The sequence below is a fragment of the Erigeron canadensis genome, chromosome 7, assembly GCF_010389155.1.
Source record: "Erigeron canadensis isolate Cc75 chromosome 7, C_canadensis_v1, whole genome shotgun sequence".
Classification (NCBI taxonomy): domain Eukaryota; kingdom Viridiplantae; phylum Streptophyta; class Magnoliopsida; order Asterales; family Asteraceae; genus Erigeron; species Erigeron canadensis.
In genome coordinates this window covers 29,355,042-29,499,220 of record NC_057767.1, presented here as the reverse complement: position 1 = coordinate 29,499,220, position 144,179 = coordinate 29,355,042, and the positions used below count along the sequence as shown (strand labels likewise).

Below are 144,179 nucleotides of genomic sequence, written 5' to 3'. Positions count from 1 at the left end.
CACCACTTGTATCCGTACTAAAGCTAACCAAGACCTTACCCCCATTGTAATTAGCCACTTGTGAATCAAAGTGTCTTAGAAACTGAGCCACAGTGGTCCTCTTATCGTAGGCGTAAAATTGGAAGTTAACATAGTCGAAAACATGTCCAAAACTCTTCCATAGAGCCATGTAATGTTTTTGAACTTCACTATCATCATAAGGCGCAATAGAAGCAAATGAAATGACCCGATTATTTTTTAAAATTGAGATAACCCGACCTATGCATTGTGTAAATATACTAGGTGCAACATTATTAAAATGTTCATAGTCTACATCAATTCCATCTAGATTATATTGTTTTATAAGACGAGTGAGGGAAGAAACGGCGTTAGACACCCATGAATCCACCGAAACAACAGTGAAATCGACATGTTTATCCCCAACACTGTCCCCTCCAATACTTAACCCAACTTTAACATTCGGGTGTTGGCGTTTGATCGCGAGAACTTGAGCCGGGCCAAGGTTATCCGAGTCCCAAAACACATTAAACTTTCCGTTTGTGGGTTTTGGAAATGACCCGGTTGTATAATCAATGGCAAAAGAGAGTAAGAAATGAACTTGGATATTCGGGTTAATAGGTGCATCGGAAAATCTAACATTTTCAAAATTTGCTCCTATGTATTCACGAAATATGATAGCTCGAGTAAGGATTCGAGTATTATGAACATGAAGAACAATTATTAGAGCAAAAAAAAGCTTCCAATGGCCCATTGCTATATGTATATATATGTAAATGTATAAGTTTCTATATATGATTTATGATTGAATTGAATGAACTTTCTTGCAACACGTACATGTATATATACAACTTTGCAAGTAGATTTTCATCAAGACTCATTCCAAGTTTCCAACAACCGCCTTAATTAAAATATGGTAATTTTGCAATTAAGGTGTAAATAATTTTATGGTTTTTTGTCTCATTAGTGAAGATTATAGTGTAAGAATTTTGCTTCTTTTTACATGTTTTTGTAATCTGTCTGTTATGAAAACGACGATGGCATACATTCTAAAAATATACTAGCTAGGTGCATAATTTTGGGCCTCGAATGTTTTGTTTTGGCCTATAATGGAGTCGGTATTTGTTTTGGCATACATGCTGTTTAGATAAGAATCTTGAATGTTTCTTCATATTTGTTTTCTTTAGATAAAAGCACATCGCTACTTCGGTAGAAAATGTACAATAAAATTATACAAAACTATATTTAGTGAAACATTAATTTTCTAAACCAAAAAATGGTATGTATCTAGTAGTGGAAAGCATGTAGTATAATTACACAAGTTAGGGGTTCAAATTCCACTCTATGTCTCTTCAATCATAATGTTACATAATTTACAGGAATCTTTTTCACATCAAAAATACACGTGCTAAAAACCGTTGGATATATCACATATAAGCTTGGGGGCTTAGCCATAATACGAAATGGAAGACCGGCTGAGGTTTGATTTTTTTAGGACGCAACTTTTTATTTTTTAATGTATATATACATAAAATATGTTGTTAATCAAGACCGTTACAAATTTTAACAATTATCCAAAAATTAAACAATAGTATTTAATAAAAAAACAAAACTCAAGTAACAATTTGACATAACATTTATCATTGGTTTTATTTTATAGTTTATATAATCATAATTGTTGTACCTATCCCCCGAGTATTTTTTTTTTCTCGGTTGAGGTTCATAAATCTTCAGAGACCCACATATAAGACAAGGTTTAATGGATTAAATAAACCTATCCATTAAACCTAGCACTAAACATCTATAATCTCCTTAATTCACATATGTACTTTTTCATGCATTATATGTGACTTGAAACAGAAAAAAAAAATGATCGATACATTAAAGGTACGTGTTAAGGAAACAATCAGATAAAAAATTAGATGTCTTTTCAAAGTCTAAAAAGTTATATACGACAATTTTGTAATATACAACAATAAAACAAAGCAATTTTATGAGAAAACTTACATGCATTTAAAACAAAATAAGGAGGAAATTCAAATTTGCGAAAATTCAAGATTGCAGGCTAAGCGAAATGGATCCAAAAGCTAAGCCCAGCCACCTAGCTATAACTAATTAAATTCCAAAATTGACAAAGAAATGTACATAATTGTTTTACTACTATATTAAATAAATGCCAAGAAATAATTTTTTCTTATAATAAAACATATAAATGGATTTTATAGTATAGTACCTAAAAATTAAAATACATCAACGTCCTATGACCAAATCAACTAAAAATTGCAAGAGTAACTGTTTGGAAACTCATATTAAAAGTATGATCGATATCAACTCTTTTGCTCGTGTAAATTACTATATGTGATCAAACATCATTTCATTAGTTTAATTTTTTAGCTCATGACTTTGACTCGTTGATGTATTGTTCGGTGGATGGATTAATTTTTTTTTGTCTTTAGATGTATGAAAACTTTATAATCGACAACTTGACATCACTTACACTCGAAAATAACCACTTGTCACTTCCACGAATATACTAGATAAATGTTTTAAGCTAACCATACCTTTATAACCATCTACAACACACATGAAGTTTAAAGTTGTACTTTGTAACGTTAGTACCATCCACAGAAAAAGTACCATCCATGATTCAAATTACTATTTTGGTAATTAGAGTTTTACTTGGTTAAAATGACGAAACCTCTTGTAAAGAACATATTCTAAGTGATTTTTTCATTTGAATTTTACCAAGTCCCCCCTAGCTATCTTCCATGACTAAGTAATAGCTTGATTTGTTATATACTTAATTTTCTACTAATGTAGTTGTATATTTTATATACAATAAGATTATACATTGTGCAATTAAATTAAAATTACAATATGAATACAAGTTCATGATTTAAGGTTATTTATGGTATGTCATGACCTTACATTTTTGGGTTTGAGTATCAAACCTGAAATACACTCTTAATCGCTCTTTTTAGTTGGCGAACAAGGTTTCTTACTCACTGGCGAGTATATATAGTGATTATAGTAATTGTAATTGTAAAAATCAACAATTACAACCAAGATCGAGTATTGTAATTACAGAGTACACCGTAATTGAGGTATAATACATAAACATAAAGGAATCTTTTTTGTTTAGTTAAGTGAGGACGACAGCCTTTTGATTTACTCCCTCTGTCCCAATTTAAATGTCACGTTGACTAACTTTGACCGTAAATAACTTTCTTTGTACTGTATAGTAGTTGATGAAACTTATATGAACGAAAAGTACATTAAAAACTCAATCCATTCATATATTTTATATCAAGTGTTACATGGCACAAAAAAAGTTATTTACGGTCAAAGTTAGTCAACGTGACATTTAAATTGGGACGGAAGGAGTATATGTTAGTTGATATTATTGTGGATAAGTAACAAGCCACACAAATAGCTTTTCTAGGACCCTTCAAGGTCATTTTTTTTAATCATTTTTAGATCTCAATAATATGACGGTATATGTGAGATAGCCCTACCCTGCTACCCATAGACAGCTTGCTGTTGAGATGTAGATGGTGCTATCATGCTACAAGACATGAACATAGATCTTTGACCTTTGTTTCCGGAGACAAAAATATTAAAGACTTTATCCGATATTGCTTGTTTATATCAATCTATTATGTGTAACTCTAAAAGTTGCAGTAATATAATGAAAGCCTCCGATTGGCAAAAGTCAAGAACTTAACGTAAGAGTCCCATTTTGCTTTAACCTTCATATATTATTTTATGACTCTAACTTATTATTAGTATATCTATATTATATTATAAAAAATAATAGTTTTTCATTTATGAAAATGTTAAAACTTGCGTAATATTACAAATAGCACCCTTAAAATGTTTTTATCTACACTATCCATTTAATATTAACAATTAAATTACATTATCAATAATTATCTTTCAAAATATCTTCATTAACCCTTTAAATCAATTATTTTTACATCAATAAATTACATCACTCAGACACCATCCCTGTCACACTGTGCGGGTACCTTGCTAGTTTAAAAGAAAAAGAATACACACTTAAAGTGCTACAACTTAATTAATCTCCATTACACTAATGGAAAACACCTTAATAACAAGCATCATGGCAAAACATTTAACAACATAACGACATACGAAACATTAAATCCACGACACATTTGTTACTTAACCAATAAAGCAATTAACGACATAGCGAGTAGTTACTGGTTATAAAACCTTAATCTTGCTCCTACCCGTTGTTGTCATCACTCTAATACTTCTTACTTCTTACCTCTATCAACTGCACATCAATTCAGCAAATGCATTATGTCAGTCATTACTTAATCCATGGATAAATTTACCGTTAGCAGGTAAGTCGCCTCAAGTGTAGATTTTGTTTTGAGATATAAACAACTGGAATTCATTGCACAAGCCCACCACCAGTCCCAACCCCGATGTTTATGATTAGACATTTAGAACTTGTTTTTATTTTTTGAACAGACATTTAGACCTTAGTTTCTTTTCTATCAGTCGTTCTTTAATATTTCAGTAATTAGTTAATTTTCATTCATGTGTTTCGTGTAACTTACTGTGGAGAGACGACTCGAGAAATTTAGACATATGAACAATTCTTTAGGATTATTCTTTTGATAAATGCAACTTTTAAGTCTCTTTTAAAAAGTTAATATACATCTGAATCTGAAAATTTTCTTTTCCCATGAAATAGATTAAACCTCATTCATTTACCTACTGACCCACGTATAACAAGTAATTTTACTTACTTACCCTCATTCATTCATTTTGTTTTCCCATGATTTTATTTATTTACTTATCACTTACCTTGTATAATTCACTGACCCACGTATAAGTGTATAACAAGTAAATTTTACTTACTTACCCTCATTCATTCATTTTGTTTTCCCATGATTTTATTTATTTACTTATCACTTACCTTGTATAATTCACTGACCCACGTATAAGTGTATAACAAGTAAATTTTACTTACTTACCCTCATTCATTCATTTTGTTTTCCCATGATTTTATTTATTTACTTGGGAAATGCTAAGGGCTGTATCTAATATGCATAAAAATTTGTACCTTCTATATTAAAAGCTTGCCCCCTGATTTTCATGATAAATGTACAAACAATTTATGCACCTTAAACACAGCCCTAACGGCTGTATTTAGCAAACCCCTATTTACTTATCACTTACCCTGTATAATTCTAACCAAATGTCAAATAGAGATTTTTAATGGATACAAAGCAAACATGAGCAACATGCCAATATATATGATCAAACTAGTGACCGTGGATTCAAGATGGTCTCGGTTTCAAAACATTGCACACCCACCCTTCTCGATAAAAACTTCCGGGCATAATTAACATACATAAGCTCATTAACAAATTATCAAATAACATACTAAGGTATTACTCTTATTATTACAAAAAACTAAATAACACTAAGAATAATTACTCGATTTAAACGGTGAAAGCATGGTTGGTAAACTACATATCCGAGCTAGTAAAACCAGAGGCGGTTCTAAATGAAAATAGTAAGTAGATACAACCCAGTCTCTAGCAATAAAAAGGAACATATTGTTGTAAATCTTTTAATGTGGATAAAATGGTTGGTGGATTTTGTGTAGATATATAGTGGTGATTTATGGATGATTTTAACTAATGAAAATAAGTATTTTAGTAAGAGGGTGAGAGGATGTGTGTGGGCTTTATACAACAGGACCCAATCCCTGCGCGGGGTATGGAGGAGGTAAGTTTTAGATAGTCTTACCTTTACACAAAGGTAGAGAGACTGTTTATATAGGAACTTCATGCGCAGGGTGTGGGCTTTATAGAGATATGATATAATTTATATCCGAAAGAGGTAAAGGTTTGAACTGAAAATTGATGCCTGCAATGTACAGATCTTTTCTTGTGATACATATCCTCAGAGGTGGCTCAACATTACTATGGGATTAGGCGATCGCTTTAGTTTCCCAAATTTTCAAGGCCTCAAAATCTTGTATATTAGACTTAGTGTTTGAATTTTGGATTAAGTATCATTATATAATTTGCATTGCGGTAACGCCTTTTTTATTTTTGCATCAACATCTGCATATTTTTTTATTACTTGTAGTTCAATAACAAATAAAGAGCTACTTTTTTTTTTACTTTAGTTTATATGGTAATGAACTAGGCCCCCAAAATTAATCTCGTTTGATGCCTCTAAAAACCTTAAGCCGCCACTGTATATCCCAGACCTAGCTGTATTAAAAATTAAAAATGTTAAGAAAATGAACAATAGTTTTGTGAGAGGGAGCTTTTATTTTGACAGCGGAGTCCAGAGATAAAAAAAAAAAAAAGTAGGTGGTGGTTAGTTCCCCTCATTTAACTGGGTATATACGTGTGTTAAGTGTTAACCAGATCCATTCAATATGTGTTCTCATTATTTTTTTTTTAATTATATTTTGTTTATTTTTTAAGTCATTGTACGTAAAAATAAAAACTTTAAGTCAATGTATAACTCAAAACAAACTATGCCTTATAGTAATTTCTTAATAGAAATTTTCGCTTAAACCCTTCTTTATTATATTTCTACCAAATAATAGTTTTTTTATAAGCTTACCAAATAGTTACTTAAAAAGAAAAAAGGTAAAGGAGGAACTCAAACTCCAGTGTCACAATTAGGTACTCATGGAATCGTCAAATATGACCAATATGATATCGGTACAATACCTCATTTTAATTCCCATATGATATGCGCACCCCAAAGGATCAAACACGCGCCTTTAGAACTTTATATGTGGACGTAAGCTTCATTGGTAATGAATATATTAAAGGTTTTTTTCATGTGATGATAAAACTTAAGCCCTTAAGGTCACTAAATGTTTTTTTTACCCATTAAGTCAACTCTATGCTGGTTCTTTGTTCACGTCATTGGGTTAAATGTCACTGGGTTAAATGTTGGATATTAATATACTCTCATGCTCATAGCCCAAAGTGAACTTATAAGAGTTGAAATGCAAGTATATGAAACGCCACAAACCATATTAACTCGAAAGGCATGCAATCATTTGAAAACTCATGTTAAACAAGCTAGACAATTTTATACTTAGAAAATTTAAGCCAATTTTCGCCAAAAAACTCAAAGTTCTCAAATTTGAAAAATGACAAATTGAACCTTCTTAGAATGTTAATATAAGTCTATTGTATGAGTTTCAAGTCCCGGAAAGGTCAAACAAAGCCTCGGTAAAAAAATGTAAAAAATTACCAAGGAGCACGGCTCTTGTGTCCTGCAGAGGCCGTCCACAAGAGCCGTCCTCTGCACAAAGGCCATCCTCTTCAGGTTTCATACTTTTGACAATTTGAACAACTTTCGACCCTTTTTCTCAAAACCGAGCTTCCGACGACTTATTAGCAACTTAGTTTTGACATAAATCAACTAACACAACATTTCCAAAAGTCTCCATACCATCTATTTATACAAACCAACACATTTCTAATACAAAATGACTCTTTAGAAGTAACCGAAACTTCTTATTTCTTACATTTGACAAAAATGAATAATTATACCAAAACAATCAATGTATCATGAGCCATAGTTCAAAGGGGTCTCTACGGGTCCTATCAACGTTACCATTATACGCATTTATGGTATGCTTCAAGCTTTACAAATTCAACTTCAATCTTTATGTTATTTAGCTTTGTTTCCGCAACTGGGACAACCCATAAAAAGGGTAAACTGAAAAGTAAGCAAAGCTTAGTGAATAATCTTGCATACGTTTATACATACGAAGGAGGGCAAAAACACAAAAGACTATCGCATGTAGCCAATGATACCGTCATATCATCACTTGCATACTCACTTTTGCGCTAACAAAACATACATGGATCCACATACGCTAAACAATCATCAACATGATTAACTATCGGGATTCTTAGGCCCCAGAGGTTCTTAGACTTCATAAACACTATGCCCCATATGGGCCTCCGCTGAATCAATCACCACACATGGACAAAAGGCTTCAACATAATGTGGTCGATTGACCCAACGTATACATAAAGGTATGCAAGAGTACTAACCTCCTCCGCGACAACCAAAATCATAAATCAAGAAGACCGCATGAACACAAAACATGTATGCTTCAACCTAACAATAAATCACAACGCATATAGGATCATCAATCACATACTAGGCCATTTAGCAATAATCACTAACATTCCAAAACCCAAACCATCATTTACAATCTTATATTAATCTTGGGTTGATTCACATAACATGTGCCTCTTATATCATTTTTAATTGGCCAAGAGTTACTTTCGTATCAAAATCGTCATCAACATATTTGACCTAGCAGACTTCAAACAAGCATAACTCAAGTTCTACTTACTCTTTTAACATGATTCCAGTGGCCAAATTTTCATGACACATACACCTACTTTTTATCTTTAGTGACCAACATGTGAATTGTCTTTCAAAGGTGACTTCTGGTCGTTTTAAAAACCAACACAGTTGCTGAAAACAGCTTTGACCTTACTGCCTTCAAATGACCATAACTTGAATTCTACACCATATTCTGACCTCATTCCAGTGGCCACTTCTTCTTAACACATTTAGTACATTTTATATTCAGTGACCAAAATATGAATTAACTTTCAAGAATGTGTTTTACCCGTTTTAACAACAGACATCAGAATCATTTTTGCTGAAAGATCAGCATTGCGCCACTGGATTCAAATATTCATATCTAGAGTTCTACTTCATATTTTTAACTCATTCCAGTGGGAAAATTTACTTAACACAATAACCTACATTTTCTTTTTAGGACTCAACAAGTGAAAATGTTGTCATGAAGGTGTTTAACTCGTTTCAAACTCAAGGACAGAATCTGTCCAACTTAGTTCTTACTAGTATTCATCAAAATCTATCATGCAACTCAATTAAAACCCTAATTTGATTAACTTACAAGAACCCTAATCCATTTTATAGCAATTTACTCAATATAAATAAAACCCCCAAATTTTCCATACTTGCATGAACCCAAATTCTTAACAGAAATCAATAATTGAAATTAGGTTATAAAGATTGTTACCTCAAGAACTCAAGGAATTAGTCTTGAATTAAAATATCCTCTTTCTCCCTTTTCTCTCTTGGAATCCGGCCAGCCCCACCCCCAAACACAAACCCTAGCTTTTTAATTTTAATGATTGAAGATTATTATTACATTCTTAGAGGAATTCTTGAATTGTTTGGAAGAAATTGATTTAGATTGGAAGAGAAGAATCAAGAAAGATGAATACATAATGGAGAAATTGGGTTCAAGAATAGGTGGGAATGTGGCTGGCAACCTGAGGGAATGCCACGCCCCTTTTCTAATTTTAGTGACTAAGATACCCGCTATTCGTTAAGGTTCCAACTAAAACAATCTCATATTCAAAAATAAAATACTAGGAAACTATTTTAATGTCAAAACTATAATAGAGGTAAATTTTCATTGGCTTAATAATTTAGGATGTTACAGTATAGTTCTCAATGAGGCATTGACTCTAGTCCCTATAAGGCCATCTCAAATGACATCTTTGGTTTGCTTAAATACATCGGTCACCTTAACAACATGTTAGCAAATTGTTCTAACACACTGAATCAACAAACTGAACTTATTTTACCTCAAACCCATCACATTGAAACTCAGTTTGCTCATGTCATATCATCATCCATATAAATTAAATAATACACTATTGCGTGTAAATATATATAAAGACAAAGAATAATACTAAAAAGAAATAAATGTTGGCCCACATACGTATATGAGATTCCAATTTGCTGGGCAACAAATTGGATGAGCAAACTGGTCGGCATTTCGAACGTTCAACGGCAACAAACTGAAGTCCGGTGTGCCCATCTGTTTGCAAACTCGCACCATGAACCCATTGGAGATAGTCTAAGGGTTGGTGTATCTTACGGATCATGCATGCCTTTTTAAAATGCATTTAACTCCTACCTATATAATCTAGGGATGAGCACGGGTCGAAATCTGGCCCGACCCGCGAAAACCCGACCCGGCCCGCGACCCGCGAGAGCATGAAAACATGAACCGTGACCCGACCCGTGAAGACACGGGTTGGTTCGGGTCGGGCTCGGGCGGGTCACGGCTTTCCTTCACACTTTTTCAGTTTTTGCCTTCACCCGACCCGTCCAACCCGTGAAATCACCAAAAGCTTGACCCGTGACCCGGCCCGTTAGGGCTTCGGGCCGGTTCCGGGTCGGGCACGGGTCAACGGTTTTTTTCCTCATCCCTAATATAATCTACGGTCATCAAGGACTTGTCTTCATCACACGAATATTTCCAATAATGGTTGATGAAATTTAAGTCAAAATCTTAGTCATCCATTTTTATACTCATAGATAAAGACCATCCATTTTCAAGGACATTATGTTCATAACAAAAATATACGTAATAAAAGATTGAAAGACAATATACAAAGAATAGTGACCATCCACATACACATTTCTTTTCTTCTTTACATTTTTTTTATCACACATGTGACAATGCATATTAATGAATAGGTTGATGCTTATCACTCTTTATCACAAAAAACTTTTTCCCAATAATATATGATTTAAATCAAAGAAAGCTTTATAAAACGTTTTTCGCAATAAAGTTTTAATAAGTTGAAATTAATGATTACTAAGGTGTCAAAATAAAAAACTTTTAAAGTGGATATATCTTATGATTTGTTAAGATACAAAGCAGCAACACAGTTAGCTAGCTTTAACGATTTATATATCAAAATGAACGCAATGAACAAGTTAACAGAAGGTCCAATGATATATGCGCTCATTAAGAATTCAGAAACCAAGAACTATAATGAAAAAACAACTAGCAATAGGTAGTGGGTGCCATCTTAAAGATTAAGTTACATCATAGATCAACTAAGCCCCAAAAGGTTCAACACTCAAGCCTGTTAACAAACTCCTATTTATCATTTATGAAAAATAGCTTTCAATTAAGTTATAAGTGTAGCTAATAGAATAAAAATTGGTCTAACAAACTACCAACAATTTTTCTTAGTTGTAAATCTAATTACAAAAAGTGGCATATAATTAAATTTAATGATTAACTTGAGCCCAAATATATAGGGATGTTGGCATTGGGCTTGGAAAGGCAAACTACAGAGAACATATATATGGTCCGTAGCTCCATATGGATGATACAAAAAAAAATTAGACAAATTGAAGAAACTTAACGATAACAATAACACTAATCAATTCGTAAGGATGAGAAGATGGTATATAAACTAGTTACGTTGTAGATAGTAATATCTCGCAAAGAAAATACAAGTTAAGTTAGTTAATACATGAACTAGACAAATAAAAAAGAGATAATGAACACTTGTTTTAAATTTAAATTACAAAGAAAGTTGAAAACGTAAAACCTTCACTAAGGATGAATAGTTCAGAGTACTAAAAACCAATTGGTGATTCATACATACATATTCTCCCTATCCACTAATTATATATAGAAAACTAAAGCATGGGATCATATCCACTATCTTAACTTAAATACTTAATTTTCTCATACTAATTAACACATAAAAGAACCATACAAGAAGCTTAACTAAACTAGCAAATTCTACTACATTTTACCACACTCCATGCAAAGTTGAAATAAAATTTGAACACCCATGACTTAACAGAACATGCTTGCTAGTACTATTAAGCTTTTGCTAACAATGCCTGTGCTTGCTTCTCATACCTAAATCCATCCGCTTTCGAGTTATCAGCAGACCAAACGAAGATCCCGTTGAGCTTACGCTGGCTCTTGAGTGTCTGACATGCCGTAAAGAACCCATTATATGGCTTTAGACCACCACTTGTATCCGTACTAAAGCTAACCAAGACCTTACCCCCATTGTAATTAGCCACTTGTGAATCAAAGTGTCTTAGAAACTGAGCCACAGTGGTCCTCTTATCGTAGGCGTAAAATTGGAAGTTAACATAGTCGAAAACATGTCCAAAACTCTTCCATAGAGCCATGTAATGTTTTTGAACTTCACTATCATCATAAGGCGCAATAGAAGCAAATGAAATGACCCGATTATTTTTTAAAATTGAGATAACCCGACCTATGCATTGTGTAAATATACTAGGTGCAACATTATTAAAATGTTCATAGTCTACATCAATTCCATCTAGATTATATTGTTTTATAAGACGAGTGAGGGAAGAAACGGCGTTAGACACCCATGAATCCACCGAAACAACAGTGAAATCGACATGTTTATCCCCAACACTGTCCCCTCCAATACTTAACCCAACTTTAACATTCGGGTGTTGGCGTTTGATCGCGAGAACTTGAGCCGGGCCAAGGTTATCCGAGTCCCAAAACACATTAAACTTTCCGTTTGTGGGTTTTGGAAATGACCCGGTTGTATAATCAATGGCAAAAGAGAGTAAGAAATGAACTTGGATATTCGGGTTAATAGGTGCATCGGAAAATCTAACATTTTCAAAATTTGCTCCTATGTATTCACGAAATATGATAGCTCGAGTAAGGATTCGAGTATTATGAACATGAAGAACAATTATTAGAGCAAAAAAAAGCTTCCAATGACACATTTTGCTATATATATGTTTATATATGATTTATGATTTAAATGTGAAATGATGAACTTTCTTGCAACACGTACATACATATATATACTACTCGTACTTTGCAAGTAGATAATTTTCATCAAGACTCATTCCAAGTTTCCAACAACCGCCTTACTTAAAATATGGTAATTTTGCAATCAAGATGTAAATAATTTTATCGTTTATTGTCTCATTAGTGAAGATTGTTGTGTAAGTATGTTGCTTCTTTTTACGTGTTTTTGTAATCTGTATTATACGAAAACGACGATGACATACTAAAAATATACTAGCTAGTTGCATTTTGGCCTCGAATGTTTTGTTTAGGCCTATAATATAATGGAGTCAGTAGATTTTGTCTACATGCTGTTTAGATAAGAATCTTGAATGTTTCTTCATATTCTTTTTCTTTCTTTTTTTAGATAACAACACATCGCTGGATTTCCTAGCTCAAGTGGTTGAGCACTTGCCTTACAAGTAAAAGGTCTTGGGTTCAAGAATTGGGAAGTACATAAGAAGTCTTTTTATGAAGGCTTGGCTTGGGTATACCAGGTTCAAGTCTGAAGAGGTAGGGTTTACCCCTATTGATCGACGTGCCTTAGGTCGGGTAAGTAGGGGGTTTTCCCCCATCGGGTATTTAAAATAGGCATTTCTACTTCGAGGGAGCTCTGTAACGCGAACCCAGTTAAGACAACGTATGTTAGGCCTCCCGCTGTCGAATCACGACATGAAATTCTCAAGCGAAATTCACCTTTAAAAAAAAGATAACAACACATCGCTAAAAAACGTACAATACAAACCTATCTACTGAAAATACGGATTTAATTTCCTAAACAAAAAGATGGTAGGTATTTAGTAGTGGAAAACATGTAGTATAGATACACACAATTAGGGGTTCAAATTCCACTCTATGTCGTTTTAATCATAATGTTACATGATTTACAGTAATTTCTTTCACATTAAAGATATGTGTGCTATAAACGGTTTTATGGGTTAAATAGCGCTAACCATCAAACGAAAAAAAAGAAAAGAAAAAAAATCGATACATTAAAGGTACGAGCTCAGTTAAGAAAACAATAAGATAATAAAAATAATGTTAACTGGCCGGATGTCTTCTCATAATCGAGTTAGAATGCTCTTAGTTATAGAGCGCTTCTAATTTTGACCGACATTGTCAAAAGTATAAAAGGTTATACGAGTAGTATAAGACAAAGGAATTTTACGGGAAAATTTACATCTATTTAAAACAAAATAAGGAGGAAATTCAAAATTGAGAAAATTCAAAATTGCAGACTTAGCGAAAATGGATCCAAAAGCTAGGCCCAGCCACCTAGCTAGTAGACGCGTTCCGTTTTTGTGAACTTTTTATCCATTTAAGATGTTCGATTGAAATGTAAAACTTTTTAAGGTAGTTTTGTTCATTAAATGTTTGAGTTACTTTGACTTTTTGACCGTTTTTCCATTTCCAAATTGGCGCATTATTAAACAGTGATAGTGTATTATATATATGAGGAAAAAGTAAAGTTCGTTTGCTCAAATATAAAGAACACGTACGACGTGGTGCATTATAGATTAACTTGGCTAAATATATAAGTATTTTGTTATTCATAAGGGTTATAGATACAGCAAAAAAAGTGTTATATATATAAGCTATTGTTAAAGTTATTGCTCAATATGGTTGATTCGGAGTTTTTTGATGTAGGCATGAAATCAACTAACACATTGATTTGTAAACCTAATAAAAAAGATTTTACAATATCAACTCATTAGTTAAAAAGATTCTTAACGCCGACGTCTGAAAATGCATGTGGAAGATTAAAAATATACATCAGCGTAATACATCAAACACCTGACTAATTGAGTACATTAATATCTTATTCAAACTTTTATGGAAATACTTAAAAACTACACATGTAGCTACCTCTAAGAACTTTATAAACTACGAGAGTATGTATCCTCGCGTTGCGGCGGTGAGATGGTGGGGGTGATAGGTTATAAAGTGTGATAACCAAATACCTTAACCGTACAGGTTCTGCCCTCGGATTTAAAAATTCGTCGAAAGTATATCGAATGACATCTCTAATGAAAGAGCATGAAATTTTAAGAACAACCACATAATTTTTATGATTTATCGATGTACGGTTTGTGAGATAAAATATTTTTGAATGAATTGGAGGAATAAATGATTTATAAAGGAGAGAAAAAAATATGATTGGTTAAGATTTAAGTAGAGAGAAAACGTGTTTGGTAAATATAGAATTGATAGTTAGACATTTTGGGGAAATAAATGTTGAAACTTAAAATGTTAGACAGGGAGAATCTGCTTTATAATATAGTATAGAATAATGGAGTACACTTTAAAATAAACACAATAAATACTCACATTATAAACACAATAAACACAAATGATCGACTGATCGTTGGCCTAGGTGGTCTGCAAATAATATTTATAATAAAAATATTGGATTAAAAAAAAATCTTTGTATTTTTTCTCTCACACAAATCCGACCACCATTACTGACCGATTGGCCACCACCTGTCACCGTCAGAAAAGTTTGCCTGAAATCGATAACCACCATCCCACTATAGTTACCAAAACATTGACAAAAATCGACCATTTCAGTCCCGAAGACATTGACAAAACCCTGATGGTTCACAGTGGTAATAAAAGGTGGTTAAAAGTGGTGGTCTATGGCGGTTCGAACCAAAACCGAAGAGAAAAACATTATAATTGAGCATGCTCAGATCTATAACAACCTGTATTGCAGCTTGAACGTCTCTTCTTCTTTCTAGACAATCGTTCGGGGGTGGTAGTCCGGTGGTGCGTGGTTGTGTGAAAGAGAAATAGAAGAAGAAAAAAATTAGGGTTTTTTAAGAAGGGGGTGAAATGGGTTTGTTTAGAAGATCGTTACTTACGTTTCATACTTTCATTGGATGTTATGGAGTCGTGTAGTGGTGGCTGGAAAACGAAACAACAATAATAGCAACGACAGAGTGGCGGAGGTGACAGTTTTGTGGTTGTGATTAAGTAATTAACGCTTAAGGTTAAAGATGAAACCCTAATTGTTGTTGGGATGATGGCCAGAGTTTTTTTTTATGGTGAAAAAGAGCGGTAGCAGGAGGTTGTGAGGGTGACCGGAAGTTTGGCTGGTGGTGGGAGTGAGAGAGGGAGGAAGATGATGAGTTTTTGTCTTTTATTACAAATAGTCCCTCAAAGATGTTTTATCACAAATAGTCCCTATGGACCTATGGTTACATACTGGACAAAAATGCCCTCATGTGCATTGCACATGAGAAGTTTAACGGATGAAAACTAACAGTTGTTAGTGGCAGGGACGACTAGCAATGAAAATAAAAAATATAGGGACATCTAATGATAAAAAAAAAACACATGAGGGCTGATGTGTGAAAATCTAATTAAATTAAAATCCTTAAAAACACTCCGAATCGAATACCACACACAATCGGGCAGTGGACCCGTTCGTATGCAATATAGATTAAAGTAAGTAAAGGTTCGTTCTACGGAGACTACAAAGAGCTAGCGAGTTTTAAGTAGTTTAGAAAGAGTTTGGTTTTTTAAAGACACCACGTCATCTTGGTTTTTATATTAAAAGTTAGTTTATTGAAAGAGTTAGAAATTCCTAAGAATTTATCGAAAAGAAAATTATTATTTTTTTTGTAAATCAAATAGGATGAGAAGATCATCCACTTTGATTCCATGATACACATTATTTAGGTTGCATATAATTGAAGAACCAATTCAAATATGTTGATTTTATAACCGAGAACTAAACAAAGACTCACCCCGTACCCGTCAAGTTCGTTACTTTATTCAATTCCCTTAATTAACTAGTTCCATTACTAAGACCCAAGACGCCTTTCATAACTTTCCTAGCCAACTAATTGTTTTGGTTATTTAGATAACAATTGTGTCTATTGATTGTACCCAACCATTAACCCGTTAACCCTTATTAACTATTAATTACTTTCTACCATACCCGTTATAGAAACAATTGCTTCTAACCAAGCAATCAAAATAACTTCTACACAACCTAAGTTACCACTGAGATCATGCAAAAACTATCCGCAATTAAGAGTTAAATAACAAAGAATTAATAAGCTAAGATTACGACACAACGTTAAATCATATCAACTTGAATTCAAAAGATTTATGCAACCATTATTCAATGTATCACTTCATCTCAGTGGATGACGAATTATTTAGCTACTCATAATCAAAAACAAAGCACAAAGAGTAACAATATAGAAGAACATATTGTACCAATGTGTAGAAAACAAGTAAACGCTAAGAAAATCGATAACCGAATGCCTTGAAGCTCACGAACAACCCTTAGACCTTGATGGACGAAAAAGCTGCTGAGTATTGCCCCAAAGAACCCTAAAATCGACTAGAGGTGATTGTATATCGAATGAGAGGGTTATGGTCTTGTATTTATAGTGAAAAATAAAAAACCCTTCAGCCGACCTCTTTTATGCGCCGCACATATCACCCATGCGCCGCACAAAACCAAAGGTTTCCATGTTTCAGACTTTCCTTAGCCCGTTATGCGCCGCATGCCTCCCCTGTGCACCGCACAGGCACAGTCGCCAAATTCCCTGTCCAAAATCACAACTTTTGGTGCGCCGCATGCCTGTTTTGTGCGCCGCACAAACTTCCAGTTTTTGCGAAACTTGTATTTTTCAACTCATCTTCATTCGTACTCGTCTACGAATTATCCTAATGCTTCTTTTATCCTTCCAAATGTTATTTCTAGCCAATGTAACTGTTCTAGGCCTGAAATCACTAATAATACCATCAAAGCATCGAATATACATATAATTTGCACATAATTAAGTTTAAAACGACTTAGAAACGATATGGAAATATGCATATAAATGGACATATCAAGGGCACAGATATAGGGACATCTAATGAAAAATATGACGTATTTTATACCTAGTTCCCACAATGTATTCAATTGATTTAGCATGGTTTTCGAGTCGTTTTAATATACATTTGGTGCGTTTATGGTATTTGTTAGTGTTTCAGGTTACTGACAAGTATTCAAGCGTAAATCTGAACAAAACGACATTATTGAGGTGAAATAAGTGATAGCTAATGATTTCCAGAGTATTTGGATGAAGAATGCAAAAAGTCAAAGATGGAACAACACTCATTGCGTCGCAACATGGTGTTGCACCGCAATGCAAAAACAGTGAGGTTTTGTTGCGCCGCAACTCGATCAGTCTTCATCAAGGACAAGTCAATAGAAGTCAAAGTCAATATGGAAGTCAACGCCTCATTGCGCTGCAACTACCTATTGCGTCGCAATGAGGTGGGAATTTGCATAGATTTTTGGAAACATGTATATAGTTTGCTTAATCATTCTAAAACCCTAACCTTCGACTTCCAGATGATTTTTAGCTGTTTTTTCAAGGGTTTTTCACCTACGAATCATCTACGGAGATTGCTCGTTACGATTGGACATTATTCTAGCTTTTATTTATCATTCTTTAGCGATCTTAACATTCGGTACATTATGATTTCATATATTATTGTTTGTTTTTATCTTTTTAGTATGAGAGGCGAAAACTCTCAACACCCGCTTGGGTAGTGAACATGTCATAGGGTCTATGTAATCTTACATGCAATTGTTGAACACGATTTTTATGTTTAATCGAAGATCCACATTTGTTTGAGTTTAAATATTATTTTATTTTTTATATTTATTGATTGATAATTGTAACTTGAAGTTCGGAAGAAATCTATGTCATTGTCAATTGATTTATAAAACGGTTAACCGTCTTTAATTAACCTAAAGTTGTTGGAGTTCGGAAGAAACTAGCGATAAAGATTTTAAACAATTAAATTCATTTTGAGTGCGAAACACTTATGATAGAGGAATCTGATTAGGTGAATAAGTAATTTGGAAGAAAACTTTTAAAGGTTAAATCGTAAAAATTAACTCAAGTTCTTAATGCTTAATTGTTTTGAATAGAAATTAAACGCGGAAGCGATAACTATATTTAGAGGAATTAAAGTGTCAAGTATAACGGAAGTTCGTCTTGTATATCTTTTGAGTCGTTCAACAAATGCAAGTAATGTTTAGACCCGAAGATTGGCATGTGAGCTGATCCAAGTAGGTGTCATTTTTAATATTATTGTCATCAACAATCATTTAGACTATCGTTTTAGGACGATCCTTGCCTCGGTCATACCGGATTCAATTATTTCTTAGTTAATTTTGCAACGTGGCAACTCGGTCATAAAAACCCCCTCTTCCCTGAATTACTTTATTTCAACAATTACTTACAAAGTCCTTGTGTTCGATTCGGATTTACCAAGTTAACTATATTGCATACGAACGGGTCCACTGCCCGTAAGTGTGTAGTAGTCAATCGCTAGGTGTTTCGTGTTATAAATTTTAAGACTCGAAATTACACATCACAAGCAAACCACAAGGACGATTTGTGACAATTTCTCTAATTATTAAGATAACATAAACTAAATAAAGAAAACGTACCTATTAGAGAATATCAATGAAGAAAACATAAATAGAAATAAAATACAAACCTTAACGAACAATCTTTGCTTTCTTTCGGATCCTATAACAAAACAATGTTATGCAAAATTTGAATTTAATAAAGTTATGAATCATGTTAAAATCGTTTAAAAAACCCCAAATAGTAAATAAATATAATAAAGCAATATAAAAACTTACAAATTTCATAATATGTTGAGCAGAAAATGAAGAGCTATAAGAGGAAAAAATAACTTCAAAACTCTAAATCGGTATATATAAAGGATCGACATTGGTTTGATTTTTGGTTATCAGATATCAGTTTTCTAATTAGAAAGATGTAAATTCTTAAGATATAAGAGGGGTGGGAGTGGTTGCGGGGAAGTGTGCGGGAAACCCCGGCCCCGCGCGGGCACACCGCCACCGGTGGCTCGGGGTGGGATGAAAGGGAAGAATTTTGGGGTAGTCTCACCGATGAGAGAGAAACGTTAGTGTGGGCCTCCAACAGTCATTTCCTTCTCCTTTTACTATCTTTTAAAAAATTTTATTAATATATATAGACTGGTTTGCAGTTTCATACATACATATATATATATATACATATGTAGGAGACGAGTGGGTCGGCACACCACTTCCATTTTTTTTGTATTTTTTTAATTAGTTATTTATATATTCAGCCCCTGTAGTTTTGACATATGAAAATTTATTATACCTATTATTGTTTACGATTTAGTCCTCCACACCCCCCCCCCCTTTTTTTTAGCTTTTCTTTCAACAATATATATGTATGTTTATATATATATATATATATATATATATATTTTAATTTTATATGGTTTGTGATTTTATTTTGGAGTAAAAATTAATGGAAATAAAAAAAAGATGATGTGGAAATTAGGGTTGGAGTGAGTGGCGCCACCATTTTGGGATGATTTGGGGTGAATTGGTAAAGTTTGAGGTATAGACTTTTTATTGGAAGATGATGATATGGAAATTTGGGGAAGATTGAGGTTAGGGTAACCACTCCTACCCCCTAAGGGTTTATAGATACATGTCGATTTTTTTAAATTTATTAATTAGTCAAATTAATGGGGGAGGGTATACATGCGGGGGTTTATTTTAATTTAACCTTTGATTTTATCTACTTTTTAATTTATTAATTAATACTAGAAAGATTTTTGTCAAAAAAAAAAAGTTAGATCCCCCGAATTACATATGGGGTTAATTTAGTTTAATTAATTAATATATTAAATCAAATTAATGAGAGAGGTTTGGGAGTAAATAAAGCGTTATTGAGGTTCGAAATTAGGTTTGGGAGACTTTTAAAAAGGTTTGGTAATTACTATTTAGTTAATATATAGATAGGAATAAACAACGACACCCAAATAGTAATCTTTAATATAACCGGCATATACAAACCTTTATGGGAAAGTCAAGTGTTGTTCTCTCTCACACAATTAAATAAATGGATAAAACATTTTCAAAGTTATTTTTAAACATGGTGTAAATCTGGTTGCGAAAAGGAAATTATTCACTTATATTCAATGTCTTAAAGCGACGAATAAAAGGTTTTCAGAAATTCAAATATCGGTTGGATTAGTTTGTATTTGTGACATAATGCAACGTACGGCTGAATTAATATAAGAATAGTTCTCAGGTACTAATACTAATACTAGTACTAATACCCGTGATGCACGGATTCACTAAACATATTTATATTTTATATTTCATTTTATTTATATTAAAGTTCATATATCTCTTTTATGCATAGTTAATGGAATGCACGTTTAAACATTTATAAACCACAGTTGTATAAAGTTTGTTATCATAAAGTAAAATCAAAACCATATGCCAATCGAGTAAATGTGTCAATATTTATATCTTTAAGAGTTAATTACTGAAATGGTACCTCACGTTTGCGCCATATTACTGGTTTTATACATTTCTTTTCGAAATTATGCTGATCATACCCAACGTATGCAAATCTCCACTTGGACCATACTGGAGGCTAACGCCGTCAGCCGGCCGTTAAAACCTCCCCCACGTGACTTGCACGTGAGGGGTAAATATGTAATATCGTGTTTCCTAATTACTGAAATGGTACCTAACGTTTGCACGATATTGCTGGTTTCATACCTATATGTTTCTTAATTACTTAAATGGTACCTAATGTTTAGTTATTAATTTTTTTATTTTTTTTAATTTGTTTTATTTTTCTTTTATAAAATTTCTCCAAAACTTGTTACAATTTAATGAAAATAGTCAGAATACACTTATAATCCACTAAAAAATAATACCAAATAGATATTTCATAACAAAATATAAGTTTTAAAGTTCACGAATAACCAAAAATAGCAATAAAGTATCATAAAACAATTTTAAAAAAATTTGCGAGAAAATTTTTTTTTTTTGAAAAAATTCCGGAAATACCGCAATGGTAATACCAGAAATACAAGTCAATATTTAATGCGACACGAAGCTTAAAGCAATGTTTTAAATACCCGTAAATACCGGCTGATATTTCTGGTATTCCTGGATATTTCTGGTATTACCGTTGCGGTATTTCCGAAATTTTTAAAAAAGAAAATTTTATTTTTTTTTAAAATTATTTTTATGATACTTTATTACTATTTTTGGTTATTCGTGAACTTTAAAACTTATATTTTGTTATGAAATAACTATTTGGTATTATTTTTTAGTGGATTTTAGGTGCATTTTGACTATTTTCATTAAATTATAATAAGTTTTGAAGAATTTTTATAAAAGAAAAATAAAACAAATTAAAAAAAAAGTAAATAAAGTAATAACTAAACATTAGGTACCATTTAAGTAATTAAGAAACATATAGGTATGAAAACTGCAATATCGTGCAAACGTTAGGTACCATTTCAGTAATTAGGAAACGCGATATTACATATTTACCCCTCACGTGCAAGTCACGTGGGGGAGGTTTTAACGGCCAGCTGACGGCGTTAGTTTCCGGTATGGTCCGAGTGGAGATTTGCATACGTTGGGTATGATCAGCATAATTTCGAAAGAAAATGTATGAAACCAGTAATATGGCGCAAACGTGAGGTACCATTTCAATAATAAACTCTATCTTTAATTGTTGTGACGTGAATGGAAAATTATCTCAAAAAAGGCACTTTGCCAAAGCTTATTGAGAAAATCTGGGAGCAATTCCTTAAATATAGTTGTTTGGATCCATAAATTCTACTAACAATAACGCAGCATAATATAACTAATGATAATTTTTTAAAGAGCTAATTAGTTAAAAAGGGTATCATACTCTTACTTTTTTAGTATAACATGACTTAACTATAACAAATGTTTGATACTCTTAGTTCAAAGGGTATCATACTTTTTTATAGTTATAGCTATAAGAGATATGTAATTCAAACATCATGATTAATAAATATAATGTCAAGTATTTGAACAACCTTGAATCGGGAAAGAAAGTATTTTCTATGTGTAAATTATGCGCAAACAAATAGAATGATTATAAATGATAATATTTATATTTATATATCTAATAAAATAATAGGTATCCTAGTTATAAATAATACTCGTATAACAATAATCAATATACTAAGAATGATAACCAAGAAAATGACCAAGAAAAAAAAATTAAGAAGAGCTTACCAGTAATATATCCTTTACGAATTTGTATAAAATTTACTTTAGAAGACCAAAAAAGAATTGAATATCAAAATTATTTATTAATGACAATACTATATATATATATATAATACAAATAAACCCTTATTCCATTATATTATGCTACTAGCTAATTAACCCGGGTTCAACCCGGGTATTTTAATTAAAGTTTTAGAAATGAAAAATATGTAATAAAAATAAGTATGTAATTTTTGTTAATAATATATTATAACTTGATATTGATATAAAGATAATGAATCAACTAAGACAAAAATACTTAAAATAAGATTACCATTTGGGTTAAAACAAAAAGAAATTTCAAGTATTTATGTTGAAAGATAACTTTCTTTGTCTTTAATAAAAGATTATGAATTTTAAATAAGCATTTAATATAATGGTTTTTTTTCATATATATATAACATCATAAATCAAAGAAATTTTTTATAAAAAGATATGTGGGTTTGCCACATAATATTTAAAAAATATTTTAGGAAAACAATCTTCTTTTATTTATTATAAAGATATATATATACTAAAAATCAACTCATTCTTTTTTACCTCTTTTAAAGCGGTTGGTACAACTCTACCTTCCTTTACTTTGACGGTGGCAACATTGCAATTATTATCATAACTTTTGTCCATTAATATAACTATGCAATTGAACACACAACAAAGTACAAAACAACCCATCTTCCATTGATCGGCCAAATTTTCAGTTAATTATCAGTCGCCGGCAAATGACAACCGGTTAAACAAATGTTATCAAGCCACCCATCTTCATCGTCGCTCTCCCAATAACACAAACTTAATTCATTTTGTATTGGTTCTACTTACATTCATGTAAAATATGTAAAGGTACAAACATGTATGCAGAAAGTACAACAAAAAACACAATACCAGCTATATCACCTTATATCTAAAAGAAATGAAAAAATATGAAGAAGAATTTGATGACGGTGTCACCGGTGGTGGTCGTTGGCCGTGTTGGCTGATCGCGTGATAGTTTTCCAACAAACGGAAGTGGTAACTGCAAAGATGACAATTGATTTCGAACAACATTCATCAAATTACTATAAGAAAATATAGAAAGAAAATGTAATAGAGAAAGTGAATGAGGAAGGAAGTAAAAATACATTGAAAAAAAATGTGTAACAGAGGCTGGAATAGAGTGAAATGGTTTTACAAATGGACAATGAAAACCTACCCAGCGTTTGGAAAAATACTGTATACAACACGTATGGGAAAAAAGCTCTCAATTAAAGTACTTTTGTTTTCAACATAAATTACTACTGTATTTCTATTTAGGAATACAGATGAATGCATAGATCACTATTTATATATATCTAAAAGTTCTATTAAGCAAAAAATTCTATTAAGCAAGTGGAAAAATTGACGTATTTTTGACGCTTTATCGATGTATACTTAATATGGTTAATTACTTTCGTTTACAATGATGATGAATATGTATTTGATGTTAAATATGTATTTGATGTTATGTTTAATGCATTTGGTACCCATTGCATTTGAATGCCCCGGAATTATAAGATTGATGAGAATTTATTATTTAAAAATTGCCTTATAAGGGTAAATTTTCCTTTTAGCGGTAGTAAAAATTGCCTTATAAGGGTAAATTTTCCTTATAAGGATCAAGCACACCCATATCTTCTGTATCTTTCTATTTTCATAACAATTATATTGTGTTTTTTTTATAACTAATTATAGGATGTGAGATCCATTTGAATATGATGGTTTTCTTTGTTTAATCCGATTTTTTATACTATTAATGGTTTTTTACAAATTGATAGTATTTTTTTTTTGCCTTCTATCATAATAAATTTTGTTTTTTTTTATGTTATTTGCATCTTATGATTTCATCTCTTTTGGTGTAATTATAGCCAAAAGTAGATGCAACTCGAATGAGAAAGAAAGGGAAACATCACTAATTGATTTTCTTTCATGTGCACAAGGATGGCAAACAGATATTGGGTTTCACCATTCATCTTCTTCTATAGATACATCTTCTTTGTGTTGTTTATATTATCTATCTTCTATTTTTCAGGTTAGTGTGTCAGCAATATATATTTTCATATTTGAATTTCTAAATCTGTATATATTTAGAATCATTTCATTGTTTACATATTTTAATTTATAGATTTGTGATTTTTGATTAATCATTGAAGAAGAGATGATGTTTGGAAAAGGTGGCCTAAAAAGAGTAATAATATGAAACATATGAGATATTATAATTCTGATTTTGGCGATTGTTGTGATCATGACTGTGATAATATTTAGAACTCTTTAAAAAAATGGATAAGTTCTATATAATTTTAACGATTTTTGTTTAGTTATGAATTTGCGTAGGTTAGGTGTTTGACATTTTTCCTAAGTGAAAGTTTTAAGCGACAACAGAACGATCATGAATTCTCTAATCGACATGTCAATTCTCCGAAGCTATCATTGGAAGGTTAAGCTTCCACTCGATGATTGGCGTAACAAAGTTTTCTATTTCCGCCTAAGTCGTAATTTTGTTTCATTTAGTATGTGTAACCTGACTACATATGGAGGAATGAAACATAATTTTTGAATATGTGAATACAATCATGTGAACACAATTCATTGATAATCTTCCATACATGAAAATCTCCATTTTTAAATTGTCCATTTATAATTGTGCCTCCATTTAGTGTTATTTCCAAGCTAAAGTAACTACTTACTTGATGTTAGTAATTTGCTTTAAGTCCAAATGCCTTCATGTTATTCACTATCTAAAGATGACCAGAACAGTGGAGTAGTAAAATTGTCGAGATGGGTTGCAAGTCATTACAAGAAAATATTTTATTGTGTTTCTTCGGACTGTTTGTGGGTTCTTTGGGTTAACTTTTGCTCCCTTTATGATGTAATTATGTTTGATTCTTTTTTGGGATAGGAAGTTCAGTTGAAGTTTTGTTTTTCTTGACAACGGCTATGTATATATGAATATATGTTTGTGGTTTATGTGATTTGTTTTTGTTTGTGTTCCCGGTCTATGTTGCTTAGTAAGTTATAAGAACTGCACAAACCGTGTTAGAATAAATGTATGGTGAATATGAAATACATCGTCATCGACGAATGATATAATTGTATTTCTGACTTGTGTGTTGTTACATGTTCCTGGATGTCATGGGTTATGTCATGTATGTTGGTGCGCCGATAACAAAGTCTACTGGCGCACAGATGGTTGAGTTCCTTCTGACCAATGAGAAGTACATAATCTTCCTATTTTTAGTCACTTATTTATTTTTTGAATTTTGTCGAAAGTATGCCACTTACCGATGTTTGTGGGTGTCCCCGTCACATTATGAGGCTTGACGGGGGAGGAGCTTATCAAAAAGGAAGGATCAAAAACGGGCGCTTATGTATGCATCCTTACTGCCATGACTACTCAAAAATATATGCTGGTGAGTTTTTTTTATTGGTGCTACACGCGTTGATGTGTTTGTCAATTGTTATTCTAAATTTTTTCGCTATGGGGGAGGAGCTTATCTAAAAGAAAGGATCAAAAACGGGCGCTTATGTATGCATCCTTACTGCCATGACTACTAAAATATATGCTGGTGAGTTTTTTATTGGTGTTGCACGTGTTGATGTGTTTGTCAATTGTTATTCTAACTTTTTTCGCCCTGTTCTGCAGGTGAACTGGGACTATCAAGTACATCGTCAACTCAGATTCTTGACGATGAGAATTTGCCTCCTTTGAAAATGTTCAAGGTGGCCTTGGGTTGTCACTATGTGCCTTTCTTGCAAGCCATTTGCAGGAACTTTCTGTGTTAAGCCTAACAGTTTACACTTTTGACTTGCAGTGCTGAGGATCCGAGTGCAAAGCCCACGAAACCTGTTGACATTGTCCCGAGGGTTGACTCCCTTGCTGCTCCCTTAAAATGGGGTCGTGATAAAATGGGTGGGCCAGTTAAGCATAATGGGGTAAAGTGATACAGATAACTATTGCTGTTTTTGATTGGTGAAAATACATGTGTGCAACAATGGGTTAACTTTGTTTATTTTTGAAAATGAGAGTGTCATTTTCAAAAAAACAGTGGAAATTGTCAATGTACGGACCAGGACAGGTTGGTACCTGGTAACTTGCTTGAGTGGTCGTTGTCATAAGGGACTTGCAAGGACCAAGGAGGGATTCTGGTGTAAAGGCTGTAAATCCAGTGTGTTGTACCCCCATATTAGGTATACATGGTTTTCTTATGAGTTTTGATATGAATAATTTTTTGTTTGGTATGTCTATTGTGTGGCAGGTACAATCTTCATTTGGATGTGAGGGACGAGACAACATCAATCGTTGTAACTCTTTTTGGTGAACCGACAGAGCAACTGGTGCATAGGTCTGCAAAATCTTTGATGGAGGAGGAACGACAGGTTGTTATACGTTTTTCCGTTATGAAAGTTGTGTGGCGAAAGTTTAAGTTTAATTGCCGGTTTTTAATGTTTTCCTGTTCAGAATGACTCGATTGATGATGTTCTTCCACCTGTTTTGCGCAACCTTCTTGGCAGCAAGCATGTTTTTGAGGTTAAGGGCCACACCTACTTCCATGCTGGTGAATATGAAGGCTTCAATTGTAGTGGGGTTACATCGGCTGTTATCAACAATCTTGCTGTGGTCAGTGTTGTCAATCAACATGATGTTGGGCACATGAAGGAAGGGACGTCATCCAGTGTGGATAAGCACGTGAAGGAAGGGACGTCATTCAGTGTGGACAAGGCCCCTGGCCAGTTACAGACTCCAGCCAAAAAGAATGAGTCAAGGGAGCCTAAATTGTTAGTACCGTCAATTGTGTTAGTATAAATTCATTTTAGTGATACGTATATTCTGTAAGTTGTTATTTGTGGTTATTCTGTTTAGGGTCCTTTCAAAGGAAACATTTGTAGCTAATGTTGAAAAGTGTAACAACCGCCTTAGAAATAATTTAAATAAATCCATGATATGTTCTAGTTTCGAATATGTGCTCACATGAAGATCTATTCACTCTTAAATCTTAAATTATAAGACGCGTCTATGGTCTATTGTGATAAGAATGTTAGGTTTCAAGACGTAAGCGATTGTATTCAAGAAATTCTAGTCTGAAAATGTTTCATTTAGACCCTACAATTATTAGAATCATTAATTAAGGGAAAACTATAAAAGGGTTAGAAAACCCCATTTTTCTACTTCTTCACCATTCCCCCCCCCCCCATCTCACCTCTCTCTCTCTCTCTTTAAAAACACACACATACATTCACCATCTTCACCCACAAAAATTCATCATTTGATTTTGAGTTGTTAAACCAAGATTTCTTGCATTTTTAGCTTCCTTGTGATAATCAAAACATATTTCTAGTATCGATTTTCAGGTTGACATCAAGACATACTTGGATTCGAGTAGATATATTTTACTATATCTGTGCTTATACCCTGTGCTTGTAGAACTACGCTTGTAGCAGATCACTGTGAGTCTTCGTAGCCCCTTTTTCTTTACTTATTTCGGGGTGAAAGGAATACTACTCATGCTTTTATACATGCCGTAACTACTTTTACTACTCTTTGGCTATTTGACTACTTGTTACATATTAGCCGGTCCTATTGAGGATTGTGTGTGCTCTATTGATACTATTAGCCGGTCCTATCGAGGATTGTGTGTGCTCTATTGATACTATTAGCCGGTCTTATCGAGGATTGTGTGTGCTCGCTTACTTATGTACAAGTTGGTAACTAGCCACTACATACGACTTAATACTTGAGATCTATTGGCGGTATAAAATGCTTTTATACTACTTGTTTATACTCAAACCTACGAACTCACCAACCTTTGTGTTGACTCTTTTAAGTATTCCTTTCAGGTAATCAGGCTAATCGTGGCTAGGAGTGGTAGCATGGGACTATTAGCAGACTTCAGGATTTAGGGTTGGAGTTTGCATGCTTGTACTTTGTGTTGGGTGGCAATATGCCCAATCGTATCCGCTGCGTGGGAACCTTTCGTACTTGATTTGATCATCTTTGTTGAACTTGTGTGTGTAATAACTACTACTATGCTTGTTGGGTTATGAAATTGACTATTTATGTTTATCCTAAGCACTCATTTAGTATTCCTATGTAACATCCATGCGCGCGTGTGCTTTATCTTACATCCCGAGTTTTCCGCCGCTGTCGGGGTGTTATATTCAGAAGCCAACACGGTTTTTGAACCTATTCACGGAAAAGGAAAGTATGTGGACCATGATCCTTTACATGGTTTCGGTTTTTGTTTATGTTTTTATGTTCTATTATGTTAGCCGACTAATAATTGATTGTTCATATTTTGAACTGTACACGCAGGGTGACTCTTGAGACTTCAACACAATTGGACACTGAAGATTGCAACAATGAATATGTGGGCTTGGTTGATGATGATTTTGAACCTGGGGAAGAAGTTGGCCGCAGTTCAAAAAAATCAAAGTATGCACAACGACACGTTCTTGACTATTATAGTCAAGTCTGGTTGTTTCCTGATTGTGTAGTGCGTGATTTGTGCAGGGTTGATGAATCTCGATAGTTACTACCCCGAATGACGAAGAAGCAGCCTGAAATCTCGATAGTTATTCCGTCATTTGCTTTCAAGTCACCAGACTGTTTATGATTTCTTGCATGGTTTTGTTTTTTCTCCCCAGCGTGTGTCTTTATCTCTCAGTGGTTTAATCTGGTCAGTGTGTGGTCTTGAGATATTGGTTTTTTGTTTGGTTGTGTTTCTGCTGTTTTCCTATTGTTAACGGATAATATTCTGCCAATTTACAATTCAATAAGTTATGGTTTTGATTTTTACTTCAATTGTTTATGATGTTCTGGGTGGTATTCAACCATAGTCTTGCTTACCCTTATGTCCCTTTTAGTGCTACTAAAATAACCTAACTACTAAAAGAATAACCTAACTAAACAAAACTGCTACTAAAAAGATAACTTGAGATACAACTTTACAGAAAAACAAACTAAGAACTTTAAATCGTTAAAACACAAAAATTCAAACAACCCAAATTCCAAAAACTGTACATAAACACCTGATTATTAAAACTCAAAATTCCAGCATTCCAAACATTTACATTTGTAGAAGGCACATAAATTGTTGGACCATTCACAATCTGTACATTAAAAGCATCAACCAAATACAAAAAACAGGAAAACCTCTATACAAAATAAGCTTCTAATTTTAACTAATTCAAAACTGAAGTCCTCCAAACAAAAAAGCATAACAAAATTTAAATAACTCAATGTAAAACAACCCCAGAAACGTACAAAACAATTGTCATGCCTGACCGTGCATCACACGGGCCTTCACTTTAGTGAACTATATAAATTTTTAAAATAGAGATTACATGTGTGAAACGAAAATTGGCACGCATTAATTATAAACCACTTAATCGGTTTGGAAGTTATTTTGAATGGATGTGTAACTTATTTGCAGAGTATTTCGAATTGACGTGACAAGAAAAATGCCCAATAATTTGTCGCTAACAAAACTAAACATGCTAAAACCTGCGGCAAAGCGCGGGTAATTTTTCTAGTTCGGTTACTAATTAACAAATGTCAAAGCCATTACGGCAGTTTGTTATGGAATTTTTGGTAAGATCTAAGCATAATGTATTTTATATATTAATATGAATTATATCTTAATCTTAATCTTATCTTAATCTTAATATATACTATAAGACAGTTGAACTAATGACTTATTAACCAATCAAATAGCTCAATTTCATCAAATTGACTCTCGCTTATGTCATCATTTAGATTAGTTATAAATTAAAAACTCTAATAATCATTATCCAGATATATTATTATATTAGTATTTATTTTAATTTGTAAAAAAAATCTCATTAATTTACACTTTTTTGTTTTCCATTAATAATTTATACTTTTTAGCCCTCAATACTTAATTTATATTTATTTTTAGCACCCACTTGGGGAGATTTTTTAAAAATTTACAAAAGGTATTTATATTTAATTTTTAAAAGTTTCAATTGTCACTCAAATCAAGAATCTTAATTGTTATCAATGAGTATGAAAACAATCCTAATTGTTATCTAATTATCATAGGACATGTGATTGAAAGTAAACCTATTTGTGTTATGAGTCCGCATCATGATCAAATACATAAACTGGAATGTCAAGTACAGTATGACAATTCACAAATATGTTTATATTTTAATTCCTAATTATCTTTAATAATAATATCAAATTATGAGTACAACTGGTTTCAAAAATTCTATAATAGAGAAATTATTGTAGCGTGTGCCAACACTGGTAATAGAGAAATTATTTGCAAAGTCTAACACTTAGAACTGTATACGTTCATAATTATAAGCTTTTATGAATTAAATGTATGAACATCTAATATTGATAATATCGTAAACCTCGTGTCCAGTGTTGGACACGGGTCTAAAATCTATATATACTATAAGACAGTTGAACTAATGACTAATTAACCAATCACATCGTTCGATTTTATCAAATTGACTTTTGATGATGTCATCATTTAGATAAACTACAAACTAAAAATCCCAATAATCATTATCCAAATATATTATTATATTAATATTTATATTAATTTGTATAAAAAGTCTCATTAATTTACACTTTTTTGTTTTCCATCAATAATTTACACTTTTTAGCCCTAAATATTTAATTTGTATTTATTTTTTGCCATCAACTTGAAAGAATTTTTTAAAATTTACAATCATTTAATTATATAAAAAAAATTTAACATATGAAAAAAATTATTTGTGATCCTGTGCCATCAATATGTCTAAGCTAATAATGACAGTGACGAATCTATGATTATTGTACTACAACTTGCAAAATATAACACTTAAAACTGTGTTTCTTTAAAATTATAAGTTTTTATGACTTAAATGTATAAAGATCTAATATTGATAATATCGTAAATTCCGTGTCTAGGGTCTAAAATCTAGTATGTTAGTAAAATAATATTAGTGAAATCTAATATTAAAATCTAGTATGTTAGTAAAATAATAAATATTATATTATAGGTATTCTAGTTAAATACAAATAGATTAAAATAAAAAAATTATTAAATAAGTTTTTTTTAATGAATATGACTAAAAAAGACACTTGTCGCTTTAGTGTAGCGCCACATGTCGATTAAAAAAACCACGATCTTGTTTTAGTTTATTGATAGATATGCTAAGGAAAAGAATTTCTTAATAAAACAAATAAGTGGATTGTAAAGTATTCCACGTAAAAATTAGAGTACATTAACGTCCAATCGCCCATTACCAAATCAACTGAAAATTACAAGAGTAAGTGTTTGGAAACTCATATTAAAAGTATGATCGATATCAACTCTTCTATTGGTTTAAATTACTATATACTAGAGCGGTGCCCGCACGTTGCAACGACGACGATCTATAACGCTTTAGACACCGTAACAGTTTATAACGTTCGGTTTTCATGAGATGCATCAATGCAAGATCTAACCATATATATCATTTTAAAAATAAGTCGCATATTAGGTGCAAAAAATAATGAAGTGCAAACACTAATCATGAAAAATAATCACTTACAATTGTATGAGAGGCGACTAAGGCAATTAAAAAATAAATAGTCAAAGATTAAAATATAATACGAATATACAAATGACATAATTGGTTCGTAATTTCGTGAGTTATAAAAATGGTAATTATTGTTTAAACATTTTGTAATATAATCTATAACAATTAAGATGTTTTTTCTTATCTGTAGCAATACCATTAGCAATAATTGTAGAGTTAATAGGGATTTTATAACAATAGGGGTTTTAGGTAATTGTGGAGTTTTTTTTTATTAAGGGTAATTTTGGAATTTTAGGGATAAGGTGTGTGGAGGTAGTTTAAGTGTAGAGGGTATATTAGGTAATTTAAAAGTAGAGAGTTGAATGGGGAAAGGATAGTTTGTTTATATAGGTAGTATAGATATAGATATAGATGTGATCAAACATTATTTAATTAGATTAAATTTTTTAGCTCATGACTTTGACTCGTTGATGTATTGTTCGGTAGATGGATTAATTAATTTTTTTTTTTTGTCTTTTGACGTATGAAAACTTTATAGTTCAACAACTTAACATCACTTTACACTCATAATTAACCACCTGCCATGTCCACGATTATATACTAGACAAATGTGCTCAGCAAATCATTCTTTTTACAACGAAAAGTGATATTTTTACTATTTATTTTGATGAATTTACCATAATTGTACACTGTCAGCTTGTATTGTTAGCTATACAATATGTACATTGTAATACATTAATCAAAGATAATGGTACGAATATCACTTACCTTTTACAACCATCTACCACGTACATGAAGTTTAAAGTTGTATTTTGTAACATTAGTACCATCCAAGGAAAAAGTACCACCCATGATTCAAATGACTATTTTAGTAAGGGGAGTAAATATGCATATCCCTATAACATTCTTTTTAAACATATGCATGACAATACATGTTTCATATAATTGTATATTTTGTAATAAAACCCAATCAAACATGTACAGTTGTTGTATGAATAAAATATGTTGTAGAAATACACGTCTTTTTTGGTAATTAGAGTTTTATTTGGCTAAAATGATGAAACCTCTAGTAAAGAACATATTCTAAGTGATTTTTCTCATTTGAATTTTAGAGTTCCTTACCTTTCAAAATCATAATTTTGGACGTTGACGCGTATACCAAAAGTAAAAGGAAAAACATGTAAATTATCACCGTTGGCGTATGCTCACTCATGTATTGAAACACATGTCAGTCATTTATTATTGACAGGTGTGACAGTGGGGGTAGTTGGCTCCATGACAAATGTGAGATATAGTCTATTTGTGGGTTTTGTGAGTGGTCGCGACAAGTGATCGACTAAGACGCATTTGTAAAAACTTCGTTACTTCAAAAAATAAAGCTTTTAAATTGCAAGAACAATCTAGGAAAAAGATGTCATCTACAAACTATAATTGTGGACGTACCGTAGTGGAGTAATGTTTAATCTAGGAAAAAGCTTTTAAATTGTAATGTTTAATCACTGAAGATGTAACAGGGTCCGGTTTATGCAACTTACTACCACTGTAGTACCACACACTAGCTAGGCTCTAACCATGTTATGGTCAGAGGGGTGTAACCATAATTAAAAACTAAGTCATTCCAATAAACAAGGTTACAATCATGGATCAAAAGGTTATGTTGATAAATTTACTTTTAACGAAATTAAAATGACTCGTCAAGGCTCAAGAGTGATTTCTCCTAAATTTTAGGCAAGTGATAAAGCTATCACTCAAATTGTTATATTTTACATAGCGTATAAGTTTTCCAAGACATTTGTATAATAACTGTTTATTCTGCAGATAATCTATTTATAGTTTGACCGAGTCCCCTCTAGCGGATCTTCCATGACTAAGTAATAGCTTAGATTCCTTTTGTACTTTATATTTTTCTACTATAGTAGTAATATATAGTCTATATACAATAAGATTATACATTGTGCAATTAATTAAATTTACCATCATGAATTCAAGTTCATGATATCAGTAGCTATGCTTTATTATGGATACGACGATAAAAAATGATCAAGGTTTTTGTGATATATCATGACCTTACATTTTTGGGTTTGAGTATGATATATAGTGATTAATTACAACCAAGGTCGAGTATTGTAACAGAGTATACCGTAATTGAAGTATAATGCATAAACATAAAGGAATCTTTGTTTAGTTACGTGAGGATGACAACTTTTTGATTTATATGTTAGTTGATTTTAGTGTGGATAAGTAACTATTTGCAAGCACAAGATGCACAAGATATCTTGAAACCAATGACATCATTATCACGGATATGTTTTATGGAGTAGACAAATATCTTTGCCAGGACTCTTTAATGTCATTTTTTATCGGTTTTAGGTCTTAACAATACGACGGTATATGAGAATGGTTGAGATGAGATACTTCTACCCTGTTACCCAGATACTACTTTCAGTTAAGATAGTGCTGGACCCAGCTGCAAGACATGAAAATAGATCTTTAAGATCTGTTTCTAGAGACAAAAATATTAACCACTTTATCCGATCTTGCTCGTTTATAACAATATATTATGTGTAACTTTAAAATTTGTGAAGCCTCCGATCGGCAATAGTCAAGAACATAATTTGAGGGCCCATTTTGCTTCACCCGTCACGTTCAATCACTTTCATAAATGTACCCTTTCATTTATTACAATGTCCGTGCTTGCTTCATTTATTGAAAATGTTACAATGAAGCCTCCAACCGAGAAAAGTGAAGAACTCAACGTGAGGGGACCTTTTTGCTTCACCTCTCACATTCCATCACTTCCATAGATGTACCCTTTCATTTATTACAATGTTCGTGCTTGCTTTATTTATTGAAAATGTTACAATGAAGCCTTCGACTGACAAAAGTGAAGAAGTCAACATGAGGGCCCTTTTTGCTTCACCCCTCACGTTCCATCACTTCCATAAATGTACCCTTTCATTTATTACAATGTCCGTGTTTGCTTCATTTATTGAAAATGTTACAATGAAACCTCTGATCGACGAAAGTCAAAAACTCAACGTAAGGGGCTTTTTTTTGCTCACCCCTCACGTTACGTCACTTCCATACATGTACTTTTCCACGCACAAAAACAAGTCGGCCCACACTTACCACAAAATCAGATCCCCCCTTATCTTTTATTGCTTAATTTGATATTGTTTTGTTTCTAGCCGCCAGGATCAAACGAGATCATGGAATCGTTTTCTTTTTGCAGATGCTAGTGAGGTTTAACAAACTAGGAGTACATGTTTAGTTCATATTTTTCTTTGAGCAGCCGTTGGGTTTGTTTTGCTGAATTGTGTTAGGTTGTAAAATACTTGATATGGAAAAGGATGTAATTAAAAGCTACTGTATTAAAGTTTAGTCAGAAATGAGTTGCTCAGATTTAATCCATATTTCATCACTATACGATCAAGTCATATCGTCCTTCTATTTTTATTATTTTATGACTCTAACTTTCATTAATATATATATATATTTATAAAAAGAAGAATACAACTTAATCAATCTCCATTACACTAATGGAAAAGAAAGTGATATTAGTACCACAAAGATTGATTTTTTATCACACAGTATAAATTTTATAACATATTATACAAGTCAGTAAAACATGTGTAGTAAATAAATGAGGGATACTAACATCACTTATCAATGGAAAAACACCTTAATAACAAGCATCATGGCAAACATTTAACAACACATTAGTCACACACATAACGACCATATCACACATTAAATCCACATATTAAATCCACGACACATTAGTTACTTAACTAATATAAAACAATTAAAGGCATAGCTGAGTGGTTACTAATCTAGAAACCTCATGATCCTGCTCATACCCATTGTTGTGAGCACTCTAACATATCTTCCCACTCTCACCTGCATGTCAATAAAACCAATGCATTATGTTAGTCGTTATTTCATCCATGGATAAATTTATCATTAACATGTATGTCGCCTCAAGACCCAAATTTCCTTTCTATCAGTCCTTCTTTGATATTCAGCAAATAACTTTCATTTACGTGTTTCATGAAACTTATTATAGAGAAGCAATTCAAGAAATTTAGACATATGAACGACACCGTAGAATTATCTTTTGATGAATGCAAACTCCCACGTCTCTTTTAAAAAATTGATATACTACACCTGAATCTTTTGTATACTATAAGTTTTCAAACCTGAAGCATTTTGAAATGAGGGCAAAGTTTCTAACTATCTAGACGTTCAGGTTCATTAGTACAAAACATACTAGAAAGCAATATGTTATGGAAAAAAATATTATTATAAAAAATTGTGTCTGCGATGTCAAGTATGATTAGCTAATGTACATTAATAACAATTTGATGGTCGATCTAGAAAGCATACCTCATGATCAGGAGTAGGTCCACTCTCGTGAAGGCGAATACTTTCATTGGTGCGCCTGTTGTTAATAACCGAGAATGTTCTTGTTCTAGGCTCGTACCCTCTCACCTCGCAAATACCGAAGTCCATTAAGGGGATCTACAAACAAAAGGGTGGGTTTGATTTTTTTTTTTTCCAAAAGGAAATAGAATAAGCAAAAGATAACTATATAAAAAAATCAAAAAACTTACATCAAACACATCTTTCCATTTAAAGTCCTGCGTGCGTAACTTAGACCTTAGATTATCTCTACCGAACAACAGTTCATAAGTGATTCTTACACGGTATTTCTTAGGAAGAGGTACAGTAACTTTCTCGGTTTTTTTTATGAAGAATGGGATGTTGTCAATATAATATAATCCCCTTCCCTCATGTCTTTGATGAGACGATGTGATTGTTGTCCTAAGACCTCAGCATCCATCGGATCAGCCTCCTCATTATGTGCAATTTGGTTTCAAATATGAAATTTGATTTCTGGTAGTGGTGGATAATGTTATTACTTTTATTGTTCTATTGAACAAGGTTATATTCCCTTTATTATTGCTATGCTTTTACGCAGGAAATATGAAAATTTTGATTTTTTTTTAATCTGGTGGATGGAGTTATTAAAATAAATAAATAAAAATCTTTTGAAAGTTTGAAACAACAATCAATAACCCATTTCAACAAACTCAAAAAAACAAACAATTGCGTAAAATAACTATGTATCATTAGATCTTTTCAAAGGACAAACGGGTCAAAGTTATGAGCTGACCTAAAATAAAAACCATTTTACGTCAAGATATAAGTGACATAAAATGATATTAGGGGAGAAGTAAACCATTAAGATATAAGAGAAAAAGCGGGAGATTTTACCTGAAAATTCTGAACTTCAAAAACACGTCTATAAGCAATCATTTTGAACCGGATGACGTTGAATAAGACGCCATTGAAGGTTTGTTCTAAAGATCTTAACAAACCTCATAGTTGCTAGAAAAATCTCCTACAAAAATTTATAATATTTTTATTTTTTAGTTTTTAAAATAACATACAAGTAAACATTTAGAAATCAAAATACACCTGAATCTGAAAATTTTGTCTTCTCTAAATAACATGAATAAGTCAAACCACATTCATTTACTTATACATGTAAGTTTATTTTATTACTGTAGACATAAGGTATAACAATACATATAGACACCGAACTACATAAGGCACAACTCGAGTAGTCACTAGACACACTCTACCTCTTACAATACCGGACCTAGGATATAAGCTCATAGTGGTCCTTGAAAAATACGCACACGAGTACTTGATCATGTCAAAAGAAAAAAATTACACGGGTCATGTTATAATGAGATATGTTGTTAAAGTTGTTGATAAAACAGACTCAAAACTAAAATATGATAAAACTTAAGCATAACGTAAATTTTTGTTATACATCTTGATTTATAACATTAGAATATAAGGTATAACATTTAATTTTTTTCCCCAATATGTACCAAAGATCTTTTATATTTCCTAGCTTCCAGAAAGTTTTTACATATTTTATATTATTGTAATTTTAAGGTATTTTTATAAAGTTTATTAACGAGATCTGCAAAACAAAGTGGTGGGTTTGTTTCCTTTTCTATTTTTGAAAGAAAACAGAATGAGCAAAAAACAACTAGGATTGCCAATAAAAAAATCAAAAACTTACGTCATACACTTCTCTCGAGTCACACTCCATTGTGTGTATCTAATTATTCCTCATATTCGTTCTCCCGAAAAACGCATAATATTTGATTTGCTTACTTTCTTCGCTTTTTTGATATTAATTATGACTTTTCATGGCATGTCCGCAATCATAATATAGTCATCCCCTCTTATATCTTTGGTCAGTCGTTGTGATAGTTCTCTCGAGATTTCATCTCTCATCGGATCAACCTCCATATTGTTTGTCATTTAGTTTGAAATAATGAAAATTTTGATTTCATTTACAATAAGGTTAATCCGATAGGAGATGGGTACAACTTCCTCATTGTAAATAAAATCAAAATTTTCATATTTCAAAGTAAATGGCAAACAATGGGGAGGCTGATCCGATGAGAGGTGAGTTCTCGGGAGAACCATCAGAACGACTGCCAAAAGATAAAAGGGTGGATCATGAGAAATTTTTTTGCTCATTTTTACTTCCTTAAAATAAAAAAGAGAAACTAAATACATAAACGCACCAATTTATTAAATAGTTTTAAAAATACTATCATTTCGGCAAATATGGTTTTTAAATACACTATTTTAGTTTAAAAAATCCATTAACTTATGATTTTATTTATTTAAAATTCTAACGAGATGTCAAATAGAGATTCTTAATAAATACAAAGTAAACACGAGCAATAAGATCCAACTAGTGACTGTAGATTTTAAGATGGTCTCGGTTTCAAAACATTGCACACCCACCTTTCTCGATAAAAACTTCCGGGAATATATTTATATATAATCAACATACATAAATTCACTAACAAATTATCAAATAACATAAAATATTATTCTTATTATTACAAAAAACTAAAAGACACTAAAAATACTTACTCGATTTAAACGGTGAAAGCAGATTGGTTCACTCCAGATCCGAACTAGTAAAACCCATAGGCAATAATAGTAATAGATACAACTCAGTCTCTTCTTGATCACATTCCACAGATTGTTGTAAATCTTTTAATGTGGATAAAATGGTTGGTGGATTTTGTGTAGATAGTGGTAATTTATGGATAATAATGGATGAAAATATGTTTTTTAATTAGAGAGCAACAGGATGTACGTCGGCTTTATACATGGATATAAATATAATCTAGTGAAGGTTTGAACCGAAAATTGATGCTGCAATGTGAAGATCTTTTCTTGTGATATACTCGTATATCCTACTATCCTAGACCAAGGAGCCGCTTTTACTTTGACAGAAGAGATAAAAGAAAGTTAGGTGGTGGTCAAGTCATCCTCTCATTTAAATGGGTATACACGTGTGTAAGTTAGATCCATTCGTTCTCGTTAATATTATGTTTGTTTAATTTTTAAGTCATCCTACGTAAATAAAAAAAACTTTTTTGTGTGCAAATATATATAATTAATACTAATACACCAAATAATCCTACAACTACCCTAATGCTAAGGAATGAACCTTGGTTTCTACCCCAAGAGATAAAAGCCTCTATCAAATGAGTTAACCCCATATTAACAAAAAAAACTTTTATGTATTTTTACCAAATAGTAATTTTTTGAAAAGCTTACCAAATAATTACTTTTCAAAAAATTACTTAAAAAGAAAAAAGGTAAAGGAGGAACCGAGGGATGTCATAATTAGATACTTATCGAATCATTAACCATGACCAATATGATATCGGTATAATACCTCATCCTAATCCTCATATGATCTGTGCACCCCGAAAAATCGAACACGTGTCTTTAGAACTTCATACGTGGACGTAAGCTTCATTCGTAACGGATATTTAAAGGGTTTTTTTCTCGTGTCATATGAGGATCAAACTTAGGACATTAAGGTCGCTAAGTGTTTCTCTTACTATTTTAGAAGTCAACATTATGTTGGTTAATTTTTTTAATGCACATGACACTCGTGATGGACAATATATGCTTTTTTATTTTTTTTCATCCTACGGAGTTAAATATTGGATATATAATATACTCATAGGCTCACAAACCAAAGTGAACATTTAAGAGTTGCATTGTTCAAATGCAAGTATAGCTCTCAACATTTAAGAATTGCATTGACCCTAGTCCCTATGAGGCCATTGTCAATGGCACCTTCGGCTTGCTCAAATACATCGGTCATTTTAACTGCACGTAAGTAAACTCAATCAACAAACTGAACTTATTTACCTTCAACTCAGCACATTAAAACTCAGTTTACTCATTCCATATCATCATAGATACTAAATTAAATAATACACTATTGTATAAAAAATATATATAAAGACAAAGAATAATAATAAAAAGAATTAAACATTGGCCCACATATGTATATTGGGGCATTGGGCAACAAATTGGATGAGCAAACTGGCCAGCATTTTAAACCTACAACAGTGGCAAACTGAAGTTCGGTGTGCCTATAGGTTTGCAAACTCGCAAAATGAACCCAATGGAGATAGCCTAAGGGTTGTTTTATCTTAAGGCTCATGCCTACCTTTTTGAAATGCATTTAACTCCTACCTATATAATCTACATTCATTAAGGACTCGTTTCAGTCACAAGAATATTTCTAATAATAGTTGATGAAAGGCTTTTTTTTTTTTCCTTTTTGAGAAAGAAAGTTTTTATAAATGCAGTATTGAAAATCATAATATAAAAACTGATTGCAAACAGAAAATTATCCGTTTTCGTTATATTACACGAGTATCATGCTAGTTTAATGAATAAGTTTGAGGTTACTCATTCATTTGACAAAAAGTTTTTTCCGAAAACATATGATTTTAATGAAAGAAAGCTTTATAAAAAGCTTTTCTAGTAATGATTTTTTAATAAGTTAAACTTATGAATTAGTGAGAGGTGAAAATAAAAAAAACTTTTAAAGTGGATACTCTTAAACAACACAGTTATCTAGCTTTAACGATTTATCAAAATGAAAGCCCTCGGGCACAGAACCTTTGAAGTAAAGGTTTCAAGTCTTGAATGCGTTTTTAGTTAAGAAACCAAGAACTAAATAAAAAAACTAACAATAGGTTTGTCTTAATTGGTGGTGCATCTTCCCAATTTTTTCAAGTTACAGACGGCTTCTGTAATCGACATCGGATACATTTTCTAAAAGTCAATATTTTTAGTGCTAAATGCCGGTTGAAGAGAGATTGTTATCTTTTGTGAACCATCCATTCATTCTCGTAAGAACCATACAACTATACAAGGTGAAACTAGTAGCCAAATTGAACCATTCATGATTCATGTACATTTCATTGGCCTACTTGTCCGAGTAAATCATAAGCCAATAGTTAGAATAATTCGTATGGATAGGAAAAAATTTAAGTCATGTGGTATTTACGAATAACATATCTTTTATTATGTTAATTTTATTTGAAAGTATTATTTTAGATACTTCAAGTTAAATTAAATAAATGAGCCTACAGTACCTCCCATTAAGGTTATAAACGAACTGAACAGTTCACAAACAGTTCATGAACTGTTCGGCGGGAAGTTCGTTCATTTACGTTCATGAACATTCGATAATCTGTTTGTGAACGTTCGTTCGTTTATGTTCATGTTCATGAACCGATGTTTGTGAACAATAATTTGTTTATGTTCGTGAACATTTGTTCGTTATGTTCATTTACATATATATATATATATACATAATCAACTATCCTCTAAAAAATAGTTTAAATATAAATATATATATACATATATTATTAATACCTAATTATTTAAGAAAAAGTTTATAAATATTTCGTTCGTTTGTATTCGTTCATTATTGTTCGTTCGTTTGTGTTCGTGAACATTCGTTCATGAACACAAACGAACATGAACAAGTCATTATGTTTGTTTATCTGTTCGTGAAGCGTTCGTTAAGTTAAACGAACGAACATGAACAAGGTCTCGTTCGTGTTAGTTCGGTTCGTTTACAGCCCTACCTCCCATCATAGCTCAGTGGTTGAGCACCAGCTTTATATGCTAGAGGTCTTGAGTTCGAGACATGGGAAGGATAAAGTCCTCCAGTGAAGCAGGTTTGAGTCCTGCAGAGGGGTGGCAGGGTTTTATTCCAATTAAATGTCGTGCCTTCGGGAGGTTTGGTTAGGAGTTTCTCCTCCTACTAGGTATTGAGGGGGTTCTCTAGCATGGACCCGGTTAAGACAACGTAAGCTAAATCCTCTGTTGCGAGCAAATGATCCACACCTTTCAAAAATAAATAAATAAATAAATAAAAATAATAATAAACGAGCCTACATTGTCAATTAAGATGTCAAATTTGATATTTTTTGTTACTCTATTCTATTTTGTCGTCAAAACTAATCATCTTTCTTTTTAATATATTGAAAAACGGTTATTCTAATAGTTTATCGATTAGCCACATCTTTCGATTTTATTAAATTGACTTTTGTTTTCAGTTTTGACTTTAATTTATATTTTTTTATTTTTTATTAACAAGTTAGACTTTTTAATTACACTTTTTAACCAATAACTTTAACATAATAAATCAAAGTAATAATTAATATATATCAAATATAATAATAGCTAATATATATCATAATAGTACGTCCTATATAATAATTACAAAATTAATTAAGTAAAAACAAATAAAATTCAATGTAAATATATTAAGATTTCAAAGATAGTTTGTACTGTTATCATTTTATAAGTTTTTTTTAGTAACTGACATGGCACAATTTAAAAAAACAAAGAACAAAACATGTTAAGATGTCATCTTAATAGAAACATTTATAATATTGTCATATTATTTTTTTAAGATTCAAATATCGCTAAGTATGTCACAATTTACAACTTCGATGTATATATTATGATTATGTGGTATTCAGATATTATTAAGTATGTCAAAACTGGGTTTTACCGACGGTCAAATCCGTCGGTAATTCGTCGCTAACGGCAATCACCGACGGATTATCGACAGAAAAAATCCGTCGGTAAAAACCGCGTCGGTAATATTTTCCGACAGATGAAGCGACGGAACACAAATTTTACCTACGGAAATGTTTGTCGGTAATCCGACGCTGCATCTATTTAACAAGCTAAAAAAATTATTTAATTTAATATTTAGCTACAAATCAATATTCACATTCTTATATTTAATCCATCGCTAATATTTTCTAAAAAATTATTTAAAAAAATATTTTGCCAAAACACAAATATACAAAACAAAGATCGACATTCACATATATTAATTAATCCTCCACTAATCCAATTTACACGTATTGCTCATCGTCACTTTCATAACATAATAAATATTTTTTCTAACAAATTCATTTTGCATTCACAGTCTAATAACTTATTTCTAAGATCCAATAAAAAATATACATCTCTTTAGAATCAAGATTCATCTCGAAGGATTCCACCTCGAAAAATGCAAGATGAGCTTCATCTTGTTCTTCGTCTTCAACGACGTCGTCTTCTAGTGCAAGCTAAATCTCGTCTCTCTCATTTACACACTTGGATTCAAACCGCAAACTTACTGAATTTTCCCATCCATTCGCTAAATTTTAATTTTTAAGATCTGAAATAGAAAACAAAAGGAAACGAAATCATTATTACAAAACTCACTTAAATACCAAAAGATCTAAAAATCAATACAAAATGTTCTGATAAATATGGAATAGTTATGTAAATTTACATAGATACCATAGATCTACACCAATAGAGTAACAAAGTCAGGTAGTAGTTTTACCTCGTAAGTAACGATGAAGACCCGTCAATGGTGAATCGCTTTCAGATATATCCGATGCCCCGGAGTTTCACTCACCTTAGATCTGTAAAAAAAAAAAAAAAAAAAGAAACATTTAGTAGATGTAAAAAAAAAACATTAAATCCAGATGAGAGCAAGGGGCTTGGTTTTAATAGTCAGGTGGCTTTTGTTGGCTGCAAATTTGGATGATATAGGGTTTAATGATTGTTTGTGTTCTTGTGGTGATTTCGGTGGTGGGAAAAAGATGATAGCTTGGGAATAGTGGTGGAGTGAAATGTGATATTTGTGAGTTGTAAAGTGTACTAATAATGTATGTATAAAAATGATGTGTTGGGATATGGGAGGTGTTAGGGGGGAAGTTTTAGAGGGAAATGAAAAACATACATGGTTTGAAATTTTCATCCTCACAAAAGCTAATAGAAGTGAGACTAAAAAAAAAAAACAAACGTTTGGCATGTAAGGACCACATATTGGCATGTGTGAATAAATTTAATATTTATATATTTGTTTTCTCAACAATTTAATTAATGTTTTTTTTTTTTATCAATAATATCAACTAGAAAATTTTGGACCCCGCGTTGCGGGGTCTCGATTCCTTTGTTGAAACGGTTCGTTATTTTAGTATATATATGCCGTGAATTTTCGACAGCTTAATAGAAATAATTTTGTCATTAATATGTTTGTTTAAAAGTATGCAAGAAAACAAAACGTAACCCGTAGTAGAAACCTGAACGGGATGTGATATGACAAAAATATTTATATATTAATTCAGATATCAGGTGGATGCGATATAGCAAAATGCAAGTAGTAGTACGGGGTGTATCACAATAAGGTTGAATGACAATTAAAAAGTGTGAAAATAACAAAAGAAGTAACCCGTAATAAAAAATCCGAAAAAGAAAAACAAAACTAAAAAAGAAAAAGACGTGACAAAATCCGAACAGGATGCAATGTGGCAAAATCCAAACTATAGGAAACGTGCGATGTGTCACTTTATAACCGATGCGACGTGTCAAGTTTTAATAAGCATTGTGACTATTGATAACCATGCCAAAAAAAAAAACTCAAAAAAGCAAAAAAAAGGTATCAAAAAACCAAGAAAAACCAAAAGATAAATAACCTTAACGAAAATAAAAATAACAAAGGAAAAATTAAATATTATGTAAAAGTTTCCAATATATTAATTCAGAACACAAAAGCCAAAAAACTATGATAAACATCAAGAAAAAACCCCAAACGGGATCCAAAATGGCAAAATCTAAATAGTGATGGGGGGTATACGATGAACCAATAGAAAGAAAACACAAAAGCAAAAAACTATGTAATAAACCAATAAAAACTAAAAGAAAAATAACCTTAACGGGATCCGATATAGCAAAATCCAAAAAAACGCGGGGTATAGGTGGACCAATAGAAAGAAAACACAAAAGCCAAAAAAACTATGTAGAAAACCAAGAAAAACCGAACAAAAAATAACCTTAACAGAATCCGATATGGCAAAATCTGGGAAAAACGCGAGATACAGGCGAGACCAATAGAACAGTGCCATGACACGTGGCACTGTAATTATCAATGCTAATTATATTATAGAAAGGATAATAGGGTTGTCACGATTGTCAATGACGAACATCGTTTTTAAGTTTAAGATAATTAAATAACGCATAACAAGGGAAAACATGAGTTTTGTGAGTATAACCCGGATATAATTCTAAATTTATATGTTTTTTAATTATGCACGAAGTTATTTAGCAAAATATTCGGTTCCAAAACTAAAAAACTAAAGATCTAGATTTATCCGTAGGTAATCCGTCGGTATACGGATAAACATATATATAAAACATTTAAACATAAGAAAGAACTTAGAAATTGACTAACTTTGATTATATTTGAATAGAGTTGTAAGTTGGTTTGTTTATGTGTATTATGATCACAATGCTATTTTGCCCAACAACAAATGAAAAAGAAGCAACCATGAAAGTGGTTGTTTATGTTTTCTTGTAGTTATTAATGCAAAATATTATAAGATTAATAAGGTTGTCACGAATGTCAAGATGAACCTCGTTTTTAAGTTAAAGATATATAAAGAATGCATGACAAGGGAAAACATGAGTTTTGTGAGTATAACCTTGCTATAATTACAAATTTATATGTTTTTTAATTGTATGGGAAGTTATTATGCTAAATATTCGGTTCCGAGCTAAAAAAACTAAATATCTAGAGATTTCCGTAGGTAATCCGTCGTTAATACCGACGGATTACCGACGGATGGGTATTACCGACGGATTACCGACGGATGGGTATTACCGACGGATAATCCGTAGGTGATTACCGACGGAAAAATTTAAATAATCGATAAATTAGTTTCTTAATATCAAATTAATTGAAAGGTTAGTCCGAATAACTTTTATCTATTAATTCCGTCGGTAATCTGTCGGTAAGTACAAAATTTTATTAAAAATAAAAATTATTAAATATTATTTGAAATGTTCGTCGCTAATCCGTCGGTAAAGTTTGTAGTATTCCGACAGATTACCTACGGAGTTTCTCCGTCGCCAAACCGTCGTAAATCCGTCGGTAAATCCGTCGTAATTTGACTGACAGTTGTAAAACAACGTTGCGACGGTATATCCGTCAGTAAAACCGTCGGTATTTGCGAAGGATTTTTTCCGTCGGTAAAGCCCACTTTTCTAGTAGTGATAGTACCAACTTCAATGAGCATAATTTTAAAAAAAATTCAGTATAAAAATAGTAAACTAAATTTAATATGCAATAAATTTACATATAATATTGATAATGTGGTAACATTGTGTTTAATTAAATCTAGTCTAGTAGAAAACTAAAGGATGGGATCGTCCACTATCTTAACTTAATTCTCACACTAATTAACATAAAAAAGAGCCATATAAGCTTAACTCAACTAGCAAGTTGAACTAAAATTTTAAACACCCGTGACTTAATTGACTGAACATGCCTCCTATTAAGCTTTTGCTAACAATGCATGCGCTTGCCTCCTATTACTTTCTGGTGGAATTGGTTTCGTATAAAAATATGAAGTTTAAGGTTGTCAAACGCATTTTATAACAAAACTGCGCAAACCAGTTTTCCGAACAGATTTAGGTCGACTTCAAATAGTCATATCTTGGTTGATTTTATGAACTGGAAGATTATTTTTCTCCAAAAACATTTTTGAGATGTTAAGAGTGTACAGTTAAAAAATTGGATTTTTTTGAAGCTTCGAAGGCCCTTAACTTTTATAAAACTTTTCTGCGCGCAAACAGTGAATTTTCTGACTAGTCTGTAATATTGGAATTTTTTAAAAATAGTTAACGTGCGAAATAAATTAAGTAAAAATTCATGTAAGTGTATAACACTCTAAGGTTACAGTGGTTAAGATTTAAAATCTTGAATTGTTCGTTTCGTCCTAATAAAAAATAGATAAAGTTACCAAAAATTTCAGTGAATATGAACTTGTAGAAACCAATGGTATATCATTAAAACAAATACACTATATTAAGTTATGTGACTTGTAACTTAATAATACGTGACAAATCAATTGTGAATATTTTGAAAGTAGCCATATATGTATATCATCAAATACGAGTTACAATGGATGGTTCTTGACCATGTCCATAATTGTAACTTGTTCATATATATATGTTGTGTAGATTCTAGCGACCTTGTTGGACTTTGCATAACCACTTGCTTGTTGAGGTAAGTTTCGTGGCCCCTTTTTATATTATTTCTTTGGGGGAAAATGATGCTCAAAACACTTTTCATTTCTTTACTAGCTATGCCAAAACTTGTTTGTTTTCATGGACAAATACATGTAATTATGAAATGTGTATGTTAGCTTGCTTGTATTGATTTCTTTGATGCAATAGATGTCTTTTGATATCTATTGAAGACTATTGGAAAACTATCGACCAACTTTATACTCCAGCTGGTAGTTGTTGGTATTTAAAGCATGATTGAGTTGTTGGTAGGAGTGATGGGGATTGTGTTGTTGGATAACTATGATGGCATTGATCAGTATTTGGTATGCTACTACATGTTTATATTTACACTATTGTCCAAACTTGATATATCATGCACAGCAAACTCATTTGTATTCCTTTAAACCTACGAACTCACCAACGTTATGTTGACATTTTTGAGCATTCATTTTCAGGTAATAACAATGCTTAGGGAGACTGAGCATAAGGACTTTAGGAAGACTAATAAAGAGATCCTTCATGGACTCCTAGTGGCATTTAATCATTGAACTCTATTTGCTATTTGTTATATCTTTTGCTATTTGAGGCGTGTTGCCTAGACTTATCTCGCTTGTGGGAATTACATTTATTTGGATTTCATTTAGTATAACTCTATTACAAATTCCATGTGCCGTTGCTATATCTTTTCGTCATATCCTACGATTCCGCCTAAGGTGGGGTGTGAAATTCATTTTGATTACATATTAAGTAGTTCAACATTATAAGTAACATTGTGATTATTTGACATGTGAGCTATTCTTAGTCACAAAACGATAAATATAGTTGTTAACTTTAAAATTTGTTGTTGAATTGTAATTATCCAAGTGTGGAAGGGGTTTAGTGAAATTAGGCATTATGTATAAATACCCCTTCCACCCCCATTTGTTAATGAACACTTTCATATAATAAAATCCTTTTTATTCCTAAATACCGGTTTTCTCTCCTTTCACACACTTTTACACACACTATATGAAAACTCACAATTTCATCATTAATCCTCAAAATTAAGCCTAAATTAACATTTTACAATTGGTACCAGAGCCCATGGCGCAAAATCCGGGCCTTTTTCATTAATTTTTGCGATTTCAGTTTTTGTATGTTGTAATACCGATTTTCCTACCGGGTTTCTTACCGTGTTTCACCTCTGCATACAAATACCGGCTTTCCTTTCACCATACGAATACCGGCTTTCCTGTTGCATGCTAAATACCGGTTTTCACCCCATTCTTGACTTTCCGTTGCCTAGCTGTGGTTTTGTGAAATCAAATACCTGGTTTACACCAAAACCGGTATTAGTTCTTTAATTCTTCATTTCATAAAAGGAGTCTCTGCCAAAATTTTTACTCGAATACCGGCATTTCTTATTTCAATCTGAAAACCGGCATTAGTACTATAAACTGAAAATCGGCATTTTAACATAAATTTTAAAACCCGGTATTTGTTCTTTTATATTCAACCCGACCCATTCTCATCTCAAAACAAATCATTTTCAAAACCCATTTCATTATTTCAATCAAACTTAACCCAACTCCTTTACAAATCTGATTTCTTTTCAAAGAGAAAAAGAATAACTTACTAGTTTCTTGAACCAACTAGCTTCAATTGTTTAAACACGAACCATTTGTTTCTCATCAAACACACTGTTCTTCATCACTGTTGGTGGGTGTAGTGCTTGCCTGTAACTTGCGTGTTCTTCATTGTGTTCATCATCTTTCGAGACTTTTATTTGTTCTTATGTGTTCGATTAATAAGAGTATTACTTAAATCTTGATTGTGTTTTTTATTTTCTTTTATTATTAGAGTGAGAGAAAGAACAGAGAGTTTTTCAAGGAGAGTGAGAAAAGGTGTTTATGGATTAAATCTATGTGTGTAGAGTTTACATGTTTTGGATTGATAAATACAGCTATTTTGACGTGATAGCAAGAGTTGTTGGGAGAAAACGTGTTTGGATCATATTTGTGTATTGGATAGCGTGTCTAGAAGCAATAAACCGCGGTATTGTGAAAAGGACCATCAAAGCATGCTATCTTATCTCCTAGTGTTTTCTTGTCAAAAGTGAGCTGTTCAAATTCAAAAATGATGTACGGTCAAGATGCAAGTTGTAATTTGAGTTGTCAAGTTCTTATTTTATTCTTGTTTTACTAGTCAAGTGTTGTTTTTTTTTTTTATATATTTAATATAGACATAAAGAACTTCAAGTGTATATTGGGCTTACTTATCTTTTGGGCTAAAATTTCCATTGTAGGCGGATAGTTTTATTGGGCCGAGTATTTTCTCTAGGTGTGTATTGGGCTTAGATTTTTCTTTAATTGGGTTGCCATTAATTCCTTTGATTCCAAGATGATGACCCATACATCACAAGACATTTTTACAAATGATCCCATTTTGAGAGAGCTTTTTTCATCCACAGCCACAAAACCGACTTTAGATCAAGAGAAACTCCATAAATATATGATATGTTCATGTTGTTCAACTACAATGATTCAACCTCATATCACTCCTTGCATTGCAAAGATTTACTCAACCAAACAACATGCGTTTAACAAAATTCATTTAATTGAGCTTGAGAATGAGAGACTCAAATTGGAAAACAAAGAGCTCAAGTCGACTAATGATCTCATTTTGGGAAAGTTTGAAAACACCAAAAAGGAAAATGATCTTCTGGAAACAAAGATTAATCGGTTATATGATCGACTCAGAGAAGCTCATTCCAAAATCGCCGATCGAATCACAGAGAGTCATTTGAATGAACTTGTTTCACTTGAAAAGATATCTCAACTTCGCAACGAATTGCAAAACAAGTCCACTTTGTTTGTGAGTAAAGAGAGAAATTTCTGAAGATAATCGAACAACTTCAAGTTTATTCTCGGTCTTTAGAAACTCAACTTGCAACTCTGTCAACTCAAGTGAATTCTTCATCGCCCCTTAATCCCGATTCCCTTTCACCAAATCAACTGAAACAACCAGAAAACAACTCGTTTTCCACCAAACCAAAAGTCCAGTCAAGTGACTCAATACAAATCAAATATTCAATTCCAGAACTTTTAAATCTTGCACCAAAACCTCCTTAACCACCACAAAAGACCAAATCAACCACCATCAAACCACCAAAGAGATCCCCCCCACAGCTTTAAAAGTATAAGCCAACCTTTTCGGAATCCGTGACCAATTTCCCTAAGACTTGTGTTCCTCAATACAACACTTGTCGAGTTTTTAAGGATTCTACCATTAATACCGTTCGCTTTAAAGATCAATATGGTTGGTTTTCTCATATGCCACCGAAGCCTAAACCTCAAACTCCTACACCCTCCCTCAAATCACCATTGATTCCACAAAAGCTATTTCAAAATGAAGCATCAAGTTTCAAATCAAGGTGGAATTCAATGTTCTTGGTTCGTAATGACACAACTTACAAGAATTTTTCAAAAGTATCTAAGTCTCTTGGACCCGTTCTCAAATGGGTTCCAAGGATTGCTTTAAAGTAAGTTGATGTTAAATGGCTTGTGCATATTTCTGTGTACAACCCGTTCAAAATCTGTTTTTCTCAATACTAATACTTCATAATAAACCTTTCCATCCACCTTTTATGCTATCAATTACTGATACGTGGTTCTCACATTCATCATGAGGGGGAGAGTTAGAGATAGAATGATTGAAGATATTGTTCATTCAAGGGGGAGCATGGGAGAACACATAAACATTTTTTTTTATATATTCCTTTTTCAATTAAAGGCTCCAAATAATTGCTCATCTGAGGGGGAGCACATTGCATAAGTTAATTCGTTGTTTTGAAGATTATGCTCAACTTGAGGGGGAGCTAAATGACGAACATTTTTGGATTTATTAGTATGTTTTGATTGTATATATTTGAAAAGAGTGATTAATTGAGGGGGAGCAAGTTTCAGAGAAGATTTTGTACATATGACAAGTTGAGAGGGAGGTAAAGTGACAAATCATTTTCATACCACATTTTCACTCATTTACAAGCCAATCTTCCGCACTTCACACCAAGCCTAGCTTCCCATTTATACCAAGCTTTTGCATTTATACCAAGCTTCCACATTTTACAAGAAACTCAAGTTTTCGCATCCACAGAATGTTTAAAGTTCCATCACCACGTTTTAAAGATCGATGACGATGCACCATTTACAATTCAACACCAAGGGGGAGATTGTTAACTTTATATTTTAGTGGTGTTTAATTGTAATTATCTAAGTGTGGAAGGGGTATTAGTGATATTAGGATAATGTATAAATACCCCTTCCCACCTCCTTTGTATCTTCTTCCTTTCCCTCATTTTCTATACATTTGCATATTGACATATCTATCTAATCTACCTTTTCCACCTTAATTCCCACACGAATCTTGATAAAAACATAACGAAAACATAATTCTATATATTACAATAGTTTTTAGTTTAATTTCAAACTCAAAACCTAAAAGTTTTTCAATTACTTAAATCCACATATTAGTCACAAACATAACGACATATTAGTCACACACATAACGACATACCACACGTTAAATCCACACATTAAATCCTCGTCACACTAGTTACTTAACGAGTAGTTACTAATTAATCCCTCAGCTCGTGATCCTGCTCCTCCCCATTGATGTGAGCACTCTAACCGTTGTTCCCTCGCTCAACTGCACATCAATAAAACAAATGCATTATGTCAGTCATTATTTCATCCATGGATAAATTTAGTCATTATCAGTCGTTCTTTAATTGATATATCAGCAATTAATTAATTTTGATTTGTGTGTTTCATGAAACTTATATATTATAAAAGCAGATGATATGACCCGATTATTTTTTAAAATTGTGATAACTCGAACTATGTATTGTGTAAATATACTAGGTGCATGCAACATTATTAAAATGTCCTTAGTCTACATCAATTCCATCTAGATTATATTGTTTTATTATAAGACGACTAAGGCGTTAGACAACCATGAATCCAACGAAACAAAAGTGGAATCGACATGTTTATCGCTAATATCGCATATTTTAAACATATTTATTTTACACGATATCATTTCTTTTATGCTTTAATTATAATATTTGTATAGACTTTTATACTTAATATGTGTTTTTATTGAATTATAGGTATATGAGATGAGATAAGTCAAAAATGACCTTATAAATGAATATTAATTGTGAAGAAATTGAATATGGGAGTTTAAAAAGACGAAGAATATGACCGATATTAATTTATGACTTGCATAAATACAAGAATTAGACAAACTCGTTGGTTGCTCGATCGGTCCAATTAAGAAATTTGGACATATGAATGACTCCGTAGACATTGGGCACACTCTACCTCATACATGCATTGGCGACCTAGAATTTAAATTCATAAAGGTCCTTGAAATACACACTAACACGAGGACTTGATCATGTCAGAAAAAAATATCCCGGGTCATGTTATAATAAGATATGTTGTTAAAGTTTAAAATAAAAGAAAGTCAAAAGCTAAACTACAATAAATCGAAAACATACGTAAATTCTTGTTATACATCTTGATCCATAAAATTAAAAATAAGGTATAACATTTAAATCGTTTTACTTTGCTTTTGACATGCATTAATAAGAGATGGGTGAAATGAATTATTACAATGGATTACAAATGTATCCTTTCAATTTCTTAACTAGCTTCCATTTGGAAAAAAATTGGTCTATTAACTTATTACTTTTTGAAAAAAAAAAACGAACAATATGCTTTCTAATATATTTTTATTTTCCGTCAACTATGAAACAACCTTTAAATTTTCTGCAAACATGCAAGGATATATCTTATAAATAAACATACAAAGTAAGAAATATACAAAAAGCATTTATGTATCTCCTAATCTTTGTCGAGCAAAACAAATTCCTTGATCTATATATGACTTTTACGATATTACGTTCATATCACTTACAAATATTATTATTACTAAGTACTATTACAGCAATGAATATCTTTTTTTTTCTTTCTATTTCAGTATGTTTAGAAAAATAATCCTTGAAAAAAAGTTACTTAAAAATAATTACATTTTTAAAGATATTAAACTGCCCATTTTTATCCTTATGATATTTTAGTCAATTTTCATGATCTCCATTACATTATATTACAGCAACCAAACATAGCAATTGAATGGTAAAAACTCATTCCATTATTTTTTTCATTTAATAATACATTTTTTTCATTTTTTTAACATGCATTTAGGTCATTGTACTATTTAAATTCCATACAAAAGATAATTTATTTTTAAAAAAGTTCCTACTATTTTTTACAATATATTATGAGTTGATGATATATTTAAATAGTATAGCAAAAATAAAAAAATAAACAGAGTTATACAAAGTGACTATTAATTCAAATTAAATTATACATTGTATTAAATTTAAATAGTATAGTGATTTAAATGACTTTTAAAAAAATAACTATATGAAATGACTATTACACTATATTCTCGATTTTAAAATTAAAAGAAAAGAAATGATAAGATTGGATAGAGAAGGAGAAGAAAAGAAATTGTATGCATATAATGCATTCTTGAGTTTAAGAAAATATGGAAGAAGGAAAAAAATCAAAAGGATTAATTATATTTTTGGGTTTAAATGAAAGGAAAGGAAAAAAAAAATATATATATAGTTTTACAAGTATACCCTTACTAAATAAATTATTAGAAATAGATTGAAGGGTGAAGTAGTACTTTTACATAGTTCTCCTTTTCTTTCTATCCAAATCATCCCAATTTGACAAGAAAGTAGTTTTAAGACCAAAAAACCATAATTTTTCTTATCATTTCATTTCCTTTCTTTTATAAAAAAAACTCAAGAATGGATATTTAACATTATTCCCTATCATTTCTTTTCTTATCCCACTTAAAAAAACTCAAGAATATAGTGTTAGTGAAAACTTAATTCAATAAGAAGTTTTAATTTGTTTCTTCTATCCTTTTTCTTTGGGGTTCCATTATCAATATTTTCTGTTTTGTGTACTATACAAGAAATCTATTTTCTAATTAGAAGCATTTTAAGATCAGGGTAAATTTTCAATTATTTAGACGTTCTTCTTGATCAATATATATAGAACATGATAGAAAACCACTATGTTCTGGCGAAAAAAAAAATTATGCTTTTCAAAAAAATTCGTCATTCGCGATGTCAAGTATGATTAGCTACATAACAACAATTTGATGGTTGATTCTAGAAAGTATACCTGATTAGCACAAGTAGGGTCACTATCATCAAGTCGTACGATTTCGTCGGTGCCCCTCCTGCCACGTACTGACAATTCTCTCGTTGCAGCGTTGTACTCTGTCACCATGCGATTACTGATATCCACTACCGGGATCTACAAAAAAAAGATGGTTTGATTTTATTTATTTTTTTCAAAAGGAAGTAAAATGTGCAAAAAGCTTGTATAAAAAAATCCAAAAAAACGTATGTCACACATTTCTCTCTTGTTAAAGTCATGCGAGCGGGAGTTATTATTCCTCCCGAACAACGGCACATAATTGATTCTTACAAGGTATTTCTCATCAATACCACATCCATCTACTTTCTGAGTGCTTTGCACTTTGCATGGTATGTTTTTTAAATGATAATGTAGTCGCCCCTTCTCATATCTTTGGCGACACGAGTTCCTTTTTGTCCTGAGACACCATCAGTCATCGGATTAGCCATTTAGTTTCTCAATACGAAAATGTTGATTATTTGTATATGGGATAGATGGTGTTGTTAATTTATTTGTTCTTTTGATGAAGGTTTGTATGCTATTTATATTTTTAATTTTTTGTACTTTTGAAGTAGGTTGGTATCACATTATTATTGCTATGATTTTACGTACGGGTGTAGGTTGTTCTAAATGGAAGAGTAAAGCTCGAATGTTGCGACTAAATTGGCTTTGATTTGGATTTAATGGATATATTGAAAGCGGTTGCATGTGTTGAACTAATTGTTATTAAAAGAATGCAACACAAGATGGATTAATGTTAAAATATTGGTTTTTTATATTTTAAATGTTGGACTTATTTGTATTATTTTGAGAAATTATAAAAGGAAAACTAAAAAAAGAGGACTTCAAACTATTTATTCAAAATAATATAAAAGTGAATATAGTATAAAGAGATGCTATTTCTATTAAGGTTTGTTGCAAGACATCTATTTCTTTTGTTTTGAATGATAAAAATCTAAAAGTTGGGTTTTTCTAATTATAAAATTTGTGGATCAAGTTACTTGAAAGTAAATATTTCCATTTAAAAAATGTATAAAATTATTCATATATTTAATTTGAGTTTAAATTACTTAAAACATAAATTTATTTAAATTATATTAATTACAAAATGTACAAAATGTGGTCTTTGAGTTTTTGTTGTGTTCAATCTTTTTTTAACCCTCGGACACATGTTTTTCAATAACTATTACTAATTTAATAATACGAAAAAGACAAATTAACCTCAGAAAAAAAGGTGCGAATATATGTGTCATATATAAGTGTTTTATAGAACTATGAACAAATGTATATTGTCTATAGAAACTTATATATAAAACGTGTATCATAGTTTGGTCTGAAATTCTTGAATAATTAGACTTTTATGATTACATTAATATTGGAAATAATCTAACAAAAGAGGATTAGTGTAGAATAGATTATGATTTTTGTGACAAAATATATATCTTCATTGATGTTTGATAACAAAACCAAGCGTACAAGATATCTTAAATAATATTGATGCTTGAGAATAAAACCAAAATTGTTACTATAAACTGTCATGACAAATGCTTTGCTAAATAGTTGACTATGCGTTAAGTAGTCAACCAATGGTTTAATTCTGAAGTTTTGCTAAATGGTTTTGCCCATTTAAGAAGATCGCTTAACATTTAAATCCTTACGGAACTTTCAAAGATGACAAGTCTACAATAAAATAGGAATGGATTGGGCTGGAAAGATACTCAACTACTCAAGTATAAACCCAATAGTTTAGGATTTGGACTATCTAAGCCCATCATGGCTTAGCACTCAAGCCTGTTAGCCAACTCCTATTTATCAATTACGGAGTATCCTATTTGACTATTTGTAAATTTTAAAAGTCAACGTTATAAAATGATAGCTCTCTCTAATTATAACCATATTAAGAAAACATAAAAACTGATTTAAAAATTTAGGAATAATTTTTCTCAAAGGTAAATGCAATTATTAAAGTTGCATATATATTTTAATTTAGGGTTAACTTGAGCTTAAGCAATGTTGCATTGATTGAGACCAAAGTTACACTCCTTGGTGAAACTTGACATTAACAACAACATTACTCAATAATTTTAAAGACCAACGTAGATAGTAGTAATATCTTTATTTGATGGCAGAGAAAAACACATAAAAATAAAGTTAGTTAATACATTAACTAGATAAATAAAAAATACATAATGGACACTTGTGTTAATGTTTTAAATTTAAATGGCAAAGAAAATTACAAACATAATACCTTCACTAAAGATGAATAGGTCAAAGTAGTAAAAACCATTTAGAGATATATACAATTATACATACATATTCTCCCTATCCACTAATTATAGAAAACTAAAGCATGGGATAATATCCACTATCTTAACCTAATTCTCACCCTAATTAACGCACAAACGAGCCATCCAAGCTCAACTAAACTAGCAAATTCTACTACATTTTGCCACACGAACTTAACTCCATGCAAAGTTGAACTAAAATTTGAGACCTCCATGACTTAATAATAGAACATGCTTCCTACTATTAAGCCTTTGCTAACAAAGTAACAATGCAAGTGCTTGCTTCTCGTACCTAAATCCATCCACTTTCGAGTTATCGGCAGAGACCAAACAAAGATACCTTTGAGCTTACGCTGGCTCTTGAGCTTCTCACACGTTGTAAAGAACCCATTAGATGGCTTTAAACCACCCCTTGTATCCGTACTAAAGCTAACCACTTGTAAATAACCAAACAGTGTTTGTGATGCTCGGTAACTACTTTTGTCACATGAGGAACACAACAAAATGTTGTATTTTCCTAATAAACCTTGGTAACCATATCTCGTACGTATGCTAGGCTATGGGGGCAACGGGAGGGATTAATAGATTTTATGTGGGATTTGTCAGACAAAACTTTTAACTTCTTGACCATAAATATAGTTTAACAGCCGGATCAGAAGTACTGTGATTTTTCATCTTATCATTCACTTGGGGGGATCTGAAGCTACATATACATTTAGTGTGGGATTTGTCTGATTTGCAATTAATGACATCGAATAAAGATTAACAGCCTCATATAATCTGGAACTTTGACTACCTAAGCACATATTTTGACCACCTATGCACATACTACTTTTAGGATACGCCTAAGCAGGCCATGAATGCTGCATTTTTGTGTCTTCGCATTTGAAAATCTATGGCCGTTCACATGTGATTGACCTTGATCACATATGATTTAACACTTGGTCAGATTAAGTGTTAAGTACGTAGTCTTTGTGTGTATATATGTATATGTGTGACTTTAAGATCTATACATGAAGTTAGGGAGGGATTATTGTTCTTGACATGTATTTCTGGCTAAATACTTGTCATTATAGTGGTTTTTGTCATATGTCTGTAACATTTAGTAGACAACTGACAAGATATATTTGTATTGGTTTGATGCGAGTATAGCAATTGACTAAAAAGTAGCGAAAGATACTATTGGTTTAGAATATCAGTCGAGTGATCCATTGGGGCATTGGTTAATACACATTTTTAACATGTTCTTTTATTTTCAAAATTATGACAGCTTAAGTTTATCTTAGTTTAAGTGTTCCTATTAGTTGAACTGTTTCAAGATGAGTTTTATATATCTTTGATATACATATCCAAACTCTCATACGAGTGTTTCAGCTGTCACAAATGTAACAGCTGTTACTTGGACTAGGACAGCCACAGATGCCCTGGACAACTTACGTAAAGCTTTGTAGAATCATGTTAGGCCGAAATAGATGTGTGTCAAAATTTAGAACCACAATTGTGATACACATGGATGCTTAATTTAAGGTTTACAGTATAACTAATTTAAAGCACTAGAGTGTTTCTTTTTATCGTTGACTTGGACGAATCTGAAATTACTAATACATTTTTATGTGAAATTTTTCTGACAAAACTTTTAACATCTTGACCATAAATATAGTTCAACAGCCGGATCAGAAGCACCGTGATTTTTCATCTTATCATTCACTTGGGGGAATCTGAAGCTTCATATACATTTAGCGTGGGATTTGTCTGATATTATCTGGAACTTTGACTACCTAAGCACATATTTTGACCACCTATGCACATACTACTTTTAGAAGACTAAGCAGGCCATGAGTGCTGCATTTTGCTCACATTCTGTGTGTTTGTTGTTGTTAGCTTTTGGCACCTAAAAGCTGTTAGGAACAGGTTGCAAAGTGGGAGTATCAAGAAAATAAAGAACACGAAAATTTATGTGGTTGGGTCACAATGTGTGACTTAATTCACGGCTGCAACTAGGGATTTAATTATATGCTCAGTAGTCTGTGCAAGAAAATCACAATGCAAAGACCAGACTATGTATAGATATAAGTCTAAGGTTTCTTGGAGTGTCGCACAAGTAAACTCAAATGGGCTTTCTAAACAAAACAAACAGGCCCTGAGGCCAAGTAGACCATAAGGACATCAAATAATTTTCTTATTCACAAGATGATCTGATCTAGATGTCTCACATGCAATGACAAAAAGAAGCAACTATAGACTTATGAACCGTCATCTCCCTAACATCTTAGGTCTACTATTGATCTTTAGGAACTCACAAAATGGTTGAAGATTTTCATATAAAACTCCTGATCAGCTATACTGAATTCTAGTTATAATTTCTGTAAAATATCAAATTGGGCTCTCAGAATGTTGTTCAGTGTCTACTTTTGTTTCTCTTCTTTGAGTGGAACCTAGTTTATTCTTCGTATTGAATGTGGTTTTTTTTATCGAAGCAGACAATCGAAAGGATGAAATTCCAGGGGAGAGGTTTACTTGCAAACTTTATTGATAAGGATTTGTTTAGTGCAGTGTGAAAACTGTTTATTGCATTTTTGTAGAATTTGACGTCTTTCTAGATTATCTCACCTTCTTAAATGCTAATATTTCTTAAGGGCACCAACATATTTGGTATACTTAACTGCCTTTCCTGTATCATTAGAAGTGGCAAAATGGACGTGGTCTATCAGTTTGGATGATAACGGATCAGAGCGAGGAACAGTTGAAGTAAGTTTATACCTAGAAAATTACATTGCTTAGTGAACATATATTTTTTTTTTACTAAATATGCTTTTTATAGGTCACAATTTCTAAAAGTTACCTGGGTTTTTCTTGTTTTCATATAAGTGATTATACTAATTTATAGCAGTAGTCCACTCTTCCATTTATATATCTCCACTGGATGTTTTGTTAGAAAATAGAGCTAATTATATGAAGCTTTGAAAAAACAAGTTAACATGAACAAGAAGTTGGTTTCTAATTGCAATTGAATAAGATAATAATAGAGATAGTTGGAGAACAGGGTTGGTCAATAGTGAAACGGGTAATTTCACTTGGAAACATAAGTTTCTTACTAGCAAAATGACTTTGAGTTTCAAATGTATCTAGTCTCCAGTTATTTTCAAAAATTGTGTCTCCCTACGCCTCTAATCCGAACACTGCAGTACATGTATACCTTTTTACTTAACTTCCATCTAGATTATTCTACTTCATTCTAATAGTTATGTCTAATCTTTGTCTTCTTTAAGTAGTTAAGTTATGAGCTGAGAGATCATCCACTCCTTCCTTTCATTAGTATCTAATCATTTTGAGAATGGGGAAGATACAAATATACAATGTTAAGGGACCTTTTGCATATATTAATGTATTAATATATATATCGTTTATGTAAGTAATAAACAGGGTCTTTTGGTAACATAAATTTTAGCATTCTAGAATGAGTATCCACCATATTATTGATAACATATATTATTGATTTCATACCTATAACTTTAAAATTACTCTCATTATACCCCAACTTATCAATTATCCACACAGACGATACCTGACCTGACGGGTGTCAATTTGGCCGTTAAGTTGGGGTATGACTACGGTAAATTTTAAAGTTTTAGGTATGAAACCAGTAATATAGTGGATAGTCCAGGTGTCATTTATGTAATTAACTTTTATTTTATAAAAGAATACTTTATTTTTATAAAAATATTATAAATATTTAGTTTTTTTTATTAAAAACTATTAATCAATCAAATTATAGATTCATGATGATTTTATTTATTTCATATTTATTTATTTTTTATTTAAAAAAATAAGTAAATCGGAAACAGTACATTAATTTCATGTAAAGCATTGATAAATGAACGTGAAGTCTTGAATGGATATCACCACATGGAGTTGATTAAATCTGTTTTGAGCTGATTCAAACCTTACATAGTAGTTGTACAGGTACTAATGCAATACAAGAAATTATGAGATTCTTTTCGGTTCACCCCTTTAAAAAAGAAGATTGAAAAATATTTTTTATAAAAGAATACTTTATTTTTATAAAAATATTATAAATATTTAGTTTTTTTTATTAAAAACTATTAATCAATCAAATTATAGATTCATGATGATTTTATTTATTTCATATTTATTTATTTTTTATTTAAAAAAATAAGTAAATCGGAAACAGTACATTAATTTCATGTAAAGCATTGATAAATGAACGTGAAGTCTTGAATGGATATCACCACATGGAGTTGATTAAATCTGTTTTGAGCTGATTCAAACCTTACATAGTAGTTGTACAGGTACTAATGCAATACAAGAAATTATGAGATTCTTTTCGGTTCACCCCTTTAAAAAAGAAGATTGAAAAATATTTTTTATAAAATAAAAACTTTGTACTAAAAATGATCTTTTATAAAAGAAAATATTATTTTATTTAAAAATAAATTTTATAAATAATAGTTTTTGAAATATTAATAGTTTTTAATAAAAAGTTAAATATTTACAATAATTTTTTTATAAAAATAAAGTATTCTTTTATAAAATAAATATAAATATCTACAAAAAAAATATCAATGTACTTTGTGTAATTAAAAAAAACAACAACAGCAACAACCATAATAATAATAATAATGATAATAATGATAATAATAATAATAATAATAATAATAATAATAATAATAATAATAATAATAATAATAATTACATAAATGATATCTGGACTATCCACCATATTACTGGTTTATACCTAAAACTTTAAAATTTACGGTAGTCATACCCCAACTTAACGGCCAAACTGACGCCCGTCAAGTCAGGTATCGTCCGAGTGAAAAATTGATAAGTTGGGGTATAATGAGAGTAATTTTAAAGTTATAGGTATGAAACCAGTAATATGGTGGATAGTCCAGGTACCATTTCAATAAATAACTCTTTAAATAATTTATCCTATGTTTCTATATACTAAAGTTTATATGTATATATTTGATGTATTTAAGATAAATTTTTAATTATTATTAAAAAATATCTATCTTAATTCCTGAGTCATGAATAAATGAAATCATAAAATATATAAAGTAAATACAATAACTAAATTAGAAAATTAATACTCTAATATAATACAACGAAATTGTGGTGGCGGTAATGACTGATGGAGACGATATTGATAATGGTGACGACGGTGGTGACGACAAGTATTCCAGCCATTGATGTGTAACACCAAACTTTAAAATACCAGATTACTTTTTTTTTTTAATAAATAAAGACTAAATGTGGGGTAGAGAAAGTTATATTAAATATAAATATAGTCAAGCATAACCTGAATTGACCATGACATGTTTTAAAATTGTTACCGGCTAATCTCAAATGTTTTGTATACTTATCTTGAATTACTTCACATTATCTTTAACACACGTATTTTTGAGATCTTTAATCACATACTTTTTTTTTAAGTCTATTTTATCACGATTATTATTTACCTCTAAGATCAAAGGCACCAACTTTGTCCATGTTTCTAGTAAAATATGCGCTACCTCTAGCACCTACTAGGATAGCGAAGAGTGACTCACCTATCAGGTTATCTGCTAAGTGCACATGAAAGTCTTTATGGAATACAATCAAATTACTGATTAGGAAATAAAAGCGGGATATGTATCAAATCCCCCCCTCCCTCGGGGAAAAAAAAAGTCGTGAGAAAGCTCATTGAGGCTTTGAGCTACTTTACTACCTGGAGAAAGAGGGGGGAGGGGGGCAACCTTTTCGCCGTCCAACAACTTATAACACTAGTCACTAGTTTGATAGACTGTGTTCATGGATGTTATGTCTATTAGAAGGTTTAGATACTTCATTCCAGCGGTTCAAAAAGCATGCAAGAAATTTCTATATGGAAATCATAGTAAGTCGTGGTCAATTTATCACCTACTTTTTTAATTTATTGGTCTATACGATATTTTTTGAGAACCTACACCTCCTTCTTGCCCTATTAATTTTCCACTACTCTCGTTCGATGTTACAAATAGTGAGCTCAATATCAAAAGTACAAAACCAAATTCTTTCTTTATCTAGTCACAAGAGGTCTTAAGTTCGAGTACTACGTTAGACATATTTCAGGGTAACTTATGTATTTAATTTACACTTACGGTTGACTCGGATGAGTTTTTTCTAGTTTCTTATCAAAGAGATTTAAATTGAAAATTTATTTTACAAGGGTATCTATAACACGGATTTGGTTAAGAAAGCGTCTCCCCACCTCCCTAGGCTATTCATATATAACAAATCAAAACTTCAGTTCTACAGTGACACTGTGACGGCTAAGTTGTATTCTAATTGTCTTGGTCCGCTAATAGCTGGCTTATTTATAACAATGATTTATAAAACTAAATGCGTAGAGCACAACCTTCTATTCTCTTTTTTTTTTCTCTTTTATGTAACCAACTTGTTTTCTCTTTGAAACTAAACTAGCACGGTATCCGTGTAATGCGGCGGTGGTCATAACGGCGATGGTGTGGTGATGGGGCGACTATTGGTGGTAGAGGTGGCGTCGAGTAGATGATAATTGATGTAAAAGTAATTATCTATACGTAGTAAAACCAGGTGAGTTAGGTAGTCAAAACAAACAATGTTTTGGTATTGATGTATTTAGCATTTGCTATAACGTTTAAAACGGGTGGGTTGGATAATGTGTGGAAATAGGCAACATGATATATAGTATTCTCTACCAATTGTTTGAAGATGGCAATAAAAAATAATGCTTATTTATACCAAAAAATGCAGTTCTTTATACATGCTTTCTAAGCACCCACATGCACTTCTTTATACTGAAAACACCTATTTATACTACGAACAAACTGCTAACTAAAAAAATGTTAATGCAATATCACACATATGTTTCTTCTTAAATTATTAATTATCTTTCATAATAATATCACATTATGAGTACAACTGGTTTCAAAAAATTTCTATGACAGAAAAATTATTGTAGCATGTGTCTTGTGAAACGATTACGACAAACAGTTCATAATAATATCACCTTATGAGTACAACTGGTCTTACTATGGGTCGTGTAGTTGATTTATCCATGTTAAAAGGGTATGATGAGCTTATAGATGAGCTTGAAAACATGTTTGCGTTCAACGAGAAGCTTCGCCCTAGAAATCAACACCTAAATTTTGTTAACTGATGATGATGAAGGAGACATGATGCTCATGGGTGATGATCCATGGTAGTAAGTAACCTTACACTACTTGCACCAGTCATGAACTATTATTTTTTCACTTTAGTTGTAGCTAGAGTTTGAAAAATGAGTGGGTCATGGTTGGTGTGGGTTGGGTTGATATGATACGTTGGTGTGGGTTGGGTTGATATGATACTTTGTTCAAACGCATTTTAAGCATTTCAAATAATCCATTAGACATGTTGCAAAAAACATATAACCGATGTTGACCCATATTAAATGGGTCAAAATAGCCATCAGGAGTTTCTGCTTTCACGGATACTTATAATGTGTATTTATAAATTTTATTGAAAAAACAGGTTGGATGCATTGTCTTATGCTACATGTCAAAATAGATTTGGGTCAAAATGGTTATCTTTTGCTATGGGTATAACTGTTCAATTACACAAATTAACCTGTAAGGCTGTTATTAGTGCATCGTTATTTGAACTTTGGCAAATAATGGACTCCATGAGGGAAGAAAGAGTTACTTATCAAGGATTACATTGGTTATTAGATTATCAAAAGTAGAAATTGTGAAACCAGCAGCTCTTTCATTAGAAATAATTTGGCAGGTTTAAACCTATTTTTGCCTTATCTTTTGTTTTTCCCAGTTAAACGGGGTAATTCTTTTTATAGCTTAAGTGGAATATATCATATGGGCTGTACCGGTCAAACTGTTTCAAACTCGCCCAACATCATATCAGACCTTTAGACACGTACAACCTCCTAAATCATTCTTTTTGATGGTTTGTATTGTCATTGTAGTAGTATGGATGTTGTGATCATATTCAATGGATTAACAGAACCTGACCCGACCCGGTTTCACCCTTTTTAAAGTGTACATTTCAACCTGACCAATATATAGCTTTAACCCGACCCGCCTCATTCCCATATTACCATATCTAATCTGGACAGGCTTCACAAGAAGTTGAGAGGCTCAGTAAACTGAAAGCAAGCCAAATGAAAGAAGTAGTTACGAAGAGGAGGTCTGAGTTGGAAGACATATGTTTCAAGACTCATATTAAGCCTGATCCTAGCACAGCTATTGATAAATCTAATGAGATGATAGATTCCGATAGGCGGGCTCATTGTTAGTAATACATAGCAAGTTGTTTGTTATGAAGTAAAAAAACAAAGTAATTCATATTCTTTGGTTTATGCACCGTAGCTTATGCATTATACATGTAATCCATTCTATACCATAGTATTCAATAGTGTGAAGTGTGACACATATATATTGACGGTGATTGTAGTTACTTGACTCATTGCTAACTTGGTTCAGGGTTTTCACTTTGGGTGAACGAGTGGTTATGGATCCGATCCATGACCCGAAAATCAACAGATCTTGATCAAGATTTTTTAGTTTTTTTTTATCGGTTACGTGTATCAACTTACATGAGGTTGGAATTTATGTGGAGATGAGAAAACATAAGTTTTCAAAAAAGTCTAGAAACAAACATTTCTTTAATGAAACTTCTCATTGTATATATTTCATGCGCACAAGTTTCACATGGCCTTACAACTAAACACATTTTTTTTCTTATGTCTTCTAACTTGTATCGCAATTGTTATTTTCTTTTGCATACTCAAGTGATATAACCATTGTTTTTTGAAGGCGTACATGATTAGTTTCAGAAAGAAGATAATGAAGCAAAACCATATAGTTGTTTTGTAGTCTCAAGTCTCAACTTTGGTGTCTTATCATCTAAACAGGTATAAGAAATTTATAACATTTTCTCCGAGTTGGTGGGAGAATTGATGATGATGATGATGGTGTGGGTTTAGACAAATATCATTTGGGTAGGTTTATACATACCAAGATTGCTTGTGTAACGTATGCATATGTATGTATATATGTTTTTGAATCTACGAGCATGGTACCCGCGCAATGCAGCGACGATAACGGCGGTGTGATGGCGGCGACAGATGGTGATGGTGGTGGCAGCGTCAAATGGTGTAGGTAATTGATGTAGAGGTGTTTGATTTAAAATGGGTAATAGAGATATTTTATAATATAAGGGACTAATGGTGTGATTTAATATTAAGGGTTTGAAGTGATTTAATTCATTAAGGGTATTTTGGTCAATTCACATGTCCAATTTTGTAAACTTTCAACATATGAGTATAATTTTTATATAGTAGTATAGATATATTGTATTTCCAAAAAGAAAAAGACACAAATAGTTTCATATGGAACAAATAAAAGATGATGAACCTTAAAAGAAAGGATTGAATGTGAAGTTTACCCTCATATAAAGGACTGCCGATGTCTTTTCTGATACCTAAGGATGAAACTTGACTTTTGAGGTAAACTATGGACGGTTTTGGTATTAACACATAGGTTTCGTTTCATACAAATTACTCACTCTAATAAAGCAGTTGGTCGTGAACAGTAAGTTTTTGTCTTTACCTCAAACTTTTAGATAAATATTTTATATAGCAATTATAAAGCAAGTGTTGCCTTGGCTGGAGTGGCTTGTCTCTTGGTTTCAAAGGGAGGGGTCACAGGTTCAAAACCCTCCCTCACTTTCCTTTAATGTTTTTTTTTTGTTTTGTTTTGTATTTTATTGTTTAGGATGTTTTGAAATTTATGTTTTACCCCCTAATATTTTATTTTTGAGTTTAAAATAACATATGGGTTTATTTATTTATTTTTTCTTATATATATAAAAAATTCTTATTTTCATGTAACTTTTTTTTCACATTTACTTGCATTTTTTTGTTTTGTTTTGAAATTTGAAAGGTTTTTTTTAAAAAAATTTTAGTCTATTTTAATTTTATTTTGGAAGTTCTTTTAAACATTTTGTTTTTCTTTTTAAATTTGTTTTGTAACTTTTTGTTATTTTAACATTTTTTTTTTGAAACTTTTTTGTTTTCATTATACTTTTTATTTTTTTCAACAATTCCTTTTATAATATTAGATTATTTTTTCTGAAATTTTTTTTCCTATAAGATTTTGTTGTAGTTTTGTTTTTCCTTTGTTTTTTGGATTTTTTATTACATTTTTTCTTTTGGTCATTTTTAAAAGTAAACACAAACATGAATATTTCGTTGTAGTATTGTCCTGAAAAGATAAAACAAACACGTTGCAACGTCAATTTTTTAATATTTGTTCTATTTTAAAAATGTTTGTGGTTTTCTTTAGCACCGATCCATCAACGCATAAACTTTTAGAGACCGAAACCGCCCATCAGACGGTATGAAATACTTAGTCTTTAATAAAGGAAGTTGATGTGAACAGTAAAAAGGTTACAAAATAACCCAGAATAAATAGTTAATAAAAGAAGAAGTAAACATGAAGCCATTTAGAAGGGATAGTGCTGGTCGTATTCTTTGGTGGAAGAGGCACAAGTTCAACACCTGCACAACCCCATTTTAATTTTTTGGATTTTTAAAGTTACAGTATCATCATTTTGAAATTTACATAAATAACCTCCAACTTTTATATTTGTTTTTATTGATATATTAGTTTACTCTCAATTTTTTTTTGTTATGTTTTTTTATATTAATATAAGATGTTTTATGTTCTACATTTGGTTTTGTATATAAAATTTTATTTATTACTTTTAGGATTGCCTCTATATATAATTGTGTATTTAGATGGTATGTTTTTTATGATTTTTGAAAATAAACGTATATAGTATTTTTTTCTCACTCACAGCGATAACGGATGACCATGATAATTCCGGCCCTGCGTAAGGGCTTTGAACCACCTAGTTGTATACAATTTTATTAGGGCTATATATAGAGAGGGGAAAACATACCTTATCATTTTCTTTCTTATATTTATCATAACTTTGACGAGTATTTATTTTTATTTCCGATGCCTCTAGAAACAACAAACCCCACAAAAGTATTGTTGAAGAAGTCGAAGAATCCTATCATTGAGGATTATTTAGTTATACATGACTTTTGATTATTATATAAGTAGGCCGTACGGTATGTTTGATAGCCATATGTGTGTGTATATATATATATATACATATATGTATGTTCATGTCTAGCTAACTATATGTATAAATGCATATATGTGTGTGTATATATATATACATATATGTATGTTCATGTATAGCTAACTATATGTATAAATGCATATATATGTGTGTGTATATATATATATACACATATATGTATGTTCATGTCTAGCTAACTATATGTATAAATGCATATATATGTGTGTGTATATATGCATATATGAGTATGAATATGAGTTGTATCGATTTGATTCATAATTGATGGAGGTTTAATTGATTATTTACTAACAACAAATTGATTCTGGCAGACTTAATACAGATTCGCAAAGCAATCTTTCTCGAGGGACTAGAAAATGGAGATAATGAAATAGCTGATTTCGGAAAGTGTTCAACTTTTAAGGAGATGTGATTATTATTATTATTATTATTATTATTATTATTATTATTATTATTATTATTATTATTATTATTATTATGTATTTTGTTTTATCCTAGAATGAATGAATGAATGAATGAATGAATTTAATATAAATTCCAACTGGCCCAATGATTTGTTCTTAAATTTGATTGTAGGAAAGCTTGGATAGTCAACGCGGCCTTCGTTGCGAATAAGTGAGTTCGTTTCTTTTAATCAATTAGGTTTATGTGTAAAACTTGTTACATAAATACTTCATTTGTGAAGTGAATGATTTAATTTTATTAACTGACAACTACGATAATGCTCTAATTTGTTTCTCAATGAATTGATTTATTGTAGGCGCCTAGATCTTGAAAGGGAAAAAGGTGAGCACAGGCGCCTGTGGGGTGACAAGGATAGCCGGCTTGCGTTTTTTACCGAGAAACAACAGTGAGTATACTTTTAATATTTTTCTAATTAGAATTCTACTCTTGTTATGCATACATATTTTATTAAAAAAGTTTTGAAGAAGTACACTTGTAAACCCTTATTATTCTTTTTGTAATTGAGTTTTCATCGATTGATGATTGTAGGCAAATGTTTAGGGAAGGATGGGACCAAGATGCGTGACAAAATATATAGCACTTGCTTATGAGATGCATAATCTATTTCTAGCCGATAAAGAAGATAAATTATTATTCTATCAAGTTTGTTTCGTCCATCAACTCTTTATCTGTATCTTGTAATCTTGGAAGGAGATTTTCATATGCTTGTCTTATGTAATGATTGTTAATCTACTTTTATTGTTGGGTTTTAGTTTCTAGTAATATTTGCACTTGGTTATTTAACGAGTTTATATGTGGAATTAAAAGTTGTGATAGTGAATGATTTAATGGAACAGTAATGTTAGGATGAATCATAGTCTTGTTTTGTTAGTTCGGCCTACAAGTGCGTCCCATTTACAAGTCAAGCAGAATATTTCGATGTCTACCTATGGATATTTGTTCTTGTATCATAAAATCATGGTACATGACTACATGCCCTCCAACTGAAAGAAAAAGAAATGAAGTATATATAAGACTGAAACTTCCACATGTCCTCAAATGTTTTTGTATTTGATTAATTTTTATTTTTTTTTTGATACTTGGATGCCTGTTTTAGTATATTTTTCAGTATGATTTCCATGTATATCACTGCTGTAAGATCTGATACTTTAGAAGCTTAACAAAAAGTTGGAAAAGTTCTCTTTTATACATTTAGATGTACCAATAATAATATTTGTTTACGATCTGGTGGTGGTCAAGTACTCCATATCTGTAAGGACCTTTGTTTTTTAGACTTTGTTATATCCTACTTTTAGTCGGTAGTAATCAGCTTATATGGATAATAATGTTAACTTTTCTGGAGTTTGGAAGTAAACAGAGAAACCTTCATTATCGAAGTTACTCCACTTGTTTTGTTTTCCTTCTGATTGGTGGCACCGATCACAATCATCTTTACTTTGTGGATATTTAATATCACCGATAGATGGAGGGATTCTAGTGGTCAATGGCTACATTTCTCACCGCTTGGGCTGATGACAATTCTCTTTGGGCACTACTTAGCATGCGTGCTTTGCTTGGAGTTGCAGAAAGTGTGGCACTTCCATGTATGAACAATATGATTGCCAGGTAATCAACTTTTCTGTATAATCCTTAGAGATTAGCTGATTTAATAGTAAATAAAAAAGAAGCTAAAATGGAAACGGGTCAAAAATTGTTCAAATGTATTTTCTAATTTCTATGAAAAAAATTCCCTAATCATTTTGTTAAAAAAGACAATCTAGTGCTAAAATATTAAGTACTTGATGTTATATTTGACACACTGGTAGCTTATAAAACGATGGAAAATAATGGACACGGAGTGTTTTAGATCAACCCAACCTGTTTGTGACATGTACGAAAAAGTACCATGTTGTCCAGTTATAAGACCCTTCTGCATCACCTGCCCATTTTGCCTCTAACGATCATATAGGACTATAGTTCACTACAAGTTACGCAGATATAGTAATCAACTCGCATGTTCATATCATTACTCCAATTGATTGTTGTTTTGTATCACCAAGAGGGTTAGATTGTTTTTGATATTTTTCGGGTAGATAGTTTCTGCAAACTGAACCATCCAGAGCTGTTGGGCTTGCAATGGTTGGATTTCAGCTTGGAAGTGCTACTGGACACACACTTTCTCCCATCTTAGGAACTAATAATACACTTTGTGCAATTTTTCAACCCATCTGTCTTGTTTCCCTTTTAGCTATATATTTTTACTTGTTTGACCAATCTATCCTATATAATGTAGAACACATATGGATTGCGTCATACAATCCTAGTTGGCAAGAAGTTAGGCTGTCCACGTCAGATTCTACACACAATTGCCAATGTCATCTGTGTTTCGTATAACGGATCTTTATATGTATAGGTTTTGGCGGGCTTATTAAATTTGGATAAAATTTTCTCTGCAAAAAATATATGCAGACAGATACCTGCAACGAGATATTTCTTTCCCTGCAAATAAGATATGTATAATATTCTTTCCTTACATAAATAAGATATGTATAATCAAATACTCTTCTTTTTCTATCTCCTTTTCTCTCTTTCTCTCCTCATATTTTTTGGATCATGATCAGTTAGTATTTCATTTTCTTTATGTATTTTGTAAATGCAGATATAAATCTGGATACAAGATTTAAAGATGATGGTAATCTTGAAGGTTTGTATATCTTTTTTAATATATTTTTGGTTGTTTATTTCATATATGATAGGAATTTCTTGGTTAGTTTTGGTTTAATATTGCTAAAGGTTTGCTTGTTCGGATCGAAAAAGAAGAGGAATATCAACACCAAAGAAGTAATTTATTGGTAATTCTTTAGGTTTATGAGTTAGGGTTATTTGGATCTGAAAATACTGTTCAAAAAGATGTTCATTTTTTAAAAGTAATTTATTTATGTTTAATACGTCTTTTGAGGAAGATGATCAAAAGTTAAGTTTTAAGGATTTTTGCTTCTTCGTATTCTTTTCTGGTCATCAAAATTTTTCGCTATTTTGTAAAGTTAAATCTGGATAGGAGATGAGGTGTTAATGGGTTGTTGTATCTGCTTTCTTAATCATTTTTTTTTGGTTGTAGAAGATGAGTGCTTTAATGAAAAGATCATACTTTATTTGATTTTCGACAAAAAGATTCAAGACCAAAATTTGGTTTTTAAGGGTTTTTTATTGCTGCTGCGAAATGCCAATGGTCAGATTGAAAAACAATTAGAAAACAGAACTCTTTGTAGGTGCTGATGGTTGAATTGAGAATGGATCAAAGCAGTATCGTTTGATATTTTTACATGTAACAATTGGTGAGTCAGATGCTCTCTTGTGTGGTTTATTCTTGTTTTGTATTTCAGGTTGCTGCTTTATTGTGACTTTGGGGAATTGGGAGCTCTGTTGAAACTTCGGTTGGTTTTGTTTCACCATCTAGATATTTGATAGCTTTTTGTTGAGCTGTTGTTCTTAGATATGTGGTTTCAATATGAGCTTTTAGTTTGATCTAGGTTCTAGTTATTATGTCGGATATGTGTTCTGGTTTGATGTGGCCATCATACCAATAAAGATTTGCCTTATAGTTGTGAATCTACACTGACTAGGACAGCCCAATATCCTTTTTATTTATTTGCTAAAGCACGTTTACTGAGATATCCACAGATGCCCTGGACGACTTACGTAGAGCTTTGTAGAATCATGTTAAGGCTGAAATAGATGCGTGTCAAAATTTTGAACCACAGTTGTGATACACATGAATGCTTAATTCGAACTCGCAATCTAAGTTAAAAGCACCAGACTGTTTCCTTTTATCATTGACTTGGATGAATCTGAAGTTTTTAATACATTTTGTGTGGGATTTGTCTCACAAAACTTTTGACTTTTTGACAATAAACATTGATTAAAAGCTGGATCAGAAGCACCGAGATTTTTCATCCTATCGTTCACTTGGGGGAATCTGAAGCTACATATACATTTAGTGTTGGATTTGTCTGATTTGCATTTAATGACATTGAATAAAGATTAACAGCCTGATTGTATCTGGAACTTTGACTACCTAAGCACATAATTTGACCACCTATGCACATACTACTTTTAGGATAAGCCTAAGTAGGCCATGAATGCTGCATTTTGCTCAAATTCTGCGTGAATATAGTCATATTGAACCTGATCCACGGCTATCGATAAATCTAATGTGATGATAGATTCTGGTAGGCAGGCTCATTGTTAGTAAATCACAGTAAGTTTGATGTAGAAGTTAGTTTTTGTTGAGGAAATAATTAGCTTACTACATTTCATCTTCAAAGAACAAGGTTTGACATAGAAAGCCCAAGTAATTTAAAAGGTTTTGACTTTATAAGCAATAGGCTTGGTAGGGTGGTTGTAACATTGTCTTTGAGTTTGTTTCCAGGTTTCATTGTTTTGCCGGTAGTGTATTTGACCCTTTTCCTGGAGCTGAAATGTCGGAATCAACCGGTTTTGGTTACTCGAGTTCACAAGAACATCTTTAGAGTTGTAGCAATCTCTAATATCTAATAAACGGGTCAGTTATGATACTTTATTGGGATTTTATACGTGAAATATAATTGTCATTACCATCATTTTCTTATTAATATTGTGTAAAAGTGGCTGGATAAAAGTGATTGGTAGTGAAGACCTAAAGAATAGTAAACTAATATTGGACTAAAGGTTGTATTGCTTGCATCTATAACATGAGTATAATCATTGAAGGTTCAAATGCCAGGAGTAGCAGTGGGTCGTGCAGTTGATTTATCCATGTTAAAAGGGTATGATGAGCTTATAGATGAACTTGAAAACATGCTTGAGATCAACGGGAAGCTTCGCCCTAGAAATCAACACCTAAATCGTGTTCACTGATGATGAAGGAGACATGATGCTCATGGGTGATAATCCATGGCGGTAAGTAACCTTACACTACTTGTGTCACACCCCGTTGTAGCGGAAATACAGAGTTAACAAATAATTACGTACTAACCAAAGGCTAATAGAAATTACATCTATTTAATACCAAATACAAGTCTAATACAAGTACAATCGTTCAAATGTGAACCCCAGAATACGGATACAAGTCATCCATATATGGAATTTGGCCCACTGAATACAAGATAAATATTTGGACAGTCTAGTACGATTAGAACTAATAAGATGATAGTTCGCATATGTCTGATGCTAATTGTACATCCAAAGTCAAAAGAATGGCCCTAAAATGCCAAGATGATCCAAGACTTACTGTTGGTTACCTGAAAAGCATGAAATTTGAGAGGATCAACTATCGAAATAGTTGGTGAGTTTACAGTGTATTTGACCAAAGTTTAGTCGTCATTGAGAATACATAATGACATGTAGTTATTTAAGACAAGACAGCTGGGAGCAAAATCCGACAATATATAATGACAGTCCAGACCTAAGTCCGACAATATGACTAATATGCCTCGCACAGGATTTCCCGTCTAAAGTGGGGTGCGGACCAGAACCATGACAGTCAGGAACAAAATCTGACAAAACAACCATTAGGATCTCATAATGGTAATAACTACATAAGGGGAACATTTTAGTCTGTCAAACACATAAACATTTAGTCAGCCGACAACATGGCAAGTCTAAGTTACATAGAGCAAAATTTCATAAGACGTGTATACACATTTTCAGATAACCGTCAACATGGCAAACATAAGGCAAATGATTTAAGTAGCCAAATCACATGACATAGACAAATACAAATCATTTATAAAGTAATCGTGTATACAACAGTATATGCTTTTCAGGCCCAAAGTAAAAAGAAAAAAAAAAAGGGCGCCATAAACTCACCTTATAGATTGACGAATTAAAAGGATGAGCAGATTTGTAAATGAGCAATTTAGTCTCCACGTCTATCCGAACCTAGGATATAAGTACCAATGGTGAGGATCAAATCTCATGACGACAAGTATCCTACGTACAACTACTTAGCTATCGTTCCTAGAATGCCACGACCAAGTATGTGATAAATGTCCATTTTATTTGACTATCAATGTTACTGACATTGTCATTATAAGGTAGTCTAAAGTACTAATCCATATACACAAAGTTCAAGTGCATAAGTTACCGTCTTTTGAAAATATCAAATAGCCTCTGATCTCGCGTCGCGAGACACGACTGCAACGAGTGAAAAACAGTTTTTCTACCCGTTTTTCAGAAATCCACAATGATTTATAATCCAACCTTTTCATTACAATGACTAGATACATGTTGAAAGAACTAAAAAAATAAAAACTGTCCATTTTTACTTATCAAAACAATCCCATCACTTGTGATTTCCAAGACCTATTTCTAGTAAAATTTCATCTAACATCAAAAACCAAAACTCATTTCATTATCAAGGCCTACTAGTTCAATCAATATAAATGAAATTAAACCTTCAAATAGGATTTAGTATAATAAAAGTTTAGAGAAAAGTTGCTTACCAATTTGAAGTTCTTGAAATAAAGTTTAGAAGATGACGATGAGGATGCTGATTACAAGAAAATTATGCTTGCCAAATGATTTTGTTATAACACTAAAATTTATTTCCCATTTGATTTCAATAAATCATAGATTGATTTTGAGAATAAAATGTGGTGTGTGTGTGTTATGTTTGTGTGTCTCGACGCAGCAAAGAAAGAAGAAAAAGGGGTGTATTGGTGTTTTAATTTCCACCACAAACAAAGGACCGGCCTAGTGGCCTTATTTTGAGTATTATGTACCCTTAATTTGGTAAAATGCTTACGATTAAATACCGTATGACTAAAAGGTTATAATTTAAAGTAAAGGTATTTTCTCCCGTGTTATTTAAATTAAGACAAGTTAATAAAGTTTCGTCAAAGTGAACTTTATAATATTAAGTGTAGACAGTCTAATTATTTTGTACAAGACATAACCTCTAAATATTTATTTAAAGTTATTTTTAAGACTGGGCATTAGTCTAGATAGCTAATAGTCTACGTCATCAAGATACATTTAATTTGACTAAGTCAAAAGTCCAATTGTCTAATAACTTCCACGTCTAATAACCGTCTAATTTAGACTAGATTATGATAATGACTAAGCTTAATGGAGATTAAGACTAACCCGATGTTAATTAATTACGAGTTGTCACAACTTGCACCGATCATGAACTATTATTATTTCACTTTAGCTGTATCTAGAGTTTGCAAAATGAGTGGGTCGGGCAGGTTGCGTAACGAGTAATCATGTGTTGTATTTTGGTGTGGGTTGGGTTGATTTGAAACACTTTGTTCAAACGCGTTGACCCATATACACTTAAATGGGTCAAAACAGCCATCAGGAGTTTCTGCTTTCGGGAATATTTATAATGTGTATTTATAAGTTTTATTGAAAAAACATGTTGAATGCATTGTCTTATTCTATGGGTCAAAAAAGATTTGGGTCAAAATGGTTATCTTCTGCTACGGGTATAACTGCTCAATTACACAAATTAACCTGTTATTGCTGCATGATTATTTGAACTTTGGCAAATAATGGACTCCACAAGGGAAGAAAGAGTTACTTATCAAGGATTACATTGGTTACTAGATTATCAGAAGTGGAAATTGTGAAACCAGCGACTCTTTCATTAGAGATTATTTGGCAGGTTTAAACCTATTTTTGTCTTATCTTATGTTTTTCCCAGTTAAATGGAAGATGTCCATATGGGCTGTGCCGGTCAAACTGTTTCAAACTCACCCAACATCATATTAGACCTTTAGACACGTACAACCTCCTAAATCATTCTTTTTGATGGTTTATATTGTCTTTGTAGTAGTATGGATGTTGTGATCATATTCAATGGATTCACAGTTTCTTTAAACAAGGGCAAACTAAGTCAACTTGACCCAACCCGGTTTCACCCTTTTTAAAGTGTACATTTCAACCTGACCCATATATAGCTGTTACCCTAACCGTCCGACTCCCATCTTACCATGTCTAATCTGGACAGGCTTCACAAGAAGTTGAGAGGCTCAGTAAACTGAAAGCAAGCCGAATGAAAGAAGTAGTTACGAAGAGGTCTGAGTTGGAAGACATATGTTTGAAGACTCATATTGAGCCTGATCCTGGTAGGCGGGCTCATTGTTAGTAAATCATAGTAAGTTGTTTGTTATGAAGTAAAAAAACAAAGAAGTAATTCATATTCTTTGGCGCAGTGTGACACATATATATATTGACTATGATTGTAGTTACTTGACTCATATATATTGACTGTGATTTTAGTTACTTAATGGGTCCAGGGTTTTCGGCTTGGGTCAACGAGTGGATATAGATACGATCCATGACCTGAAAATCAATAGATCCTGCTCAAGATTTTTTAGTTTTTTCTTGGCTACGTGTATTAACTTACATGAGGTTGGAATTGGAAGACATGTTTCAAGACTCATATTGAGCCTGATCCTACGATGATAGGTTCTGGTAGACGGGCTCATTGTTAGTAAATCATAGTAAGTTGTTTCTTGTGAAGTAAAAAAGTAAAGAAGTAATTCATATTCTTTGGTTTATTATGCACTGTAGCTTATGCATTATACATGTAATCCTTTCTATACCATAGTATTCAATAGTGTGCAGTGTGACACATATACCTTGACTGTGATTGTAGTTACTTTACTCATTGCTAACTCGGTCCATGGTTTTCGGCTTGGGTCAACGAGTGGATATGGATCCGATCCATGACCTGAAAATCAACATATCCAGATCAAGATTTTTTAGTTTTTTTTTTAATCGGTTACGTGTATCAACTTACACGAGGTTGGAATTTATGTGGGCATGAGGAAACATAAGTTTCAAAAAGTCTAGAAACAAATATCTCTTTAATGAAACTTCTCATTATATATATTTCATGCACACAAGTTACCAATGGCCTTACAACTAAACACATTTTTTTCTTATGTCTTCTAAGTTGAATAGCTAGAAGCTAGCTCCTAGCAACTTGTATCACAATTGTTATTTTATTTTTGCATACTCAAGTGATATAACCATTGTTTTTTGAAGTCGTATATGATTAGTTTCGGCAAGAAGATATCGAAGCAAAAATCATATACATGTTTTGTGCTCTCAACTTTGGTGTTTTCTCATATAGACAGGTACAAGAGATTTGTAACAATTTTTTACTTGGTAGTCTATGTTCTCTGAGTTTAAGAGTAACATTGTGCTTTCTGTTTTACATGGTCCCTTCTAAAAGTCTATAGCTTTTAATCAACCACACTTTTTACTAGGTTCATTTTTAGCATTGATTTAGAATAAAACAAGAAAGAAAATTGCTTTTTACTTTAAAGCAAAGCAACTATGCTCCAAAGTTTAAGTGGATTAAGTTGCGAAACTATAACTCTAGGGACCATGGATGCTAAACATTATAAGGAAGACTTCAGTTCCGGTACAAAAATTGGAAAACCATAGGGACTATTTTTGCATTTAATTCAAAAATTATGATACATGGCATGTTTTTGTTTTGTTTTTGGTGGGCTACTAGACTGACACTAAAGGGCCGTTTGGTTCGCATAATTTTTTTTTTTTTTTTGAAGGAATTGAAATCTGTCAAAGAAATTAGAATTTGATGAAATTGGAATCTCAATGGATTGAAATCTGATGGAATTGAAATTCGATTGAATTATAATATTTTATGTTTGATTGAGTGGATTTGAATGGAATTCATAATAATAATTATAAAAATAATAATAATAATAATTGAAATATATTTTTTTAATTTGTAATATTAATAAATTTTACAAAATATAAAAATTTATATAAAATATTATTAATTTTTTATAAAATAATAAATTTTTTGTAGATTAATATTAAATTTTATAAATTAAAGTTACTTTTTATTAAATAGTAATAAGTTTTTATAAACTAATAAATATTTTTATACAATAATATTATAATTTACAAATACTTATATAAATATTATTTATAATTTTGTAAAGGAATATTTTTAAAATTTTATATATATATATTATTAATTTTTTTATCAAATAATATTATACTTTACAAGCTAAAATTAGATTTTTATATAAAAAATGACTTTAATAAATAGTAATAAACTAAGTATTATTATTTTTTTATAAAATTTTAAACAATTTTTAACTAATACGAAGTAATTATTAACAATAATGTAATTATTATTATTATTACAGTTTTATAAATATAATAATTTTAACAGTAATAATTATTATCATAAACATAGTTTTGAAATATATTATAATAATTTTAATATTTAAAAAATAGTTATAAAAGATTTAGTTTTATCAAAATTTGAAATTCAAAAAAAAAAAAAAAAAAAACTTGAATTACAAAGGAATTTCAAACTTTCCATTAAAAATGTAAAGGAATCTTGAATTCCATCATATGATGGAATTTGAAGGAATCCAATTCCATACGAACCAGACAACTAATAGAATGGAATCTGAAAATTCCATTCTGCCAACCAAACAGGATATGAAATGAAATTCAGATTCCAATTCCATCGAATTCCTTGAAATTCTGCGAACCAAACACCCCATAAAGAAAACCCTTATTTTTTATTAACCAAGTTGATTTCTAAATAAACAATTTTCACTTTAACATAACAACAAGACACAATCACTCGTGCAAAGTAAGAGGGAGGTAAATTGTATAAAGTCTTGCTTCTGCTATCGATGGGGTAGAGACTCATTTCATAAGAACCTCTGGTCAAACGCAGAAATATCAAATTAAGGAGTGTGAAGAGTAAGGTAACCGTACTTGTCGATCGAGTCCACCTGACTACAAATAATTATCACTTTAAAAACCCTTTTCCAAAAGTAAAATTTCGTGGATTAATCTTTTATTTTTATTCTTGTGTTTGTCAAATATTAATTATTTCAATGTTATAAATAATAGTGATTTGATAAGCGTGATCATAAATATGTAAATACATCACTGTTTGGTGGAACTTGTTGTTATTGTAGGTGTTACTTCCATAGTCATGGGTTCAAAAATCTCCGGTTGTAATTTTTTTTCTTTTTGGTAACTCTTATTTGTTGCCACATACATTATATATAGGGGTTTCATATCACATAATCATTGGCATTTGTATCAAGTATTTGCCTAATTTCTTATGTGTTGTCTCACATAACCGCACATTCTTGATGATTATGTTTGTTATTCGTAAGAGAAATATTGCAATTCGATTGAAACCTTTGATGTCGGTTGAAATTGATCACAAATGGTGATCAATTCTGATAAATGAATCCAATAACATTTCCTTGCTCCTTGTACACTTGATGCGGATGATAACAGATTTGCTGTTGTAACTTTGCAAATTTTCTTTGACTAAATTAACCCTACGGTTTGTTTCAAACAGATTTTCTAAACTCGATATATGATTTCTGATAGTAGTATGTAAGAGGACGAAAACAATTGTAATACAAGTTGATACTCTTCACACTCCCCTAAACTAAACACAATTTTTTTCTTATATGTCTTCTAAGTTGAAGATCTAGAAGCTCACATTAACTTGTATCACAATTGTTATTTTCTTTTGCATACTTAAGTGATATAACCATTGTATTTTGAAGGCGTATATGATTAGTTTCAGCAAGAAGAAATTGAAAGAAAAATCATATACTTGTTTTGTGATATGAAGAAATTGAAAGAAATTTGTAACAGTTTCTCCGAGTTGGTGGGGGAATTGATAATGATGATGATGGGTGTGGGTTTAGACAAATATCATTTGTATGTTTATACATACCAAGATTGCTTGTGTATATGTATGCATATGTAGGTATATATATTTTGAATCTAGTATTTCTATAAAGAAAAAGACAGAAATAGTTTCATGTGGAACACATAAAAGATGATGAACCTTAAAAGAAAGGATTGAATGTGAACTTTACCCTCATATAAAGGACTGCTGATGTCTTTTTTGATACCTAAGGATGAAACATGACTTTTGCACTGTATTCTCGAGTTTTTATTAAAAGAAGAGAAAGGAGGAGATTGGATAGGGGAAGAAATGATATAAAATTACATAAAAAAGAGACATTTTCGAGTTGAAAGAAAAGAAAAGAAAGTTGAGAGTTGAATGTATTATTGAGTTAGAAGTGAAGAAAAAGAAAGGATAAAAAGATATAATTTTACATTTATAGCCTTATAGTAATTAAAACCTTTATAAGTTTGAGGGGTATAATAATAATTTAACCACTTTTCTTTCCAAATCTTTTCAAAAATGGTAGGAAAGTTTTGGGATCAAAACATCATTTTTGTTTTCTTTTCTTTCCCTTCATTTTTCTTAAAACAAAAAAAACTCAAGAATTAAAAAACTAAAAGTTTATTACTCTTTCTTTTCTTATCTACTCCAAATAAAACCGACGATTTTGGTATTAACACATTGGTGTCGTTTCATACAAATTGTATACAATATTATTAGGGCTATATATACAGAGAGAAAAACATACCTTATCATCATTTATTTTGTTTCTTATATTTATCATAACTTTATTTATTTTTATTTCCGATGCGTCTAGAAACAACAACAAATCCCACAAAAGTATCGTCGAAGAATCCTATCATTGAGGATTATTTGGTTATACATGACTTTGATTATTATAAAAGCAGGCCGTACGGTATGTTTGATTGCCATATGTGTGTGTATATATATGTATACATATATATGTATGTTCATTTCTAGCTAACTATATGTATAAATGCATATATATGTGTGTGTATATATATATATACACATATATGTATGTTCATGTCTAGCTAACTATATGTATAAATGCATATATATGTGTGTGTATATATGCATATATGAGTATGAATATGAGTTGTATCGATTTGATTCATAATTGATGGAGGTTTAATTGATTATTTACTAACAACAAATTGATTCTGGCAGACTTAATACAGATTCGCAAAGCAATCTTTCTCGAGGGACTAGAAAATGGAGATAATGAAATAGCTGATTTCGGAAAGTGTTCAACTTTTAAGGAGATGTGATTATTATTATTATTATTATTATTATTATTATTATTATTATTATTATTATGTATTTTGTTTTATCCTAGAATGAATGAATGAATGAATGAATGAATTTAATATAAATTCCAACTGGCCTAATGATTTGTTCTTAAATTTGATTGCAGGAAAGCTTGGATAGTCAACGCGGCCTTCGTTGCGAATAAGTGAGTTTGTTTCTTTTAATCAATTAGGTTTATGTGTAAAACTTGTTACATAAATACTTCATTTGTGAAGTGAATGATTTAATTTTATTAACTGACAACTACGATAATGCTCTAATTTGTTTCTTAATGAATTGATTTATCGTAGGCGCCTAGTTCTTGAAAGGCGAAAAGGTGAGCACAGGCGCCTGTGGGGTGGCAGGCGTAGCCGGCTTGCGTTTTTTACCGAGAAACAACAGTGAGTATACTTTCAATATTTTTCTAATTAGAATTCTACTCTTGTTATACATACATATTTTATTAAAAAAGTTTTGAAGAAGTATACTTTAAACCCTTATTATTCTTTTTGTAATTGAGTTTTCATCGATTGATGATTGTAGGCAAATGTTTAGGGAAGGATGGGACCAAGATGCGTGACAAAATATATAGCACTTGCTTATGAGATGCATAATCTATTTCTAGCCGATAAAGAAGATAAATTATTATTCTATCAAGTTTGTTTCGTCCATCAACTCTTTAATAGTATCTTGTAATCTTGGAAGGATATTGTCATATGCTTGTCTTATGTAATGATTGTTAATCTACTTTTATCTAGTAATATTTGCACTTGGTTATGTAACGAGTTTATGTGTGGAATTAAAAGTTGTGATAGTGAATGACTTAATGGAATAGTAATGTTAGGATGAATCATAGTCTTGATGATTTAAGGTGTAGTGTTTTTTTACATGAATCTAAAAACGGGTAGAGGGATAGGTTTTTCTTTATTAGGTTACCAGGGGCGGGCGAGTCCTGGACTCAGTGACCATTACACGGGGAAGCTCGAACTGGATACCTCTTGTGACTTGTGAGGATGTTAGAACGCCTCATGCCTAACAACTATATTGAATGAGTTAATGGTGTTTCTATCAATTTGGTGATTGAGGTTTTTTGGAATTTCTTATTTAAGTGTTATACTTTTATTTTGAATCAAACACTTTCTGAAAAAATTCATATCTGTTACTAAGGTTTTGCTAAACATAACACGTAGGGCTATTCAATGAGTGTTGTCGCGATACTACCAATAGTGAATTGGTGATATGAAAAGGGAAATCTGTCAATGTGGTTAAAAGGTAACCAAGACAAGTCGGGTATTGGGTTAAGATGGTTTCTAGTAGCTTTTTCTTGGAGGCAATACATAGGAGAGAAAAGAGGAATTAAATTGGGCTGTCCTTGTAATCAGAGCAAGTAGATATTATTTGAAAAACACGTTAGCTATTATTTTGAGATTCTTTTTTGGGGGGTGAGAGGAGTGTGACTATGCAAGCGGAATTACGAGGTGATTGTCACACTTAAATAATTCACTGTACATACCAGAGTTAAGTTGTCATGTACTTGTACCATCCGCTTTCAACTTTTGTACATTTTGGTGTAATCTTTTGATATATGCCAGTTACTGACAACCATTCGTACGTTTTTGTTTCACTTTTACCTTTAGGGATCATTTCTAGAAATTAGAGTATTTTGCACAGGGAAAAAAAAAAAGAGTCAGATACCGCTTGTAACTAGTGATGAACGGTCCTCCAGTAAAGATATGATGAGTTTGGATCGGCATTTTGTTAGAAATAGGATTGATAGGGGAACCATTTCTCCTTCTAAAGGACAGAATCTTACGTAGTATTGGTTCCTTGTTTTGTTAGTTCGGCCTACAAGTGCGTCCATTTACAAGTCAAGCAGAATATTTCGATGTCTATGTATGGATATTTGTTCTTGTATCATAAAATCATGGTACATGCCCTTCAACTGAAAGAAAAAGAAATGAAGTATATATAAGACTGGAACTTTCACATGTCCCCAAATGTTTTTGTATTTGATTGATTTTTTTTTGGATACTTGGATGCCTGTTTTAGTATATTTTTCAGTATGATTTCCATGTATATCACTGCTGTAAGATCTGATACTTTAGAAGCTTAACAAGAAGTTGGAAGAGTTCTCTGTTATACATTTAGATGTACCAATAACAGTATTTGTTTATGATCTGGTGGTGTTTAAGTACTCCATATCTGTAAGGACCTTTGTTTTTTAAACTTTGTTATATCCTATTTTTATCGAGACCTGCAAATTTAAGATTCTTCCCCAAAAAAGTCTACTTTAAGATCTATATATCTCCATTGATCCTAACGGTCATTCAATATGCTGATGCAAACAATAGTACCTTTAGATAATGTCAACCAACCTCACTTAATACTTTTTTTCAAGAGATCTTAATTTGTATTTTTAGTTTGTGATTATTCTTTTGATATGTATGGAAATAAACCACTGTTTGTTATCAGAATTATAAAACTAAAGTGTATAGATGCAAATATTAATGGGTAACATTTTTATCTTCAACGACAAATGTTGTGTGGAAATATTAGTGTTCTGTCTTCAACGACAAATGCTGTGTGGAAATATTACTGTTTTGCAAGTATGTTCAAAAAAAAAAAATTAGTGTTTTGCAAGTATAACAAGTAGGTAGTTATTTAAAGACATTATATTGTCATTCTTTACATCATTAAACAGTACGATACTTACTTTCAATTGTGTGAAAATACTAGTGTTTTGCAAGTATAAACAAGTGGGTGGTTATTTACGGACATTATATTCTCATTCTTTATATCATTAAACAGTACAATATTTACTCTTGATTGTACAATTAAAAAAATTAATTTCTACACAACCTAACTTAATTAAAAAATTTCACATATATTCACAACACAATTAAAACTAATATTTTATTACATTAATATGACTATTCTTAATACCCGTATGTGATATATGGGTTGTCTCATAATTTATATATATTAAATCAATTTATCCTTTGTTTCTATATACTTAAGTTTATATGTATGCTTGATGTATAGATATGTTTTTTTAACCCAAATCTTTTAGTTTTGACATATAATGTTTACATATCTAGTACAGTATACGTAACTAATCAAGATGATATTTCACCTGCATACTATTTGTCATCTAAAATTTGTTACATCTACATTTGAATTTTGAAGTAAAGTATGGTGTATCGATTTAGCTGCTCACGCCTCACGATAATCGATTTAGCTGCTCACGATAAATGTTACTCCGTATTATTTCTATGTTACTACGTATAATCATCTCGATGATAACAAATAGTCTAATAAGTTGTTAAATTTGATAAAGTAAAAAAAAAAAACAAAACAAGATGAAACCGAAAACCGAACAGAAACCAACCCAAAAACCGGAAAACCGAATCGAGCCAAAATCGAATTCAATGGTTTTTGGTTTCCCAAAATTGAAAGATTCGGTTTGGTTTTTGGTTTTAGCCAAAAATCGACCCAAACGGAACCATGCTCACCCCTAATAAATATACATATAATCAAGCATGAGCAACAGCAGTTAACCGGAAAACCCAAAAAGGGCTCACCGAAAAACTATATAAACCAGAAACCCAAAAAGGAGTCACCGGAAAAGCGTGTACCAACCAGAAACCCCAAAAAGGAGTCACCGACAAAGCATGTACCAACCGGAAACCCCAAAAAAAGAGTCACCGAAAAAGTAGTCATATAAAGAGCCAATGAAAAGTGTCAACTACACCTGTGGCAAATAACTATTTGGCCGTAAAAAGTGAACGTTTCTGGCGAGGGTTTCAAATCTCATAGAAAAATTTAGTTTACTATTTTTATCCATAAAAAAATTGGTCTATTTATCAAAACTCGAACCAGGGGAACAATACGAGGGAAGCCCAAACGTGAGCTCAATATCTAAAGCCCAAAACTACTTTCGTTCTTTCTTATGGACTAATAGCAGAGATCTTAAATTCGAGTATTAGGTTAGACATATTTGAGAATATGTATTTAATTGAAAATCTATTTTACTTGTGGTTTTGTTTTTTCCTTTTCCTGAAGTACTGCATGTGTTTGTTTATTGAGTATTGTGTTTAGGTTTTTACTGACGTTGTTGTGGCCTGGTTAATACCCTTTAAAGTTTTCGTTTTCGTGGCCCTAACTCTTGCTTATGATTTACGCACTTTTATGGATTATTATTAGTTTAAAAAATGCAAATCACCTTTGTGATTAGGAATTTTATTATTGGAAAGGTTTTTACTTGCTCTCTAGAGGTTTGTTTCACATTGAATTCTGATCTATTTTAGTCAGTGCTTATTTATCATGGGTAAAGAAAAGGCTCGTATCAACATCGTGTTCATTGGACACGTCGATTCTGGGAAGTCAACCACCGCTGGGCACTTGATTTACAAGCTAGGTGGAATAACTGACAAGGAATTGTTACGGAAGCTCAACAAACGTTCATTCAGGTATGCTTGGGTGTTGGACAAGCTCAAGGCAGAGCGTGAGCACGGTAAGACAATTGACATCACGTTGTCAAAGTTTGAGACTGCTCGCTATAACTTCACTGTCATTGATACCCCGGGGCATCGTGACTATATCAAGAACATCATCACTGGAACCTCCATGGCTGACTGTGCGGTTCTCGTCATTGACTCGGCCCTTGAGAATTGTACATATGGAATTTCCTTGGGACAGACTCATGAAAACATTTTGCTTGCATATGTACTTGGCATCAAGCAAATGATTTGCTGCTGCAACAAGGTATTGTTATTTGTTGCAGTTGTAGCCTATTTCTTCGAAGTTAATTAATTAGCTTTGTTATTTGTTGTTTTGCAGATGGATGCTACTAAACCGAAATACTCGGAACCCACGTTTCGTTCAATTGTCCAAAGAATGTCCATCTACTTTGCGAAAATTGGATACAGACCTCATGAAATCTCGTACGTCCCAATTTCTGCTTTGGGAGGCGAGAACATGTTTCGTAGATCACGTAAACTGAGCTGGTATGAGGGTCCAACTCTATGTGATGCCCTTGACAAAATCATTGAGCCAAGAAGACCATCTGAGTTGCCTCTCCGCCTTCCACTTAGCAATGTCTTCAACATTGATAAGATTGGAACCGTGGCAGTGGGCCGTGTTGAAACAGGTTTGATCAAACCAGGGATGATGGTCACTTTTGGCCCAAGTGGTTTGACAACTGAAGTCAAATCTGTTGAGATGCACAAGAAAAATATGTCTTCGGCAGTTGCAGGAGACTATGTTGGTTTCCACCTTGAGTATGCGGACGTAAAGGCTCTTAAACGTGGGTACGTTGCTTCAAACTCTGTGGATGACCCTGCAAGTGGTGCTGTTAGTTTTATATCTCATCTCGTTGTCACGAACCATCCGGGGGGTGAACTTAGAAATGGGTATACACCATTGCTTCATTGTCATACTTCTCACGTTGCTGTCAAGTTTGAGAAGATCTTGTCAAAGATTGACCCCAAGTCTTTTGAGGAGCTGGAGAAGGAACCTGATTTCTTGAAAAATGGTGATGCTGGAATTGTGAAGATGGTTCCAATCAAGCCGATTGTGGTTGAAGCTTTCGCTAAGTATCCTCCATTGGGTCGGTTTGTTGTGAGTGACAGGCAGCAAATTATTGGTGTGGGTGTGATCATGTCAGTGGATAATGGAGGAGGATCCGCATGCAGATCCAGCTGAATGATTGGTGGTTTGTTTTATGAATAACTTAAGTAGTAGTGGTTCCGTGTTTGTTGTTAGTTTGGCCTACAAATGCGTCCCATTTAGAACTCAAGCAGCATATTTCGATGTCTATGTATGCATATTTGTTCCCGTATCATAAAATCTTGTACATGCCCTCCAACTGAAAGAAAAAGAAAGTACTATGTATAAGACTGAAACTTTCACATGTCCCCATATATTTTTGAATTTGATTGATTTTCTTTTTTTGGATACTTGGATGCCTGTTTTAGTATATTTTTCAGTATGATGTCCATGTATATCGCTGCTGTAAGATCTGATTCTTTAGAAGCATAACAAGAAATTGGAAAAGTCCTCGGTTATATAGTAAGATGTACCAATAATAGCGTTTGTTTACGATCTGATGGTAGTCAAGTATTCCATATCTGTAACTCTATAAGGACCTTTGTTTTATAGACTTTGTTATATCCTACTTTTAGTCGGTAGTTATCAGCTTGTATAGATAATAATATTAACTTTTCTGGAGTTTGGAAGTAAACAGAGTATGGACTTTGGAGTTTGACACACTTCGTATAAAACGATGGAAAAATTGGACACAGTGTTTTAGATCAAGCCAACCTGTTTGTGAAATGTACGAAAAAGTACCATTTTGTCCGGTTATGAGACCCTTCTGTCTGACCCGCCCATTTTGCCTCTAACTATTGTATAGGACTATAGTTCACTACAAGTTACACAGATATATTAGAATATATTAATCAACTCACATGTTCATACCATTACTCCTGTTGTTTTGTATCACCAAGAGGGTTAGATTCTTTTTAATCTTTTTCTGGTAGATGGTTTCCGCAAACTGAACCTAGTAGAGCTGTCGGGCTTGCAATGGCTGGATATCAGCTTGGAAGTGCTACTGGACACGCACTTTCACCCATTCTCATGTCACGAGGTGGCGTAGGAGGGCCCTTTATAATATTTGGATAATCTGGCTTTCTATGGGTCTTTGTATGAGTATCTGACTATCTGCAACATCTAGGTTGAGAGTTAGAATATATACAGAGCAAAAGGAAGCAATCCGCCTAGGTTGAGAGTTAAATCAAGACAGCCAAAATTATCCCACCCTTCAGGCATTTACTTTCTAAACTACCAATTTGGTAATTGGTCCCTGATTGTTGCAAATTGCATACATAGCTGGGTAGTATAATTTTTCCTCTGCTTTAACATATGCATGAAAGGGTTGTGTATTCCATATGGGCAAAGCTAGTATTTACTTGGCATGAGTTGGGTTTCTGGGCTTTTGGCTTAACTTCTCCAAATCACTAGTGTGTCAATTATGTTTACCTAGTTTATCTCATATCAATGATTATGTGATTTTTTTAAGTAGGAGGTTTTATGAACTATATATAAACTTTGTGCAATCTTCAATCCTTCTGTCTTGTTTCCCTTTTAGCTATATATTTTTACTTGTTTGACCTATTTCTATTCTATAAAATAAAGAACACATATGGATTGCGTCATAAAATCCGAGTTGGCAAGAAGTTAGGCTGTCCACATCAGATTCTACACACAACTACCAATGTCATCTGTGTGTTTTTCGTGTATATACAAATCTTTACATGTATAGGTTTAGGCGGGCTATTTTAGATAATATATATGCAGACAGATACCTGCAACAAGATATTTCTTCACTGCAAATACTTTTTGTCCTGTATGCCGAACACTTGTCTATCCTCATGAAGCAGTGCAGACACAATGCACTCACTTATACTGCAAACTTTGTTTGTCATATGTTGTAAGTAGCACCCAGGCCTCCCCTTATGATGGATAATACTTGGTGTCTGAAGCTAGTCCAGAGGTGAAGCTGTCTTATCATTCTCATATTTGGTCATTTTGTTACTTGCTTTTTGATAATTAAAGTATAATACTTATGTTAAACCCTACTCTCATCCATATGTTGTTTGTCAAATGTTGTTAGTAGCACTGAGGCTGCCCTTATGATGGATAATACTTGGTAACCGAAGCTGGTCCCAAAGGTTTGTCTTCTCATTCTCGTATTTGGTCATTTTGAAACTTGCTTTTTAATAATTAAACTTATGCTAAACCCTGCTTGTCTCAGCCACTATGTCAAGTGCAAGAGCATGCTCAGACTTGTAATGCGAATGTAATATGATACTCTCTTTCTAGCTACTAGTCAAAAACTTCTTTATCTTGTTATCATGTGTGGAAATAGGTAGCGTTTGGTTGTCCCATGGAACGGAATTTGCATTCTTGAAGTAATGTGATTCCTTCCATTTGATCCCTTTTTTCCCATAGTATAATGTAATGATCCATTTCATCATGCTATCATCTATACACGGAAAATCCAGCTTCTTTTATTTATTTATTTAATACTATTAAGTAATATGTAAATTAGAGAAACATATTTATTCTATCTACATAATATAATGTAATGATCTATTTCATCATCTTGCTTATTTCATTACATTGTTCAGTACCGTCCATCCAACTTAACAGACCTTAATCTGCTCTCTTTGGTTTTGTTTGAATCAGGGTACAAATACTCTATAACAACTAGGGGGTGCGGTTGCACAGGTTAACGCATCATCTGGAGTAACTGTGCCCACAACCAAAACAAGATTGCCAATCAAGCAGCGGCATCAGCCTCCACAGGCATCTCATACTGCTACTGCTGCTCAAAATGTGAATCAGCCAGCAACTATAGACAATCTACTACCAACAATATCAGCAATATTACCAACAGTATCCAGGATATGACCCATGCCAGCAAAGCTACCAACAACACTTAGCAGACACCACCTCAGGATATAACCTAATCATGTGTTGTACTTTGGTGTAACTAGAGTTTGCAAAATGAGTGGGTCGGGCAGGTTGGGTAACGAGTAATCATGTGTTGTACTTCGGTGTGGGTTGGGTTGATTTGAAATACTTTGTTCAAGCGCATTGACCCATATCCAGTTAAATGGGTCAAAACAGCCATCGGGAGTTTCTGCTTTCAGGAATATTTATTATGTGTATTTATAACCCTTTCAAATCAAATACTCAAACTTGATCTGATCACCAAAAACCTAACAAGTTGAATGTCAAAATATAAATAAAAATTAATAAACAATAAATTCACAAATCAAAGATGCTATATTCTCATTTAAGGCACAGTGACAAGATGCATTTTTCTACAACTGATGATATGCAAATTAAAATGAACCTTCTTTTTTTTTTTTCCTACCTTCTCTGTATGTCTACCCATAATATATATCTATAATACCTTATAAAGCAAACTGGATTCCTCCCTTAACTTAATTAAGAACCTGATAAGACAAAAGTGCCCTTAAATAATCTTCCATGCTAAGCACCCTCTCACGTGATATACCAACTATGCCCTTCAACCATTTCGTCTCTAGCAAAGTAAAACCCTATCAGCGCCACCGCCGCATTGCGCGGGTACTGTGCTCGTATATATATAATATATATATGCTTTAAGAAAAATATATTTCAACTGGGTCGGCCCATTTGACCCGTTTCCACTTCAGCAATTTCTCTAATTTTCGGATTTGACCGGACTTCACAAACATTCATAATCATCTAGTTAAAATAAAACCGTTGTATGGATATATAAAATAAAAAAGAGAACTAAAGGAAAACTTAAAGGGTCCATAAGAGGAGAAAATAATTAGCGCAATTAGAACAGTTGCAACATAACTCATGTATGTGCATTTGATGTTACAATAATAGTAATAACAAGTTAACAACCCAGGAAATGAAACTACGAGCATCCGATCAAATTTACTTTTAACTAACACATGATTTACATAAAAGCCCAAGCCTTCGAATCTTGCTCTTCATTCATCTCATTATTCGTGAGAAGATAACCCTCCAAGTGGAACATCTTTAAAGCATCACGTGTACCCTTTCCACCGCCAACCATGTTGTTAACGATAGCAGTACTGGTCAGGTCCAAGAGACTTTTAATCCCCAACTCGCAGGCAGCCTAAAAAATGAAAACACACCACAATGACGATGAAATTTATTAAATAAACAATATAAATACAAATATTGAATGTATTTTTTTGCAAAATAAATACTAAAACGCAATATGATAATAATTCAGATATTTGCCCATTTCAACCAAAATAAATACTACTATAGAGAAAACAGTTACATATACAAACGATAGGGGCGTTCAAAAAATCTGAATCTGCAATCCCATATATCCAAAAATCCGATCCAAAATTATCCGAAAATGACAAAGCAATTACATATACTGATCTTTTTCCTTAATAAAGCAAGGTTTCCTTAATTTATTTTTGAAAAAATGCCAGGTAGCATCCCGCTCTGTTTCACAAATTTCCCCTTTTAGTCATACCTATATAATTGAATTACTTTTTCTATTTCCCCTTTTCTCCTCACCAAAAACATCAGAGGATTGATTTCGTTCATATTTCAGATCTGAAATCTAAACAATAGCATCATCATCATCTGATCTCTAAAGTGTAAGTGTAAATTGTATCTATATCTATATCTATACTTATATATCTATACCTTTATATAATTAACTTAATGATGTGATCTGTTCTGTGTAAGTATTGATTGTGTGTGTATCTGTGTGTGTATATACATATATATAGTTTGATTAGTTTTGAAAAGTTGGGTTTTAACTGAGATAATTGCGAGTAAGAAGATCATAGAGCATGATTCGAAGATAGTGAAATCTGCACACATATAGTACTATTAGGCTTCAATCCATTTTATTTGGATGATATATATCCATCTCAAAATTTGAAATTAACTGACTGTTGATCCCCATTGTATTTGTAAATCAGTTTTGTGATTTCTACATATTTTGTTGGTCATATTTTTTTGCAGTAACGGATTTCATAATGTACTTATATCTTAGTAATGTACTTATATTTGGCTATCATAATGAAGTGTTTCTAAGCTTATTTGTAAATAATTTTTGTGATGCACAAGAACTCTACTCTTGGTGGGGGGGAGGTTTGGAAGTGATAACAAACCGATATGTAGTTATATTTGGCTATTCGATAGAAAACTTTCTGTTACAAAAGGGATTAATTAGATGTTAAAATATCAACTATTTCTATCTTTCAACAGCTAGCTACTTAAAGTTATAACCACTTAAAAAACACACATTGATACATTCCAAGTAGTTAGAGCACACAATTGTTTTGTATTTAGGATTAACATCTGCTTTTCTTGATAGCTGCAATTTTGGTCAGTTGTTGAATAGTAATTAATATAAGATAGCATATGGATGTGGGAAATGGAACTTCGTGTTCACGATTATTAGTTATAAGGGAACTTGACAAAGTGCTAACATAAATTGTTCACTCATATGTGAGATGTGTATTGCTGCTAAATGAGAATTATTTTGATGGTCAAACTTACCCATAAGTTAATTAGTGTGCAGCCTTGATCTTTTAGACAAAATATAGTCTTCATAAGTTCATATGCAATATCGGGTAATTTAGTCTCCTTATGCAGGGTTGCACTGACACAATATCATTTTTTTCCTTTTAACCAAGATGTGAACGTATGGTAAAAAGTGCACATTCAGCTAGTAAATAAGATGCAAATGATAGTCGATGTGCCGTTAGTTGTTTATCCAGACACTCCTTTGTCTATGTGTATTTGTTATGATGCATATAATAGTTTAATTGTTTTTTGTTTCAGCTACTCCAAGGTTGATTCATGCCTATATGAGTTGAAGAAATTGATTGGAAACAAATTGGTGTTCAGGATATAAGTTGATACGTAACATTAACAACAAATCATGTGTATACCATAGTTGTCAAGGGCGCGACGCGCACTCAATGCGCAAAGGCACTTAATGTGGCCTAGGCGAGATGCGCAAAAAAAACGGGCCACAGAAAGAAAAAAAAGGCGCATTTAATGCCTTTTGGTTTTCTACGTATTCCTTTAGTTCTGCCACCACATCAACTGGAACATATTTACACTCTTACAGTTTTGTTTCTTCCTATTTGATTCATCTTAGCCCTGTAAATTCCTCCTCTGCCAATGATGCGGCAAAAATCGCATCGAACAACATTCTTGTCGTTCTTGTCAACCAACTTGTACTCCCATCGAGGGTCTTTGGATTGATATTGGCCAGCAGCACCATTTTGATTTAGTGTAATTAGCAGTTGATAATGACAGAATTAACTTGAGGAAGGAATAAAAAAACAGAAGAAAACATAATATAGAATGAAGAAAACAATGACTAACGTTTCAGTGAATTAGAGAAGGCAGAATTGATGTGTATTCTGTGGAATATATTGAGAGATATATACAAAACAAATAGAAGGTAGATATATATGGTTAATATATGTGATTTGATACATATCTCTAAATCTGACTCACATTAAGTTAGTGGGCCTTGGGCTTAGGGCTATGATGCGATTAGTTGAAAATCTGCTGAGCTCAGCGCCAAAAGCGATCGCTTTTAACAACTATGGTTTATACATTGTGTAAAAATGACTGATGTCTAGATCATGGATAAACTATTAAACAGAGATACGGATGTAGCTAACGAGAATTCTGATGTACTTGGCCCAACCACACCACCCGACACCAATAAAAAAAAGGGAGTTTGATCAGATAATCCAGCCATTACTAAGTCGATGTTGTCCCCACAAAAGATTGAGAGGAAGTGAAAAACGTCTTTAAGGTCATGTTACTCTTCCTAATTGTTGCTTTACTAGTATTTTTCCCTACTATCAAACACTTGAAGTTGACGTTGTCTTCATAAGTGATGGACTAATGTCACTATGTGGTGTATTTGTTTGTAATATTTTTATACATGATGAAATTCAGCTTTGGTTTAAAGTTTGCATTTGGAGATTCAAGATTAGATGTTGAGTGCGTTTTGGCAGTTTGTTTACAAATTTTTCCTTAAGTTTTCTTTCTTGCAATAGGTTGGTTGCTAGATGTTGGTGGCTTATCTTACTTATGTAGATGTCTCAATGCCTATTAGCGAACCAACTTATATATTGTGGATGACAAATTTTTTGCTACTTTGCTTGTCATATCCCTGACTACTTCGCTCGTCATATCCGTTAAGAATCTTTTAACTCTCGTGTTTTTTGACTGTCCCATCAGAAAAAAAATTAAGCTGCATGGTTGGATCAGTGGTAAACACCTTTGTCTCTGAAGACAGAGGTCATGGGTTCGATCCTCATCTCATGCAAAGGTTGGAGGACCGTTTCTACCATTTAGGTAGAACCTGGAAGCAGCCTCTCTACTTAGGTAGAGGGAAGGTCTGCCTACATCTTAACCTCCCTCATACACCGTTGAGGTATTGGGGCTCAAAACCCGCGGTAGGCGGCACTGAGCAGTTACTTTTTTCCATCAGAAAAAAATTTAACAAATTAAAATAAAAGCTTACTCGAAGAAACTTGGCAAGACGGGCATCGGTTTTGCAGTGATTTTCCAGAAAATCGGAATCGAATTTTTCCAAATGGTCTTTCGCATGTTCTTCTGTATGGAAAAGCTTGAGGCTAGCACGGTAATGGCAGAAATCTACAACTACTCTAAGGATATCATCTTCGATATGTGTATGGTGTACACGAACAGCTTTCAAAAACATGTTACTGATAAAATTCGATTCGGAAACACATATTCTATTCGCCTTAAATGTATACAGAACCCCCTTGCGTGATCTGTTCTCCATACCATTATGAGCAACTAAAGTCACCGACTTCCATTCATCCGATTCCCATTCATCCATGTATTCCCATTCCGATTCCTCCGACTCCCTTTCCGATTTATCCAATCTTTGCTTTTTTTTTGGCATGATTTCTTTTGGGAAAGAGAGAAACCCTAAAAAAATTTTTTTTGATAAAAATAAAGTAACAAACTGTCTTGTGAACACTTTACAAAATCACTTCTTTCCTTTTTTTTTTTTTTTTTTTTTTTTTTTCTCTTTCTCCCTTTTAAGGTTTCGTCGAAATTTTTTTTAATTTTTTTTACTTTATAATTTTTAATATCAATTATTAATTAATTAATTATATATATTAATGGCTACCACAACTAAGAGAAAAAAATATAGTTGTAGGATGATCTTAGCCATTGAAATAGATCAAGAAATAAATCTTAACCATCTAAATTAAAAGTCAAAATTCACTATTTTATATATGGTAACTTTTTAATGTTTGACTACTTATATAATTATGATAATTACTTTGTGCTATTTAACTAAACTTCCAAAATGCTTTACAGATTTCAATCCATTACTACAAACTACGGATGTGAATATATATATTTTTTTTGCATTAATTTAAGGGTTTTGCTAAACGAAGCCCTAAGGGCTTTCGTTAAGGGGCATTAATTAGTTGTACACTTACTTTAAAATTCAGAGGATGGACTTTTAATACGGAAATGTACAATCTTTTTATGCACGTTAAGTGAAACCCTAAAGGCTTTGTTTAGCATTTTCCTTAATTTAATACAATTTTACTTTTAAAAGTAAAACTTTCAGGCTTTTGCATGCAAGGGGAACATGGAAATCCATGTTGTGTATAAATTGATACTCATATATACAATATTTTATTTTATTTTCAACTTAATATGTGACTTAAAAAATAAATATAAAATTAAAAATATCGTAAGGTGTCACAATTAAGATAAGCTTTATTTTGAGCAAAGAGTTAACAAATAAGTATTAAAATTCTCAATTAGAAAAATCCTTAATAACTATATCATCGACGTGGTTATGACTTAATATCAAAAATTGATTTGGAAATCTCAACCCAAACCTGTCAATCCGTCAACCTAAACTTAACCACAAGCAAAAAAAAAATAATCAGGTTAGCGGGCGGATTAAATGGTTTGGTGGGTTGATTTTAGGTGACATGATTGGTGGTTGGCGGATTAGTTTTAAGTAAAATGGGTTATGGGTTGTCTGATCAAATAAGTTGGTAGATCCACCTATTAAAATTTTTTATTTAAATTTAAAATATTTTTGGTAGGTGGGTTGAGCTATTAACCCAAAAAGTGAACCCGACCCCCTGACCCTAAAATATCAACTTGTCGATTACTGAGTTGAGATTTCACAACCCTATTTAGTAAGGTCGATATTGAAAATCTTAATATATATCAAGCCGACTCCATATATGTTATACCAAAAAAGATAGAAGGTTTGTTATCTTAACATTATGACGGATTTCATATAAGATATGTATTTTCATATACTATAAGACGTATATTTTTGTAGTGAGTGATACATGTATTGTATAAGTTTATTTTGTAAGTTTATTTGGTAACCTGGTTATCGACCGAGTATAATCTAGAATATATATATATATATATATATGGCCCATGCTACAAAGAGAAAAAAATAAATTCAAGTTTTGATCTACGCCATTTAAAATAATACACAAAACAATCCGAACCCTTGAAATTAAAGTCAAACTTTGTTAAAAATGTTAACTTTTTAATGTTATATATATACACTTTTTTAATTATGTCATGTTTTTATTATTTTCAATTTAAATTTAAATATTTTATGTAGCTAATGAAATTAAAATGGTGAGACTTGAAACCAGGAAAAAGGAAAGAATTTAAGAAAGCGCTCACATCTAAAAATCTTTATATCAAGTGCGGATAAATTGTTGTGTGGGATTTTCGATCGAAATATATAGAAAGAAAGAAAGGCTTCATAAAATGAGGTTTTAAATTTGTAATTTTAAATTAAAAGTAAATATATTTCAAGTGAGTGCAATGCGGCATTGGTGATGGGTGACAACAGTGGTGTCATGACGGATGGCAGCAGTGTTAGGCATGAGCAGGGGTCAAAACCCGGCCAAAGCCGTGCAAACCCGACACCTGACAATGCAATAAAATTTAATTTGTCATGATCTTATACGTATTTGTTTAAAATAATTGTTATTAAACTAATACTAATAACATACGTGCCCATCTAAGTTTTGATATTTTTTTATAATACTATTTATGTCTTTTATTTGTATAGGGGTGTCAATAAGGTCGAGTTCAGGTTGACGAGTTGAAAATACTCAGCTTAATAACTTTTTGGTAGAAAAACTAACCCGAACCTACTAACCAAATAACCCGAAACTAACTCATCAACCTAACTTAATCAGGCTGGCAGGATAGTGGACGGGTTTAGGGTTGAAAGGTTTAACGTTGCTTGCTAAAAAAAGTTGGATATTTAGACTTTTGTCAATTTATTTATCTTTGTATGTAAAGTTCAACATGTACTGTTTCTAACCCGGTCAACGACCGGGTATAAATCTAGTTATCATTAGTAATTAATTTAATTTAAATATACTAAAGAATATTTGTTTTAATAACTTATCAATAGATCATAATTTTTGTTTATAATATAATTGAATGACTTCAATTTATATTTTTTTATTTTTCATCCAAAATTACATTTTTTTTAACCAATAATCTTTATATAACAATAATATATATAAAAGAGAAAATTTTAATTCTAAAATGGAAAAGTTGGACCATTAGATATAATTTAAGTTTTAATTAGAACATTTAGATTAAAATGATGATTTCATATACTCTTTTTAATTTTTTTAATTTTTACTCATTTAAGAAATTTGAATATAAACATTAAATATGAAAATTAATTCTTACTTTTGTAATTATACAAGGAGAGAGGGTGACGTTCTACAAATAACTACATTGATCCAGTGTAAAAGTTGTAAGTAGGTTATAAGGTTGTGACCATCTCCACTGATGTTGATCCTAAATACAGAATCACGAGTGAACCATATGATAAAAATTCTAAGAGTCGCGATTCCAACATAAAATCCAATATCCTGCATCAAAGGATACACTATGTAGATGAAAGTTTCAAAAGTTTTAACAATTATTTTTTTGATGTGTAGTAAAAATTAGAGGTTATTATGCAAAGAACGCCCCCGAGGGCAATGTGCGGGGGTTTCCTGGGGCGTTCTCGACGCTTTTTGGGGGTTTCTTGGAAATGGACGCCTTGCTCGATCTAGCCTTAGAGGCTAGAAGGAATAAATTGAAGTTTGGTAGATTGGATAACATGTCAAAAATGGAAGGGGTATTTTTAAATCGTTAAATTTTTTTTCTTAATACTTAATTTGTCATTATGATTTCATTTGTTATACCACTTCAATAAAAATTAAACTGCTCAAATAAAATGATTTAGGATATGTTAAGCACTAAATTGCTCAAATAAAAAGTCAAGGATACTTCTAGTAATTCAAAGGTAAAATTACCTAAAATAAAATAAGTTTATTTCCTTTATAAAAGAGTAAAGATAAAAATAAAGATTATCCTTTTGGAATGGTCAATGATCTGTGCACATCTATTTTAGCCTTACCACCAAATGTGCATAAGGGTACTGTACAATGTAAAACATGATTAGTTTTTTTTTTTGGAAAGATATGGATTAATCACGCAGCGAAGGCTCTAGCTAAAGCTATTTTTACATACCTTCTCACCTTTCAATACCCGGTAGGAGGAAAAAACCCCTAACTAGCCGCCCAAAAACACGACACTAATTAAGGATAAGGCATGATTAGTGGTGAATGGTTAAAACTAAGTTGGTGTTTTAGATAGACTTTTAACAAATTATCCAATTTGGTCTTAATAAACTAATTTACACCTTAAACTAAGGCTGACAATTTTGACATGAAACCTGTTAACACGACACGACATAACCTGTTCTTAACAGGTTTCTTGTCTTAACAGGTTCAGACCTGTTAAGACTTGTTAGGATTCGTGTCTTAACATATTCGGACCTGTTAGGACCTGTTAAAACCTGTTAAGATTATAAATATATATAAAACTAGATTAAACTCATGCGTTACATGGTGAATAATTGTTGTTGTAAAATTCTATTAAAATATATAATACATCTTCCAATTTGAAGTATAAAAATACAATACTGTAACAATGTCTTTAAATGTAAACTTATTTATTAATTACAGTTACAAAATGAATATATTTTAATCCTAAATAGGCTCATCTATCTAATAATATTTAAATCATATAATTATGTAATGATAAATGAAATAAAAAAAATAAGATATATAAAATATACTATACAAATAAACTATCAACATAAATTCTATTTTAATGCATAAGGCACAAGCTAAAAGGATTAATTTTGAAAAAATAAATAATTGATTGAATGAGAGTTAACTAAAATGTAAAATAAGATCTTCTAGTATTTGAAGGATGAAAAGAAAAAAGATTCACTATTTTGTATTTAATTTAATATTAAATCAGTTAGATATAATCGCTATGTAATTTTTGCTCTAGATATAGGTATATGAAAAAGTTTAAAATCCTGAAAGTTTTCATTCATTATATAATCCTTAAATAATGGACTTTTATTGAGTATTTCTATTAAATAGTATTGTAATGTACTAAAAAAAGAAAAAAAAAATATGACAAATAAGCAAACTTAGTTGACATCCAAAGACTTAATCCACATTAGTCTTATCTTATCATCACTTAGTTATATTAATAATAATAATACATGTATGAGGTGAAAAAAGATCAATATGATTATAAAAAATGATTACCTTATAAACTTTCAACAATAAACAATAAAATATCTATAAGAAATAATAATTTAAGCAATGGTAATAAAATGTTATGTAAATTATAAAAATATTTAGGATATAAAATATGAAGATGAAGACTATTGTACATTTAAGAAAAAAAATTTGAAAAAAACTATATAAAAAAATATGGAAATAGATATGCCATCCAATTTAAATGATCTTGCAGCCGACTTATTATTATTTATGTTTTTTCTTTATTTTTATTTTTTTTATTATTAAAATTAATGATGATTTGGATAAAGAATAATTTTTAAAAGAATGCTTAAAATTAGGAAATTGCTATAAGTATGACACATAATGAAAAATCTTACATGACATTTACTAATAATTGCCAACTAATCAAAAAACTATCATTTCTTAGTTATATAGAGAGATACTAAGAATTGATATTATGATTTGGTATATGATTTTTATAAGTTAAATGTCTATGAACTTTTGTTATGTGAGGATTATTATCGCTATATAATAGTTGAGATTTGTAAGCTTTTTGTATCGTTAAGTTTTTTTTTTTACAATATTAGTCAAGAATTTTATAAAATATATGTTAACATGTTTCTTAACAGGTCTTAACAGGTGCACCTGTTAATTTTCGTGTCGTGTTCATGTTTGAAAAAAATGAAACGGTTAGTTAACAGATAGTGTTCATGTTTGAACTTAAGAGGTTGGTGTCTTAACAGGTTTTGTGTGACTTGTATGTCAGCCTTACCGTAAACTTTATCTTCTAAAATATCTCAATTAACATATTTACATCAATTACATTTAACATCAACATACAATCATTCGACGCCATCACCACACCATTAATCGACGCCCACCATCATCATTTGTCCCAGAACACCGTCGTCGCCACTGCTCACTAAAAAATCCTAATTTTTCTTCTCTTTTCGTTCATCCATTCTCCTGCTCTCTTTTTTTCATCTTTCCAGCGCTCTCTCTCTCTCTCTCTCTGGAAATTTCGTCTTTCTCCTCATCATCAAATCCAACTAATCGTTACATGTATTGTCACTGTGGTGAAAGGATGTTGTACAAGTATTTAAAAAAATTATACAAATACTCTAATTTGTATATACTATTGATACCCATAAATTATTTTTAAACATTTTAAACAGAACCAGCCAATCAAATCAAAGGATACACCACGTAAATGTATGGTCCCTGTGGCCTGTGGGGTTCTATCAATTTTTAGTTACAGGGGTCTTTAAAACGTACCAAAATGTTTGTTTGTTTATAAGGCCATTTAACCTTTTAAATCAAGAAATCTAAATCTATTGCTTTAGCAGCTTTATATTCGTAGGTTGGATGTAGATAACAATTTGCAAGTACAATATATCATGAAACCAACAACGTATGATATTTTCGAATAATGTTTCATAGTTTTCCTTCGAGTAGACAACAATCTTTGCTAGGACTCTTCATTTCGAACAAAAATATGACATCTTGATCTTTCTATGTTAACAATCAAATTGATCCTGTTATAATCTGACCAAATGTTATGCTGCGTATGATATAAGACTGCCATAAATCGGATATAATGCCAAACAATGGAAGGTCTTATTCCGCCTTGTGCTTTGAAGACTTTGAGACGGATTGCGCCACATTGTTACGCCTACCGACAAACTTGAGCATTTCATCAATCAAGATTACAGGAAAAGCAACTGCCAACACAAGGAGCCACTCGTTCAAGCTTAACGGAACAATCCCAAATATTTGAGCAAGAAACGGAACATATAAGATCAAGAAATGAAGCCCAAATGAGACTGACATAGCCAGAAGTAACCATGGGTTGACCCAAGGTGGCATAGTTAAGAGGCTTTCGTCTTCTGAGAGTGCATTTAGTGAATTAAACATTTCAATTGCTACTAGTACGGATAGGGAGAGAGTCATGGCTTTGACTTTCCCAGTTCGAAAGTAGTCACAAGGGTTGGAGTCGAAATTGAAAATATGGTTTCCGGCTGTGAAAGGAGAGACTGTGAAGTTCTGCCAAGAACTGCATTGGTCCCAGTGTGAAAGTTGTGAGTAGGTTATAAGGCTGTGACCGTCTCCACTGAGGTCGATTCCAATAAAAGAATCACGAGTGAACCATATGATGAAAATTCCAACAGTCGCAATTCCAACATAAAATCCGATGACCTGCATCAAAGAAAAAACATACGTAAATAACCCAAATCAAATTGTTCATAAGTAAATGAGTCAAATCGTCACACCTATATAGAAAAAATATCATATTTTGTTGGTAAACTAATTGATTAAATAAGATGATTTAGATTTTAGGATGCAATAAAAATGTGCTCTATGCGACACTAAACATGTTGACGCTTTCTTTTTTAAGTATTCTTTCTAAATTTACCTGTTACAGTTAGAATGATTTATATCAAAGGAGGTGATATCTTTGCAGGGCGAAAAAGGAATACTTACCAGATAGCGAAATAAAATCCAAGCATTGATCAAGGAATCATCGCTCCTTCGAGGAGGCTTTTTCATGATATACTTGTCCGGTGGATTAAAACCCAAGGCTGTTGCAGGTGGTCCGTCGGTAACAAGATTGACCCACAGAAGCTGCACAGGAATAAGACCTTCTGGAATCCCTAAAGCAGCCGTCAAAAATATGCATGCAACCTCACCAATATTTGAAGAGATCATATATCTATGTCAAGTCAATACAATACAACCAGACATTACTTTGCTTTTAAAGTCTACAAGCCAGCTTGGTGATTGCATCACATATGTACAAGGTAGAAGTTCGACCATTAACTTGTTTATCCATTTTGGTTAATGGTTATGTTTTATCTTTCATAAGTGAAATGGATTTAAAAAAAAAGTCTAAATGGAAGAGGGTGGAGCGGTTCAAATATGTTAGTGAAGAAATAACTTAAAAGGGAGCATGTCAACCGGGTAATAGGGCTTTACTCAGGATGAAAGTTGCCAAAAGTGTAATTTTAATGCATAAAACCTCCTAAATCGTATTATTTAAAATGTTAGTGAACTACAGTATTCAAGTATTATATGACGTATGTAATCATATTTGACGCATTAATAATCCATAAAAAGTGTTGTTCAAAAAAAAAAAAAATCGATGAAGAGTATACTGCATTTGGACGACAAATGTTTTGGTCAATCTTATCGGCTTTACTCAGGATGAAAGTTGCCAAAAGTGTAATTTTAATGCATAAAACCTCCTAAATCGTATTATTTAAAATGTTAGTGAACTACAGTATTCAAGTATTATATGACGTATGTAATCATATTTGACGCATTAATAATCCATAAAAAGTGTTGTTCAAAAAAAAAAAAAAATCGATGAAGAGTATACTGCATTTGGACGACAAATGTTTTGGTCAATCTTATCCAATCCAATTCAACAGACCCGTTACCCAACCTGTATGATCTGTCCATTTTGCCATCTCTAATAAAAAGTAGTTCACGGAAACGTAGGTAGCATGGGCTTAGTTTGGTATTGCAGACCCACACTCCAATTATTTGAGGTGAAGTATCCAGCAATTAGGTTAAAAGAACTTTATAAAGAAATGAATCGGAGAAGGAACACAAACTAACCGAATAAATGCTTTCATGTTGTTGTAAATGGACCTTCCCTCCCCAACTGCAGCCACAATGGTGCTAAAATTATCATCTGCCAAGACCATGTCTGAAGCTTCTTTCGCAACCTGGACAAATAGTCAAGACATGCATAAATGTACAAAATTTTAATCATATATTTAAAGATAGATAATACTTATTAACTTAAAATAATTTTAGATGCACAAAGACAGATATCTTGAAGAGCAAACAGAAATACCTCCGTCCCAGCGATACCCATCGCAATTCCTATATCAGCTAATTTCAAAGCAGGTGCATCATTCACACCGTCCCCAGTCATTGCAACAACTTCACCCACATCTTTGAGTAATCTCACTATTTCTTGTTTATGCTTCGGTTCAGCTCTTGAAAAAAGAAGTCCTCCTTTTTGCCTTAAGTGACCTTTTGGATCACGAAGTTCCATGAATTCTTTCCCTGTTATGCTTTTAGAACTGATGTCCTCACCTGGTATAAATACACCTATCTCACGACAGATTGCTTCTGCTGTGTTCTTGTTATCTCCTGTTATTACCATAACTTGAATTCCAGCTGCTCTGCAGTCTTCAATGGCTTGACGAACCTCTTTACGAGGTGGATCCTGATAGAAGTATTAACTAACACTTAAGTTGAAATATTTAAGGTAGTTACGAACTAATCATAGAAAAATGGGACGATCGAGCAGGTTGGCTAATAGGCCAAAACAGGTATTCTGTTTTTCAACTGGTCAGACCAGGTTGGGGTTATCCCAAAACATTCAATCACCAAAACTTTTAGATTTTCTCTACATAAAAATTGTGTAAAAATACTTAGTCCAGTAATAATCTGCTTTTTTGTAAAAACTACTTGGAAGGTTTCATGCATTAAGAATACACTTTGGGCAAATTTTGAAATGTTTGACCGACCCATATGATCCATTTATGCTCAAGCCAATTTTCTAGATATTATTAGTTTGACCCGTTCAGGATATAATTTAATCTGAAACGACCCATTCATAAATAATTCAAAAATGAAAATTATATACACATTATACCACAAAACAACTAAAGAGGCGCTGAAACTACTCACCCGCAGTCCTACCATGCCTGCAAATGTTAGGTTACTCTCAATTGATGGATAATTTGCTGGATCAAGTAGAAGGCTGTGAGCAGGATCGTCTTCGTTGCCATTATATGTCTTAAATTGTTCGGGCTCCTCCTTATATGCAAAACCCAATACACGTAATGCATCTCTTGACATTTCATTAAGGGTGTCTAGGATAACCTCTTTTTTCTGATCAATTTCAACAGTAGAACCATCAAGCAGCTGGACAAATGAGCTTCTTTCCAACAAATTTTCGACTGCACCCTATCCAAATTTAGTAACTACTGCATTAATATTTTCATGAAAAAAAGATTGAGCAACAGAATGATTATTGGATCATCGAGAACGAAGTATTCATGTTAATAATTAAGTTAAATATCTAAGATAAATTTGATGTTTATACCTTCACAAGTAATGATTTTTTTCCACAAGTGGAGGACACAATGACCCCCATAGATTTCCTATCACGATCAAACTCAAGGGTGGCGATCCTGCTTTCAAGTGTATTCCATGCCTCGGAACAACCTGCTTTTTACAGAATACAAGAAATATGTAACCAGATATACATAACAAAGAGAAAAGGAGAGATAAAATATGACTTCGCCACATGTCTCTGTAACCTTTAGATGAAATAGAACTCAATCCGGCAGGAAGCCCCATTTTCTCAACAAGAACCTAAAAAAAACCGATCAATGATTTATATTGTTCAACATAACTCGAGTTACATACACAAGTTATATACCGTGTAGAAAATGAAGAATGGGACATATCATATATCATACCTTCAATGCTGCCTCAGTGGGCATCCCAATCGCAACATGACCTTTTTCAGATTGTTCAATACCAGCATCATTAGCCAACGAAGCAATTTTTGCAATTGTTTGAAGATTATCATCCATTTTCCCAGCTGGCCAGTCCTGGATTTTCCCATCTGAAGGATTGTAGGTGGTCCCTTCCACGATGAACGATCTAATCGTATTTACTCCTTGACCCATGGCAACAAGCTTAGTCACCGCCATCTGGTTAGTGGTAAGAGTACCAGTCTTATCAGAACAAATCACCGTTGTACATCCAAGTGTCTCAACACTTGGTAATTTTCTAACAAGTGCATTATTTTGAGCCATTTTACGGGTACCAAGAGCTAAGCATGTAGTAATCACAGCAGGCAAACCTTCGGGAATAGCTGCAACTGCTAATGCAACTGCAATTTTAAAGTAATACGTACACTTCTCAAAAGAAAACTTGAAGTTTTGGGGCCAGCCATCTGCATACTCCCAATCAAGAAAGTACTTTAAGTTAATAACCCAAACCAATCCACAAATGCATCCAATTAGCATAGTCAAAACTTCCCCAAATTCATTTAACTTTTTCTTTAACGGGGTGTCTTCTTCATTCTGCGACGCTTCATGAATTTGAGAATGCACTTTTCCTATCTCGGTATTCATCCCAGTAGATGTAACCAAACAGATGCAGTTTCCATTTACAACTGTCGTCCCTGCAAATACAATACATTTCTTCCCTTGGATATCACAATCCTCGGCTACTGGTTTTGTAGTTTTACCTACAGCTTCACTCTCTCCAGTAAGTGAACCTTGTTCCACCCGAAGGGTTGAACTAATTAACTGTAAGACCCTCATATCAGCCGGTATTTTGTCACCAACCCGAAGCTCAACAATATCACCAGGAACAAGTTCCTTTGCAGGAAGACTTGAAACCTTCCTTCCATTACGTATAACAGATGCTTGTTCTGACTGAATTTCTTTAAGAGCCTCTAACGCTTTTTCTGCATTGTTTTCTTGCCAAATGCCGACCATTGCATTTACAATAAGTATCAAAAATATAACTAGAGGCTCAACAAAGTCTGTAATCTCCATCTTGCCACTTGCATCGCCATCATACCATGCTAGAACAAAAGAAATCAAAGCTGCAGAAAGTAAAATCCTAACTAGTGTATCGTTAAACTGATCTAAAACTAGCTGCATAATTGACTGTCCTTCATGCTTCTCCAATTCATTCTTTCCATAAATTTGTAACCTTTTCTTGACTTCATTGTCAGAGAGACCGTGTTGTCTGTTCACCTGGTACTTCTCTTCACATTCACGGACATCTTTTGCCCATGCTGCATAAACATTGTGAACTTTTGAAGACGTTTTGCTTGTACTTTCTTTCATCCCGCTCATCAATAATCAATCTGCATAAACCGAATCCCAAAACAATCTTTCCAAAGTTATACATGTAGAATCAAGATTTTAGGTACATATTTTGTAGAAAATTATACAATATGTAAAAGTCTATAACTGTCACTAAGATACGATCATGATACGTAATTCATAAACACATATGTGTAAAGAAAGACAATTCCGGGCGTACACAAACCTGACATGAGAGTATACATGTTCAGGTTAGTGCTAAATAGGTTAAGGTTGTTAATAGGTCGACACTGCTTGGCTTGGCCTGGCCAGGTACGGGTTGATCTTCCCAGCCCGCAAACATTTATAAAATACAAGGAAAAATACTAGAAAATGTATGCAATTTTAGTCCAAAATGTCTATGGCATGTATCCAATTTAGAACGTCTCTTTGTAAATATAAGCTTTACACATTAGCAAAATACCCTAAAATACAACTATAGTAATACTTGAAAATTAAATACACACGTCAACAACATTTGAAGTTTAATACATACTGTAGATTTTAGGTTATAATTGGATACATTTCCGAAATACATCACCCACAATATAATTTCAAACTTGAACAGTTGTCCGGAGGTCTTTTAGGAAACAGTCTTCGGAGTAAGACCTCCCCAATACCCCGCTTTTGGCAGAAATTGGATATTGTTATTGTTTTTGTCGAACTAGTTCATTTAATTGGTGGTAAAAAATACCTTAATTTTCCTTACAAAGTGTCCATCATGAAACTTGAACTCACAACCTAGAGGTCATATTAGCTATATCCTAATACTAATCATATGCATTCAAGTTTATATATAAATTTTGGGTTACCATTTGATTCTAGTAAAATACGTCTCGATAAATAAACAATGAAACTCTCTATTTCGTCCATCCTGTATGATCTAATCTAGCTTCTTACAGATTCATTTTATTATCATTAATTGATTGTTTATAATTCGAACAAATTACCTAATGATATATTACTGATATATATATAATATATAATATAACTTTCTTCAATAACATTACATGCATGCAAATATGCAATCATGAAGAAAAAATATACATGAAATGGAAATGATGCCTTAAAATGGTGCTAAAAGAATACATATTCGTACATAGAGATCGAGATAGACAGATCGAGTATATACCTTAATTTTGGCTTATGAGTTCCCAGGAAGGAGAATCTAAAATTTGAGATGGAGTGAGAATGATAGAAATATTTCTGAATTATGATCATAAATCATAATAATTGATATCCTAATTATTAAACTATTTTGAAGGTGGCTTAATTAGTCATGGGAAATGCTAAATGTATTTAACGTGTATAAAAAAACTTGTACCTTCCATATTAAAAGCATGCCCCTGATTTTCATGGTAAATATACAAACAATTTATGCACCTTAAACACAGCCTTAAAGGCTGTATTTAGTAAACCCCATTAGTTATTAAAATATATGTATTTTTATAAGAGTAAGAGGTATCATGTTCGACATTTTTTGCAAGATACAAAGCTACATATATAAACAACGAGTTAGTAGGTATCATTCGAGACACCACAATGACATTTAGTTGGACACTATGCGGAGCTCAAACCACACATGTCCACACCCACGACTCTCGAAAAACTCTCTAATTAATAATTTATGGTATTCGAACCCATGATGCTGCTTCCTAAAAAAAATATTAATAAATTGAGCCAACATTGTTTTCTCTAATTAACCACGTAATGTAATTCATTGTTTCCAAAAATAAACCACCATTTTGGTTTAGGCGTCGGATGTCTTAACAAGAAGTCTCGGGCCGGTTCTATAAATAACTCTGTAATCCATTTGTGGATGGTGTTTTTTGACGGCCAAAAGGAACAGAAATATAACAATAACAAATAGGAATTAGTTTATCGAAAGAATCTTGTTATGTTTATTATGTTCACGTATAGTTTTCTTAACAAGTGTGTTAACATACTTATTGTGATTGTGATTCGTAATTTCGTATCCTAAGGGCTATGTATATGTTATTTGTGTCATGCATGCCACAAGTGTGTTCGTTTGTATTTATTTAGCTTTCACCATAATGTACTTAACATTATAAAGGCTCTTGTCTTGGTCGAGAACCAAATGTGTCTCAACAGTATTATGGAATTATGCGATCGTTTTAGACCTCCAAAAATCTAGGCCTTATATTTTGTATACTAGACCTTATTTTTAAACTTTGGGCTAAGTATTATTATATAACTTGCATTGCAGTAACACTCTCACTGTTTTTTACATTAACATCTTTCTCTTTTTATTATTAATAGTTCAATAACATAAGTTGAGTTATTTATTTTTCTTTTTGTTGTTTACTTTAATTTTCATGCTAAAAATTAAACAAGGATCCGATATTGATCTTCCTTAAAACCACCAAAAACTTTAGGCCGAAACTGTCGAGCACGAACAAAAAAAGAAGAAGCAAGCGACAGAGGACAACATTACTAATTTATTTGGAAATAGTATTTTCTTGGAAAATTTTCTTTTATGAAATATATATAAAAACAGTGTTATTTATCTTGTAATAAAGAGAAGGCTGTTTGATGAAAGTCATAAAACCACCATTTTATTCTAAGTTTCTAACGACCCTTATGCAGTTGACATAGCAAAGTAAACGACCCCACCTATAACATTGTCAAGAGATCTTATTTATTCTGTGGGACCATATATATTACATTATTTTGGACTTATATATGTACACTAGCCATAACATATTCATCTTTAAAAAACGTTTACTTGGGATTGAAAGTCAAATGTCGACATGTTAAATTCAACCAAAATAGTTGCACATACATGCGCTTTCATATTCCTTTCCCATATGCCACAATATATAGTTAAACACTTTAGTATAACAAAAAAAAAAAATAAAAATTAAAAACATTTACATATAACTTAACAATGATAATGGAATTATAAGCAAGTGCTTGTAACTTTGTATTTTATTCAAACAACTATCAATTTCAGTTGACCAAGCTGGACACCTTTGTATAAAAGACCAATTTCATCACATTCTCTTCATTTTCAAAATCCTGTCATGGACAACCATTTATGGCTGCTATTTCAACTATTAGCTCTATGTACTATATCTGTTTCCGGAAAAGGTAAGCTTGCTTTCAAATGATATTCGATATATATCGACTTGGTGGTTATGTTATAGCTTGTGTATGTATATATTATGTAATGTACTAATGTGTGTTTTTGATCAACTTTCTTTGTGTATAAATATAGTGTTTGTAAGCATAGATTGTGGGGCATCGGGTTCTTTTAAGGATGAAAACTCGATAGAGTGGAAAGGAGATAGTGATTTGATATCGAATGGTGTTACACATGTAGTTCAATCTAACTATTCGGTATCTCAAGTTTTAGACACTTTAAGAGTTTTCACAACCCGAAAAAAGAATTGCTATTCTGTAGACGTTGAAGAGGGAGAGAAAATTTTGGTTCGGGCTGGTTTTAACTACGGAAACTATGACAAGAAGTTAAATCCTCCTGTTTTTGATCTTCTTTTTGATGGCAACTTTTGGGTCACGGTAAATACTACAGTATGGAAAAGATATGAAGTCATTTATGTCACGAAAAGGAATGTTATTAGCATATGCGTCGCGCAGAAGAATCCTAATCAATTTCCATTCATATCGACTCTTGAAGTTCGTAGCTTGGACTCACGATTGTACAATGAAGTTGGCGAAAATTATGCATTATTCAGAGAACTGGGAACTGCTTATGCTGTAAATGAAACTATAAGGTATGTATAGTAACTTCATTATATGTAAATTTTGTTTCATCTTTACTTTTTTTTTAAAACAATAGATGCATAATGATATACAAGTATGCACCATTATCTTATATGACTTGTGAATATATATGGAACAGACGCAAAATAAGTGAGTTTGGGTTGAGTCTAAACATGTTTGGGCCATAAACAAGTTGACCTGTTTAAGTAGTTTATTAAATCGGTCATGTTTGATATGAGCTACTGGGCTGGTGATAAACTTGTTGACCTGTCAACCATATATAACCAAAAAGGGACTTATCTACAAACAAAGTCACAAGGTGAAAGATACAATTACCAAGCATCTTTGTATCTGTTTTTCAAGATTAGCTTGTTGAATTTATTTTATTACTTCTTAGAGTTGTTTGACAGTTTAGAAATCTACTCCATTTGACATGCCCATTCATTTGACCCGTTGAGATAAACAGGTTAGACGGGTCATGATTGGGTCGATCGAGACTTTTGACACAATTAATCTATGGGTCATGTTTGGGTTGGATGATTCTAATGCACCAACCCGTGAACTTGGCAAGCCAAACAACACACCATTGTCTCCCTAATTAGAAGATGGAAGACATGGTCAAAGTGTCAAACTAGTACCATCAAATTTGTTTGTAGATTTTGCCATATACAAAGAAGTAGATAGATAAAGTATTTTGTCATATCAAATATCAATCGTCAACTTTGGCTTCTGTAGGTTCCCGAAAGACCCTTATGATCGAATATGGGTGCCTGCAGCCCTCAGCAGTGACAACGGGCTAGTAAATTTAACAAACACTGCAACCCTTATTAATAACGATGTGCCCAATAATCCTCCTCAAGCAGTTCTAGAAAATGCTATTTCTACACCAAACGTAAGTCGGACCATAACCACTTCATATACTATCATTGATTACCCAATCCGCTATCCTGTCTACTTCAAATGGTATTTCACAGAAGTCAAAGTGCTTAATTCTACAGAATCAAGATCCTTTATAATCTATAAAGACAATGAACCATTTTCGCTCCCAATTACACCCCATTTTGGAAATGTGACCGATTATTTCATCTCTAATCTCACATACACCACTGAAGTAAACTTCACCATAGAAGCTATCGGTTCTTCCACACTTCCCCCTCTCCTCAATGCCTTCGAGGGGTTTTCAATTAGTGACTTGCTGACTGAAGGAACCAACAACAACGATGGTACATGTTATAATACTTGCTTGTATATCCCTTTTTACATAAAAAAAAAAAAGTTTCCTATGGTGTTTTTTTGTTGTTGTGTGTAGTTGAAGGTTTAACTTCTCTCCAAAACGCGTTTAGTGTATTACAAGAATGGAGAGGAGACCCGTGTCTCCCTGCACCATATTCATGGGAATGGATACAATGCAACAACGATCCAACCCCTCGTGTAACGGCATTGTAAACATCATAACCTTATATAGTCGTAAAACACAAATATTCTAAGTTTCGTTTGGAAACATATATTGATATAAGTAGCTCATTTTTGTATATCATGCAGAAATCTTAGCAGTTTTAATCTCTCTGGTCCACTTCCAGACTTTAGTAAAATGGATGCCCTTAAAATTATGTAAGTTTATAAATCAATTACCTAATTACTAGCTGTTTCATTTAGTATGTATATTAATAGTAATTTTATAAAATATATATATTTATTCTACAGAGATTTGCATAATAATAGCTTGACTGGAAAAATTCCTAACTTCCTTGGCACCATGCCTAATCTCAAAAAACTGTAAGTTTAACTTATGTAACTATCATTTGCATTTAGTTATTAATTTTCTAATCTTAAGTACATTTCCATTTGTGCAGAAATTTGGCAGATAATCAGTTTAGTGGATCATTACCAAGATCATTAACAAGAAATTCTGATTTAAACTTATCGTAAGTAGTTAATTCTTAGGTACATTTCCATTTGTGCAGGAAAAAAAAAAGTTGTTAATTCTTTTTCAATTTCACTTGAACTTAACTTTATGATTTCTATAACCTTATGTACGCCCTGTGTTCGTTTTTCTTTCATATACCAACAGAGATACGGGAAACCCTTTGTTGTGTACAAAGGGCAAGTCGTGCGCAGGGGACGATAAGAACAAAACTAACAAATTACCAATAATACTTGGAATCACGATTCCTGTGTTTATCATCTGTTGTGCTATCGTGGGTGTCTTGCTTGTGAGGCATAATCAACGTAAGGCTGGTGTTCGGTCACATTCAGGTTAGATTATGGACAATAAACTTACATACTTTTGTCTTTAAATCTTTAATGATACTTGAAACCTCAACTATTTAGTCTTGGGTTATCTATTTAGTACATCCACGATGAAACTTTTTGTGTTGATAATATGTTTTTTTTCTAACTAAATATTTAAGGAAGTACGAGCCGCGGAGCAATTGGTCTAAGCAGTGGTACTCGAGGAACCATTCATGATGATTTAGATGAGAAAAGCGCTGAGGATAAAGAGCGGTTTTATAGTTCACCTGCACCATTGCTCTCTAAAGGTTAACATAATGGTTGATAAATCATGTAAACAATATAGATCTCTTTTGTAAATTCACATTTTGTGATGATTGTTTATTTATTTATCGGTATATAGTTGAGATTTGACAATATTTTGTGTCAATGCACGCGTTGTTCCTACATTTTGAAAAGAGCTCAGTATGAAACTATACTTTCTGATTTGTCCCTCTAGACTATCGTATTTTTCAAACATCTCTTCTAGGTCATTGTAATTTTAAATTGTGCTTTATTTTTGTTACCAAATTAAATGTCTATGTCTTTTGCAACAAAATGGCCTAGTGGAATATATTTTAAAGTTTTAATGGACCAAAAAGGAGAAAAAAAGTTTGATGGTTGGATGGATTACCAAATACAGTACTAATAAGGGGATTAACAAACATGCCAGCAAATTTCAGTATTTACTACTATAATCGCTCTTACGTTGATCAATTACAAGTCTCGAAGTCCTTAGCATATGTTACTGGTTCGAAATATATATAATTATATAGTATGGCATATACATACATGCAGAACACTACAACAGTCATCTGCACATGTAAATATGAGCATTGAGCAATATGCGTTTCTTATCATTGAGCAACAGTATGAGATTTTTACTATCTTTAGGTAATTAGTTAACCTTGGAAAGACTTCCTTAAAGTAAAATAACCCTAATGTCGTTTTTCACGGGTTATTGGTCCTAATACCGTCTTCGATGGTGTATGGGGGAGGTTGAGATCTAGACAGCCTTACCATTACCACAGGTAGATAGGCTGCTTACAGGTTCTATCAAAGGTAGAAAAGGATTTCCAACCTTGTTGGGCATGAGGATCCAACCTTTGACCCCTGTTTCCAGAGACAAAGGCTTTAACCACTTGATACAACCCAGTTTATTACCTTATCACAAAACCATATATGCTAACTTAACCGGTCATTATATTTAACCTTAACCTTAGTCTCATGATTTTTAAAACTGTAGCTATTTATATATTTTTTTTGTTTTTTTTTTGTAACTTAATAACAAAAAGTAATTATATTGACTTTGTTGGAATAAACATGATTCGATTCGAGTGATAAAACATCCTCAATCGTCCTGTGAAACCTGTAAGAACATTGAAGCATAATTGCTATTGATTTCGGGTTCCCATAACACGGTGATTGAGTAATAATGGGATGATAAATTCGGCTGAAATATGACGCACGAATTAGAGAGGAGTAAACACACGAATTTGTGTGGGATTATGTGTGTGTGATTAACCTTAACTTAGGGTTAATTACCCTCTATTTATAATGAGAGTAATTACACATTCAACCCTTTAGTATTTACACATTCAACCCTTCTGGTGTTTAATGTGTGTACCATTAGTCCTCTTAGTTACAATCACCTAATGGGAAACCCTATACTACGTCTCTAAGAGTAAATACGCCCATCATATATTTACCTAGACATAGGGATTTCAGTTATCGTCAATTATCATATTAGGAATGATAGATGATCAGTGACGGTCACACTAATGTGGTTCCAACATTCTCCCACTTGACCGAGCGATCATTTATCTATGAGTATTCAAATAAGTTCCGGAATAATACTCATTTTGTTTTAAACCGAAATCATAGCCAATAAGTACAGTCGTAGAGAAGAACATCAACTCAGGACCCCCACTAGTCAAACTATGACTCAAATTTAAAACTAATAAGCAATGATCAATTGACTAAGACAAATTTTGTTATATAATGTCTTTACACTGTTATGAGCTCGAAGTGTAACTAATAGACAAACAAAATCTGAATAAGGAGGAAAATTTTAATTAACATAATAATAATGACCAATAAGTACAACATGCTATCATAATATGTCTTTAAGTAAGCCTCATCTTCGATACGTATCCTACGAAGATTTTAGGAGGAAGACCTTCGGTCATTGGATCCATTAGCATATTATGTGTACTTATGTACTCAATACAAAGAACATTTTCCTCAATCTGTTCACAAACAGATACTTTGTATCGAGATACATCTCAGCACCAGTTGAACTGTTATTGTTCAAAGAATTACGGTAGCTGAGTTATCACAGTAAAACTTCAATGGTCTAACAATAAAGTTGACGACTTTCGAGTCCACTGACCAGGTTCTTTAACAACATCTCATGACATGAAATTATGAACGTTCAGACATCATGGTAGACGTTGCAGTCAGTTTCTACTTATGACTCCGTCAAAAGATAGGTTTGCCAGCTAATCATAAATATACATTCAGAAGTAGATTTCTTATTGGAATTAAAACATCCCACTACTTCTAAGTTATCACCTCTTCTATAAGTTAATATGTAGTCTTTGGTCCTTTGCAGATATCGTAGAACCTTTTTTAGCCATTTTCCAATATGCTAATCGAGGATTATATACTTAACTCCCAAGCATACCGGCAATATGAGAGATATCTAGACGAGTACAGACCTGAGCAAACATAATGCTCTCAACTACTTATGAGTAAGGTATCATCCTCATTTGCCTTTTCTTTAATCTCAATGTTCAGACTTTGGAAACAATCACATACATTTCCTTTTTACTAATAGATCTATAGTGGGTGTGTAGTGTTGCATGTTATGGCGTTCAAAGATGTGTTCAATATAAGTCTTTTGAGAAAGAACTAGAACATCATTACACCTATCCCAATGTATTTCGATACCTGTGACATTAATGGCATCACCGAGATCTTTTATGTCGACATTCTGCGAAAAGTAAACGCTTCGACTCATGCAACATATCCAAGTTGTTATTTGCAAGTATATCATCCACGTGCAAAACAAGGATTGTAAATTTACTCCCACTGATCTTGAGATAGGTGCATTAATCCACTTAATTTTCTTATGAAGTCTTGTCCTCTTATGACTTCATTAAACATAACGTACCATTTTAGTAATGCTTGCTTCAACCCATATATGGACTTATTTAACTTGTAGATCATGTGCTATTTACTTTATGGAACTTCAGGTTCACATGTATCCATCTTAATGCAAGTTTGCATTTAGGAAAGTGGTCTTGACATCCATCTAATTTAACTCTAAATCATAATGAGATACGGATGCCATGATGATCCTTAAGGAATCTTTATGAGACAGGAGATAAGGTCTCTTGATAATCGATTCCTTCCTTTTGAGTAAAGCCCTTCGCAAATGGTTATGGCCGTATAGCGTTTGACGTTTCCATTCGGGTCTAATTTGGTTTTGAAGATCCACTTACAACTTATAGATTTGGATTCATCAAGAAATTCAACCAAGTCCCAAACGTCATTATGCTATATGGAATTAAGCTCTCAAATTATGGCTTCATTCCACTAAGCGGCATGATCGCTATTAATGGCTTCTTAATAAGGAATAGGATTAGTAAGCTTTCCAATGCCCTCAACTTCAGTAAGTTATGAAATCATCAAAGTTATGGTCATGAGTGACCGAGATGATCTCCTGAGTTGATTTTCAGGTTTAATAAGGAAGATGCTTTAGCATTAGTAGTAAGATGCTTTGCTTTAGCATTATTAATAAGATGCTTTAACATTAGTAGTATTCTAATTAGGAGGTTTAGAATTCTGATAGAGAAGGTGGATCAGTGATATTAGGAGCAGCGTTGGGTACAAGAGGAGTTATCAGAGGAATAATAATAACCGACGAGTGGTTCCCCCCGCTTCTTGTACTTCCTGCAAATCTTAAGTTATGATTTGTCGTGCTCCCACTGATCTCTTAGTTCTCAAGAAATGTGACATGCTACGTGTCAATAATGCTAGTAGTGTAGGAAAGACAATAAAACTAATAACCGATAAAGAAACGGGTAAGGGATTTAGGATCCAGTTTCTTTAAGTTAGGGTTATAGAGTTATGCTTTGGCAGTACAACCTCATATGTTCATATAACTCAGACTCAGTTTCCTTTCTGTCCATGAGTCTTAAGGACATATTCTAATGGAACTCTTATTGAGTATATGAACAGCTGTGCGTAAGACCTTAGTCCAAAGGAAAGTAGGTAAGTTAGTGTTGACAAATGTACTTTTCACCATGTCCATTAAGGTTCTATTTCTCCTTTTAGCAACATAATTTCGTTGAGGAGAACCAACCATGGTATATTAGTTACTTATGTCTTGTTCCTTTCAAAAGTTATGGAAAGGATTAAGAGCTTAACCAATATCAATATGTCAACCATAATACTCACCTCCTCTATCTGATCTCACAACTTTTATTTTTATGATCAAGTTGGTTTAAAACCAACGTTACAAGATCAATAAAAGTCTCTAAGGGTTCAGATCAGATATAGGTGCATATAAAATGAATAATCGTTAATGAATGTAATAAGTGATGTATGTTCTGAGATGGTTGTGGGATAGGAGATACTAACATCAGAGTGAATTATTTCCAACAAGTTGGAACTTCTATTGGCTCCTTTCTTAATCCCTTAAGCCATTAAATACATCTTTCAAAATCACAAAAGTCAAGAGAATGTAATATCCCATCCTTTATGAGTCGTATCATGTAAACTCGTGAGATGTGGCTAAGGTATTTATGCCACTACATGGAGTAATTCTCTTAATTAGTTAGGTGATTTTGTCTTTGTTTTAGTTATGTCATCAATATTAGGAGACAACAAAGACTGTGAGAAAAATATGATCTAGTTCTAACTTTTACAACAGTCCATTCAAGAAACTAGGACCAAGGAATTCATTATTATGAGTAATGGCAATCTCGTCGTAACCATGAATAATTACATAACTTTCAAGGTGTTAGACTAGAAAAAATAGACACAATGTTCTGAGAAATTCTCGGTACACATAAGGTATCCATCAGTCTAATACACTTTCAAGTGTTTATATGTAAATCATAAGTCTCCATGGTTTCGACATATAAGAGATCAACCCTTCGAACTCTAAGCTTTGTCTGGTCATTTGATAACTTCTGAATTGTATGGAATCCTTATGTTGAGTTAATCACATGAACCATAGAACTAGAATCACTCACACATGTATTAGAAGATACATTAAACATAAAAGAATCAAATATTACATGAAATAAGTAACCTTTCTTAGCTAGCTACTCCTTGATTTTAGGGCAATCTGGACACAATCAGAATTTGTAGTTAGGATTGCTCGTCAAGGACTCAAACTAGAGGTATAAGCACCATGATTAGCCTTTTGAACTTTAATTTGCAGTCTTATTACTGTTATATCTTTCCTCTTAATGGAATTAGTAGTGGTAGTAAGGTGAACAAATATAGGTTGGCCCAACTTAAGGCGACCATTTTCTTGCACACACATTGCTATTCGTTCACTCATCAACCATTTATCCTTCATAGCATTATATCTAATTTTTGAAGGTGTCGGAATGAGCAAGCAATGAGGTCATTATAAAATGCATAAGAAAATTGTCAGAGACTTCCATTTTAGGACTCTTAAACTTACGAGTCATGTCAGTCATATTCATTTTGTGTTCACAAATACTGCTATTTCCTTTGTATTTAAGCTACTTGCATATGCCTTATACATTCCCTCAGATACTATGATTGATGAAGTTCCTGACCATCATTAGTGACAAGTGATTTGCGTTTCCCACTTTCTTAAAAATTCGCTTTATGAGCTGCGGAAAAGTTAGCAGTAATAGCAGTGGGTTCATTATGGCGAATGACATGGTCAAGGTCTAGCATCTCCAGAGTTAGAGGTAATTAATCCTTTCATAAAGCAAAGTTTGCATCAATAGGCGACTTAATGCCTAAGTTAGGTACTAGAATGGAAATAAGGAGGATATCAATTTATGATACAAGTAATAGAAGATTATTGAAGTAATGCCTAAAACTAAAGGCAATAAGATTATAGTGACATAATTAGCTATCTAAGGCAGACTAAGCAATATCTATAAAACTAATGGAACTAAAGTAATGCCTAAACTTAACTAAGGGCTAATAATAATGTTCCTCATAATTAGATATCTAAGGCTTATTAAGTAATGTCTCTAAAAGTAATGGAACTAACGTAATGCCTAAATACGTAAGAGGCTAAAGTAATGTTCCTAAAAGTAATGAGACTAAGACCATTATACTAATGAAGCTAGTGATAGGTAACCTATTGTAAACACCAAAACAATAAGTTGACATAAGGCTCTACTTAGATTTACATCACCTTTGGGCAGAAGTAACTAATATCTAAGTACACATGAGCATTAGGGTCATGCGGCACAACGCTTATCTTTTGACCTTTGGGCACAAAATTAAGAATCGTGTATCTTATGCATGATAAAATATTCCTTTTAGCACACAAAGTGTATTAAATCACCTTTGGGCAGAATCAATATACTTAGTGTTCATTATCCAAAAGGAAAAGAACGCACCATGAGAATCATATTTGACCTTTGGGCACAAATGATGAAACCATGTACATTAGTGCGAAGCCCCCCACACATTACGGGGGTCCGGGGGGAGCGCCCCTGGGAGCGGGGTCTAAGGGGCGGCAGCCCCTGGCGGGGTCCAAGGGGTAGAGCCCCTGGCTGGGGTCGAGCTGCCAGGTCAGCGCGACCAAAAATTTTTACCCTTAAAGTGCTATGGTAAAAATGTCTCAGAAAAAATTATTTTTGAAAAATTAGAGACAAATTCAGCCACAAAGTTATAGGGTAAAATAGTAAGCACGAACACATTCATCAGCTAAGATCGTCTTCAGTATAATACGAACTTAAGTAATAACTTATGATAAAGTAAGTACGAAGTTAAGTAATAGTTCGTGATAATGTAAGCACGAAGACATCAGTAAGTCGTGATGACATAGGCACGAAAACATCATCTAAGTCGTGAATAGTAAGCACGAAGATGTCATAAATCCGTGATGATGTCAGCACGATGAAGTCATAAACTCGTGATGACGTAAGCACGGGTTTTCAGTAAGTCGTGTATGAAATTAAGCTAAAGTTTGTAAGATGACATAAGCGCGAAGAGGACATAAGCGCGAAGATGACGTAAGCGCGAACATAAGCAGAAGGCATGATGACGTCAGCACGAAGATGACGTTAGCGCGAGGATGACATCAGCGTGAAGTGAACATTAGTCCGTGATGACGTCAGCACGAAGATGACGTCAGTGCGAGGATGACGTCAGCGTGAAGTAGGCTTTAGTCCGTGATGACGTCAGCACAAAGTTCGTGTGACGTCAGCACGAAGTTCGTCTTCTGCAGTTTTTAAGATCGCGAAATTCATCAAATTCGAACCAAATCATGACTTATAGCTCGTAACGAGGCTCTGATACCACATGTTGGAATAAACATGATTCGATTCGAGTGATAAAACATCCCCAATCGTCCTGTGGAACCTGTAAGAACATTGAAGCATAATTGCTATTGATTTCGGGTTCCCATAACAAGGTGATTGAGTAATAATGGGATGATAAATTCGGCTGAAACATGATGCACGAATTAGAGAGGAGTAAACACAAGAATTTGTGTGGGATTATGTGTGTGTGATTAACCTTAACCTAGGGTTAATTACCCTCTATTTATAATGAGAGTAATTACACATTCAACCCTTTAGTATTTACACATTCAACCCTTCTGGTGTTTAATGTGTGTACCATTAATCCTCTTAGTTACACTCACCTAATGGGAAACCCTATACTACGTCTCTAAGAGTAAATACGCCCATCATATATTTACCTAGACATAGGGATTTCAGTTATCGTCAATTATCATATTAGGAATGATAGATGATCAGTGACGGTCACACTAACGTGGTTCCAACAGACTTAATTTATACAGACATTATTTTTTTCATTCAATCACTTTATCAATTCAGTTACTAAATGATTAAAAAAACAAACAAACCCTTTGTCCCAACTGCCTCGTTGGTTGAAGATTGCCTAAGTGAGTATATCTTCAATTGGCTATGTGGTTTAGGTTAGTCGGTCAATCGGTAATAAAAAGACCAATCTATGGTGGGTCAACCTGGTTTGATTTAATCATTTAATTATATATTTTGGTAGTCGGGAATCCAAATTTGTGACCGAGGGTTGCTTGCAAGAGGTGGCAATCGACAGTGTTCCAAAGCGTGATAAGAGTATCCATATCTTGTTTCAAATATATGTTATTTTTGTCTTTTTATTATTAAGATTACCTTTGTCCTAGTTATAAGTAATAGTGTTATCTCTAAATATGTGTTTTTATATTATTTTTCTTAATTTATAAAATAAATAAAATGATAACGAAATGCTTAAGTTTTATTGACAAAATTATGTCAATTTATATATCACTCTGTGTAAACCTAATGTGACAAAAGTAACAAATAAAATGCATTTATCTAACTCTTTGATTTTTTTATTTTTTATTATTATTATTATTATTTTAATTGAGTTTCGATTCAGACGTATTGAAGACAATTAACCAGAGATTTTCTAGACCTCCAACCTCCTCCTCATGGAAAATTCCTTTGAGATAAGAACCTCAAGACTCGAACTTGAGACCTTGTGTAAACTCACCATAGGGGCCCACATAGTAAATTTAGAAGATACTCCTGACCACTGAGTTTAACGAAACAATCCATATTCTGTCATTATTAAGTATATAAATAAATAATAAAGCACATAGTATAACTAACTATATTAAATCATTTATTCTTTACATATTAACCTAGCAATTACACATATTCTTACTCTTTCTTAACTTCTTTCACTTTTCCTTTTTTCCGTTAATACATACCCGAGTAATTATACCTATCATTGATAGGTTTGGGTCATGTGGCTATCATCATCCTCAAAATTTCGAATTCTTATATCCATTTATTTAAGTTTCCTCTAAAACAACAAAATATGATTCCATATTGTATGAATTATAAAAAGCCATACAATATTAATAATCATAAAAATTAATTACCGACCTTAAACCATATATTGTCGTCGAATTGCCGTTAGTGATCAATTTGAATATATATATATATATTCATGGAAGACAATTACTTGTAAATATCGAGAGGTCTAGCATATCAAATGCGCATTAGAGTCTCTCGATGAGAAACTTTATCACCCACCAAAGATGGAACTTTTATAAGGGTCAAAGGGGTTCCAACCCCTTCAAAAAAATTTTATTTTTAATACTAATTTTCTTATATATTATTCAAAAAATACTTTTTTATACATATTAGCCTCTCAAACAAGACTAAATTATATATCTCATTGAGCTCCGTCCTTCCATAATAAGTGTTCAAGTTCCGCCACGGTCGCCCACACCTCAAAAAAGTCACCCCAGACAATTAGAGTTAGAAATTAAAAACAGGTGGTTACCTTCAAATATCCTTAAAGTTGACACTTTTTTTTTGTTAAGAAATTAGCATTAGATCATTTGATTGAGGGTTAATTTGCATTTTCATACGTTTATCCCTTTTCTCTTATGTTTATCTCTTTTCTCTGTTGGTTTTCTCTCTCTCTGTTTCTCTCTACTCTCTGTCTCCAAACGGCTATTTCTCTTAATTTTTAGATCGGAGATGTCAGCATATGATTTTGAGATCCAGATTGAGTTTTGAGATTGAGAGCTTGAGATCGAGAATACCTTCTACTCCGGTGGATCCAACCCTATTTTTTTTCATCCTTGGGCCGGAGGTCCTTCCACCTCGTGGGCCGGAGGTCCTACCCTCGTAGCCTGACTTGTGTCGGGATCGAGTACCTTATTGTTGTTGTTTGTTGCATTTTCATACGTCTATACATAGGCCTAACTTTCATATGTCTATCTAGGCCTTGCGTTTTCGGGTCGTTCCATAAAAAATAAATTAGTATTACGTACGAGTAATTAATAATACCAATCACCTCCCCACTCTCTCTCTCCCTTTCACGTCTTTTTAATTTCTTCCTTTCTTCTTATCATCTTCAAACACACACAAACACACATCTCTCTCTCTATATATATATATTTCCATTTAACAGATCCATTCATTCATTCATCGTATCATCATCATCTATTGGTACTCCCTCTCTCTCTATATATCTCTTTTACATACACACACCGATTATATATACGCACACACACATATATATATATATATATATGTATCTTTTGATTCCGTACAGAGTTAGGGTTTATGAACTTGATAAGACTGTGAAAATTTAGAACACGGAATCGGTTATCCGAATTGATGATATTATAAATTAGGTTTTCCGTTTTTTGTAATTTAGCAAATTAAGACTATTTTGAGCCTGTTGCAAGTTGTAGTAAGTGATTATGAATGTGTTTAAAGTTGAATTAAACATAAACTCTGTTGAATTTCTCATATATATATATATATACATGTATATATGTATGGATTAATCAATTAATGTATATATAGGGGAAGGCTCATACGAGGAAGGAATTAGAAATTCTATGTCGTTTTCCGTTAAGTTTGCGTGTGAAAAAGGATGTGACAAGTGATGGAGGTTTATATATAAATAAAATATATTGTTGAAAATGTATTAAAGTGTATGTTATTTGATCCGTTCAGGTGTATGTCCGAGCTGTTAATATGTACGTTCCGTAAATTTTGTTATCTGCATTTTTGTGTGTTCGCATTTGAACATCTATGGCCGTTCACATGATCACACATGATTAAACTTTTAGTCAGATTATAAGTGTTACATACTTAGTCTTTTTGTGTGTATATATGTATATGTGTGAAGTTAGTGAGGGATTATTTGTTTTTGATATGTATTTCTGGCTAAATACTTGTTATGATAGTGGTTTTTGTCATATGTCGGTATCATTTAGTAGACAACTGACAAGATATATTGGTTTTGGTTTGATGTGATTATAGCATTTGACTAAAAATGTAACAAAAGATACTACACTAGTAAGTAATATAGGTGGAAAAGATTGTGTAGTCATGCCTATACTCTTGGTTTAGAATATCAGTTGAGTGATCCATTGGGGCATTGGTTAATATACATTTTTAACATGTTCTTTTATATCCAACATTATGACGGCTTAAGTTTATCATAGTTTAAGTTTTCCTATTACAATTCTGTTAGTTGAACTGTTTTATATATCTTTGGTATACATATCCAAACTCTCATACGAGTGTTTCAGCTGTTACGAATGCAACAAGCTGATTCGTTAATAATTCTGCTATAACCATTCACCCCAATGGAAATCATAGTGGCTGGACATATTATTTAGGGACAAATGTATATGACTGGTTTAGCATACAATATCTGCTCATTGTTTAGCATATAATATCTGCTCATCTTAGTTGTGCGTCGGTTCCATCTTTTGGTTATATCGTTTGTAACATTCAGGAGTGGTATATGTATATTTACTTGTTTAATTACACATAACATCGTGAAAGCTTGTTTTCATTTCAAAAGTAGCACACAAATAACTTGTTAAATATTCGAAGTTTTTTACAGTAACTATGTTATAAATTAAATACCATGTGTATTTTAACCTATAATTTTGTTTTTCAACAAGGGTGTTTTGGATATAGCACCAGCAAACATTTACTGTAAAAGATCTTATTGTTATCGTTTTTTTTACTAGAACTTGATGCTCCGGTTTTGGTCTTCTTTTCAGATAATAGGCACAGAGAAGAGCTTAGAAAGAAAGTTTTAAGCCAACCATTTTGAAGAAGAACAACATTTCGAGGAAATTTCTTGCATGACATATTGACGTTTTATCAATGTCAGGGCTGTTTAATAATGTACTGCACTTTCCTTATCCTAGTCATGTAAATGTGCTCAAATAGCTTTTCTGACTTCTTTACTTTGAGTAGTTCTTCTAAGAACATGGATGTATGTGGAGTCAAATAAGTCATATGGCCTTTTCCATACTTTCTTCGCTTCTTCTGTTTCTTTCTTTCTTTCTTCTTCTTCTTTTCTTTTGACAAAGTTACTTAAGAAAACTATCAATAGAAATATGTCTGGTTTAGTGACTTGGTCACACTGGACATATTGAAGTCTGAATGAGACCAATAATGTTTGATTAATGAAGTAAAGAAATCTGAACAGATACTATTTATGCTATTGGTTATTGTTTAAATATAGTGTTTATGGTATACAATCGTTACACTTTTGGTTGCAGTCCTCTCTGAACAGATCCTCTTCAAATCTTCAAGATAATATTGCTGGGCAGCCATTCTCTACATCCTTCACTGCTCAGTCTGGTGCACCTTCACCTGTCTTCCAACACAGTGGTTAGTTCATATCACTGATAGCTATATTCATTGCATATTTCCCGCTATTAAGTTTACATGGGAATTTTCCTTAAACAGGATCTATCCAAGGGCTTCATAATATACATGGCACTTTCAATGTACCCAACATGCAAGGGGCACTTGGATCAAGAAATTCGACGATGGCTAATGTCCCTTCAAGTGGGCTTCAACAACCAAGCGGAAACCTTTCAAGTGGGCGGTTTACATCCAATATTCCCGCAGCTCTTTCTCAGGTAGTTATATCTCCATTAATGTTTGTACTTCTCTTATCTTGGATTAGAATAGTAATGATGGGTGAAGAACAATTCGACAAAACATAAAACCGATGAAAATGATAATGGTGACGCAATAGGTTTCACCGTTCTGAGTAGTAGAGGTGCAAAGTGGGCAGGTTGGTTAAGGGTTCAAAGTAGGTAATTTTGTTTCAATGCTGTTCAACTAACCATGGTGTTAGATATGATCTATTTTCTTTTTATTTCAATCATAATTTACTTTTTATAAATTAGTTATGGGAGATTATATGAATCGAAAAACAGACGTTGGGCGGCTTTCATTCTGTTTGACTTGCTTTCATATTAAGCTAATTGCTTTCATTCTGTTTGACTTGCTTTCATAGCCCTAATCTTTTGACTAACACTTCATTTTCTGTGATTTAATATTTTGCAGATCAGTTCACATGGTCATCCTGGGTTACCTAATAGGGGTGGCATGGGTGTTGTTGGAAACCCGGGGTTCAGTAGTAGTACAAATGCAGTTGGTGGCTCCATTCCTGGAATTCTTCCCACGTCTGCAGGTATTGGAAACCGCAATGCTGGTTCAGGAGTTGGTGTGTCCCCTATGTTAGGAAACTCTCTCCAGCGAATACCAAGCTCAGCTGGAAGTATTATTGGTGGCGGTAATGTTGGGAGAAGTATGAATACGGGTGGTGGATTATCCATGCCAGGCCTCTCTTCTCGCTTAAGTTTGAATACTAATAGTGGGTCAGGAAATCTAGGCATGCAGGGATCAAATAGATTAATGGGTGGTATGCTTCAACAAGGTACATTGCTTAACGTATATCGTCCTTTTGTAGCTATAGGCTTTTGTTTATCTGCATGTATTTGTAGACGGTAGTGCGCTATGCTGGAAATTGAGCATGATTGAGTTGTTGCATTTTATTAGAATGATAAAAGGCTGCTTCGTGAGTCTGACTCAATGGAATGGATCATTCTTGAAGGAATGTGATTCCTTCCATATAGCTGATTTTCACTTCATGGACATTTTTCATATAGCAAAAACCAAGTGTCTTGCATCTTCCATAAATGACTAGAAACTACGGCTTTATAATCTTGATTGACGTTTAAATGACATGTTTAATTTGTCTAGTGTGTACTTATAAATATCCGTTAAGTTTTGCTGAATAACTCTTTTACTCTTTAAAACGGATTTTGCTAAGCATAGCTCTTAGGGCTATGGTTAACACACAGTAAAGTGTTGTAAGTGACAGTGTACAATATGTTACTGCCTGTTTACTATAGCCCTATGGCAAAATCCTTTAAAAGATAATGCATTGTTTTTATATGCACAGTTCAACCAATTATGATAATTGCAAGCTATGATTAGTTCAATTTTCTTGTTATTACATTCCAGCCAACCAAATTTACCTATTTCTGTATATCTACTATCCCTTAGAACTGCTATTTCAATCTTTATAAACTATGTTTTTGGCTAATAGATAAATGGCACTAAACCTGGCATTTTTTAGGTACTGGATAGTAATGAGTTTTTTTTCTTTTTGCAGCTTCTCCACATGTGATGTCTATGTTAGGAAATTCTTATCATTCAGGAGGTCAACTTTCACAAAATCATATTAATAGTCTTAACTCAATGGGCATGATGAATGACGTGAACAACAATGATGGTTCCCCATTTGATATAAATGACTTTCCTCAGCTCAGTAGCCGCCCTAGCTCTTCTAGTGGAGCCCAAGGACAAATAGGTGAATGTAGTTGATTTAGCTTTGCATTTACGGTTTCTGATGCTGTTAAGTTTCCTAATTAAACCACAATATTCCAGGTTCTTTACGTAAACAAGGCCTTGGTGTTAGTCCCATTGTACAACAAAATCAAGAGTTTAGCATCCAGAATGAAGATTTTCCTGCTCTACCAGGATTTAAAGGTGATAACAATCATGCGTGTACTTTTAATTATCACATGCGATACATGGATCAACTGTGCAATTTAGAAGAAGAATGAAAAAGTATTTCCGGGTCTGCTCAACCCGACTGGTTACTCATATCACACCCTGCACTTTGTTATTAACTATGTTTTAGATTTTGTGCAGGTGGCAATGCTGATTATGGTATGGATATGCATCAGAAGGAACAACTCCATGACAATAACGGTTCAATGATGCAGTCTCCTCATTTCTCTGTGAGTATTATGAACGTCAAATATTAGTGTATGTGGTACCTTTTTTTCTTCTTCTCTCGAGTCTGTATCTCAACTTCCATGGCTCATTACATCAGATGGGAAGGTCTTCGGGATTTAACATTGGAGGAACATTTTCATCACACCGTCCACAACAGCAAAGCAATCAGGATATACACCACTTGCATGGTTCTGATATGTTCCAAGGCTCAAATTCGCTGTATCACTCACAGGTACTATTGTTTGCTTCATTCACTCAGGAATATGTACTCAGGATTGAGTTATGAAATTTGATCAGAGATCAGGATGAGATACTTAGCCTGATGGGTTGGGTTGACCCATGAATACTTGTTTATTTTTGAAGTTATTATAACAAATCACTTTGTTAATTATCATATCAAAGTTTAGTTAGTAGACTATATAATCATTTACTGATGAAAATATTCTACTGAGAAGTGGTATTCTCGGATCGTCCTGGATGGTTGAGATAAAAAGCATTAATTGAATTTTTTCTAACAATCAACGCAAATGATTAGCTGAAGTGTATTTGTTCGTTTCATTTTTGTTATTCGGTTGCATGTTTGATAATGTAAAGATGCTTTTCTAGTGATATAATTGAGTTGAATCTTTTGTGGTATTATTAGAATGTAATAAAAACTTCTGGTTTTGAGTTTTTAGGCCAGTGGACTCCCAGGTGTAGGATTGAGACCTTCAAATTCCCAAAATGCAATTTCCGGAATTGGTTCTTATGATCAATTTATCCAGCAGTATCCACCACAACAAAATCAATCTCAATTTCGGTTGCAACAGATATCTGGTGCCGGTCAGTCATATAGAGATCAGGGCATGAAGTCACCACAGGCTGCTCCAGATCGTTTTGGTTTGCTTGGTTTATTGAGTGTAATCAGAATGAGTGACCCTGATTTGACATCTATTGCTCTTGGGATCGATTTGACAACTCTTGGACTGAACTTGAATTCAGCAGAAAATCTTCACAGGACATTTGGTTCTCCATGGTCGGATGAGCCGGTGAAAGGAGATCCAGATTTCACTGTGCCTCAATGTTATTATGCTAAAGAAGCACCTGTTTTGAATGTGAGTTGGCTTTTATTATTGTTTGCATCAACATCTGTTCTAAATGTGGCTTGTAATGGGTCAAATTGTGATTAGGATGAAGTAAGTCATTATGGTATGAGTTCAAAATCTCAAATGACTCGGTTGTGATGGGTTGACCCATCCATATTTATAATTATATTAAATCAGTTACAATCATTGTGTTATTTATCATTATGAAGACACTTTTAATGATTGGGATTGAGTGGTAGAATTGAGTCAATCTGTTGAATAACTGATTTAGTAGTTTGTTTCCTTTAAGAAAAGACTTTGGGTGACTTTCAACTAGCCCCACTTGTGGCTGAGTTTTTTGACTTGATTCATCTATGATAAACAAAAGTCCTAATTGACCCACTCATAAATAGTTTTGCTGAAATGACCACCTATATTTCATAATCTAATAATTGTTACTCAAGTCTCTGTTGGAATTATTGCAGCAACGGTATTTTTCCAAGTTTCAGTTAAATACACTGTTCTACATCTTCTACAGGTAGATTTTAAGTATCTTTTAGTTATTGTTTGTTTGTAATGTTTATATTACTATCAAATGTTTCTAAATCCTTTCATATTTTATGTAGCATGCCCAAAGATGAAGCCCAATTGTATGCTGCAAATGAACTGTAAGTTATCCTACATCAAAGGTTACTTTAGTCACATGCAGTTCATTAGAGGTATCAAAATGTTGAGTTGGCTAATGGGTCAAAATAAGAATGGCAAGCTAACACATAAAACTTTTGTCTGATCCTATATAATTTTTTGATCAGTTGTGTTGCATACTTGCATGTCAAATATGATAATAGGTAGCTTTCCAATATAATTTGATTTACAAAGATATTTTGGAGATTTAATGCATTAGATGTTTATAGATAAGTATTTTCGGCCCATTTGACTTCAAGTTATATTTTTAAATTACCCGTTTGATCTGATAGAGATAGAACATAGCTACACATTTATATATAAATGGCCCACCTTCTATACTATTATATTCATCTCAGTGAGGAGACTAGATGTGGCAGAAGGGTCTACTTTTGTTAAGAGAAGTTGTGTGACTATTCCAGGTATAACAGAGGTTGGTACTATCACCGAGATCACCGTTTATGGTTTATGAGGGCTCCAAACATGGAGCCTTTAGTGAAGACAAATGCATACGAGCGTGCCTCTTATATTTGTTTTGACCCTAACACATGGGAAACAATACGCAAGGTAGATATTCTGATCACGTTCTGTTAATTTAATTTCTGTTAGAGACAGCAAGATGGGTGGGTAAGGTGACGTGTATAAAAAGGGTTTTGGTTGATAGTTTTTTTTTTTTGAACAGCAGATGTTATAACATATCAAAATACAACAAAAGTAAATGCTAGGTTTTGGTTGATAGTTATGTTATACAGTTATAGTATGGGTTGAAACGAGCCAGTTCGGTTTTATCTATAAAAATATGTGTTCAGTACTCCAGTTTTTAACCATAATTGAAAACGTGTTGAATATAGTTATAATAACAGTATTATCACATAAATAATATAGATATTAAAATAAAGTGAGTTTAGGAAGTTGTATGCATTAAAAGTGGACTAGGGTTGACTTTGAACTCATTTGATGTTTTCCCTTTTCCGGTTTGAGATGGAACACAACTAATATTGTCCATTTTTTATAAGTAGATGGTTGTAATCACAATCTCCATTTTATCTGTCTTCAAATTCCTCGCATTATCTCAACCAAAATTTGGCTGCAGGATAATTTCTTGGTCTACTATGAGCAGTTGGAAAAAAGACCAGAACTACCTCAACATTGACGAAGTATTTAATTTTACATGTAAAGTCCCTTGGTTGTTCATTCTGTATTAGTCAGGTTTCATTTTCGAGTTTTAGGTTTGATATGTTAAATATCTGGTAAGATTAGCCTCTTACATAGTGATACCATCAGGAACATTACTTTAGAGTCTTATAGTATTGAGCAATGTTATATTTCCAGTTTACATCAATTTCTTTCATTGTGGGTCGTAGAATATGGAGATATCTGAGATGAATCAAATTTTGATGCCAGGAAATCTCTCTCTGAGTAGACTGATAGTTTGGGTATTTAACGTAGCTTTTAGTCTTGAACTTTTTACAACTTTGTGTTATGAGTGTTCTCCTCTTGTTCTTCCCATGCTGCAATATTTTATCTTTGATTTTTCGCATGATATTTAGCTGCCATCAAAACTTTAAAAGCAATACATCTTATCTATATCTATATACTATATTATAAAGCAAAAAGGCCCTGTTTAAATTTTAAGTTTCAATATTTACTTTCTTAAAATGTCCACCTATCAATTCTATATTTACCTAAAATAGCTATATAATTCTTTCTCTTTTTTTAAATCTCAACCAATCATTTTTTTTTTCACTTTCATAAATCATTTATTCTTCCAATTCATTTAAAATTTTTTATCTCAAAAACCGTACATCGATAAATTATATGGATGTTCTTAAAATTTCATGCTCTTTCATTAGAGATGTCATTTGATATACTTTTGATGAATTTTTAAATCCGATGTCGGAACCCGTACGGTTAAGGCATTTGACTATAACACTTTATGACCTATCACCCCCACCATCTCACCGTCGCAACGCGCGGGTACTTACTCTCGTTTGTTCAAAGCTATGATGTGCCCTAGAGAAGTTGATGGTTTGACGATGTAAAAGTTCTATATGATCATTTGGGTTTATTAATACACCTTTTTTTCATCATCAATTTTCAACGCATGTTCTGTTACATAACTACAGAGCATGTATCCTGGGCTGCTTAATTGTTTGTTTGATTTCTTTGTCCTAATGTTAACACTGGTGATTCACGAAACAATTTTATGGATAGTTTTCTATTTGTTTGAAGGCGACTAGTCGACAACACTAATCTTGTTTTAGGAGATCACTGAGTTTAGGAAACACAAAAGACTCTGAATCTGGCAGCTGACGAGTTAGGGCTTGAATAATCCTAGACTTCAATTGAGAATATAGATTGAAGAATGAGAGAGTAGAGGGGAGGCAGTTATATCCTAAGAGAATCATGTATATTATGAGCGTCTTTCTGCTTGATTGCAAGGATTGTGTGATTTGTGTTAACACATCCTCGTTGGTCTGATCCTTGACCTGAAGGATCAGAAATTAGACAATTGAAGGATCAGAAATTAGAAAAGCATTGGGTAATGAGGTAATCTACTTGGCTGATTACCATGTGGGACTTTCTATAGGGAAATGTTTTTTATCGACAAGATCTATGTGAATACAATTCTCCTTCACAACTACTCTAGCACCGTGGAATTTTCATGAGAGTCAAGGTTAGGGAACTTGTGAGTCGGGATTTGCTGGGGAACTCGGACTTGGCTCGAGTACGAATTGGGTTTTTAATATACAAAAATAATAGTCCTTGAAGTTACTTATATGTATATTGATTAGTTATAATCATAAAAGAAAACATAACAAACTTATATATGAAATAAATAAATAAATAAACTTGTAATTTTATATAAATAGACGAAGTTACCTTTCATCGGTAAGATTGAGAGGATCAAGATTTTATAAGGCAAAATGGAAACTTATGTGTTCAAATACTACAAAACAGGTTGTCATATCTCTCTCTATGCCTATATCTTTACACTTATATTTGTCTAGAACTCTCTATTTTCTCCCATTCACAATGGAATCACCATAGGTTGACCACCATCACCGTTACTGCGAGTAAATATGTCGAGTCACCCCATGTTTTAGTCAAAAGAAGTCTTGTTAAGTCTGACCTATGTTGACCAGAATCTGACTTGTTGACTTGGTCTTGAGTCGAGTTTGGCTGACTTATTTCGTTTACGCATGCATCCCCGAGTTAATTCCGGATACTCGATCGACTCATAGGAGTTTTACAACTTCCATAAGAATATGTAAGGTGTTGGTACCGTGTTGTGCTTTGAAGAAATACAATTAAAATAACGACCATTATAGGTTCTACAAGTAGAGCTATGAAAACATTTAATGCAAAATTCATAAATTGTATGGTGAAAGTTCGTGTATGTTAATTTGTTTTGTTAAATGGAAAAATAAATAAATTAATGAGCATGAAAACCTATGTGTACAATTTTAAAATCGTTATTTTTGACTAGCTCAGCTCGGTCAGTTAAAACCTTTTTTCCTTTATCATAATCTAAAAATAGATACACTTCAAGCTAATACCAATACCAAATAGTTATATTAAAAAAAATAGTAAGTTCACAAACAATTGAAAATAGGATTAAATATATAAATTCTTCTAGTGAAACAGGTTTAGGTTTTACAGAGGGGACAAGGTTTTATCTCAATTAAATGTCGTCATTTGGGCGGTTTAGTTGGGACTTTCTCCTCCTGCTAAGTATTGAGGGTGAGAGGGCTCTTTAACGCGGACCCGGTTAAAACAACGTAAGCTAGATCTTCCCACACCTTTCAAAAACTAACAAAACAACATTTAAAAAAACCAACTTCGGTCTATCAAGAAAAAACAAGCCGGGTCAACTTTCAAAACCGTTTCTCTATATATATATAATTCTCTATCTCAAATCGATAATGTGGCATATTTCTCATATTGCCACATCATCTTTTTCCAACATGGCATTCTCATGTTGTTTGACTCTCAGAGTTTGACACGTAAGCTGCCACATATACATATTGTATTTATAGCATCTTTCTATTAAAATTAAATAAAAAGTCGGGACTCGAACCCGTGCAAAACCAATTCACGTCGGAGTCAAATTAACCACTTCATCTAAATTTAAGTTTGTTAGCTAATTCATGTCCACAATAATAATAAAGCTTTCGTCCATCGTGTTGTACATAACAAATAAACTAACCACTTAATCAAATATTTTTTCTTTCTATGTTTGTATCTAGCTTGGTAAGATATTATTAAATATTTATACAAATCTCAAAGCATATATATAATACTATAAATAATGTTGCAATTATATACACTTTCAATTAGCATGAACATCTTATAAAAGCTTGTCTCGCTAACTATATTCACAATAAAAAAGTGTGAAGTTTTATAAATCTACATTTTTAGATGTGGACTTTCATATCTAATTTGTCACATCACTTTTGCCAACACATTTTTAGTTCAATATAGTTTTACACACATAAAAACGTGACAAATTTTCATAAGTTATTCATGCTAATTGAAAGAGTGCATAGTTACAATATAATTTGTAGTGTAATTTTTATGTATAACTATAACTAGAGTAAATATAACATTTTGTTTTACCTATTAATCCATTATAACTTGACACATCATCCAATAAACAACCACATAGAAGTTTGTTTTTATTAATCGTAAATAGCAAATTAAAAAGCATAACATAATTAGAACCCACAACTTTCAACTTTTAATCTCAAACACAAACACTTGATCCAATAGTATTTTTTAACATTTTTGCAACACACTATATATGGTAGTCTAAAACTTCACATAACTTATTAAAAAGAGATAAATTGGTTAATAAGAAGGGGTTTTTTCTCTAAAACCCCATATACTTTTTATTTTGTCCTTTTCAGGCCATCAAACTTTTTTGTTCCGTAATAAGTCATTAAAAGTTGTCAAATTGTCTCATCTAGGTCATCGAACTTTTTAATTTCCTAATAGGTCACTAAAAGATGTTATTAAGTTTTACAAATTGTATCGCGGGGTTCGGGTTCGGGTCCAGGTCTTGGATGAGGATTTTTAATTGGGTCTGGGTCTAGGATTACCTAAACTCTACCCATACTAGGCCCATTGGCATTTCTAAGTACCAATAGATTTTTTTTAATTGAAAACCTAAATAAAACATAATCACGGTCATAAATCTCATAACTACAACTACTAATTTATGGCTCATATACTCCAAATCTCTTAAAAATTGATTGAGAATCAAATGATTGGCGATATAAAAGGTGTAAGTGGCTAGCGTTAACCTTAATAACATCTTTTAGTGATCAAGTAGGAAATAAAAAAGTTTGATGACCTAGATGGGACAATTTGACAACTTTTAATGACCTAATGAGGAATAAAAAAGTTTGATGGTCTTGAAGGGACAAAATGAAAAGTATATAGGGGTTTAAGAGAATAAACCCAATAAGAATTCACCTAAAAATATATATATCTTAAGGACATGTTCCAAATGCGACAGGTGGTGTTGACGGCAGCTATTGATGGTGGTCTCGATGTCGAGTGGTGCAGGTTAATGCAAATGTAATTGATGTAAAGATGGTAATGAAAATATTTAATAAGATAAGGGTTTAGGGTGTAAATCAGTAATATGAGAGTTATGGTGTAAATTAGTTCAATAATATCAATTGGGTCATTTTCAACGTCTCATTTTTCCTCAACATTTACAAAAAGATAAAGATGGAGAATTTTTATAAGGTAGTATATATAGATTTTAAGTATCATTAAATTTAAATATGTGAGCAAATTCGATGAACACGTTTAACCGGGTATGCCTAGAGAGCCCCTTCATAGTCCTCAATTTTAACCTCTAGATGAGAAACCTGTCATCTAGAGATCTCTAAAGAGAAAAGCTCACTTAAACTTACCTTATGTGAAAATTAAATACATGTGATTAACCACGAATATGTATAAGGCAAGACTCAAACCTGGGACCACTTTTTTAAAATGATATCAAAAGGGTGTCACATAAAATAAATTCTATTTATAATTCCTACACCATTAACATTAAAGATTTATATATACATGATATATCTCCTTACATACGTATGAGAAGACATTTTTTCATTGCAAATGTGCACATCATTGTAATCATATGTTGTGTAAGTGTCTCTTTAACTAACGGCTTTAATAGATATAACAACTCTTTTTTGGAATCGTCATGGGTTAAATGTTTAGGTTATAAGATTTCACAAAAAGTTGTGTTTGTTCTTTAATGAAAGTTATCTTTATATACTAAGTTATTTGTTAGAATTTTATATCAAGTCGTGCAACGCACGGGCCAAAAACCTAGTTAACTAATATATCAAGTTATCAACCATAGCTAAACCGACCAACCAACTTGGTACTGGTTAAATCAGCTTATTCAAACGGGTTTTAAAAACATTGTCCATTCATTTACGTTTGTAAACCCTCGATTATTTGCCTGTGAATGTCCACCGACCAACAACTTGGTACTGGTTAAACCAGCTTATTCAAACGGGTTTTAAAAACATTGTCCATTCATTTACGTTTGTAAACCCTCGATTATTTGCCTGTGAATGTCCATTCTTTTAGTTCATCTACATACACTGATACACATGCGTTGTTTTATCTATATCTATATTTTAAAGTATCGTTTTTCTATGTACAATTTATATAATAAGTTATTAGAGACTGTCCTTAAAAGACCATTGTTATCAATTTTATTTTTTTATGCATTTAATAAGTTACCGATGACATAATACTCAAAACTATTATCATTTCTATATTTTATATGGCATGTTTTGCTTACATTCTTCATTGATTTACTTTACCGTCTAGTCTATATCCACCATTATAAACTAACAAGTATCCATCCAAAAAAAACATAACATACTCGGCTACTTTGCATCGACAAGAGACTCCTGACATTCCTTTCTACATCTTAAGCTCTCCTAAAAACTAAGGCAGCCAAAATTAACAACATTGCTTGTCTCTCCAAATCGGATGATGCTTTTGGTTTGTTTGGAGTATCTTAAATGTTAGAAGAACCTATTGTGAAGGACGAGCAACTAGGCCTTTCAATGTCGGCATCAACCTCTCCAGAAGCTCCTTTTTGCTTGAAGTCCTGTCAGATGTACAATCTTCTTCCTAGAGTACCAAAAACATTCGTGTAAGTAAGCAAACAAGATATTAATCAAACTGATCAGTCCACCTATTGACTTACATCGCCTGTTGCTGCTGATATAAGCTGCAAAAGTGTCACCGTTGCAGCACGGTACTCCTCTAGGGTTTTGTACGCTGAATCATCTAATTTATCCTATAATATTGACACATCATGATTTAGAAAATGCTTGAACAAATAAACCATAAATAGACGTGCACTTTTAATGATCACCTGTTAAAAATATTAGCGACATACACTAATTTTTTGCTAAATGATACAAGTATGTAGCTTATATCATAAACCTTAGTGACGGTGCTTAAATCTTGATGAAATTGCATAAGGACAAAAAACGCATACCTTTAACTTAAAGATTGCAACTGAAATGGCCCTCCCTGGTGCTTGAAGAGCTCTTGAGTAAAACTTTAGTCAACAAATGAAATGAGGATAGTAAGAATAAGATAATAGAATCTTAATATTAAATATTTATGCAGTTTTACATGGTAATAGAAGCATGAAAATATGCAAGCATGAGGTAACGCCTGTTTGAACCTGTATATAAAGTAGAGAAACAACTTTAGGCAGAATGGCAACTGGATCAGTTTCAGCAGAAACTTGAGCAGATAAATCCTGAAAACAGTTCCAAATGTGTCATGTAACATGTAACAGATGAAACATAATATGATAGTGTGGGTGAAAAATTGGCAGGTTGGTATCAGAGTAAAACAGGTACTTTTTTAGGATCAGTCGGGTTGGGCAAACCCATAAATTTTTATTGTTTACAAGAAATATGTAGATACTTGACATGTTACGTGATTACAACCCAATTCCTACTTTCTCAATCAATTAAGGCTCCAACGACAAGATACCTTGCGATATGAATGAAGGAGAGTTCTTTCCAATTTCTTGTCAAGCTTTTTCACGGTTAACCCACTACAGATATAAGGAAATGATCAAATAAGTTAACTTATCGTCCACTATAGCCACTCTTCAAAAAAATGATATGAAAAACACCAACAATGTAGGAACATCTTTCCTACCATTCATCTGCAAATGCTCTTAGTGCTGTCATATACGCTTCAACACTCTGTCGCATAAAAATTTGGAGCCAAGATCAGATCATAAGATTCAAAATACAGTAATTTAGATATTCTATTTCCAACACTGTTAATAGGTTTCACTAAAAAGTAATTCTGAAAAAGGACTGACCTTCCCTTCCAAAGTTTCGACAACTGCATTAGCCTTTACAGATAGAGGCCCTTCAAAATTCTTTGCCTATTAATATAATAACAGGCCCAATAAGAAGGAAACATATATACACAAAAAAACAAGTCAAAATGAATGACGGAACAAATATTCATGATTAAGACAAGATAAATCATCTCATACCAGAGTAATGCGATCCCCCGAGCTAAGTGAAATAAATTCTGTATTGTCGAAGTCTTGAACATCAGCACCATTTCTCAACTTATTGAGCATATCCTGACACAAGGAACATAATTATGATTCTTTATCCCAAGGTGTGTAGGGCAGAAAAAAATAAAAATAAGAGGCAACAATGGTAAATGTTACCATGTTTGATAACAGCATGTCAACCATAGGAGCAGCGGCAGTTCTTAGTAAATGTCGGTGCAAAAGAGTCTGTAGCATCAAAGTGGGTAAATACCATTCATGGAGGCCATAAACATAGATAGTATGACTAGAATTAGAGTTTTATGGTTACCAAAGTGGTTGGGTTGTCTTCAAACAATTCTAAACTTTTCTCATATAACTGCAAATTCAATGAAGACTGCAATAAAGATGTTAAAGAGTCATCAGAAAACAACATACTATTGCGTAAACTATCCTGTGACATAAAAAAGTACTAAATTTGGCAACCCTGTACCTCGCCTTACCTCATCAAGTTTCTTTTGCAAATTATCAAGCACACGTTTGATTTTCTGTGTATTATCAGTAAATGAGGCCTTTTTCCTCTCATTCCACGCATTTAGCAGCATGGGTCGTAAATGACTTGCTAAGGGCACAAGAACTGTCTCTGGATCAACAGCTATAATGCCAGACACTCAAGTTACAAAGTAAAAAGGAACATATATAAAGAAGCTAAAATAAAACAGCACCTAACTCACCTTGATCTTCAAAGTCTGGAACAATTTCAGTTATCTTTTGGCATAAATCTTCTTCTGAAAACATACCACGAGTTTCGTCTTTTATTTTACTAGACTTTGGGTCGGACCCCTGCGATGAAGATGTACCCTTGCCTTTTCTCTGATTTTTCTTTGATTTAGCAGGAGCAGGATCTTGATCATCCAAGATATTATCAGATGCACTATTTTTTGTGTTTGTGTTGGTTTTTCCTTTCTTTTTCCTTGATCCTCTATCTGCTGATTGTTTATTGGACCCACTTTCACTACTCGTGTCATTAATATCAAGATTGCTGTTTGCTTCTTGCCCTAATTTAGCAACTTTGGTAACATGAGGGTCATCTGTATGCCCAGATAAACTAATGTTATCTAAATCTTTCTCCATACGTTCATAAAGATCCTGCAAGAACAACTCACAATTATTTTAAGCAGAAAGTTTAGGCTGCAAAATTTTATTCTTATATTACAGAATTTAAAATCATACCTTGACAAATCCAGTGCTGAAAACATATGAATCTCCCAAAATGAGTGCTTTATTAGCCTAAAAAAAGCACAGCAATTAATAATTAATTAATGCTCAACCAAATGCATCAAGCTTGTGAACTAAAATTTTATGGTAGGAATCACCTTAAGCGCCGTCTGGATGGATGGACAAAGAGACAACATCTTATTTGCATCCTGGGAAGAAAAGGATGTTGGTAAAACTGAAAGTGAATCAATCCTGCAGTGAACATAATAAGATCGTACTATTAGAAGTGGTACTTCAACAACGATACTTCAGTTGCCCTGGATTCCACATTGTATATCATCTCATTGTAACTACAGTTATTTTTCTTACCAGCTACCACGGTCAATGACATCCTCTACCGCAGAATCCAGCATCTCAATAGTTGATGGGTGAACAAATAAAGTAACTAAGGGTATGCCTTCAGGATATCTGGACTACAAATACATGCATATGATCACAACATTTATCAGATTAATATCAGAAGAAGCTTTGACTTAATCCTATAAAATTAGTTCATACAAACTTTTTTTCCCTCGGAAGATATTTCCAGCACATTTAATACATAGAAGAGACTTATAATACCTGCAGAAACTGAACGGGTTGTGAAATTCCAAGTTTGTGCAGAGCTTCATAGCTGACAACAGAGTTCTGTAACACACGATACCATTTAGTTCCTAACATACAGCTGAAAATTTATAGGTATCAAAAAATGTTTTCACATCCTTCCCTGCTTAATGCATATAAAACTATTTAATATTCTATCAAATAGTCCTAACTGGACGTTGTACCATTCGGTTGTGTGAAGCCCATAGAATGAAATATATTTGACAATTATATATGCAATATAAGAATATTAAACAGCTATTTACCAAGCCCAAAACATCTTATAACTTTAAATATTCCCAAAACTTGAGTAAATTGACGTGCATCAATATGGTAGACCTAAATAGAGTGCCAAAGCTAGTTATTTAAGGGGAGAGAATATCCACAAAAAAGGAGTCTTACAACTACAAGCATTAGAATAATAGATGGTATTGCTTCTCATTAAAAATAGTAAATAAGTGAGGTTTGTAAATGATCAGCTCAGCTAAAACTTTAAGGGGATATCTGACCTTCTGTAGTACCAAGCATTCAAAACTGAGCAGGCCTCAAAGACAGAATATTATATGATGCACGCGTAGTCAGAAACTTAAAAAGAGACGGCTAATATTTTCCTCTATAATTAATTTGCTGAATCAATAAACAATACTTAAGGTCTTAAGCCTAGAAAAGTGTCTTTACACACACACACACACACACACACAAAAAAAAAAAAAAAAAAAGAAGCCAATGATGGAATATGGATATATGTACCCAAGGTTCCAACAGGATTATTCTGTATGACTTTATACCTGTGAAAAGAAAGAATCTACACATTCCTTTTGAGCGATGGCGAACACCTGCATGATGTAATGGTTAATTAAATTACAAAAATGATGACTCGAATAATAATAAAAGATTATGCTGTCTGAGATTTTAAAAAGCCGGAAAATCTAAGAATAACTAATGAAGGATGATTAATCGCTTACACTGGGTGTCCAATGAACTCCAGCACGAACTGATCCAAGAACCTGCCCTTCCTTCACCAATCCATTGAACATTGATTGAAAAAATGATCCTTCAACAGCCACACCACTAGCACCATCCATTTCTTGTAGTAGTACCTGCAATGAGCTCCACAATGCTGACAAGTTCATAGGGACGGTGATGGCCCTAGCAGCTCCACGGACCATTGCGTTTACACGTGCAACATATGCTGGTGTGTATAGCTGACCACCTTCAAGTCTGCCTTTTACCTACATGGTATTTACTCATCAGACATGATAATAACACTTTAATATATTACTTCCAGTGAAAGAAATATGAAAGTTTTAAGAAAGACAATAAGTTTCTTCGTTAGTTACTTATGAGCTATAAGCCTATAACTGAAAAGTGAAAATAACAATAACACCAACTACCATGAGATGGTTTGGTTCAGTAAATGATGCATCTTAAATTCTTAACTTAGGAGACAGTATTCACTAAATTGGTCTTCCTATAAATTTGATATAACTCTACTCCTGCCTTCCCAAAAAAACTGTCCATCTTAATATATTATTATGTCCCAATATAAATGTAAATTATCACAATTATTTACCAAGGTTCCAATGCTACCCTCGAGTACAGTAAAAAAAATGCAAGGACTGCACATTCTAGAGAGGGTAAAACTATCATTCAGAATTAAAAACTGCAATTTTTGGGTGGAAGGACTACGTTACTACCATCAATAATGCAATACATACATGTCATTCATACTAATATAAATAACATTCCCTCATTCATCCTCCCACGTTACAAAAGAGGTATCAATCATTACCTAGTGATATATACTAGAAACATTATTTGTCATTCTTTTCTTCATCTGACTTTGTTTCCTAAACACTAAAGCATGCAACAAAAAATCATTTACACAATAGTTGCATACACGCTATCTTACAATATTTGAAAGCTAATACAAATAGAATAACACATTACCTTGGATCCAAGACGCGGCTCCAAAACTGTCACAAGTAACTCCGAACCAACTTGATATTGTGCCGCAATCTCAGCAAGAGCAATCTGACTACATTCTTGAAGCCGGTCATTAATCTCTTCACAGACATTATTCCAATACCAATCCGATATTATTTCACCATTAATCAACATCAACAACGAATCATTATCCACGACAACTTGTGCTTGTTTTTCCACATGATATAAATCAACACCAACACAATCAGCAAGATCAATCAATGATAAACGCCCTAACTTCTCAATCTCTTTCACAATCTCAACACGTAGTTGCTCCTAAACACACATACATCCATAATAGAAGTTAAATCAACAACAACAACTGTACCCAATCCCTGAGCGGGGTATGGGGGAGGTGGGCTGTAGACAGTCTTACCTCTACCCAAAGGTAAAGAGACTGCTTCCATAATAAAAGTTAAATCAAATGAGCCCAAAATTGCACACAAATCATATTTTGAAGAAATAATTTGTAACATTTTCTAAGAATTCTTTTAAACATCTATTTCATTTTCACCTTTTTCTGTAACATGAATACATCCGATTCTTTTACAATGTGCGTTTCCTCCATTCAGGTAGCTTACTTTTATTTCAACAATTTGGGTTATATCATACGCCCACGTGGCAAGTGACATCTCTAGCGTCACATGCCACATCGTTGTAACTCTAATCCTCAACTTAGAGAACACATTATTCTGCGTTTCTTTAATTTCGGTACTTTAATTTGCACGTTTTCTCCACTAGGGTATCTTTCTTTTACACTTATATTTCGTATATTCAATCGATTCAGCTATCATGTCAACACTCATATGCATAAAAAAAAATTACCCAGATCAAGAAATCACCTAAAAAATGCAACTTTTAACATTATACTTACATTTATACATCAAATATATAACAGAAATTTATTACATTTTACACCCCAAACAATAAATACAAGAATATGAATAGGAATATACTAATAAATAAGCTAACAAAGGGAGTATATTTACATATATATATATAATTAAGATATAGATACATACAGGAGTGATATATTCTTTGCCGGAAACAGTGTGAAGAAGATCAAAATCAATAATATGAAGAAGTTGAAGTTTTTGAACTAATTCAACAACGTTTCTTTCGGATAATCGAATGCTTGATTTGGCTTGTTGGGCTGATTCCAGTTGTCTTTGTAATTCTAGTAATTCTTCATCCATATTTTTTTTTTCCTTTTCGATGAGTTCAATAAAAATGATGATGATGTTTGCTTTGGTGTTTTTTCTTTTTTGAGGGTTTTATATGTGAAATAAAATATAGGAGATTAGTGATGATGATCGTGAATATTTTTGTTTTATTAAATTTGGTCAAATTAAATTCTTATGTTGGAGATATATTTTAAGGAAAAATGATTATTTTTTTAATTAAATAGACGAAAAAATCTTTTATGAGATGATTACATAAACAAAATTAAATGGGTGTCCGCATGTTGCAACGTTACCATTTAAAAAACGATAGTTAAGTGTGGTGATTATGGATACGGAAGGCGATGGTCGGGGTGTTGGTGATGATGGACACTGTCACACTGAAAAGTGATAATATGAAAGAAAGGGAGACAAAGAAGTGGTGTGAATTGAACATGTATTACTTATTTTAGGGTTAGAGATAATTTAGGAATATTGTAAAAAGTGTTTAAAGTCTTAAACCTTATTCTCTTTATAAGGGTTTATAAGATATAGATTAGTAGATGTCAAATTTTAAAAGAACTAGCTTATTACCTGCGTAGTACGCGGGATTTATACATTATTTTGAATTAATTTTTTTTTCTTATATTTGAAAACTATTAACGTCTAAATAAGTATTTACAAACTTTTGAACTCCAATTATAAAACTCTATTTATCATAAAAAAGAATAATGTTAACTAATAATGTTTTC

At 32.6% G+C, this 144,179-nt stretch overlaps 9 protein-coding genes, 3 long non-coding RNA genes and 1 other non-coding gene across 13 annotated transcripts in view; 5 read left to right on the top strand and 8 right to left on the bottom strand.

The window, feature by feature from the left end:
* LOC122608642 (chitinase 2-like) overlaps positions 1–751 on the bottom strand; it is a 938-nt gene extending 187 nt beyond the window's left edge. The window contains exon 1 of the mRNA XM_043781735.1: positions 1–751. This exon is cut by the window's left edge and continues 187 nt beyond it. Within this exon, the coding sequence (XP_043637670.1) occupies positions 1–751 (751 nt within the window).
* A 10,809-nt stretch (positions 752–11,560) lies between these two features.
* LOC122608581 (chitinase 2-like) lies at positions 11,561–12,647 on the bottom strand. The gene has a single exon (XM_043781676.1). The coding sequence runs from the start codon at positions 12,613–12,615 to the stop codon at positions 11,713–11,715; it is 903 nt and encodes a 300-aa protein (XP_043637611.1). The 5' UTR covers positions 12,616–12,647; the 3' UTR covers positions 11,561–11,712.
* A 30,957-nt stretch (positions 12,648–43,604) lies between these two features.
* LOC122608337 lies at positions 43,605–49,784 on the bottom strand. Its single transcript, XR_006325211.1, has 4 exons — positions 49,492–49,784; positions 49,048–49,185; positions 44,146–44,227; positions 43,605–43,974 (listed from the first exon to the last, which is right to left on the bottom strand). It is a non-coding gene; the product is annotated as an uncharacterized LOC122608337 (long non-coding RNA).
* Positions 49,785–74,081: 24,297 nt separating this feature from the next.
* Positions 74,082–75,740, bottom strand: LOC122607955. Its single transcript, XR_006325130.1, has 3 exons — positions 75,543–75,740; positions 74,908–74,979; positions 74,082–74,339 (listed from the first exon to the last, which is right to left on the bottom strand). It is a non-coding gene; the product is annotated as an uncharacterized LOC122607955 (long non-coding RNA).
* A 476-nt stretch (positions 75,741–76,216) lies between these two features.
* Positions 76,217–77,328, top strand: LOC122607956. Its single transcript, XR_006325131.1, has 2 exons — positions 76,217–76,708; positions 77,054–77,328. It is a non-coding gene; the product is annotated as an uncharacterized LOC122607956 (long non-coding RNA).
* Positions 77,329–81,527: 4,199 nt separating this feature from the next.
* LOC122607954 lies at positions 81,528–82,863 on the top strand. Its single transcript, XM_043781039.1, has 5 exons — positions 81,528–81,686; positions 81,962–82,058; positions 82,209–82,247; positions 82,393–82,482; positions 82,625–82,863. Exons 1-5 carry the CDS (start codon positions 81,578–81,580, stop codon positions 82,659–82,661), a joined length of 372 nt encoding a protein of 123 aa, XP_043636974.1. The 5' UTR covers positions 81,528–81,577; the 3' UTR covers positions 82,662–82,863.
* Positions 82,864–86,144: 3,281 nt separating this feature from the next.
* Positions 86,145–87,995, top strand: LOC122607192 (elongation factor 1-alpha-like). Its single transcript, XM_043780118.1, has 2 exons — positions 86,145–86,845; positions 86,921–87,995. Exons 1-2 carry the CDS (start codon positions 86,405–86,407, stop codon positions 87,782–87,784), a joined length of 1,305 nt encoding a protein of 434 aa, XP_043636053.1. The 5' UTR covers positions 86,145–86,404; the 3' UTR covers positions 87,785–87,995.
* A 3,449-nt stretch (positions 87,996–91,444) lies between these two features.
* LOC122608028 lies at positions 91,445–95,695 on the bottom strand. The gene is made up of 2 exons (XM_043781110.1): positions 95,196–95,695; positions 91,445–91,784 (listed from the first exon to the last, which is right to left on the bottom strand). Exons 1-2 carry the CDS (start codon positions 95,601–95,603, stop codon positions 91,602–91,604), a joined length of 591 nt encoding a protein of 196 aa, XP_043637045.1. The 5' UTR covers positions 95,604–95,695; the 3' UTR covers positions 91,445–91,601.
* A 6,207-nt stretch (positions 95,696–101,902) lies between these two features.
* LOC122608032 (calcium-transporting ATPase 4, endoplasmic reticulum-type-like) lies at positions 101,903–107,210 on the bottom strand. Its single transcript, XM_043781115.1, has 8 exons — positions 105,822–107,210; positions 105,660–105,714; positions 105,443–105,564; positions 105,025–105,303; positions 104,180–104,557; positions 103,939–104,048; positions 102,802–103,030; positions 101,903–102,516 (listed from the first exon to the last, which is right to left on the bottom strand). Exons 1-8 carry the CDS (start codon positions 107,208–107,210, stop codon positions 101,938–101,940), a joined length of 3,141 nt encoding a protein of 1,046 aa, XP_043637050.1. The 3' UTR covers positions 101,903–101,937.
* A 3,062-nt stretch (positions 107,211–110,272) lies between these two features.
* On the top strand, positions 110,273–113,608 carry LOC122608031 (putative leucine-rich repeat receptor-like protein kinase At2g19210). Its single transcript, XM_043781114.1, has 9 exons — positions 110,273–110,339; positions 110,467–110,983; positions 111,708–112,195; positions 112,282–112,414; positions 112,515–112,583; positions 112,677–112,748; positions 112,826–112,897; positions 113,044–113,228; positions 113,384–113,608. Exons 1-9 carry the CDS (start codon positions 110,273–110,275, stop codon positions 113,515–113,517), a joined length of 1,737 nt encoding a protein of 578 aa, XP_043637049.1. The 3' UTR covers positions 113,518–113,608.
* Positions 113,609–123,355: 9,747 nt separating this feature from the next.
* Positions 123,356–131,188, top strand: LOC122607643 (probable NOT transcription complex subunit VIP2). The gene is made up of 14 exons (XM_043780660.1): positions 123,356–123,469; positions 125,050–125,176; positions 125,557–125,668; positions 125,747–125,922; positions 126,356–126,728; positions 127,470–127,667; positions 127,745–127,846; positions 128,012–128,100; positions 128,196–128,330; positions 128,776–129,192; positions 129,648–129,700; positions 129,789–129,830; positions 130,269–130,413; positions 130,940–131,188. The coding sequence occupies exons 2-14, from the start codon at positions 125,156–125,158 to the stop codon at positions 130,997–130,999; spliced, it is 1,923 nt and encodes a 640-aa protein (XP_043636595.1). The 5' UTR covers positions 123,356–123,469; positions 125,050–125,155; the 3' UTR covers positions 131,000–131,188.
* On the bottom strand, positions 125,585–125,668 carry LOC122609601. The gene has a single exon (XR_006325351.1). It is a non-coding gene; the product is annotated as a small nucleolar RNA snoR35 (small nucleolar RNA).
* Positions 131,189–136,625: 5,437 nt separating the features above from the next.
* LOC122606800 (E3 UFM1-protein ligase 1 homolog) lies at positions 136,626–143,583 on the bottom strand. The gene is made up of 20 exons (XM_043779656.1): positions 143,290–143,583; positions 142,232–142,543; positions 141,247–141,513; positions 141,070–141,117; positions 140,261–140,326; positions 140,009–140,112; positions 139,798–139,891; positions 139,655–139,711; positions 139,156–139,570; positions 138,925–139,076; positions 138,753–138,818; positions 138,602–138,670; positions 138,419–138,511; positions 138,239–138,304; positions 138,070–138,116; positions 137,899–137,962; positions 137,582–137,659; positions 137,390–137,452; positions 137,093–137,185; positions 136,626–137,016 (listed from the first exon to the last, which is right to left on the bottom strand). The coding sequence occupies exons 1-20, from the start codon at positions 143,461–143,463 to the stop codon at positions 136,918–136,920; spliced, it is 2,427 nt and encodes an 808-aa protein (XP_043635591.1). The 5' UTR covers positions 143,464–143,583; the 3' UTR covers positions 136,626–136,917.
* Between the last annotated feature and the right edge of the window lie 596 nt (positions 143,584–144,179).

Coding starts and splice junctions, on each gene's coding strand:
- LOC122608581 (XM_043781676.1), bottom strand. CDS start 12,615: ATGTGTCATTGGAAGCTTTTTTTTGCTCTAATAATTGTTCTTCATGTT.
- LOC122607954 (XM_043781039.1), top strand. CDS start 81,578: ATGCGTCTAGAAACAACAACAAATCCCACAAAAGTATCGTCGAAGAAT. Junction 82,248..82,392: donor GCGGCCTTCGTTGCGAATAA/GTGAGTTTGTTT, acceptor GATTTATCGTAG/GCGCCTAGTTCTTGAAAGGC. Junction 82,483..82,624: donor TTTTTTACCGAGAAACAACA/GTGAGTATACTT, acceptor TGATGATTGTAG/GCAAATGTTTAGGGAAGGAT.
- LOC122607192 (XM_043780118.1), top strand. CDS start 86,405: ATGGGTAAAGAAAAGGCTCGTATCAACATCGTGTTCATTGGACACGTC. Junction 86,846..86,920: donor TGATTTGCTGCTGCAACAAG/GTATTGTTATTT, acceptor GTTGTTTTGCAG/ATGGATGCTACTAAACCGAA.
- LOC122608028 (XM_043781110.1), bottom strand. CDS start 95,603: ATGCCAAAAAAAAAGCAAAGATTGGATAAATCGGAAAGGGAGTCGGAG. Junction 91,785..95,195: donor GTCTTGCCAAGTTTCTTCGA/GTAAGCTTTTAT, acceptor TTCATTTTTTAG/GCTGCCTGCGAGTTGGGGAT.
- LOC122608032 (XM_043781115.1), bottom strand. CDS start 107,210: ATGAAAGAAAGTACAAGCAAAACGTCTTCAAAAGTTCACAATGTTTAT. Junction 105,565..105,659: donor GAGTTCTATTTCATCTAAAG/GTTACAGAGACA, acceptor TGTAAAAAGCAG/GTTGTTCCGAGGCATGGAAT. Junction 103,031..103,938: donor AACATGAAAGCATTTATTCG/GTTAGTTTGTGT, acceptor GACTTGACATAG/ATATATGATCTCTTCAAATA.
- LOC122608031 (XM_043781114.1), top strand. CDS start 110,273: ATGGACAACCATTTATGGCTGCTATTTCAACTATTAGCTCTATGTACT. Junction 112,749..112,825: donor ATGCCTAATCTCAAAAAACT/GTAAGTTTAACT, acceptor CCATTTGTGCAG/AAATTTGGCAGATAATCAGT. Junction 113,229..113,383: donor TGGTGTTCGGTCACATTCAG/GTTAGATTATGG, acceptor TAAATATTTAAG/GAAGTACGAGCCGCGGAGCA.
- LOC122607643 (XM_043780660.1), top strand. CDS start 125,156: ATGTCAGGGCTGTTTAATAAT. Junction 128,331..128,775: donor ATTCGCTGTATCACTCACAG/GTACTATTGTTT, acceptor TTGAGTTTTTAG/GCCAGTGGACTCCCAGGTGT. Junction 129,831..130,268: donor TTGTATGCTGCAAATGAACT/GTAAGTTATCCT, acceptor TGACTATTCCAG/GTATAACAGAGGTTGGTACT.
- LOC122606800 (XM_043779656.1), bottom strand. CDS start 143,463: ATGGATGAAGAATTACTAGAATTACAAAGACAACTGGAATCAGCCCAA. Junction 139,077..139,155: donor TCCAGACTTTGAAGATCAAG/GTGAGTTAGGTG, acceptor CTGGCATTATAG/CTGTTGATCCAGAGACAGTT. Junction 137,017..137,092: donor TATCAGCAGCAACAGGCGAT/GTAAGTCAATAG, acceptor TTGGTACTCTAG/GAAGAAGATTGTACATCTGA.